This window comes from Eptesicus fuscus, chromosome 6, assembly GCF_027574615.1.
Source record: "Eptesicus fuscus isolate TK198812 chromosome 6, DD_ASM_mEF_20220401, whole genome shotgun sequence".
In the NCBI taxonomy this organism is placed as follows: domain Eukaryota; kingdom Metazoa; phylum Chordata; class Mammalia; order Chiroptera; family Vespertilionidae; genus Eptesicus; species Eptesicus fuscus.
In genome coordinates, this window is record NC_072478.1 from 87,630,769 (window position 1) to 87,770,855 (window position 140,087).

The 140,087-nt window shown below is 51.7% G+C and overlaps 4 protein-coding genes, 1 long non-coding RNA gene and 1 pseudogene across 6 annotated transcripts in view; 3 read left to right on the plus strand and 3 right to left on the minus strand.

Moving 5' to 3' along the window:
• Nucleotides 1–20,564: 20,564 nt before the first annotated feature.
• LOC129149349 (uncharacterized) lies at nt 20,565–28,166 on the minus strand. The gene is made up of 3 exons (XR_008556267.1): nt 28,062–28,166; nt 21,250–21,318; nt 20,565–21,120 (listed from the first exon to the last, which is right to left on the minus strand). It is a non-coding gene; the product is annotated as an uncharacterized LOC129149349 (long non-coding RNA).
• Nucleotides 28,167–28,325: 159 nt separating this feature from the next.
• Nucleotides 28,326–59,966, plus strand: TCOF1 (treacle ribosome biogenesis factor 1). The gene is made up of 26 exons (XM_054718039.1): nt 28,326–28,439; nt 31,052–31,107; nt 34,178–34,317; nt 35,105–35,178; nt 35,636–35,708; nt 36,220–36,293; nt 36,854–37,063; nt 37,287–37,496; nt 37,959–38,180; nt 38,354–38,557; nt 38,699–38,926; nt 39,014–39,190; nt 43,359–43,496; nt 43,691–43,864; nt 43,999–44,202; nt 45,325–45,435; nt 49,551–49,716; nt 51,200–51,321; nt 52,707–52,820; nt 53,128–53,371; nt 53,820–53,902; nt 54,499–54,679; nt 56,370–56,861; nt 58,020–58,117; nt 58,823–58,866; nt 59,570–59,966. Exons 1-25 carry the CDS (start codon nt 28,332–28,334, stop codon nt 58,847–58,849), a joined length of 3,930 nt encoding a protein of 1,309 aa, XP_054574014.1. The 5' UTR covers nt 28,326–28,331; the 3' UTR covers nt 58,850–58,866; nt 59,570–59,966.
• Nucleotides 59,967–61,064: 1,098 nt separating this feature from the next.
• CD74 (CD74 molecule) lies at nt 61,065–69,490 on the minus strand. Its single transcript, XM_028161570.2, has 9 exons — nt 69,228–69,490; nt 65,755–65,927; nt 65,473–65,552; nt 64,902–64,964; nt 64,089–64,184; nt 63,683–63,770; nt 62,520–62,711; nt 61,941–62,003; nt 61,065–61,657 (listed from the first exon to the last, which is right to left on the minus strand). The coding sequence occupies exons 1-9, from the start codon at nt 69,302–69,304 to the stop codon at nt 61,647–61,649; spliced, it is 843 nt and encodes a 280-aa protein (XP_028017371.2). The 5' UTR covers nt 69,305–69,490; the 3' UTR covers nt 61,065–61,646.
• An 18,598-nt stretch (nt 69,491–88,088) lies between these two features.
• RPS14 (ribosomal protein S14) lies at nt 88,089–92,847 on the minus strand. Its single transcript, XM_008152214.3, has 5 exons — nt 92,741–92,847; nt 91,557–91,707; nt 90,540–90,701; nt 89,283–89,359; nt 88,089–88,206 (listed from the first exon to the last, which is right to left on the minus strand). Exons 2-5 carry the CDS (start codon nt 91,703–91,705, stop codon nt 88,139–88,141), a joined length of 456 nt encoding a protein of 151 aa, XP_008150436.1. The 5' UTR covers nt 91,706–91,707; nt 92,741–92,847; the 3' UTR covers nt 88,089–88,138.
• Nucleotides 92,848–93,733: 886 nt separating this feature from the next.
• Nucleotides 93,734–98,749, plus strand: LOC103295752 (GTP-binding nuclear protein Ran-like; annotated as a pseudogene).
• A 17,536-nt stretch (nt 98,750–116,285) lies between these two features.
• Nucleotides 116,286–140,087, plus strand: part of NDST1 (N-deacetylase and N-sulfotransferase 1) — a 52,408-nt gene continuing 28,606 nt past the window's right edge. Inside the window, exons 1-2 of one of the 2 annotated variants that reach the window (XM_054718040.1) lie at nt 116,286–116,347; nt 117,183–117,239. The gene's annotated coding sequence lies outside the window, so the exon portion shown is untranslated. Of the gene's footprint in view, nt 116,348–116,702; nt 116,763–117,182; nt 117,240–140,087 lie in introns of those variants that run through there. The other variant, XM_054718041.1, reaches the window with a different exon arrangement.

Below are 140,087 nucleotides of genomic sequence, written 5' to 3' on the forward strand. Positions count from 1 at the left end.
GGTGAGATCATAGATGAACTTTTTCTACTGTTATGTATAACTAATTTTAACATAAGCATGAATTTCTTTAAAATAGAGGAGAAGCCGATGCTTTGCTGTGTTGTGTTCTAGTGGTTTTACCTGTACCACCGGGAAGGATCGTGGAGTTTCCTGGCCATTCTCTGAGCTTCTCTTCCCTTCCACTTGGTTCCTCTTTGTCTGTCATTCTCTCTGACTCTAGACCCCTACCCACCCCTCTTTGGGGCACCGGCCTGGCCCTGGCCTATAGCTAACTGTCAGGGCTAGAGTGTGTGTGATAAAGCATAGCATGTGAATCAGTGGAGAGACCCTGGAGGGATACTAAGTCTACTTCCTTCACTGCCATGCTGTGTGGCCTTGAGCAAACTCCTTTCCCTCTCTGTGCCGGTTACAGCAGGGTCTTTTCATGTCGAATGGCCTACATCTCAATTGCTACAATGGTCAAGGAGACACCCCCACCCACCAAGATCTTTCTTGCATTTCCTCCTTTTCCACACAAGAGAGCAGAGAGGGAGTGAAGCCGGACAGCCTGGGGAGAGGCAGTGTGGCATAGTGAGAAGTGTGCTGGGCCTGCCCTTGGGAATTCTAAGTTGGAAAAATACTTGGTGAACGAGCGAATGAATGACTAGAATGGGCCTCAATTTGTCTCACAACCCAATGAGAGGGTAGGTATAACTCAGTAGTCCTGGTCACAGATGCCTTTTCAATATGATGCAATTTAGGGATCCTCTCCCCCAAAAAGCACAGACCCACAGCAATCTGCATGCAGTTTGGAGAGGAGGTCCCTTCCCCTCCGAAGCCCACGCTGGACGCCTCTCTGAGGTTTGCGGATTTGGGGACAGAAGACAGCGAAGATCTGACGGCGGTTCCTTTGGCTGCCAACGGTGCTCAGGCTTCGATGCTCTCCTTCTGCGGAGTGTGCGTTTCCTCATTCGGAGGCAAAAGTGACTCTGGGTGCCCCCGTCACGTCCCTCCCTCGGCAGATCCCTCGGCGGCCTGGCTCTTTCTTCTTGCTCCTGGGTTGGCCGCCCTGGTTCCTCTGGCCCCCTCCCCTCCTCTTCCTGCCGCTAGGATCTTAAGACAGCAGACTCGGGGCCCCCAGAGACATGGACTCCCTTAACACCAACACAGTCCCCTGTCTATGAAACCTTTCAACATCATAAACTCGTAACTGCAGAAATCTGTCCAAACATTCCAGGGCAGTTGTAACTATTGCTGTTGGCTCGCAGACCTGAGCTGAGCTGCCAGGGCTTTAATGAGGAAATACTTAACAGTCCCAGCCCAGGGTAATGGCCAGGGAGGACGGGAGCCCGCGGGTGGGTGCCAAGGAGCCGTGAGCTGGCCTCCACGGCACGGCGGCGGACGGGACAGGCTGTGGAGCGTTTTCTCAGAAAAGTGAAATTGACTTAATCCTGTTATCCGTTGCGGGTGTGGGTGGAAGAGGCTGAGATGGGTGGGAGGCGGCGGGACAGCTGTCAAGAGCGAGAGCTTAGCCAGGACTGAACTTTTGTGTGGAGACCCGCGTAGCCAGACGGATGAAATAAGCCGCTTTCTCCCTCCCAGGCCGGAGCATGCTGTCTTTTCCATGATTAATGTGGAGAGAATGGCTTAGATGCTTTGGAGGGCCGGCTGCGAGAGAAGTGGTCCTTTTTTTCCTCCTCCTGCGGCGCCTGCCTGGAGCATGGTGGGCCGGGAAGGGTCAGCCGTGTTGGTGGGGGCTGCCGCCGGGAACGTACTCAGGAACCCACATGACTGCACACCCGGGGCCCCGGGCACCCGGGAGGTGGACTGCGGGCCACCTCAGGAAGAGGGGGCTACTCCCCCCGCCCCCGCAGCCGGCCAACTACAGAGGAGCAACTGCCCACGGTATTTCCCCTCCCATGAGCCACATGAAACGGTTCTTGGGGCAGAGGGAGAGAGAACACACTTCAGAAGTGGGTGTGAAAATTTGGGCCTGGCAGATGAATGAGGTGCCTTCCATGAGAAGGGGCAACTCTGGTCATCCACGGAGTTCCCTTAGGTCTGGGCATCTGGAGAAAGGGGCCATTGGCTGTGTGGTTGGAGGAAACTGCGGCCCACCCCACCCCTGCCAGAGGCCCCTTCTCCCTGCTGTGTGAAGAAGGACTGGGCCCTGGATGGGCCACACTTGGTGCCAGTGGCTAGGTAGCCATTCTAAAAGTTGGGTGCGGTACTCAGAGGTACCAGGTCAGAGCAGCATCACTGACCTTCCCAAATGGTCCAGCCTGCGCCATACCTTGTAGCCCCAATTTTCAGGGCAGTGGGCCCCTGGCCAGGGCAATCCCGTCAATTCCAGGTACGTGGAGACATGAAGCTGGGGCGTCGGGGTCTTTCCCCACAGGGTGATGGGTCCCTTTCCCTTCGTCACCTCAACAGCTCTCAAGACCTCGTCTTGCCTAATGTCTTGTCCCCACGGAGAGTCTCCAAGATGCCCCAGGGATGGAGCCTGACTCTCTTTATCCCTAAGACCCAGGAACTATGCTGACAGCCCTGGGGGTCAGGAAGAGCATTGGTTAGGTCCCCCACTATTGAACGGAACAAGAAGCTGAGGCCCCAGAGAAAAACGGAGAGTCAGAATCATAAAATGGAGTTTCCCTTGGAGGCCTTCTGGCAACATGCTGGTTTTGCAGGTGGGACCCTCCAGCCTCCCCTCCCTCCGCAGATGTCCCCACAACTCCTGGCAGAGGCTGGGCCTGGGCCAGCGGAGCCTCAAGGGCCTCGTCATAGCTGAGGGTGGGGTGGGGGTGGGGTGCCAAGAAAGCAACAGCTGCAGGGACAGGAGTCAAGAAAGCTGATTTTGGTCCCAGTTCTCTCCTAGAAAACCCAGTAACTTTGGGGGGGGGGGGAGGGCCTTTTACAAATACCCTTAATATTTGAAGGACACATTACATTTTATAAGGCTCTTTCACGTGTTATTTCATTCTATCCTTGGTCTCTTGGAGCCTCAGTTTCCCCACATCAAAATGAGGGGATTGAACAGGCAGATGGCTCCCAGGCTTTCCGCCCACATGCTAATATTTTCCGAGAGACAATGTTTCATAGCATCTCACATGTCACATTATTCGTTTTAGGATTGATGGTGCTAAGATTCTGTTCTGGGATTGTAGAATCCTGGGCTTCCAAAATACAATGGTGTCTGATTCTGAGAATACGTGACTTTTTTTGTTCCACGGCTGCATATATCAGTGTTTCCCAAATTTCAGGAGTCGCTGAACCACCTAGGCTATGTCTGCCTGCCACCTGTATTATTATTCATTTAGTATTTTTCTTTAAATAGACTCTTTTTAACCTAAATAAATGTCTTTAGAATGGAAACTTTATATCACTCCTGCAAATGGAAAACCAGTCTCACCTGCCATAAATAGGAGCTAAAAGTAAAAATAAATACAATAAAAACAATGTTATTAAATTCTAACTAGATACTGTTGCCTGCCAAAGGCTCCAAGCCCAAGGCCTGCTTTAAAAAAAACACACACACAACAAAACACACATCTTTTTTTAATACACACACACAAGCAAGGCTTAGAATGGTATTAAAGACACGCTAGCAGCAAATTAAAATGATATGATGTGAAGGACTGAAAATATAACTGGACTTTTCATCTCTTTCTCATTAAGTGATTCCGTATTCAGTGCCATCCCTGGATATCGCCCACGTTCATCTCAGGAGCACTGGGGACATCACTGGTCCCGGGGCTGCCAGCGGGACTCAGCCGGGCAGAGATGCACTGGCTTCAGTGCAGGTCCGGTGACATCCAGGCCTGAGGGTGCTACCTTGGCCTGTGGGGCAGAGAGCGCGTGCACAGCCCTGGGGGTGCTGCACCCCTAGAGTCAGAGGGTGGAGGCTGTGGGAAGAGCCTTGCATGGCCCAGCACACCCCTGGAGGCTCGAGGCTGTGCTCGCCCTCTTTGGGGCTGGCTACAGAGCCAAGGGGCATCAGAAAAGGCCCTGGACTGTGGGCAGGAGGAACCAAGTCCTAATCCACCCACTGCCAGCCGCTGAGGGACCTTGAGTGCGTCCCTTCTCCGTGGAGCCACTTCCTCACTGGAAAGCCGGGACAGATATACTGGCTCAGGCTCTCGCGTCTGGTTGCCTGCTGGCTCACAACTCTGTCTTCAGCACACGTTCACACGCAAATAAATGGCTGCTGCTATTATTGTTATAACAATAATTATTATTATTTGATCCTCACGATTCTTTGAGAAAGGCCAGCAGCAATTTTCTCATTGACAGGGTCAACACATATAAATGTTTTGGTACATAGAAGGACTTCGTATATTTGATAACAATTTTTTTTTCCTTCTGCCAGGCCTCTGGTGCCTGAAGGCAGCATTGATCCCTGGCCTGGGCCAGGTGACAGCTTCTCCGTGATAGGGACTGACCTTGGCCCCACATCCAAGGCAGCTCCTCTGACTCCAGAGCAATCTATGGAAAGCTAGGGCAGCCTTACTCCCTGCTCCCTCCTCCCCAGGGCCCCTCTGCTCCTCCCCTTGTTGGACCCAGCCCTTAGGACCAACCTCTGAGATCCACGTGATGGTCCTGGTTGGGCCCCCGATCCTCTGATTGCTTGGGGTAAGTCCCAGCATGGCTGCTCTGGAGCTCAGTTTCCCCATGTGAAACAAAGCCTTGAACTGCAGGACCCCATTTCCTTGCAGTCCTGGCACTGGGAATGGCAGAGAGAGTGGTGCCCACCACAGGAAGGAAGTGATCCTGCCACTTGGATTCCCTGGGCTCAGGGAAGACCTGACAGATCTGCAGTCAGGAGGATGGAGCCGTCGGCTCTATGGCCTGCGAAGGTTTGTAGCCATCGCCTCACAGACTGTGGGCAACCAGAAGACAGGGCCATGCTCGGACTTACTGACCCTCACATCCTCAGCGCAGTGCTCAACACATAAAAGTTGCTCAATAAATAATGATTAAATTAATCCATGTAAACTGAGGCTGGAGTTAAATAAAGGCAAGTTAGGGCTTCTTAACATTAAGTTCCAGAGAAAGAAGTCCCCTCATCCCCCTCACCCCCCGCACCCCCCTCACCTCCTCATCCCCCTCAACCCCCTCTATCTTTCCCTCCAGGCTCAAACTGCTACATCAGCCCATTCTAGGTGTGTGTGTGTGTGTGTGTGTGTGAGAGAGAGAGAGAGAGAGAGAGAGAGAGAGAGAGAGAGAGAGAGAGAGAGAGAGAAAGGAGAGAGAGGGAGGGAGGGAGGGAGGGAGGGAGGGAGGGAGGGAGGGAGGGAGGGAGGGAGGAAGAGAGAGAGAGAGAGAAAGAGAGAAACAAGACTATCCACTTATTTTAGCTAACTAGAGAAAACTTCAACTCTACAGGCCTCCTTACCCTGCCCAATACTCATTCATTTATTTCACAAATATTTCTTGAAAACATCTGTGTGGCTAAAACTAGAGAGGGTGTGGGTGTTGGCAATGGAATCCGGGCAGTCAGCACACTTGGTTCCTAGCCCCAGCTGGGACAGACACTCTGTGTATGACCTCGGGCAAGTTCCTCCTCTTCTTAGTGGCTGTAGTGTCCTCGTCTGTAAAATGGGGGCATTGGACTTGATAATATCTGAGGACTTTTCATTTCTTATTATCCATGATCAGTCTCACCCTGTGAGCTATAGATTCCTGGAGAGGGGCGGGGTTTTTTAAGGGGTCTGGGAAGCTGTGGGTGCATCAAGCATTAACTGTAAACTAACACATGAAATTGCAACTCCTCTCCTGTGTGTTGGAGTGAGGAGGCTATTGCACTTTGCAAAGGGGTCTTGTACTTCAGAATGCAGAACCTCTGACGTGAATGGCACTGGCATGGAGCGTCCAGATTTGCAAAGAAGATAGAATCCTAGTAACTGAAACATAAGAAACAAATGTGGGTCTTGAAAGTTCAGAGGCAGGAGAAACCAGTGACCTTTTCTGGATCACAGACCCCACTGAGAATCTGAGAAAATGACTGACTCTCCCCCGTAAAAATGCACACATGAACCAAACTTCACATACAATTTCTTGGTGACCACAGGCCTCCTAGTTCATCGCACACAGCTCAGGTTAAGAACTGTTGATTCAGCCTGGCCAGAATGGCCCAGTGGTTGAGCGTCGACCTATGAACCAGGAGGTCATGGTTCGATTCCCAGTCAGGGCACATGCCAGGGTTGCAGGCTCGATCCCCAGTGTGGGGCATGCAGGAGGCAGCCAATCAATGATTCTCTCTCAGCATTGATGTTTCTATCTCTCTCTCCCTCTCCCTTCCTCTCTGAAATCAATAAAAAAAAAATATTCTTTTTTAAAAAAGAACTGTTGATTTAGATAAACCCATAAACAAGTCAGGTGGGTCTGGAGCAAACCCCTCACTTGACTTCTTGAGCACCAGGTCTTAGGAGAGGCCAGGGACACATGGGGTCGATGGCCTAGGGACCTGGGGAGCCTCGATCAGAGAGAGAAGGGGGATGGGGAAACTTGGGTGAAATAAACCATGAGCCATCTTCTGTGTTCCTTCTGCTAGACAAAGCAATTCTTTAAGCTATTTCGAAAGACCAAACTCATAAGCTTCAAGACATAAACAAGCAGAGCCTCTTCCATCATTGGGGAATTGTTTATGAATATAATTATTGGATTAAATTGTCTGTACATAATAAACAGACTGAGCCGAGAGTCCACAACCTCCGTGATTGGATACAGAAGAGCAGAGACCCAGAAGGGCCCCGGCTGGGATGAGGCCCCATCCAGATGCTCCTGTTCAACGGCAAGACCACCGGTTAGATAACTGTCTCCGTTCTCATGACCATGTTCCTTGTGGCGCTAGAACCCTGCTGGACATGCAAGATTTAAAAGGTGAAAATATGCTTCTGGTCCTAGGGTGGCAATAATTTTAAGTCACAGCCAAAGCTGCCAGCATTACAATTACACCCAGCAGTCTCATGGCAAAGGACAAAGGACCCAAAGGCCAAGTGCATTTTGATTGAGGCTGATTGTCAGCCAAGGGCATAGACCCCCTGAGTGGCTGTGGGGGTGGACTGTGGGGGAGGAAGTGTGTGTCATGCAAAACCAGCTTCTCACATTTTTTTTAAGTTTATTATAAATTTTTATTTTTTTAATATATTTTATTGATTTTTTTTTTTATTTTTATTTTTTTTTTTTTTTTTTTTTACAGAGAGGAAGGGAGAGGGGTAGAGAGTTAGAAACATCTTTGAGAGAGAAACATCGATCAGCTGCCTCCTGCCCACCTCCTACTGGGGATGTGCCCGCAACCAAGGTACTTGCCCTTGACCGGAATCGTACCTGGGACCCTTCAGTCCACCGACGCTCTATCCACTGAGCCAAACCGGTCAGGACAGCTTCTCACATTTTTTTTTTAAATATATTTTATTGATTTTTAACAGAGAGAAAGGGAGAATGGATAGAGAGCTAGAAACATCGATGAGAGAGAAACATCGACCAGCTGCCTCCTGCACACCTCCCCACTGGGGATGTGCCGGCAACCAAGGTACATGCCCTTGACCGGAATCGTACCTGGGACCCTTCAGTCCGCAGCCTGACGCTCTATCCACTGAGCCAAACCGGTCAGGACAGCTTCTCACATTTTAATGCACTGTATCTGAACCACTGGGGCATCCTGTTACAACTCAGATCCTGATTCAATAGTTTTGGGGTGCAGCTGAGATTCTGGATTTCCAACAAGCTCCCAGGTGACACTGACAACACTGGTTCTCAGGCCACACTTGGACAGGGAGCTCAGGGATGATGGCCGTGACCGCAGAGCATGGCCAAGCCTGTGACCTTGGGAGTCAGACAGACCTGGGTTCGAATCCTAGCTTCCCTATCCCACTAGTTAAATAACTTGGTTATTTTGAGACCGCTTCTTATCTCAGCAGGGTAATGGGTCCATTCAACAAATACGTATTTGCATCCTCTCTGTGTCAGGCTGTTGCTAGGCCCTGGGGATGCAATGCTGAGTCAGAGCAGGCCCTGCTCCTGCTCTCGTGGGCCTACATCCTAGGGATGATGGAAGGGAAGTGTTAGCACAGTGCCTGGTACATGGTAAAAGCTCCACAAATGATACCTATTTTTATTAGGAAGAGTATCATCACTTTCAAGTGCCCAGGGGAGAGAACACTTCCCTTAAATACTGACTGCACGAACGGATGTGGGATTCATTCTGTAATCCAGGGACACAGATGTGAAAAGCGTACAGTCCCTCTCCTTGAGGGGCTCCGGGTTCAGTGGGGAGATGCATATTCAGTCTGAGTGGCCCCTGGGAGCCACCCAGCTCTCCCCAACAGCACAAGTTAGACAGGGGTTCACTCTGTTCACACACTTGGCGACTGGCCTCCGCTCCCTCCTCGAAGCTCACCTGGGTCCTCTCTGGATTGTCTCACCCCCAACTTCAGTTCTCTGACTCGCCGCCCATTGGTCTGCCCTTTCCTCCCCACTGTGACTTGAAAGGTGCTGCCCCCCTCTGCAGTGATTCTCATCTCACTGCTGCCAGCCACATGGCCTTAGACCTCCCACTCGGAGCTGGGCGCCGCCCCCGGCCTCCCTACCTTCCTGCCCACCAGGACCCCACCAATCCATCGGTGTAGACACCAAGTAGACACCAATATCATGGGGTTCTGGGGGAAATCACGAAGACTTGGTTGGAACAGACTGCAAATCTGCATACTATCCCCAGGCAAAGGCCCGGTGAGCCAGGATAGGCCTAATCAAGAGGCTGGGGCTCCGGGTGTAGTGACAGCTTGCTTCCAGGTGGGCTCAGCTTCAGTGCCTGGGTCCGGGCCTCCCTGTGCTTCCTTCCTGGTCCAGACTTCCCTGCAGCGGGATTCTGCGTCAAGGCCAGGGAGGCGACGCAGGGCGGCTTCAAGGAACAGCCAATGACTAGAGACCCGGAGGCAGCCTTAACCTTTTGCACTCGGATGTCGAGATTAAAATTACTCTTTGAATGTATCAATAATTTGAAATATTAAAAAAATCCAAATAAATAATTTTGTATGAAAAGAAACTCCAGTTTTTTATTCTACTGCCGCGCTTTGTAAAATCTGGGGTATTTAAAAAATTAAATCCCGAGTAGAATAAAGGAATCGAGAAAAAAGCGAGCGAGTGCAAAGGGTTAACCTTCAAATGCAGGTAAAGGACCGAGGCTTATTAACAAACTGTGCTGTGCAGTGCTGGGCCCGGGAGACACAGAGGAGCGGGATGAGTCCCTGCCCTCAGGGAGCTCACAGTCTAGCTGAGGGAGCCAACAAGTGGGCAGGGCATTTCAGTACAATGTGGTGGGTGCTGTCAGGGGGGACACACGGAACCGGCGTGAGCGACGGGCAGAGCCTTCCCAGGAAGAGGAACTTCACGGAGACCTGAAGAAAGGAAGGGCAGGGGGCGGGGGTGGGGAGGTGGGGGGGGAGAGCGCTCCAAGGTGAATAAACAGCACACGTGAAGGCTGATAATTGTCAAAGTGACAAGTGTGGGAAATGGGCCTGCTGAGGAACAAGGCCAAGAGCAGGCCAAGGGCAGGCCCTGGAGGGCTGAGCATCCTGAGGAGCGTGGCCACTCTCCTGAGGGTGACGGGCAGTCCCTGGGGAGAGTTCTGCAGTATAATCCAGCAGGACAACTGCACAGACCGCTGAGGAGTGGCAGGTGACTGTCCCGAGGTCACACTACCAGAAAGTCGGGGGCGGGGGTGGCAGGATTCAGTCTGGGCAGGCTGAGGCCAGAGCCTACACTCTCACGCATGTACATACACAGATACAAACACACGTACGTTAACATTTTATAAAAAGAAAACTGTACCAGGGTGCAGGGCTCAGCCAGAGGCTGCACAGGCAAACTCTATTTAAACCCATTTAACAAGGAGCCTCTTAATGATCTCATTAGCCCGGACAGGGCCCTTAGGAAACTTGAGGCGAGGCCCTGCTGTAAATGGGGCTTCTTTGAAGTGGCCACCACCTGAAGCAGCCACCTGAGAGGGCGGAGAACAAAGCCAGCCTTGAGCCCCGCGCCCGCTTGGGCAGGCGCCACGGGCCTTCCAGCACGCAGGGCTTGGCCTCGCTGTGGCCCAGGGCGCCCGTCGGGTTTCCATTAGCTCGCTCCCAGCCGTCTTCTCCGCAGGCCGGTTCAGATGGGCGAGCTGGCTGGCCGCAAATGAGATCATCCATCGTGACGGTGGTGGCCAGGAGGAGCCTGTGGCCCGGACTTCCAGGCTCCCCTCAGCCTTGGCCTGGCTCATGACCGGAAATGCCCCATGCATGGGGTCTCCCTTACCCCAGGCTCCACCTCCACCCTCTCCGTCCCCCAGTTCTCTTCTTCGGTCCTGTTTCTAGACTAACCCCCATTCCCTTCCAGGCACCAGCTTCTGATCTCGCTGTGAGCCCTTTAAGGGCGGGTGCCTCTCTGCCGTGAGAACAGCTGTGGAGACTGGTGTCTCCAGAGACATCTCCCATCCACACGGAGGTGTGCTCCTCTGGCCAGCTCGGGGTGCTCTGGGCTCCCTCTCCCTCTGGCCGGGTCCCCATGAAGTGGGAGGGCCAGCATCCAGCAGGGCCATGCCACACACCTTCCTAACTGCCCCAACGAAGGCTCGGGGCTACTGACCTTCTGAGAAATAAGCACCCGGCCAATTGTCCCACCACGGGGTACAAAATGCAGACAGGCAGAGGAACCGAGTCACCTTTCCAGAGCGGCACGCCGAGGCCCTCCCAGCAGGCTGTGGCTGAGGCCCTGCCTATTAATAGTCAAGCAGCTGTTTGCCTCCCTGAATGAGACTCTTTATTGCAAGCTGCATTGACAAAACAGATCCTGCTCCTTCCTGCCTGAAACATTTGGGGGTGGAGGGAGATGTTCCTTCCTTCCAGGGAAGTTGAGAAGGTCAGCGCTAGACAAGACACTGGGGAGGCCAAAGCCAAGCTCATTGTCACCATCCCCTCTGCCCTGTCCCTCACTCCTCCTCCCACGTTCCCAGCTTTAGCCCAACAGCCCACTGTTCCCCTGTACTTCCTCAACATTCTCACCCCTCCTTTGTCCCGGCCCCAGTCGAGAAGCCTCAAAGTCAAGGCCCTGGGTGACTGCCCTCTGCTGATGTCCTGGCCTCATTTCCTAGCCCCTCCCGCTTCAGTCCATGTGTATGTGACTCTATATGTGCTCCCTTTGCTCCTGGACTTTGCACATCTTATTCCCTCTGCCTGGGGCTCCCTTTGCCTGCCCTCTTCCCATGTGGTAAGAAGCCAGTAAGATAATGCTTATAAAATGCCTAGCCTAGCCCAGTGCCTGGCACATGGAGCAAATGTTAGCTGCAAAAATAATTGAACTCAACGTTTCATTCACCACAGCACCTTTCCTCCCCTCAATAAGCACCATCCATGATGGTTAATGCTCCACAGCACATGCTTTGAGAAAGGCTCATCTAGGCCAGTGGTCGGCAAACTGCGGCTGCGGCCAGTGGTCGGCAAACTGACCTAGACTCTCGATTCCAATAATTACAGGCTGTTGTTGTTCCTTGTGATGAAGCCCCTATCCCAGTGGTTGGCAAACTCATTAGTCAACAGAGCGGCAAACCGCGGCTCGAGAGCCGCAGTTTGCCGACCACTGATCTAGGCTAACCTTCCTATCGAACAGGTGAGGAATGTGAGCCCAGAAGGAAGAGAGGAAAGAGCCATGAGCCTAAGGGTTAGGCACTGTCACGTGGCCACATCTCTGTGTCTTGGCCTGAGCAGCTAAGTCCATGGCCACCTGCTGGCCCAGCAGCCCCAAAGGGCAGGTTTCCCAGGGAAGGACCAGGGCCGAAGGGGCCAGCCAGCTTCACATTAGAACAGCCTGGACATGAGTTTTGGTTCCCAAAGTCCTCAGGGTACCTAAGGCCAGGAGTTAAGGTTAGGGTAGGAGGTAAGGGTAGGAGGAAGGAAGGAGACTTTCATTCAAGCCTTAGAGCCGGTGCTCTCTGCATGCAGGAGGTTGGCTGGCCGCTCTTGTTCCCTCTGGCTTCAAACCTTTTAAAATTGTCTTCAAGCCTGGCTGGTGTGGCTCAGTGGTTGAGCGTTGACCCATGCACTAAGAGGTCACCCGTTTGATTCCCAGTCAGGGTCAACGCCCAGATTTCAGGCTTGATCCCCAGCAGGGGTTGTACAGGAGGCAGCCAATCAATGTTGATGTTTCTCTCCCACCCATGTTTCTATCATTCTCTCCTTCTCCCTTCCTCTCTCTCTAAAATCATTTAAAAAAAAAAATTTTAGAGCTCCAAGGCTGCCCCTACTCTGCTCAACTCGCCAGGGCGGCCTTGGAGCTGTACCGCAACCCCTCCAGCGAACATGACGCTCCAAGGCAGCCTGAGCCCCGCCAGGGCCGCCCGCTCCGCCCTGCTGGCCGTGGCCCTGAGAATAGGCGCCGTCCGGACCCTGCACACCGGCCCCAATCTGGTGTTGGTAAGTAAATTCACTGAGAAACATGAATGGAGAACAACAGAAAATGGTATTGGAACCGTGGGGATCAGCAATTTTGCACAGGAAGCTTTGGGAGATGTTGTTTACTGTAGTCTGCCTGAAATTGGGACAAAAATGAACGAGCTAGATGAGTTTGGTGCTTTGGAAAGTGTGAAAGCTGCTAGTGAACTCTATTCTCCTCCGTCAGGAGAAGTACCTGAAATTAATACAGCTCTCGTAGAAAATCCAGGACTTGTCAACAAATCTTATGAAGATGGTTGACTGATCAAGATGACACTGAGTAACCCCTCAGAACTAGATGAACTAATGCGTGAAGAAGCATATGAGAAATACATAAAATCTATTGAGGAGTGAAAAATGGAACACCCCCCCCCCCCCCTGCAAATAAAGTAGTATGAAAAAACAAAAACAAAAAACAATTGTCTCCAAGGAGGGACTCCTCATCCCTGCCGGTACAGGTCTTTTCAGTCCACAAAGCAACATTTACTTTCATGATCTCATTTGATCTCTTAGCTTCTCTCCTGTAAGCCAAGTAAGGCTCTCCCCAACTTGACTGCTGGTCAAACTGAGGTGCAGAAAAGGCAGATGACTTGCCTAAGGTCACCGAGTGGGGGTGTGACCAGCTGATGCTGGATCCCAGGTCTCCTAGCTCCCTTACCACTCAACCTGGCTGTTGTTTGAGGCAGGTAGTACAATGTTCTCTATAGTGTCAGGCCTCATCCCTTAAGCAAATAGCTCTCGGCCCATAAGCATGAAAAGATGTTCATCCTCGTTAGGATTCAGAGAAATGCAAATTAAGACCATTATGAGCTATCATTTTTTATCTACTAGACTGGCAAAAAATAAGGAACCTGCACTACCAAGTGTTGACAAGGATGTGGACCAACTGGATGCTTACTGCTAGAGGGAATGTCTATGGGGATAAGTGATTTGGAGAACAAGTTGGCATCCTACCTAATAATAGACAAATATGCAAATTGACCATACCTTCGCTATGCCCGCGATTGGCCAGGAGGCGCGGGGGGGGCAGGACTCGGGGTGGTCGGGGTAGCCGATTGGGCCAGCGGGACACTGAGCCCGCGTCGCCAACGGTGGCTTGAGCTCAGCATCTGTGCCATGGCTGTTCTGCGGCACAGAAGGGGCCTCTGGGGCAGCAAGCTCACGTCCCACCGCGGACCATCAAAAGTGGGGGAGCTGGGTGCCTGGACGCTCAGGCACCAGGCCTTTCAGAAGCCTCCGCCGCGCCAGAGGCTTCTGAAAGGCCTAGTGCACCAGCGGACAGGCACCCAGCTTCCCCGAGATCGAAAGCGAAAGCGTGTAGGGGACCCTACACGTGCATGATTCAATCATGCACTGGGCCTCTAGTTGTTTTATAAAGTTGATCACTTTCCTCACAACCTAGCAGTTCCACTCCTGGAAATATATACTCCCGGGCACATGTACACCTGTGCTTACCATTTTGACCACACTGACGGTTAAAATTTTGAAATAATTCCACGACAGTTGGCAAATAGCTACTACTCTGGGTTTCTCCCCACTATCCCTTTGCCACGTGACCTCCTGTGCTCTGGCTGCCCCCGCTGCTCCCCTGGGGACCCTCCCAACATTCCCCCAGATCCAGGGCCTTTCAGAATACCTCGAGCACCCAGCTCCAGCTCCGTAGCATTCATTCTGATTGCTCAGTGTCCTTACCTTTCCAGTTTGTCATTATTATGTATACCCTAGAGAAACTCTTGCTCTCGTGCACTGGGGGGAAGTGTACGAGTTTATTCATAGCATCGATGTTCTCCATGAAAACAACAACCACACCAACAACCACAATAACAAATAAACTATAAATAACTGGATGTGTGTGAAAGGGCGATGCCCATCCTCTTGGGTCAGAGAAGCTACTCAGGGCTCAGGGCAGATGGAGGAGGCGGGCCTGTCTTCTAGCAGGGCCCAGGCCCAGGCAGAGGGTCATGCTGGATAGCAGGTCCTAAGCACTCACGCTGGGCCGGGCGCTGGAGGCCTTAGTATTGCATCTGATTTGCCAGCCAGAGAGGCAGTCATTACTCTTCATCCCATTTTCCAGGAAAGGAAACAGGTAGAGAAGTCAACGGCTCACCCAAGGTCACACATTGTGCCGCTGGGGTTTGAGCTCACGTCTGTCTGACTCCAAAGACCAAACTCTTCGTCACCACTGTGAGCTCATTACCATACACGGGAGGCTCCTGGGGTACGGGACTTTCTCCACTCAGGATCCCCAGCATCCAGCCCAGAGCCTGACATATGAAAGATGCTTGGCCCAGAGACTGGATACAAGCAATCGATCCAGCGGTTGTGTCTGGCCTCAGCCTCTGGACCAGGCATCACTCCCTGCTTATCTGCTGCCTGGTCCCTGAAGTCCTGGCCAGAAAGCCATTTCTGCCCTGAGGTCCCTTGCTTTCTGGTCTCCTGATTTTGAACCCAGATTTGTGAGACATCTTCTCTGAGAGGCCCCTCCAAATCTTTAAACACACAACAACATGACTCTCGTCACTCATTTCTTCATTCTCTCTAAATGCTGATTGAGCACCTGCTATGTGCAAGACCCTGAGCTGAGCTTAGGACAAGCAGCAGGGACCACATTTGGTCCCTGCTCTCTGGAGCTCACAGCTGGCCCGGTGACCCCAACCCTGAAACCATGTCTCCCCCCCCCCCCCAGAGCAGCAGCTGCTAAAATGAAGCCAGGGGCCAGGCAAAGTGGTAAGTCAAAGTGTCGAGCACTGCAGCCCTTGGCTGGGTGTCCTGTCCCCACATGCCTCCTCTCTGACCTTTTGCCTGAGGAAGAATTTATTTTTGCTACAGGAAGAGAGGTAGAGCTGTGGGCAGTTCAGTGTGTTCGTTTGTTTGGTTGGTTTCCTTAATTTAATCTCTTTAACAAATAAAAATAAAGGTAGTATGTTTGCCCAAACAGTGACAGGCCCCACCTGAGATGTTATTATTACGCTTTCCAGAATTAGAATCACACCACCCCTGCTCGTGGCCTAGGTGACCCCGCCAGTGGAGGAAGTGCCAGGTGAGGTTCAGAGCTTGACTTCCAGCCCAGCTCTGCCAATAACCGATGTGGAAAAGCCGTATCACCTCTCCAAGGCCTCGTTGCCCTACCTTGCAAAATGAGAGGGTGGAACACGCTTATGGACAGCGCTTCCACAGTCACTATCTCATGTTGCCTTCACAATATCCTGCGAGGAAGGCACTTTGATCCTTATTTTATTGATGAGGAAATTAAAGCCAAAGAGACAGAAGAGTCCAGGTGACCAAGCCAGTAAGAGGCAGAGATGAGACCTAAATCCAGGTTCCCAATCCTGACCTGGTACCCTTTGGTCCTCGCTGGGGTTTCTCATACTTGAATAACATACAGATGCCTTTAAAATATTCTCACCGATCCTAAGAATGCATCCAGGGATCTTAGGGGCCTGCAGACACAAAATATAAGAAGCTTCCCAGTTTGGTCTGCATGAAAATCTTGGTGATTTCAGGGCGCTGTGGAGTATTGATTATCCCAGGGCCAATGGGATCACAAATACACACTCCAACACGGGTATGGTCACATGGCTACTCCGTGCTATCAGGCGGACATCCAGATGATCCCAAAACACAGCTTTACATTATCATTGAAATGAACGTTAAAAAATTAAAGTCTTGCCCTGACCGGTTTGGCTCAGTGGATAGAGCGTCGGCCTGCAGAATGAAGGATCCTAGGTTCGATTCCAGTCAAGGGCGTGTACCTTGGTTGCGGGCACATCCCCAGTAGGGGGTGTGCAGGAGGCAGCTGATCGATGTTTCTCTCTCATCGATGTTTCTAACTCTCTATCCCTCTCCCTTCCTCTCTCATCGATGTTTCTAACTCTCTATCCCTCTCCCTTCATCGATGTTTCTAACTCTCTATCCCTCTCCCTTCCTCTCTGTAAAAAAACAAACACATTAATAAAATATATATTTTTTAAAAAATTAAAGTCTTAAAGAACTTGTGGAACAACACCACCCCCCCTCCCCTATCTGAGATTCTGTCAGGCTGCCTCCACATTGCCTGAAAACCCCTCCCAGTTCTAACATTCTTTGGGTTTCCCTGGTAACCATCTGCTGGTGGAAATGACAATTAAGTTGTTCAGCTGCCTGGTTCACTTAGTTCCCCCATATGGCTCTGTGCCAGGGTCAGGAAGGCCCGAATGTGCCCACCTGCAGCGACGTGCCAACGGAAGAGGGACCCTCCTGAGGTCAGGGATGAGTCTCGAAATACAGAGTGGGAAAAGCCTAAGCCTGGATGAACATCATTCATTCACCCACCGCCCCACTTGCTAATCTGTCCATCCGTCAACATTTGCTTCTGCCTGTTATATTCGAGGTCCTAAATTTGGCAGAGAGAGGATGGGGTTACAAAAATAATAAGCAAGGTTTACCGTAGTTGGCCTAATATGCTACGATCACTGTTCCATACATACATATATGTACATACTCTCCGATAACATGGCCTCCTCCTGGGAAGATGGGGGGCTCACTTTTCTCTGTATCCTCTTTGTACCTCTATGATTTGCACCTTGAATATATAATCGCCTACTCCAGAAATAAGTTTCCATTGTAAACAGTATCCCTGACTGCCATCCAGTGCTTGGGCCACTTGAGCAGCCTGACCCTTCTGTGGTCGTGATGGTAGAGGGATTTGGGGGTCAGTAAATGGTGTGAATCAGGAGGCAGCTTTTGGCCCTGCTGATCATGGACTCTGTGGCCTTGACCAAAAGGCTGCCCACCCCACCCCACCATGTCCCAACAGGGTGCTGTGCCTGGGACGAATTGCTTGAGGGTAATAGGGGTAGCCCTCCTGCTGTGGCCTTAGGAGACCTGTGTGTGGGGGCGGGCATGTGGCCACAGATGAGTGAAAGTGACCCGGCACGTGCGTCCTTTTCTTTCCCCAAATATTTTCCTTGGAGCCGTCAAATGCTCTCCCCAGCCTGCTGCCACGGGTGAATGGTGCAGCTTTGAACGGCCGGGCTGTGTGCCCTCCCTTCCCTGCGAGACCGGGAGTGCCATTCCACATGTGTCCCTGCCTCTGGAGTCCCCAGACACTGGCTCAGGACCCTGGGCCATGGTGGAAGGGAGGGGGTCATAGAGCTGGGTTTCACGCATCCCAGTTCCTCCAGAGACCCAACCCACTCTGAGACATGGTTAGATCTGAGAGTCCGTGCTGATCCCTTTGGGCCCGGCAAGGTGGGGACATCTCAGGTGACAGCTTCTCCCGAGACTTTTCTCAGTGAGTCTGCCTGCCCGCCACGCCCCCCCCCCCTGCCCCCGCTTGGGGTCGCAGGACTTCTGCCATTGCCTCCCTCCTTCCAGCATCCCTGAGAGCTAGAGACTGAGCTTGACTCTATTTGATAAGTGAGGAAGCTGGAGCCCAGAGTGAAATAACTTACTCTCAAGTTCACCTCGCCTGTCAATCCTGGCTGGGCTCAGAGCCCACTCCCCTCTCACTCTGCTGCCACGGGCCTCCTGCGAAGGGTCCTACGCCGGCACAGTGGCCTCAGCTTCCTGCAGACCTGACTATAGAGGACGAGAAGGCCGTGTTGGTCACACTAAAATGTCAAACCCTTGTGCCTCAAAAGACTCCATGAGTAAGGTGAAAAGACAGGCCATCAACCGGCAGAAGACAGTATCGACAGACCCAGGATCAGAATTCCCACGAATCGGTAAGAACCACGCCAAAAACCTAACAAAAACAAGGAACTACAGCAGGAGAAGAAATCCCAACGACCAACCAAATGAAGAAACGTTTCAGCCCCACTGATCAGAGACGCACAAATTAAAAACTCAAACGAGAGACACTTGGTGGCCCCCATCAGAGTGGCATGAATCCCCAAGTCTGACAATTGCCTGCGAGACTCTCGATTGGAAACTACAGAAACTGGCCAGCCCCTCAGGTGCGGTCGGGCGATGGTGGCGATGGTGGGCGAGGTGAACCATCCCCCGCCACAGGGACCCCCTCCCTAGGCACACACGGTGACACGTGCGAGGATGTTCACGGCAGGGTCATTTGTATGGTGGAAAACTGGAAGTAACTCAAAGGCCCATCCGCAGGAAGTGGATTCACAAATTGTGGTACATCTAGTACTTAATGAAATAATTAGGATAGTGGCAACTTACTGTATATGCAGAGCTCTGCCCAGCAACACAGATAAATTTCAAAAAGTTGTTGAACAAAAACAAGCAAATTGCTTGTATAGGAGGCTATGTACAATATTAGATCATTTACAAAAGCTTTAAAAATCTGCAAAGCATTGCTTTAGTATGTGTTTTACATGTGGAGCATAAATATGAAAACATGTATAGGAATGGATCACACCAACCTCAGGAATTGGGGTATTTGACGCTCTGGGCTGGAGGGAGGGGCGTGGGCCAACAAGCATCTATTTCTTTGTTTCACAGTCCAGGTTCTGGGAGCATGGGAGCTGTATGTATTTGTCCCCATATTTTTCTTTTTTAAAAAAATATGTATTTCTTTATTGATTTCAGAGAGGAAGGGAGAGGGAGAGAGAGATAGAAACATCAATGATGAGAGAGAATCACTGATCAGCTGCCTCCTGCACGCCCCCTACTGGGGATCGAGCCCACAACCCAGGCACGTGCCCTTGGCCGGAATCGAACAAGGAACCCTTCAGCCTGCAGGCCGATGCTCTAACCACCGAGCCAAACCGACTAGGGCTGTCCCCATAGTTCTCATGTGTTAAGTATTTTATAATTTAAAAACAGCAGGGAGCCAGGCAACTGCTCCAAAGTCAATTGTGTCCCAGGTCACTGATCACTGTTAGAAAATGCCATCTGGAGGTTCCCTCCTAGTCTTTCCTCCTAATTCTCTTGCCTAAGGATCCCGCTTGAAAACACAGCTACTGGTGGCCTACATTCTGAAGTGGCCCCTGCCCTCAGCAAGCTAACGTGCAGGCTGGCAACGGCTGGGAGGAGGCTGGGTCTCCCAGCCACGCCCTCCCTGGCCATCTACTCCCACCCCTCGCCACCTTTTCTGGCTGCTCAGCAGATGGCTGGCTGCTCACTCAGCAGGCTCCCTCCTGCGGGGAATCCTTGACAAGCCCAGAGACAAAGGAGGTTCAAAGAAAGACCACCCACTTGTCCGTGGAGTTCTCTGCTAACCACAGACTAGGCTCAACAAGGGATACTCAGTGGGGAGAAGTGAGCTGGGAGTCAAGACATCGGATCATTGGCTGACTGACTCTGGGTCAGTGACACAACCTCTCTGAGCCTCGGTGTCGCCACAGGTACACCGAGAGGATATACGGTCTCATGTGGTGGTTCCAAGCCCAGAAGCATCAGAGTCAAGGGTGTATGTGGGGGGGGAGGGCTTTTAAAAACATAAATCACAAGGGCCCCTTAATTAGAATTGCCTGGGGTGGGCCCTGGAATTGCGTTTCTATTGACTCGCTAGGCGATTCCAATGCATGGCCACGTGTGGGCACCATGTGACGGTCATTCCAAGTTGGACATCCATGTGTGTGAGGAAACTCGGTCCGCACGGCCTTATTTTCTCTCCCCACCCCCAGTGCCTTCCTGAGTCCTTGTTAATCATCGCCCTGAATAGTCTATGCCAAGCGGGGTGCTGGGTGAGAAAGAGGGAGCAGATGAGCTTCCAGAATGCAGCCCCTCTCAGCCTCCCACTCCTTGGTAACCGCAGGGAAGCCGGGGAAGAGGGGAGGGGGCAAGCACTCGCCCTTCCACAGGTGGAGGAGGGCCTAGGGACAGGCCCGCCTGCTGAATGCCTGCCCCTTTGCCCCAAGGCCCAGGGCTCCCTTCCTCTCTGCTCCACCCCCGGCAAGGGCGGGAGTCACCACAAATCACAGAATCCTGGAAAATCAAAGGCAGACAAGGTTTTCTCCATCACAGCCATTCACCACCGTCTTACCACTAGTACTGTTCCTTAATTGGCACTTTCTTTTATATTGACTCACTGTCTTTTTTTTACTTGAATGCCTACTTTCGCCTCATTCTAAGCAATAATATTTGTGAAATAACAGGTTTCATGTGCTAGTTATTTTTTTTGTTAATACACATTAAGATAAACACATAATGATTTCCATTTTTAGGGTCCATCTATTTATCTCCTGATGTTACTTTGTGCGTCACCACACTTCCAGAAACACTGAACTGGTCCAACCCTCTGATTTTACAGTGATGCAAAGGAGGCACAGGGAGGGGGGCCTGCCAAGGTGGAACCCCGTATTCCCACAGACAGCCACACTGGAGGGGTGCACACCTACGGGCCTGTGAGGGGCTGCAGGCACCCTGGTGACCTTGACCTTTGGGAGACCTTTCTTCGGTTGTGTACTGCCCCCTCCTGGCAGGTCCTTCTGCAATATGGCTCTTCCTAGAAAGAGCAGCCAGAAGAGGGGCCTCGTTACGGAACAGCGATGACCCTGCCTGAGGTGAGAAGTCGGGACAGTCAGGGAAGAAGACATCGTTGAGGAGATGGCATTTGGACTTGGCTTTGAAGGAGGAACAGGCTTGGATGGGCTGGAATGCCTGTTAAGAAGCTGTGACTTGATCCCGTGGCCAGTGGTTCACCCCTGGGAGGTTTGATAAGCAGGGCAGTGATGCGATGCCAAGTACAGTGTGGAGCAGGGGTCGCCAAGCGGTGGTCTGCGGACCACTGGTGGAGAACAGACAGGAGAGAAGAGAGCAGTGGCAGAGGCAGCATGAAGGAGAAGGTCCAGGTGAAGAGGGACAGGGCCTGTCTCTGCCCCCACCCTACTGGGGACCTCGCCGCGTCCATTCCTACCTCTGGGCCTGCTTCTTATCAGTAAGCGGAGAGAGCCGGGCTTGATGCTCTCCAAGGATCCTTCCAGCTCTGGGAGATAAAACCACATAAATAAGAAATTATGCTGCAGGGACTGTGAATTGTTACAATCCTTTTGATAGTTGATCTGGCTTTTAGCTATTAAAGTAAGACCGGCATCCCCTTTGGCCTACATTTGATTCTATCCTGCCATAATGAAAGCTCGGGGCTATAAGGATTTATTTAGAGCAGCACCATTGTATCAGCCAGAAAACTAGAAGTGAGTAATCTATGCCATGCTGTCTCCCACCTCTGTCTGTCATTCATCTTGCCCGGGGACTGAGCACTCGGCAGCTGGAGCATGTCCAAACCCTGCCTGCCACTTACGGGATGCATGGCCCACGCCTTGGCCTCTCTGCGCTTCGGTTTCCTCATCTATAAACCGGGCTGGGACCCAGTTACAAGCCTCCTAGGATGCTCTGAGGGTTAAACTGGTTAGTGCTCGTACACCTCACAGCACAGCGCTGGCTCAGAGTACCCGCTACAGATGTGAGCTGTCACTCACTGTTACTCAAAAGGCTATTTCGGATCCAAATGCCTGGAGAAATGGCTCTGATATGTTATTAAGTGGAAAAAGCTAGTTGCAGAGTTGTGCGTTTAGTATGATCCCCTTTTGTCAAAAAAAAGAAATGAAAAAGAAAAGGAGGATTAAAGCCTTATGAAGGAGGTGTGTGTTTGTCCCTACAGAGGCAGGATGTGGAGGAATCTGACACCAGCTCCAGCCCCGCCCCCCGGCCCCGCCCCAGCTTGGTTGTGGAGGGAAGGCCTGGAATATGGGTGGTGGGCTGGGAATGGATGAGAGGAAAGATTAACTTTGTCTCTGTACACCGGTGAATTGTTTGACTTGTTACTTCGGTAATAACTTGGCAATAATTTATAAGCCTTCAAAATCTCCAGTGAGATTAAAGGAAGAGAAAGAGAGAAATTGTCATCCCATGAGAGAAAAGGAGGCCATGGGAAACCTACTGGCCCAAGTGACTTGGTCTAGGGAGAACCCGTTGTTACAGTGGATGAAGAGACTATCTCTGGGTCCCGGGGTCGAGGGCAACCTCCCCAGATGAGCCCCTCACTTGACAGTTCCAATATTGGAAGGATCCTTTTCCAACCTCTCCAACGGAAAGAAGTGTTGAGGATCAGAGAGGCCAAGAGAATGGCCAAGGTCACGCAGCAGAGCCAGGCCCAAAGGGTAATTTCCTCACTCCTGGCCCAGCACCCTCCCCGTATCACGGTACCTACCTCCCACCTCTGTGCAGGAGGCACTCCTGCTGGGAAAGGAAGGGGATAATGCCCCACCTGCTTAGCTTCCCTTTCTGCTGACAGTCCTTTCTTCACTCATTTCTGAGTGCCCTCACTGTGCCCTGCTGGAGAATTCAAGATGACTAAGGCATGCTGCTTACCGGAGAGGCGCTCCCAGTCGAGTGGTTTGGAAGCTTCTGGTTTCCACGACTAACAAAGACATCTTTTTCTAACGGGTAGGCAAATGCTCTGAAGCTAATTTTTTTTTTTTTAATGCACTGTTTTGTTTGCTGCTGTCTTAATTGTTGCCATGTTATATTCTACCAGTTTAATGTTTTAATTTTGTGCTTGGGCCCTGAGGCAATTCAGTGAAGGGTATGATTTGGAAAATCAAGGAAATAAAGAAATTGTCCACAAAAGAGCCAGCCTCCCAGGAGCCGAGGACAAGGCCTAAGTGCCTCAAATGAATTTTATTAGGAACAAAACAAAAACAAACAACCTGTTGCCAGACAGAAGAAATTAGACCATCCTGGTTGGTTTTGTTTTGTGTTTGGTGTTTTTTTTTTTTAATTTAATACCAGTCCTCCATTTCTTCCAAGGTCAGCCAAGGACTCAGCCCCTGGTTCCTTCTCCATTGCCTTCCAGAAGCCTCCCCATTTCTGCTTCCAGGCCTACACTCAGGGTACGCCAGCCTCTGCCTCCTCTCCTCTGCAGGAGACGGACTGTAGCCACCTTTGCATTTGCCGATACTTATTGATTGGGATGCAGCCTCTAGAGAATTTACATTCTATTAAGGTGTGCATTCTCCTGGGGCGATAATGCCTCCAAGGGGGTGAAATTGGTTCTTGGGAGGGTGAAAATATCTTTGACCTTCTCATTTAATGCACTGTTTTGTATGCTCATCACCTGTTCACTGTCTCAGTGAGTAGCCCATCTAGCCATCCAGTCAGTAACCCGGGCATCACCATCAATTCAAGTTGCCAACCCTCTCCCAGCTCAGGCTCCTGATTACCAGCCTCACAGCAGCCCAGCCCACGAAGGCTTCCTGTCTCCCTGAAAATTAACCCTGTCTGTCTCCACTGTCCTCCCTGCCCAGATCCCAGGGCCCAGAGCCTGGGCATCTCTTTGGCCAACACTTAGACCCCTGTGCCCTTCCCCTCCCCCCAATCTGGCAAAGCCCTAGGCCTGGATAAATCCCACCAAGCGCTTCCCCCCTGCCTATATCCAGGTAGGTGGACTATGAAGGCAAATCACCCAGCAGAACAGGACAGGACACACGTAAATGAATGACCACCGCCCTCTACTAGGTTGGCAACAGTATCCAGCAATTAGGGATTCTGTAGGCAAATTTGCTCTTCAACTCTCTGAATGCTCATTGTCCTCCTTCCTTCCAACTCCTCCCCACCTCTTCCTCGCTCACAGCAGACCTTGCCTCCCACTTGGCAGAAAAAATAGAAGTTCGAGATGAAATCTCCCTTAACATCCCACTGCAAACCTACATCTACATCTGCACCCGTCCTCTCTTTGTTCCTTCTTTGGGTTCTGGAGAAGCCATGCCTCCTCCTCTCCCAGACCAACCCCCCACCTACTTGCCTGATCCCACCCCTCACATGTGCTTGTGAACATCCGTGCTGATTGTCTCCCCTGTTTCCTTGCACCCCTCATTGATCTCTCTCCCTTTGATCTCCTATCAGCCTTTAAACACACTCAAGTTTCTTTCACCTCACAACACACATGGACCCTGACTCACAGAAGCTCTCTCCTCCCCTTCACACAAAAACCTCTCAAAGGACTCACAGCCTCCCTCAGCCCTCCTTCACTGAGTGACCACTGCCATCTGACCTTCTCTATCATTCCACAGAAGTAGCACTCTTCCTAAAGCCACCCAAATCCCCCCGCCTGTCATTAAACCAAAACCAGTAGTTCCACTCTCGTCCTGTCCCACCTCTCAGAGCATTCCCCTTGGACTCTCCCCACCTCCCTGAAACTCTCCCTTGCCTTCCTTCCCTACAGCCACTCCCCGGGGTTTTCTCCTCCCTCCTCATCCTGTGCAGACACGGCTGTCTTTATGCGGCCCTACGCTGTGGCTGTGCCTTGGAGTTCCATCCTGGGCCACTCCTCTTCTCTCTTCCTGCTCTCTCTCCCTGGGCAATCCTGCCCTCATCCACAGTCTCCGTGATCATCTCTCCACAGACCACTTCCCGCCTCCATGTGAGTCAAACCCAGGCTTCCAAGTGCTTACCCAACATCTGCATCTCGATCTCAACATGTCTAACATGGAGCTTTCACTTTCATGTCCTCTCCCCACCCTCCACCCTCCTCCCTCCTTCCCCATGCCAGTGCTCTCTGGTTTCCCCTGTCTCGGTGAAAGTCACTGTCTGCCTGTTTGCAAAGAGACCTCTGAGTCCATTCTAGTACTCCCTGTCTCTTACCTTCCTTTCCAACACATCTCTGTGATGATTTTACTACCCAATAACTCTGGAAGCTTCCACAGCTCCCCAACTCCACTGTCACCAGCACCACCTCCATTCTCTCTGGATGCCTGCCTGCACTCCTAACCCTAACTTGTCTTCCTGCATTTACTCATACATACACTACTCCATTCTCCACTGGGCATCCACACAGGTCACGTTAACATTCCAATGTCATCCTGTCACTCTCAGGCTATTCTGTCAGTGGCTTCCAATCACTCGCAGGATGGAAATTAGATCCTTAATGTTGATTCTATCCTCCACCCACCTAATTTACTCCCCAGTCCCTCTGCTTTCCCTCGGGGCCCTGCTAACAAAGGACTTGACTACCTCGGCGCTCAGCTGTATCTTCTGCCTCAGGCCCTTTGCACAGCTTCTTCCCCCAGGACTCTTCCCCCATCCTCCCCTACACATAGTTAAGCTTTCCTCACAAACACCACTGCCTCAGAGAATCCGTCCCTAACGCCCAAGGAAAGATAGAGCCCTCCTTCCTGTTGAATGTTTTCATGGTAATGGCTGACATACATATACACACATTTCCACTTAGAACTCATTTACTCCTCATGATGACCTTATGATGTAGAAATTACTAGTATAATTATTTTATGGGTGAAGAAATTGAGGCACAGAGAAGTTATGTAACTTACCAAAGTCACATCCTTAATAAGAGGCAAAGCCAGAATTTGAGCCGGCGCAGTGTGACTCCAGGGTAGAAAACACTGACTTTTCCTTTCTGCACTTTCTCTAACAACGAATTGGCATGACTGTCTAGCGCGTGTCTCCCCCATTAGGCTGTAGCTCTATTGGGATAGAGACCATTTCATCCTCAATAGTGGGTAAACATTGGCTAACTAGCTATATGCAGATTAGTCTCTTCCCTCTTCTTCCTTCACTGCACTCAGTCAGTCACATGGTCCTGTCCCTCCCCTCCCCGTTTCTTCCTGGTGCATTCCTAGGAGGTTCAGTATGTGCTTCTCTACTGTATGTCCTGATATTTGATGGGAAATGTTAAGTGTCTGTACACATTCAACGTTTTCTAGAGCAAAGACGCGGTAGTTCGTGCTGTCTTCAGATTCGTAACAGGTCCGTGAAGTTATAAAACAGCTCATTAAAATAGTCCCCAGCCTAGCTCATCCTGTCCCCGCCAACTTCCTCTCAACTTCCTCTCAACAACCCCACAGCCTCTAGTTATTTTTTCCTCTGCGAATCCATCCTCCACACTTGGGTCATAGCAATCTTTTAAAAACACAAACGCAGGCCACCCTCCTGAATAACACCAGTGAGAGACTACCTATTGTTTTTGAAGGGCAAACGCTGCTGGTGGGTGAGGGGGTGCTGTAGGCACTGTCTACTTCTTCATTCTCGTGTTCCCTCTTCCTACCCCCACCCCCGACCCTACAGCCCAGCAGCACGGGCTGGGTTCTATGTTTGGGTTTACCAACCTATACCAGCCTATGGCTTTTCCTGTCTTTACTCAGGTGGTGCCTCTGCCTGGGATGCCAGGCCTTTCCTCTGCATCTAAAATTTCCTACTCCATCTTTAAGCTTCAGTTCAGATGTCTCCTTGGGTGCCCCGCATCCCTGCTCCCACAGGCTCTGCCTGTCCCCGACAATGCACATAAGGAATTGAATCATAGTTGCTTGGTTACCGTGTCTCTCGTCCCTGTGAGTTTTGTGGGCAGCCGCCATGCCTTATTGGTCTTTTTTATCCACCCTCCCCCCCATTTCACTGGCCCGTGCTACTCAAGATATGGTGCTCATTAACTATTTGCTCAGCGAATGAATGATAAGGACAAATAGTTTGCCAATATAAGAAATATCCAAACCTGTAAAAAATGTTATGAATTTATTTGAGCCTAACTGACGATTGTTGGGAAGCAAAATCTCAATGGATTGAGAACATGTGCCAGAGAATGGCAGTTTTGCATCTCATTTTATAAATTACAATAAAAGGAGGAGGTGTAAAGGGGTTACATAAAATCCATTGGTGATAGGTTAGGGAGGCAGGAGAAAGCAAAGCAGGGGCAGGGGGAATCTATGAGATTGTATAAAGAGTAAAATGAATGGCCTGCTGGTGTTGAGCATACACCGATTCTGGCCAGGACACATGTCCAGGTCATGTGCTCCATTCCAGAGCAAGGGGCATGCAGGATGCAGTCGATCATTGTTGATGTTTCTCTCTCATAGATGTTTCTATCTCTTACTCTCCTTTCCTCTCTCTCTAAAATCAATAAAAACATATTTTTTAAATATATTTTATTGATTTTTTACAGAGAGGAAGGGAGAGGGATAGAGAGCTAGAAACATCGATGAGAGAGAAACATCGACCAGCTGCCTCCTGCACACCTCCTACCGGGGATGTGCTCGCAACCAATGTACATGCCCTTGACCGGAATCGAACCTGGGACCTTTCAGTCCGCAGACCGACGCTCTATCCACTGAGCCAAAACAGTTTCGGCTAAAAACATATTTTTAAAACGAATAGACACATACTTCTTTTCCTCTGGTGGGTGGGTATAGGATAGCTAACAGTTAACATAAATCATGATAATAACAATGAGGGGATTTGTGGTCTCTGCTCTGGGACGGTGGTTGTACTTTGAGGGGTTCAGAAAAAAAGAAAATTACTTTGCTATTCCAAAGGTATGTTATCATAGGTGCAGAAAAAGACAACAGACAGCGCAATTAAGGTAAAGATTGACCTTTGTCCAGGAAGGTCCAGGACGTGACTACCCACCATGACTCAATTTTAGTTAGGAAGTTTTAATTTCAGGCCACTTTCTGACTCTGAGTTTGTAAGGCCCACCATGTAGATCTCTCCTGAGCCTCTCAGGTTTAATATTGGCCCCCTTTTCATCCACAGGTTTCTAGTTCACGGGTCCGAAAAAGCGCGATGTAAATAACTGAGTTTGTAACTGGAAATTCGAGTCTAGAAAACATTCAGATTAGGGTGTTCAGAGATGAATAAACCCAATCGCATCACTCAGGGAGCCAAGATAGAAGACAGCTCCTTCAAGGGTCAAGACTGAAGGATGTAAGAGAGTCATACTTATCCAGCCTGGCCCAGGGGGCGGGTTCAAATATAATCACGCCCCCTCCCAGCCAATGGGAGGTCTCATATCCTTCCGAGCCTCCACCCCTTCTCCTTGCTGGGATCAGGCGGGCCACTCCGGGAGATAAGACTACAATTCCCGGCGTGCCGCGCGGCCCGGGCTAACGAGCCGGAAGTGGGGCGCGGGAGGTCTTAGGGCACGAGGGAAGTGGCGGGCGGGGATTGAGGGGGGCGTGCAGGTGAGCCAACCGGTGGCAGGTCGCGGGCATGGCCGAGGCCAGGAAGCGGCGGGAGCTGCTTCCCCTGATCTACCAGCATCTGTTGCAGGCAGGCTTTGTGCGCGCGGCGCGGGAAGTGAAGGAGCAGAGCTGCCAGGTAAGCGGGTGCGGACCGTGTGTGAGGGCCGCGTGTGAGATCTGGAGAGCGGCTCCCCACGCCCCTTCCCACAGCCAGGCCCCTCGGTGCTCGAGGACGCGACCAGGGGTACGAAGGATCCGCCGCCTCTGGCCTCCCTGCGGTTCCCAGCCCCTCTGGGCCTCAGTTTCCCGATCGCATGCAGTGGGCGGGCCCGGACGTGTGATCCACGCCCAGGGCTCTGTAATTCCCGCGTCCCGTACTTCCACCCTCTCTTCCTTCCCGGTAGTGGCGTTTTAAAGTTTCCTACGTGCCGGGCCACGTGGCTCGGTCCGGCCCCCTAAGGTGGAGAAGGTAGCTGCAAGTTTGAGGGGTGGATTGCCACCAGCCCTGAAAGAGAGCGTCCAGAAAATGGGCCTGTGACCCCTTATCTGAGCTGGAGCTCGGGCCCTTAACACCCCTTCTGTACTGAGTCAAACAGCTTTGGGATTTCAACTTCTGGTGTAGTAGTCATTTCTTCATTCATTCAGCAACTGTTAATCTGGCGCTCTGTGTGCTAGTGACAAAATTATGAGCACGGCCCCCAGCCCTCCTAGAGCTTAAGATCTGAATGTGGTAGGGAAACCCTGGCTGGTTTGGCTCGGTGGATAGAGCGTCGGCCTGCAGACTGAAGGGTCCCAGGTTCGATTCTGGACTAGGGCATATGCCCAGATTTCGGGCTCAATCCCCAGTGTGGGGCATGCAGGAGGCAGCTGATCAATGATTCTCTCTCATCATTGATGTTTCTGTCTCTCTCTCCCTCTCCCTTCCTCTCTGAAATCAATAGAAATATATATTTTTTAAAAATGTGGTAGGGAAGGTAGATATAAATCATTAAAATTTACACTCAACACTTAATGTTAAATGCCAACAATGAGAGGCATCGAGTGCTAAGCAGGGATGGCAGGTTGCCCTTGTCAGAGGTATGCAGGACTGTTTACCTGAGGAAGTGGTGTTGATCTGAGATCTGACAGAAGGGAGGTCTATATTCTAGGCAGAGGTGCAAATGCCCTGTGGTGGGATGGAACTTGTTGCTGACTGTTGGCCTTGGGAAAGTCCATGGTGGCTGAAACGTGGAGTACAGGGGTGATAGAGGTCCCTTGCGGGTGGGAGGGGGTGTGGTGGTGCTGGTTGGAGCCCTGCTGTAGGCAGTTTGGTCTTAATCTGAAAAGCAACGGTAAGCCCCTGGAAGGTTTTAAGCTGATAAAGTGATTAATCAATATCCTTTTGGCTCCAGTGGATGCTTGCTCTCAGGATCTCCCGGAGAGACTAGAGGGTGATGGGCCCTAAGACATTATGCTTTTTCCAATCCTCTTTAGACTTTAGTTGCTCTTCTTTCTCCATTTATATCACTTACCAGCTAAGGAGGGCAAAAGACAGTGCCTGGGGCATTTGCCTAAGTAAAGGTAGAGGGTACATTTTAGCAGGAACAGACAGGTGACAAATATTTTAAAAGCTAACGATATCATGTGTCTGGTGATGGTATGTGCTAGCTATAAACATAAGACAGGAAAAGGGGGATAGGAATGCCCAGTTATGACTAGGGTGGTCAGGAGGCCCCACTGAGAGGTGCCATTTGGCCAGAGGCCTGAAGGAAGGGAGGGAGGGAGGGAGCTGTATAGTTAGCAGTAGAGAGCATTCCAGACAAAAAGAATAGCAAGTCTTGATGGGTGCAGGGTGGCCTGACACATTGAGGGGCAGTGAGGAGGGCAGTGTGCCTGGGGAGGAGCATCATGGGACTGGTCCTTGGTGTCTCAGTGTTACTGGCTCACTGTGCTGGGCACTGACTAGAGGATCCCATTCAGGCCTGTTAGCTAGGTGGGTACTGCTGTCACCCCCATGTCGTAAGAAGGATCCTGAAGTGTGAAGCGGTGAAGAGATGAGCCCAGCTGTTTAATTTGTCAGGAGTTCTGCCTGACTCCAGAGGTACCCTCTTGGTCACTCTGCCCAGAGCCCTGACGCCCTCTGCCGTCACCGCACATTGCTCACTCAGCCTCCCTGGAGCTCTTGGCATCCCAGGTTCCTGATACTTGCAGAGACAGTGGGCCCTCTGGCCTTGGCTCCAAAGGCCTGGATTTCACCTGGTTCCCTCTGCTTCTGTCAAGGGACTGGCACCATTTGGCTCCAGTACTTTCCCAGTGGATAAGTGGGCTGTAGTCATGCCACCTGGATGCCTCGGTGTCTGGGCTGTGGTTCCTACTGCCCCGGGGAGCTTGACCAGCCTGGCCTTTAAAAGCCTTTTAAAAGGTCAGGGGCGGGAAGAGCCCTTCTTGTGGCCTCTAAGCATGGAACGTGCCAGGGAGGCTGGGGACTGGAGAAATGCTAGCCTGGAGCATTCCAGCCCAGTCTCTCAAAGGCACCTCTCACCACCATGTTGTCTTAAAAGGTTTTAACTGGAAATACTTGCCCTGCTTGTCTCTACAGGGTTTTGGGTGGTAATGGCAGGGCAAGCAGACATATTTCCCAGAGCAGAAAGACGCCCCCCTTCTCAACCACCTGTCTGTGCGAGTTGTGAGATTGTGGAGAATAGGAGCCAAGGAGGACCCTTGCTGTGCTGAGAGGTTAATTGCTGCTCTCCCTTTTCTTCTCTGCAGAAAAGTTTCCCAGCTCAGCCTGTAACCCTTCTGGACATCTATACGCACTGGCAACAGTAAGTCTGATGGTGTTGAAAGTGTGGAGTAGGGACACCCCAAGCTTGGAACACACTATCAGCTTGGAATAAGCTAGGGTACTACTCTGGCCTAAGATCTGTCCCCAAAGCCCACTGTAGACACCATTATCGCCCCCAGGAAGGCAGGTCACACGGCTGGGTGTCTGGTAGTAGAAGAGGATATTGAGAGCTATAATCAATATTGAATAATAATAAGGACAGAAGCTTCTCAGTAACGTTATTCATTCAATCAGCAAACATTTATTGAGCACTTATTAAATGCCAAGCCCTGTTGTAAGCATGGATGTGTTATGAGATGAGACAGACATGCCTCCTTCTTTCCTGGAGTTGACTTCCGAGTCAGGGAGGTAGGCATACATCAAAGAATGAAACGAATGAATGTGAATTACAATGCTTATAAGGATTACGAAAAAGAGGTACCCGGTGCCAAAACCACATAAACCTCATATGGGGTTCTAGGGGAAGTTTTCCTGCAGTGACCTTTGATTTGAAAGCTGCAGGGAGTGGGGGAGTGACCTAGGCGATAGGTATGGAGAAGCAGGTGGAGTGTACCTAGCAGAAGGAACTGCTGATGCTGAGGCCTGTAGCCGTGAGCACAGTGCAGATAAGGCTGGGCAGTCGGCAGGGCTCATCCCATGCAAGGCCTGATCATCCATAGTGAGAAGTTGTGTCTTTATCCCAAGAGCGTGGAGCCATGGAAGGGTGAAGCAGTGATGAGATCGCTCTGTAGCTTGGGCATCATCATCCAGGCAAGAGCTGATGGGGCTTGAGACAGGAATAGTAGAAGGTAGGAAGTAGGTTCCAGGAATATTCAGGGATGAACTGAGGATCTGTGGTGGGTTGGGGAGGCAATCCAGTCCAATCCCAGGTATCTGACTTGTGCATGGAGTTGCAAGGGAGCCTGATTTGGAGGGGGAAATTTCAAGGACATGTTGAGTGTGAAATGCCTGTGAAGCATGTAAGAACTTAAGTACTTTTCAAGGACTGAAAAATAATCCAAGGGTGCATAAACAGAAGAATGGGTTGAGAATGAAGGAGGGGACAATTGTATTCTCTCCATGCCCTGGCCGGTCAGCAGACCAGGTGAGTGAAGGACCTGGAGCCATGTCCCATAGAGAATACTGAATTGCCCAGGATGGAAAAGAGATGGCAAAGGGGCAGGTGAGGGGACCATTGTTTGCACATCTGTAAGGACAAAGGCAGTGGCATGTTCTCTGGGGCCCTGGGTGACAGGTGGGATCCGTATGTGCCCGCTTTAGGAAGAGGTTTCAGCTTCTGAACACAAGTGCTTGGTCATCAGAGCTGTCCAAAAATTAGATAGGCTACAGTGGGAGTGGTGAGCTCCCTGTTATCAGAGGTATGTAAGCAAAGGCAGGAACGGCATGGGTGGGATCCCAGGTTCCAAGGTCTTTAAAAGCCCAGCCAGGCCTTCATTTTTTACTCTTCTCTGCTGCTAAAGCAAGCACAGAGCACACCCCACACTTCCTCTCCCTCACCCTCTCCAACTTGCCCGGGTGTCTTGGGTACCAGTCACAGCACTTCCTTCCCCAGAGACCCGCTCCAGTGAGCTGCACCACAAGCCCTTTCCTGCCCCTGGCCCCTGTGGGTGAGGGGTACTGAGTGAGACGGACCCTCATACCCACCAGAGGAAGCCGAGCCTAGTGCTTCCTGGCAAATTCAAACCCAGCAACTAGCTGTATGACCATGGACAAACGGTTTCCCTGAGCCTGTGTCGTCTTCTGTAAAATGATGATAACAATAGTAAGTACAGTGCTAAGCCTGGCCGTTGGAGGCATCTTCTCCCCCCACCTCCATGCCCCCCGTTTATATAGCACCTACTGTGAGCCAGGACTGTTCTTGATATAACTGGGAACAAACTAAGAGCCACCCCTTCCCTTGTAAAACACTCTGTTAGGAAGAGAGGCAGAACAATGGATACATGTAAAATATGAAACCTGTTTTTAACAGGATAGTCTCAACAAGGAGACCTGAGCAGGGAGCCAGGGACCTGAGCAGCACACCCCAGACTGTGGCAGAGCAATCTCTCATAGCTGGAGAGCATGGGCATAGACAGTGACTCCCTCGGGGTGGGAGGGTGGAGTCGAAGAGATGATCCTTGAAAGTTCCAGGGACTCAGCCATCTGAGTGCTTATCCTGCCAATGCCTTAGTCCCAGACTTGCTCTTTGACTCTGGGCAAGTCACTTAGTCATTCATTTTTCGAGACGTGTGCTGTGTGTGAAGGGTACCTTAGTGGGCTGGAAAAGGTCCCTCCTCCTCCCCGGACCTTACTGTGCAGTGGGGTGTCAGGCAGGAAGTAAGTAAAATAACAAGAGCGAGAAAGTGCTCTGAAGAAAATGAAACAGGATGACAGGCTGAGAATATCTTGGGGGAGGAGGGTGATCGGGGAGGGCCTCTCTGAGGAGGCTGTGTTGGAGCTGAGGCCTGAAGACAAGGAGGACCTGGGCAGAGTCTTCTAGGAAGAGGGCACTGCAGGTGCCGAAAGTTCTGGAGGAGGGAGAACCCTGGGTGGCCTGCAGATGCTAGCACCTGTCTCTCAACACCGGTTAGCTACTGTTAGTATGTTACTGACCATTCCGGATTATCTTGAAGACCACTAGACAGTTATAAAAAACACTTTATGACAGCGGGGGGGAACATCTGGCCCGCAGGCCGTATAAAGCCCGAGAAATCATTTGGTCTGGCCCTGCCATGGCATTAGGGCTAAGTTAATTAAATGACCAAATATAGTAGGCTAATTTTTATGTCTTTTTTTTTTTTTTAAGCGGGCTAATTTTTAAGTTGATAATTGTGTATGGCCCGAGAATGAGGTTATAAATATCCCAATGGCCTTTGGCAGAAAAATGGTTCCCCACCCCTGCTTCATGAAATGAGTGAAAATGCAGAATTTCATCTACACTACGTCTTCATCAAAACTCTATGCATATTTCCTTTGGAGGTGGGGCAGGATGTGGGAAGGTCTTTCTTTCCAAATCTCCTGGAGTTGTCCCTGTCAACCAGTTGGTGTAGCCAGTCACCCTTGTCCTGCAGAACCTCGGAGGTTGGCCAGAAGCGGAAGGCCGAGGAAGATGCCGCGCTGCAGGCCAAGAAGGCCCGGGTGTCAGACCCCATTAGCACCTCGGAGAGCTCAGAAGAGGAGGAGGAGGCGGCAGCGGAAACCGCCAAAGCTGGTAAGGGCCCTGCATGCTGGGCACTGTTGGGGGGCTCCCATGATTGGTGTTTGTGGGGGCTTAGCCCAGGGCCCGGCACCTTTTAGGTACAAGCTTTTGGGTATTGGATTGTTCCAGGGGACTGCCTCCAGCTTCTTCAGTGAGCTGTGGGAAGACCAGGACCTTTTAGGGGGAATTTCAGAAAGGCCACCTGTCTGTTTCAGTATTTATTTGAGCCCTTCCTCCGCACCAAACATTGTGTTCCCAGTGCCTTCTTTTTTTTTTTTTTTTTTTTATTGATTTTTACAGAGAGGAAAGGAGAGGGATAGAGAGTTAGAAACATCGATGAGAGAGAAACATCGATCAGCTGCCTCCTGCACACCCCCTACTGGGGACGTGCCCACAACCAAGGTACATGCCCTTGACCGGAATCGATCCTGGGACCCTTCAGTCTGCAGGCTGACGCTCTATCCAAACCGGTCAGGGCCCCAGTGCCTTCTTGGTAGCATGTAGCAGGACTGTGAGCCCGTCCTTTTCCTCTGGGGGCCTCTGTCTCGTCACCAGGGAGTTGGGACTCCATCGAGGATGCAGACACGTAGCTTTCATTTTGCCTCTCTCTGGCTCCTGGTGGACGTGGCTAATGTACCACAGAGCTCTTTCCCACAAATCTGGGCTCAGCCTCAGGTCCATCCGTACCTGTGACAGCACCAGGCAGCTACACCGATTCCTGCATGAGCGGAAACCTGTTCGCTGTTCCTAGATGAGAAAAGGCTCGCCTGGCTCATCCAGCGGTGTTTGTGTTTTGCAGCCCCAAGACTAGCGTCCACCAACTCCTCAGTCGTGGGGGCGGTTTTGCCATCAAGCATGAAAGAAAAAGCGACGGTGAGTGGGACCGTGTCCCAAGCTGTTACCCGTAGAGTTGAAGTGCCCTGTAAGGGACAGTCTCCGTGAGAGAAGGGTAGGTTTGTGGGTAATTGCCCATCCTGGATTCGAATCTCAGCCCTTACCAGCTGTGGGATCTTGCCGAGTCCCTTCACCATTCAGGGCCTCTTTCCTTTTCTGTAAAAATAATTATAAAATAATGATAATAACCACAACAAACTGCAACCAACCACTTAGCAAGTAACGGCTGTGTCCCCAGAAAGGTCACCTGCTTCTCTCCACACCTCCATGAGGGGAGGCACCATTTTTAGCTCTACTTTAAAGGTGAAGAAACAGGTAGGGAGGTGGTTTGTCCAAACTCACAGGGCTAGGAAGTGGTAGAGCTGGGATCAGATGTGGTCCGTGTTCTTAGTTCACCAGGCCATACCCAAGTGTGTCTGTCACCTGTTCTCTGTAGGCAGAGACCAAGAAAGGCAACAAGACTGTGAACTCCACACCACAACCTGCCCTCGGAACCACTGCCAAGCCTGGTGAGAAGCCCCCTGAGTGGGCGGGAGGCAGGCCTGGGTGCTGCTTCCAGCTCTGGGACATTCTGGAATTCAGAGACGTCTCCATGACAACGAGGCCCCACCTCAGGCCATTTTCCCCTCCCTTGATGAGGGAGAATCAACCACAGGGATGCATCAGGCTTTGCTGAGGGAGTTGAGTAGCCTGGGTGGTGGAGTATTTTCTGGCTTATTGATCTCAGGGGGCGTATAAGGCCCCTCTAGGAGACTTAGAGACTAAACTGAGAGGCTTGGGTTTGGGCGTTTGTCCTGCCTGCCTCAGTGTACGCAGGAGGGAGATTTTTCTAAGCTGGCACAAGTGTTAGGGCCTCAGAAACAGCACGAGAGTAGAATGCACCTCAGCTATGGAGCTCAGTAGACATTGGAGCTGAATGAGGCTCGTGCGCTCAGCACCTGGCTCCGATGAGCTGGTGTGGTGGAGTGCGGGTGGGGCTGGGAGGGGTGGTCCTCAGTGCCCTCCCTATGCATCGCGCAGGATTGGCATCAGCAGGCCAGGTCGACAGCTCCAGCGAGGAGACCTCCAGCTCGAGCAATGAGTCGGAAGTGGAGGTAATTGCACCCCATCCTCAGGAGCTGCCCCTGCACACCTTGAACTCTTCCCTCCCAGGAGCTTGGCTTCACAGACAAGTGGGACCAGATCAGTTCAGCAAGTGTTTCAGGATGACTGGGAGCTAGAAAGATGCGGGGGGGGGGGGGGGGGGGGGGGGGGGGGGTCTAGCGGGCCATGGCGGGGGAGGACCAGGTGCTGCTCATCGCACTCGGCCTGAGAAGGGTCTAGGGTTGTGGGGGAGAGCCACCATTTGCCTCTGTGGCAAAAGAAGGCTTCCTGGGAGAGTTGGCACTGGAGCAGGGCCTCCCCAAGGGGAACGCTGTCATAAGGAACTGGTGTCTGTCTGGGACCCGGAGGAGGAGGCCAGGTGAAATGGGCAGGGGGTGTGAAGGATTCAGGAATGGAGCTGATAGGCCAGGTCAGAGCATCAGTCAAGGCAGGGAGTGAGGAGAGAAGCAGGGGTTCCCGAGAGCCCCACTAAGGCCTCTGCTTTATCCTGAAGGTGTCGCCAGAGAGTTTTCAGGAAGAAGGGAACAAATTGCCCTTTCTCTTTCACTAGGTGAAGGCCTCGGGGAAAACTCCCCAGGTCAAAGCTGCCTCAGCCCCTGCCAAGGGGTCTCCTAGGAAAGCAGCGGTCCCAGCAACCCCTGGGAAGGCAGGACCTTCAGCTGCCCAGGCCAAGGCAGGGAAGCCAGAGGAGGACTCGGAGAGCAGCAGCGAGGAATCGGACAGTGAGGAGGAGGCGCCAGCTGCCAAGACCCCACCTCAGGTGAGGCCCGGGAAGGAGAGCCCGCAGCCTTTCTCCCCCCTCCTCCCCCAAAAGGCTTTCTGAAGACTGGGTCTCCTGCTGCCAAAGAGCCCCAGCTATGCTCCGAGCCTGCCCCACCCCTTCTCAGTGTGATGTGTGCGGCGTCATTGCCCTGTGTGGTCTCCCAGGGCTCCTCACATCCACCTCTGGGCTGCCTCCCCTGATTCTGCTTCTCTCGCTCCAGGTGAAGGCCTCGGGGAAAACCCCGCAGGTCAAAGCTGCCTCGGCCCCCGCCAAGGCGTCCCCCAGGAAAGGGGCTGTCCCAGCACCCCCCGGGAAGGCAGGGCCTGCAACTGCCCAGGCCAAGGCAGGGAGGCCAGAGGAGGACTCGGAGAGCAGCAGTGAGGAATCGGACAGTGAGGAGGAGGCGCCAGCTGCCAAGACCCCACCTCAGGTGAGGCCCGGGAAGGAGAGCCTGTGCCAAAAGGCCTTCTGAAGACTTGTTCTCCCACTCTGGCCGGTTTGGCTCCGTGGATAGAGCGTCGGCCTGCGGACTAAAGGGTCCTGGGTTCGATTCCAGTCAAAGGCATGTACCTTGGTTGTAGACTTAATCCCTGGCCATGGTCAGGGCTTGTGCAGGAGGCAACCAATTGATGTGTCTCTCTCACATCAATGTTTCTCTTTCTCACTCTGTCTCTCCCCCTCCCTTCCACTCTTTCTAAAAATCAATGGAAAATATCTTCGGGTGAGGACTAACAAAACAAAGACTTATTCTCCCATTCCCAGGCATGCTCCGAGCCTGCCCCACCCCTTCTCACAGCGTGGTGTGTGCGGCATCATTGCTCTGTCTGGTTTCCTGGGTCTCCTCACATCCACCTCTGGGCTGCCTCCCCTGATTCTGCTTCTCTCGCTCCAGGTGAAGGCCTCGGGGAAAACCCCGCAGGTCAAAGCTGCCTCGGCCCCCGCCAAGGCGTCCCCCAGGAAAGGGGCTGTCCCAGCACCCCCCGGGAAGGCAGGGCCTGCAACTGCCCAGGCCAAGGCAGGGAAGCCAGAGGAGGACTCGGAGAGCAGCAGTGAGGAATCGGACAGTGAGGAGGAGGCGCCAGCAGTGGTACCTGTAACCTCAAACCTGGCTCAGGTGAGGCTGGAGGACACTACATGGCCTGTGCCCTGCCTGCAGAGCCACCCATGGGCTTGTCCTTCCCCCTGCACCTAGAGCACTGGTCCCCCACTTGCCCTCCTCACCTATCTTACCTCACACACATTCCCTCTGTGGGCCCCCTGCCCTAATCTGTCCTTTGTCGCTCCCAGGCAAAGCCCTTGGGGAAAAACTCCCAGGGCAGAGCCACCTCAGCCACGGGACCCTCTGGGAAAGGCGCTGTCCCAGCACCCCCTGGGAAGGCAGGGTCTGCAGCCACTTTGGCTCAGGCCCGGAAGCAGGAGGAGGACTCGGAGAGCAGCAGTGAGGAGTCGGGCAGTGAGGAGGAGGCATCTGCGGCCACGACTCCAGCCCAGGTGAGGCCATAGCATAGCCTGACCCTGAGCGGCCCCACTGGTCAGCTCCACAGGGAGCTCTGGGGACTGCTTCAGCCCAGGGTAGATGGAGGCTCGGAATCCAGGGTCCTTCTCCAGCCTCTGACTTCTGTGTCTCCTCAGGCAAAACCGGCTATGAAAACTCAGACCAAGGCCTCCCCAAGGAAGGGCACTCCCATTACCCCTGCATCTGCCAAGGTCCCCCCAGTGCGAGTGGGCACAGCGACGTCACCAGCCTGCACATCCTCCCCGGCTGTGGCCAGGGGCACCCAGAGGCCGGGAGAGGATTCTTCAAGCAGCGAGGAATCAGAGAGTGAGGAGGAGGCAGCTCCTGCCACAGCAGGGCCACAGGTGAGGCCAGTGTGCTTGGCTGACTGAGGACCAGCCCCTGTGGTCCTTTGGGTTCCTGTGACATAGTTCTCTTCCATGTCCTTCTAGGCTAAGTCTGTGGGGAAAAACCTCCCAGTGAAAGCTGCCTCAGGGCAAGGGACCGCCCTGGGACTCCCTGGGAAGGCAGGGCCCATGTTGGCCCAGGTCAAAGCTAAGACACACGAAGACTCAGAGAGCAGTGAGGAAGACTCAGACAGTGACGAGGCTCCCTCGGCTCCAGCACAGGTGAGGCCTAGGAGAAGCCAGCCCATCCCACCCACGTCAGTGTCTGGGACAGGGCTGAGGGTGGGCTTGTCTGGGCTCTGCTGTTGTCCTCAGGTGTGCACAAGTCTCAAGGGCAGCCTCAGCTCAGCCTCAAGCAAACATTGGGGGTTGAGCTGAATGAGCAGTAGGGTGTCTTCTGGCCCTGACCTTTTGTTTAGGGACCTGGGTTCAAGTCCCTAAAAAGTGATATAATCCATCAGGGCCTCTGTTTACTCTCCTGTAAATTGAAAATCAACCCTTACAGGGTTGAGAATTTAACAAGATCTCACCTGCCACACCCAGCAAGGGGCCTGCACACAGCCAGCTCTCATCTCCCTGAGGGCGGCCAGGCTGTTGTGCAACAGAATCGAGTCATCTCCCAGCCTGGAAGAACTGGGAGAGGTGAAGATAGCTCACTCCCTGCACTCACCCACCCACCGTTTATTATTTTTAATTGTTGCTTTTCTTTTAATAACCACTTAGAAATTAGTCATTTCTTTTTTCCTCTACCAGAGCACACATTTCTATGGTTTTTTTGGTTCCCCTCTCACTATTACCTTATGGGACTTTTAAACTACACATGTGCCCTCCCCAAGTCTTGGCCCAACAGTCTCCCATCCACTTTTTCCAAGCTGCGGACACATTCCAAAACAAGTTTCAGTATGCTGATCCCTTAAATATTTGTCTTCCCATCTGAGCCTCCCACCTGTACCATGAGATAGGTGATCATCTGTGTTGATTTCTGCAGAAGGAAATTGGAGTTTAAAGGCATTGTTTGGTAATGTGCTCCAGCTCAGCCACCCAGTGAGGGTCAGAGCTGGGCCTCTGCCCCAGAGTGGCTGCCTCAAGAGCCTTTTGTCTTTCTCACTTTCTTCTGCCACACCTTGGCCAAAACTTTTCCAGCCACAGTAATGATATGGATTTGGGGTCTTACTCTCTCTCAGGGTGAAAAATAGAGACGCTAATCTCTCTCTAGGGGATAGCTATACAGCCCCATGCCCTTGTCAGAGATGGTGCCTATCATTGCTTCAGGAAGTCTGAAGAGCTTCTGCTAAATCAGACGGGGCTGATAAGAGGAGTCTTGTTCACCTTTTCCATGCCTTCACCTGAAGGATGAGGATAGTAACTATGCCTCTGTTGCGGGATTATAAGGATTAAGTGAGGTAATACTTACCTTGCTTCACCCTCAAAATGCTATGCATGCTAACTGGGTTTCACACTGCTCAGCTCTCAGGGGGTCAGAAATGAGTCAGATAGTCTCTGATCTGCTCACAGACGCCAACCCAGCTCAAATTAAACCATCCATTTGGGAATCAAGGTCCAAAACAGAGCAGCAAAGACAGAGGATTGGTTCTAGAAAACTAAATTTGCCAGAGACTCAGGAAGATGATTCAGGATTTAAGTGCCCTTGTGTGAGAATGGCTGAAGGAGCAGTAGGGTGTCTTCTGGCCCTGACCTTTTGTTGTATGTTGACATTTTTACACTTGCTTATCAGTTTTTTGTTTTGTTTTTAATATATATTTTATTGATTTTTTACAGAGAGGAAGGGAGAGGGATAGAGAGCTAGAAACATCGATGAGAGAGAATCATCGACCAGCTGCCTCCTGCACACCCCCTACCGGGGATGTGCCCGCAGCCAATGTACATGCCCTTGACCGGAATCGAACCTGGGACCTTTCAGTCCGCAGACCGACGCTCTATCCACTGAGCCAAACCGGTTTCGGCTTGCTTATCAGTTTTAGTGGCTTTTGTAGATTCTATACACAGATCATGTTGTCTGCAAATAAGGGCAGTTTTACTTCTTCCTTTCTGTTCTAGATGTCTTTCTATTTCTTTTTCTTGCCTTATTGCACTGACTAACACCTCCAGTACCATGTTGAATAGTGGTGAGAGCAGCCGTCCTTACCTTATTTCTACTCTTAGGAGTAAAACATTTAGTCTTTCAGTGTTAGGTACAATGTTAGCTGTAGTTTTTTCATAGATACCCTTTATCAAGTTGAGAAGGTATTCTTCTAGTCCTAATTTATTCAGAATTCTTATCATGAGTTGGAGTTGGATTTTTGTCAAATTTTTGTTTTGTTTTATTCATATATTGCATTAGTTAATTTTCAGGTATTAAATCAAACTTTCATTCTTGAATCCCACTTGGTTGTGGTGTATACTCCTTTTTATGTGTTGACTTCCTTTGCTAATCATTTGTTAAAGGTTTTTGTATCTATATTCATGAGGAACATTGGTCTGTAGTTTTCTTTTAATGTGTTTGCCTGGCTTTAGCATCAGGGTGATAACTGGCCTCATAAAATAAGTTGGGTCATATTCTCTCCTGCTTTCTGAGTTTGTTAGATTGGTACTATTTTTTTCTAAATTTCCCTCTAAGGACTACATTAGCTTCATCCGATAGATTTTGAAGTGATACAGTTTTTATTTTTATTTTTTGTGGGTTTAGAAGTAGGTTAATTTCCAAATATCTGGGATTATGCAGATTTCTTTCTGTTATTGATTTCCAATTAAATCCTGTTGTAGCTGGAGAATATGTTTTGTATGATTTCAGTCCTTTTAAATTTACTAACACCTGTAAGGTCAGGTTAGTCTTTGTGCCTTTGTTTTGTGTACATAAGAGTCATTATTCCAATATGGATGACTTGAGTGCTGTACTGAGCACCATGGCCTTAAGTCATATGTAGGCTGTGCTTTAGGGGATTGACTCTTAATTTCATTTGTTCTCATGTAGATGAGGAATCAGGGGTATGGAGGATTTCTTCTGGCACTGATCCAGTGACATCTCTGACAGAGGCAGGGGCCTTAAGGTGCTGCCAAATTGCTTGTTCTATTTCATATTAGCAGGGCTTGCATTCATATACTACACCAAGCATGTCAAACTCAAGGGCTAGCATGGGCCTAATAAACAAGGTTTAAGTTTTTGCAGGCCGCAAAAAAACACACACAAAAGCTTCAATTTTCATAGAAACATAGGTTTATTTTGATAGAGACATGCCGAATACAAAGGGCTGAAATAAATGAGTAATCATTAACATAAAATAATAGCACATTTTAATAAAAATTAATATTTTTTTCTTGTACATTAACTTACCAGACACTGAATAACTGCACAAATTAATAAACAACGCAAATAAACCTATTTTTCTTGTTCTCTGAAAGCGAAATATTTCCTGTTGCACACACCAAACAAGTCAGTACAAGACTAATGACTTGGCAGTTGGCTGCTAAACTATTCGCTGCTAGTATTAGTGGAGAGATGGTGCGCCTGCGCATAAGGCACATAAGGGAAACAGATGCAACATTATTATAATAGTGAACATTGTAGTTCGTTATTAATAATTATGTATAACAGTATATTGTAAAAATTAAGTTACGAAATTTTTATTAAAATGTGTCTTACATACCGTTGTATTGGCTGGGCCGCAAAAGTATTCGTTGTGGGTCACATGCGGCCCGAGGGCCATGAGTTTGACATGCTTGCACTACACTGTCAAGGATTTCTCTCTTTATTGTTCTCATCTCTGCTGGCGACCCTGATAGGCATTTGGGGGATTCCCTAGAATCAATTAACATAAAGTTAAGCTGAAGAAAAATCTCAAACTATGGTTTTCTGCCTTGTTCTGCCCTCCTCAATAGCTGGCCCCCATCTCCGAGACCAAATTGGCTGCTTAAGTTCCAGCTACTAGCTCAGCCAGAAGGAAAAAGACACATGTTTCCTACATGTGTAAGAGAGTCCAGCGTGTGCTCAACTTACATTCCATCAGCTAGAACTTAATCATAGGGCCACCTCGCTGAAAGGGAGCCCCGAAAGCACCTCGGCTGTAGATAGTCTTGGTGATTAGCTGACACTAAGAGAAGTGCTCTCAACAATGGGTTTCAGTGCTTATTACGTACCAGGAACTGTTAAACACTGCAACTCTCTCACTTAATCCTCATGGCAACCCCAGGGGTGGGCCTTATCATTACCCCGGTTTTACAGAGGAGGACACTGAGGCCCAGCAGGGTCAAATGGTTTACCCAGGTTCACACAGCTATTACATGGAGGCGCCAGAATCCAAACTCAGACTTCTGACTCCAGAATCGGTGTTCTTGGATGACTGCTCTACTGCTTCCCACCTTCTCCCTTCCATGGTTGCCTTTTTCCTTCCAGGTGAAGGCCTCAGTGAAAACCCCTCAGAGCAAAGCCCACCCCACTCCCACCAGAGTGGCTTCAGCCAAAGGGGCAGCATCAGCCTCCAGGAAAGTGGTCACTGCAGCTGCTCAAGCCAGACAGGGGTCCCCGGCCAAGGCAAGTGGGACCAGCGCCCCAGGAGGTGCAGGGGGTGGAGCGGAGAGGAGGACCAAGCAGTGGCCCCTGCCTGGACGAGGGCCCTGCACGGGCGGGAGCAGCGTCACCACCATCACACTGAGGGTGGGGTTCAACCTAAAAAGAACTGTGCTGTTTACTTCTCTCCTCAATTCCGTTACCTCCTTGCAATTCAGGCGAAGCTGCCAGTGAGAACCCCCCAGAGCAGTGCCGTCTCGGTGAGGGGCCAGGTGTCTGTGCCAGCTGTGGGGAAGGCGGCGGCCCCAGCAGCCCAGGCCCCAGGGCCAGTCGAGGACGACTCAGAGAGCAGTGAGGAAGAGACGGACATCGACGGGGAGGCACCCACTCCGGTGAGGCCCCGGGAGGGCAGAGAGCAGCCCTGTGCTTCCCCTGTCAGGAGTCCCCCACCGCACAACTCCGTATGCCCATCCATCTCCTGTGTCCCTCTGCGTTCCCTGCCCTGATTCTGTTTCTGTCACTCCAGGCAAAGCCCTCAGGGAAGACCACCCAGGTCAGAACTGCCTCGGCCCCTTCCAAGGGGTCCCCCAGGAAAGGGTCTGCCCCGCCACCCCCTGGGAAGACAGGACCCACAGTCACCCAGGCTAGGAAAAAAGAGGACTCGGAGAGCAGCAGCGAGGAGGAGTCGGACAGCGACGGGGAGGCACCAGCAGCGGTGACCCCAGCTCAGGTGAGACCTAATGAGGAAGCAGCCACAATGCCAAGCCACCGTCACCCATTCCTGGGTCAGAATTCGGGCTCTTCGGTGAACCCTGCTGTAAAACTTCCCCAAACCAGGCCTCCCTGATGCAAGGAGTCCTAAGCACTCCCATACCTACCAAGGCCTCCACAGCTTGATGGACACACCAGCCCCATGGAAGGCTAGGCCAGAAACTCCCATTCTTTGCCAAGACACATGAGGCCAAGCATCTGAAGTTGTCAGAGTCATGGGAGACTTGGGTGGTAGTGCAGGTGCCACCAGGCCCCAGGGAGCTGGAGGAAGTCACGTCCCCTTCCGGGGCCTCACACCAACACGTGCATCTTCCTGGGGAGAGCTCGTCCAGCTTAGTGTGAAGCCTGGGTGTGGGGAGAGGGGATGAAGAGCTGACTTACCTGGCTCACTTTCCCTCTGCCTGCCTGCAGAAGGCAGCAGGGGTGCTGTGTCCGGCCAAAGTTCATGGGAAGAAACTCTAGGACTTACAGGGCTCAGGCGTGTAGTGGAAATGATTGATATTGAGCCTTTTATCGGGAGAGAGTGGTGGCAACCAGGACAAAATAGCTCTTGCCCCATCCGAGAGATAGTCCCTGTCAGCTCCAGCCAATTGTGACCTTGTGGAATGTGTCCTCCCCGCGGCAGGATCTTCCTTTTCTTAAGGAAAGCTGGAAGTCCCTGTGCCAGGCTTTTAGCTGGGGTGTTGCAGCCAAGTGTGAACTGTGCTGGGGCCACTGACTCACCCCTATAACCTCATCCAGGCTGCTGTCCCCTCCCGTGCACGTGCCCGGCCAACAGCACTTAGTCCTCAGGTTTTAGCAGTGTCTTATTCATACATCCCTTTCAAGTTCAGAGTCAGCTCTGGCAGGAGGGTAAGCAGAGTGAAGGCCGATGTTTCCGGTGGCTGTGGGCCATACTGGGCTAGCAGCCCTTGTGTCCGTTCATCTGTGCCATCTTCCCCGCACCCCCCCACCATGTGCATATAGGGAGGGGCACGCTGCCTTCCCTGGTCGCTGCAGCTGGCCATGGCTTCCCAGTCCCTCAGTCCTGCTCCCCCTCAGCTAATGCCTGCTTCCCCCCACCATGTGCTTGTCCCATCAGAAGGCGAGAAACTCCAAAGCTGCCAAAAGTAACACACTGGCCCCAGCAACCCCAAAGAAGAATGCCGAGGGGTCCTCGGAGAGCAGTGACGAGGAGCTGCCGGCAAGCCAGGTAGGCTGCACCTTCTCTCCGAGGACACGGCAGGCTCAGAGCTGGGCTGGAGGGCCTGTGGGGTTGAGGGCAGATCTTTCCCATTTAAACAGCACTTCACAGTTTCCAGAGCTCTTGCCTCTATTTTGACACATTTGTCTTCACAATAACCACATGAGGTAGGCCTCAGAGTGTCTGAACATCCAGGCCTCAGCCAGATAGTCGAGGGTGAGAGCCGGCTCTCCCACCACCAGCCCAGTGATGCTGGGTGTGCTGGCTGTTCTGAGGCCTGGGGGGCTCAGCTGTAAACAGGCAGGGTGGCATCCTCCCTCCTGCGTCTGCGCGCTGGCGCAGGTCCACAGCACCCTGCCTGAGAGCAAACGCCTGTTCCTGCAGCAGGGCGGGTGGTATTGCCCATTTGATGTCAGGAATCAAGGCCCTATGAGTTGATTTCCTGAAATCCTCATGGCCCATAAGAAGCTGAGGAAAGGCCCGGCGGTGTAGCTCGGTGGTTGAGTGTCGACCTATGAACCAAGAGGTGACGGTTTGATTCCCGGTTATGGCACATGCCCAGGTTGTGAGCTCGTTCCCCAGAAGGCAGCCAATCACTGATTCTCATCCTTGATGTTTTTATCTCTCTCCCTCTCCCTTCTCTGAAATCAATTTTTTAAAAAAAAAAAAGAAAACCTGAGGAAGGGCAAACACCAGTCCTCGGCTCCCCAAGTATCCCTGCTTCCTGTTGGGACTGGAAGTCTCTGTGGGGCTCGTTGGAATCCCAGGGACTGGCCCGAGAGCCGCTCAGGCACCTGAGGCCCATCTTCACGTGCTCTGCTGCTGCGGTCATCCTCCCCAGATTGTGCCCCGAGGGCGGGACCAAGCCCACTTGTCTCCCCAACTCAGGCCCAAGCCTGCTGGGCTGGTGGCCAAGCTTCTGTGTGAAGCCCAGGCCTCTGGCAGGTAACACCGCCCTTCGTCCTCCTCCAGCCCCAAGCTCCTGGGAGCCCCTGCCAGGCCCTCAGTGCTAGAGTTCTGCATCGCCCAGACCAGTAGGGTCTCTGCCCTTCTCCCCTTACATGTCAGACCACATGCTAATCAGTCCATCAGTAAGGTCAGGAGCTGCCTGCACCCAGTGATGGGCCCACTCAATACCTAATTACAAGATAAACTCTGAACTACAGCTAACATTGTCGGTCACCTCCTGTGCACCATGCTCTGTCCTAAGCCACAGACTTGCATATTCTGTTTAATCCCCACAACCAGCCTGTGAGGAGGATAGGTCCTTCCATTATTCCCATTTTAAGGAGAAAAGAATGAGGCTCAGAGAAGGCAATTGAACCGCCCCAGCGTGACATGGCCGATAACAAGTGGTCAGACCTGGTGTTGGAACCAGGCCAATCCCACTCTGGCCCACTCCCAGCCCTGCCTCGACACTGCCCTCCAGGGGAGGAGGAGACGGGGCTGGGGCTGCCCTCTGCTCTGTGGATCTAAACAGCTGGGAGGGAGGGTAGGGGCCGCTTCGCCCTTCTGCGGGGGCAGACTAACACAATTAAAATGAACATCGTGCTTAAACTGAAACATTTAATTGGTACGTTGGTCCTGAAGATTCTGGAGTCCCTATTAAAAAAGAAGGAAGAATAGTCAGCAGTCTGTGCATTCCCCCAGGAGGATTCGGTGGGAAATGGCACAGCCTGGGGACACGGCTGCCTCCTCCAAACGGGGATTTTTGCTCCTAATCCCCAGCTCACTAATTATGATTATTATCGTTATTATGCTTTTACCGAGCACTTCTCTACGGACACGTTTTGCTCTGTTTTTATTATTAGCCCATCAATAGGGGAAAGGGATTGATGCCAGAGTGGTGGGCAGAGCCCCAGGCTGGGAGGCGGAGAGGAGATTGTGGCTCCCTTCCCCCTCACTGCTTCTGTGTCCCCACCCCGACCCCCCTCTAGCTTAGAGAGAGACTTCAGGGGGTGGTCTGTGGCTTAGCCAGCCACGGTCTGTGTCAGGGCTTGGCCTAGCTACCCAAATAAAAAGGCATCGGCCCTGCCCGTTTCAGATTGAGCAGAGAGGAAAAAAGACCTGAAAGAAACCAAATTAGGGTGTTAAAGCACAGGCTTAGCTGGTTGGTCTGGGAGGGAGCTCAGGCCCCTGAAGAACTACCAGTCCCGGCTCTTGACCCCTGGGAGGGAGTCCCTGGGGCTCATGCACCATGGAGGCTCCGGGCCACATCCCCAGCAAGTGGGGTTTCTCGGTCCCTGGAATGGGGCTGCCCAGGGTCGGTTAACCACCCAGACCGTTCTGAGAGGCTCTGGAGAAGAGCTGCCCTCGAGCCCTGCCACCGCGGGTGCCTTCATGTACCACTTGGCTCCCCACCCCCGCTTTGCCCGACCTGGGATGAGGGCCCAGTTGTGAAGGCCCAGCTCCTGCACGAGGTGTGAGCACTGCCCGCAGGTTTGGTTCTGCAGCCGGTAGACCCTGCGGTAGGACGGGAGTCCCTGTGTTCCCGCTGGGTCCTTACCTCCCGGCATCTACCTGGAGGCACAGCCAAATGTTTAGGCTGCTTCATCTTCCCATGAGCCTTTTCCATCCACACAAGAAAGGCCCTCGTCGCCCTGTGTGCACTGTGCTTTGCAGTTTCCAAAGCTCATCAGAGCCCCTCTGGTGAGTGGATGCAGGCTGACTTGCCTAACAGCCCTTTCAACAGGTGGGAAACAGGCACAAAGCTCAGGGCTTGGCCCCACAGTGAGGTCATGGCAGAGGTAGGATCACCCCCTGGACCCCGTGGGGGGCCGGGGTGGGGGGGGCGGGCGCCGGTGGTGTGGGCAAGTGGAACAAGGAGGAGGCGGCTTTTGCTGCTGAGCTGCTTTTAACATCCCAGACGCTATTGTTTGCCTCGGTGGGTTCGTTGCCTCTCTGCGTCCCCAACAATCTGTTCCTCTGTCTTCTCGCATATATATAGATTCCCTCCCTCAGCTGTAAGCCTTCTCCCACTTTCCATCCTCGCCCTTCCATCACGTGGGCAGGCAGGCTCTGGAAGTGGCAGATCAGAGCAGCCGCGGGGGAGGCTGTTGGCAGGGGTAGGAAGGGCCCGAGCCCAGCAGAGCTCCCACCCTCGGGCGGTGCCTTTCTGCTTTCTTTTCACTTTTCCTCTCCCACAGCACCCTGGGGCTGAGGCGTGGGAGGTGGGCAGGGTGGTTCCTGGAGGAGGCCTGGGTCCCCGACTGTGACCTCGGAAGGTCCCTCCTGGTCTCCCCACTGGCCAGAGAGAAGGCAGCACTCGGGCCAGACCTGATCTCTGGGGAATGGGAAGCAGGCTGCCCACTCCCTGGCGCGGGGCTGCCGCTGCAGCGCCTGCGGTGGTCACAGTCGCCAGCGCTGCGGTCCCAGGCTAATCCGCCGAGTACCGGGGCGCAGCTGCTGCTGCTTTTTCTTGGAATGTCTTAACTGGAAAATGTAAAGCGCACCCACAGATAGACCAACATAGAGAACCCGCACATACCCTCCCAGCCCATTTCATCCAAATCCTCCACTTAGTTGATCGCTTTAAGGCACAGCCACCATATAATGTCACACCTGAAAAAGCGACCTGCCCGTCGGCGTCCCCATTTCATCCACATGGTCTCATGACTGATATTTTTCCTGTCGTGTCTCCAGATAAGGGCACACCCTGCTGTGGTCCTCTCAGTGTTACCTGTTGGTTTTCCCCTGTGCAGGGTATTTGTTGAAGCTGCTGGTCCCATCCCAGTGGCTGCATGCACATGTGGGTGGGACCAGCAGGCTGAGCCACTCCCCAGGTGGATGCATATTGTGTCCGCTCAGCAGGCATCCGCCTCTGAAGTCGGCTGTGTGACCTTAGACCTCTCTTCCCCTCTCAGGACTTGCAGAGCTAACCTTACTGACCTCAGGGGTTTGTTGTGAGGGTTGGAGGGGCTCCTGTGAGCTGTGAGGTGCTGTGCTGGGTCTTAGCAGGTGCAGGGGCGGGGGGAGCTGTGAGTGCCCGGGGGAACAGCCTCTGTCTGGCTGCCCTAAGCTCTCAGGACCCCCTTGCCTTGTCAAACCCTTCCCCACCCCATCTTTCCCTCCCCGTGGCCCAGCCTTTAATCACTGGGGGGATGTTTTTGTTTTTGTTTTTTAAGGTGATTAAAACCCCTCTGATTTTTGTCGACCCTAATCGTAGTCCAGCTGGTCAGGCTGCTACCCCTGTGCCCACCCAGGCTGCAAGTGCCCCGAAGAAGGCCAGGAGCTCCTCGTCCGAGAGCGAGGATGAGGATGTGATCCCCGCTACGCAGTGCTTGACTCCCGGTGAGCATGCCCGCCACCAAGGGCCTAATCCCCTACTGCAGTGGTCGGCAAACTCATTAGTCAACAGAGCCAAATATCAACAGTACAACAATTAAAATTTCTTTGGAGAGCCAAATTTTTTAAACTTAAACTTCTTCTAACACCACTTCTTCAAAATAGACTCGCCCAGGCTGCGGTATTTTGTGGAAGAGCCACACTCAAGGGGCCAAAGAGCCGCATGTGACTCGAGAGCCGCAGTTTGCTGACCACGGCCCTACTGCAACGGCCGGGCAGGGCTCAGCTGCCAGCGGCTGCCCACACGCGCCCAGAGGGGAGAGGAGGCTGGTAGGGTCACAGAGCACGTTGTTGGTCAGGAGGGCCTCCGGGCAAGCAGGGTCTGTGCGCACTGCCTGGGTTCACCTCGATGCGGGACTGGCTCAGGAGGAAGATTTGCCAGGGCTTCGCTGTACCAGCTCAGAGGCTAGAACCCAGGCCAGAGGCTGTGGGCAGGAGGGACCAGGTTTCTCCAGAGTCTGCGGAAGAGCTTTGTAACAGCTGACTGCCTGAACCTCGAGAGGGCTGTGAGGTGGTAGTGAGCCTCCCGTTCCTGGTGGCATGTAAAGGAGTTAGGTGATCCCTAAACAGACATTGCAGGGAAGATTCCATCTGTCAGTGGGAGACAGGACCACATCTGGGATTTCTTTGATGTTTGCAACCTGTGACTCTACCAGTGATAGCAGGAAAAATGGTTAATAAATGTTTTTATGACATTTTTTAATGAGGATATTAATGCCTAATTTGGTGAGGCTAATTAAGAAATACAGACTAGCACCAAAGGAAAAACATTACCTATAATCCTCCTGCCTGGAATAATTACTGTTAACATTTTACAGCTGCTAAATTGACAAAAACCTAAGCTATAACTTTTTTTAGTGAGACCATGCTGTACGTATGCTCGGTAATCTTTAATTGACAATATTGTGGCATACCACATTTACAGCGTGATTCCCTCTGGCTACAGAGCAGTCCTTTGGGTGGGCATGCCATAGTTTATTTAGCCAGCGCCACGTTGGAGAAAGTGGGGGCTTCTGTTTGGGCCGTGGAGGCGTTTATACGCAGTACTACAGTGAGCGTCGTGTACCTGAGCCTTTGCAGGTGACCACGGTGGTTTTCATAGATTGTGTTAAATACATGGAGAGTCTCGTTTGGCAGCCGGGCCGGCTGGGGGGACATCACGAGAACTGGAGTGTGGGGAGGGGCTGGGGAGAGCCAGGGTCACTGTCACTGTCCCAGCAGCCATGTGACCTCCTGAACCTTGGAGCATGGACAGCGTGACAGTTCCTGCCTAGAGGTCTGGGGGAAGGTATGACACAGGCTTCTGCTGCAGAAGCCCTGGGGACCACACCTGGTCCCCGGGAAGGGCTAATAAATTGGGTGTTGCCACAGCTGGGGAGGCCATGGGGCTTCTGTGACCTAACATGCACTCCATCTCCTTCCATTTCAGCCATTAGATCCAACGCAGTGACCATGCCCACAGCCCACCCAAGGACAGCCCTCGGAGCCAGCAGCAGTGAGGTGTCCAGTCGGGTGACAAAAGGCAAGAAGCAGGAGGCACCTGCCACTCAGGTATGTGGCAGACAAGGGAGGCCCTTGCAGACCAGCAGGGTGGGAGGCTCCCTGCCCTCCCCCACGTACCCACACGTGCTGCTAGCAGGGCCGCAGTTGCTTTCACCCACCACCACCACCACCAGGAGTAGCTGCTCCTCGCAGCCAGCGTTCTCCTGGCCTCTGGTTACACCCATCCGAGCTCCCGGGCCCCTGTGGGTAGTCAGGAGGAGTATCTGGGAATGTGGCACCGGGCAGCGCACTGCTGCCCCGAGAGGCCCTGCCAGCTTTGTTCTGTTTTAGCTCCCAGTGTTGAGATGCCGTGAACAAAAGTTGCCCTCTTTTAGTGGGCATGCTAGTGACTTAGTAACTTCCCAGCCTCCACCATTTTCCGTGCATTTTTGTTTGGTCCTTGCCTGGATCTAAGTGCTGGGCAGTGGAGCTAATGCTCACTGTTCTGATGGGGCATGGCCAGAGCACAGGTCTCCTGGCTCCCAGGCATCGCTCTGTGGGCCACAACCGTTGGTTTTTCCGTTTCCTCACTCTTCCTTTCTGAGAGGACAGGAGAGAGGTGGGGGAGGCCGGAACAGGAGTTGGGCACCCCCAGCTCAGAGGGCTCATCACAGCTGGGCGGCTGTCATTGCATCTATTTGGCCATTTGACCAGCAGATGGTGCTGAGTATCTGTCTGCCAGGCAGGGGGCGATGCAGCAGGAGCAAGAGGTGCCTGCCCTGGGGAGTTCCCAAGTGAGTGGGGTGGCAGCCACTAACAAAGGAAACCAAAAATAGAGCACTCACGAACTGGTGGGTGCTTCGCAGGAAACAATAGTGACGAGAATGATGGGGTGAGCTGCTTTAGAAAGGATGGGCAGGGATGGCCTCCTGAGGAGGTGAGGTGGAAGCAGGAGGAGCAGCCAGGCCAGCGAGCTGGGGGCCGCTCCAGGCAGGGAAACCAGCTGCAGGGACCCTCTGGGGAAGTGCATGGAGGTCGGAGCTGAGGGCTGCATGGCTGCCGGAGGAGTCACCCCCAGTTCTCTTCGTTCTCTCTCCCTAGTTGCTGGTGGGTGTGGAAAGCAGGAGTGGCATGAGGGAGACTGTTGGGGAGGCTGTTCCAGCCACCAGACTAGAGGCTTGTCCCCAGTGGAGCTCAGACTGACTGGTGGGGGCTGGGAGTGTTCTTGGACCCTCTGAGAATGATGTGATTAGCTCAGAACCCAACTCTGGCACTATTTCCTGCCCAGGCAGTGGCATGGCCCCTTGGACCACCCCTCAGTCCCTACTCCAGTCCCATGGCTCCTTGTAGATACGGGTCCCCTCCCACCCTAGCAAGATGGGGTCTGCTCAGGGCGTGGCCGAGATGACACCTGAGAACCCCGGAGTCTCAGGGCTGCCTTTGGCTGTCCACAGGTGACAAAGAGGAACCTGGCTAACCTCCCGCTGACCCAGGCTGCCCTGAAGGTCCTTGCCCAGAAAGCCAGTGAGGCCCAGCCTCCTGTTGCCAGAACCCTGTCTTCAAGTGGGGTGAGCTGGGGAACCCCCAGGGGTCCGGGCCCTACCCTGGAACAGACAGTAATCAAAGACCACAGAGGGTAGAAGGGAGGCCCAGGCAGGGACTCGAGTCCCAGCATCATCACCCACCTGCCCTGTGACCTGAGCACACACTCGCTTGCCTCCCGGGCCAGGGCTGCCCAACGGAGAGCTGTGGGAGGATTGAATGAGGCCTGTACGAAGCAACCAGCACGGTGCCTGGCCCTTAGCTGAGGTGCTCGGTAAGATCAGGTTTCATTTCCCCTAACTTTCCTCCTACTTTCTCCTTTCACCAAATTAGATTGACGGTGCCCTAGGCTCACTCCCTGGGGCGAGTCCCCAGAGCACCCCCGTGAAAGCAGGAGTGACCAACCAGGTCAGAAAGCCCAAGGCTCCTGCAGTCCAGCGGGCCACAGTCCCTCCCTTGGGACGCCCCAAAGCCAAGGCCTCTGGCACCTCAGATGATAGCGACAGCAGCAGCAGCTCTTCAGGGAGCGAGGAGGATGCGAAGAGGCCCCAGGCGGCCCCGCTGGCCCCCAGGCTGGGTGAGGACTGGGGAGGGAAAGGCTGGGTGGGCCTGGAGGAGGGGAGCGGTAGCTTGGTGGCGCTCGAGGCTCAGGCCGTGGCTCTGTATCTCCACTGGTTCTGCCACCTTGGCCTAGTCGTCCCATGCTGGGCCTCAGTTTCCCCTTCTGTACAGCCCCTTGAGGAAGTTGGTCCAAACTCTGTCACAAAGACCCTCTGATGCTGCTGTTTGACCACTTCCGACTTTTTGGAATCAGGCTCCCATAACTGACCCTACCACAATCCCAAGGCCAGCGACTGGACTGGAAATGCTTAGCATTCAGGTGTCTCGCCTGGGATGCCGTGAGCACGGATGGGAGGGTGAGGCGGACCCGGCCATCCCAGGTGCCCCCCTGAAAGGCTCTGCCCTGCCCAGCTGGCAGGGGGCGTACCTGAGGCTCCCAACAGGATACCTGTACTTCTCTATAGGCCCAGCGCCCGCTGGCAATGAGACCTTGGTGGAGGAAACCCCAGCAGAGTCCAGCGAGGATGAGGTGGTAGAGCCTTCCCAGGTAACAGCAGGGGGGCTGGCAACATCGGGGTCCTAGGCCAGGAGCCCCAGGTCAGAGGGCTGGGCCCTCCTCTTCCCAGGGACCCTGGCAGGGCCCTGCCGTGGAGCCAGGATGTTTCCCCCAAAGCCCATGTCAACATGAAGGCTGAGGAGCTGACTTGGAGTGTACAGAAAGGGCTCACCTTGATGTTAGGTGATTCCCAGATAAAAACGTTCTTTAACCGATGGGATTATTTTAAGCTTATCATCTGCACATGGCAGACGCTAGTGATTTTCCATTTGCATCAGTAATAAGTTTCCTTTTTAAATGTGCCTGCTTAAGATACGTATTAATTAAAATAGCACAGGAAGTACACACGAAGGACTGACGTCTCCACCACCAGCCCAGTAGGGCTGACCCAATCTTGGGGTTCCCTGGGCTGCTTCCTTCCCAGCAGGCCATGTTCCAGGGCTGGGATGGGGTCCCTGGGCTGGTTCCTTCCCAGCAGGCCATGCTCCCGGGGCTGGGATGGGGTCCCTGGGCTGCTTCTTTCCCAGCAGGCCATACTCCCGGGACTGGGATGGGGTCCCAGCCCCTTTCACACTGGGCTTCTTCAGTCTCTCCTCTCAGGTCATGTGCCCCCTGGGCTGACTCCAGCCAATTCCCAGGCTGCAAAGGCCACTCGCAAGCCAGACCCCAACCCCTTGGTTTCCTCTGCTTCGGCCACCAAAGATGCCCCGGATGGCAAGCAGAAAGTGGAGCCCCAACAAGCACTAGGCACCATGTCCCCTAAAACAGGTGAGTCCAGGGCAGCAGGAGGGACACAGCAGGACAGGGAGGGGCAGGCAGTGACCTCCTTCTTTCCCTCCCTCAGAAACAGTCTCACCAGCGTGGTCCTGTCTCTGCAGGCCTGGTGCTCATCGAAGGGTAGGGGCCATGCCCAGGGGCCTGGCTCCTCTGGTCCAGGGCGGCCTGGACGTCGGGTCATCAACCCTGTGGCTGCTGGTGCACCTGGCAGGCCGCCTGTCGTAGAGGAAGTGCACCTTGGCTTGTGGGGTATAGGACTGGGCTCTCTGTGGCCGACCCAGTTGACTTTTCTTCCTAACATGGTGTGGGGTTAGGGAGTCTGGGAGCCCAAATGAAAGGCAGGAGCCTCATTTGGGGAAGTCTCTAGCACATGGCGAAGACCCCGGGCAGTGGGCTGACTCTCTAAAGCTTCAGATGGGCCCCTGGCCCTGCTGGGCCTCTGTCCTAACCACACGGGGCAGGGTCGATGCATCCAGTCGGTGTCAAGGTGTGGCACACATAGAAAGTAGTCACGTGCCACCCCCGACTCTGCCAGAGCTGAGGGACAGGTTATCTCAGATGGGCGCACCTGGGACAGCTCAAGGGGTCCCCAGCCTCGGTGTTCTGGGTGTTTGTAAACAGAGAACCGGGAAGTGGGCTGCAGGGGAAGAGGCTGCCATGGCCAACTGAGCCCTCCTCAGTTTCCCCTCCACCCAACTGGTGCCCTTGCTAAGCACCAGAGGACTGAATTGGGCCTCTGTCTGTCCTGGTGCACTGCTCTGGACCCAGAGCCGCGTCAGGCCCCACCCTGGGGCCCACTGCACGCCACAGGGAGCAGCCCAGCCACTGAACACTGAGCCCAGCGTGTAGGAGGCTGTGCCTATGAGGCCCGGAACCGGGTCCAGACCTGCCAGTCACCTGGGAAGTTGGGGGTGGGGAGGGGGAGAGATGCAGGGGCAGTGCTGATGTCCCACAGACCGGGGAGCAGAGCAGCTGTTGCTCACTTCCTTCCTCAGTGATCTCTCTGGGAACGGGCCGACAGGCCGACATTTTAGAGGGGCTGTGGAGGTTTTCATTTTCACACGTGTCAGCACAGTTATCAAAGGAGAGCAGAGGCGTGGAAAATTCTAAACAAAGGCTGCTCTAGAAGTCACTGGCAGGCGGTTAACCTGCTGATCAACTGCCACGTGTGCATAGCACACCCATCACCCCCGAGCCCCGGGTCCTGGACAGGAAAGGGGTGGCCCACTGTGTGAACAGAGGGGTGTGAGATGAACAGGTGCACAGCCGTCAAATTTATGTGAATCTACAGTTCAGAATACGGGGACCTCACTGTTCACCCGACCCCTCATTTTACAAACATGGAAACAGACTGGGAGGAGCAGGGCCACACAGCCAGTCAGTGGGAGACAGACCCAGAGCCCAGTCTCCTGCCTCCGGGCTCTGGACTCCTTGTCTGACCTTCACTGTGCTGATAGATCCCAGGCCTTTCACTAACATCCTGGAGTTCTGGTCAGTTCCCAGCCTGAACTTGAGATTTCAGTGTGAGGAGACAGAAAAGAGCTCTAAGGTTGAAGGTGGGAGGAAGATGTGAGCCATCTACCAGTGTGGGCAGAATGACCTCGGACCCCTCTGGCTCTTGTACCGTGAGAGGTCTGTTTCCCGGTCCCGCAGGTCCATGTCACACGTCCTCTCCCCACAGGCAGAAGAGAGGCCAGCACCACACCTCAGAAGCCCGGCAAGGGTGCCGGGAGCACCGAAGCCTCGACGCTGGCCCTGCACAGCGACATCGCCCGGCGGCTCCTGAGTGAGCCCTGGCCCCTGAGCGAGGCCCAGGTCCAGGCCTCGGTGGTGAAGGTCCTGGCGGAGCTGCTGGAGCAGGAGAGGAAGAAGGCTGCGGGCACCGCCAAGGAGGGCAGCAAGAAGAGCCACAAGCGGAAGCTGTCGGGAGAGCAGGCAGCGGCCAAGGCCCCCAAGAGCAAGAAGAAGAAGAAGCTGGCGGCCGGGGGAGGCGGGGAGGGTGCTGTTTCCTCGGAAAAGGCCCCCAGTACTACCCAGGGGAAATCTAAGAGAGACACAGCAAGTGGTGGCAGCAAAGAGAAGGACAAGCCAGAAGGGGAGCCAGAGATGGTGATGGTTGAGGGTGGAGGCCAAGCCAACCCAAAGAACAAGGAGAAGAAAAAATCTGACAAGAGTAAGTGGCCATCCACAGCCTGGAGCGCGCTTCCCCAGCCCTGTGCTGAGGGCTGTCTGTCACCACACGGGCGGGACAGGCCCTCAGCCAGCACAGAAGGGGGAGGGTGAAGATGGTTTGTCCAGGGTCATGGGGGGCAGCTATTGACAAAGCCAGAATGACCCCGGAGCACCTGGGCCCACTGGCAGAGAGACCCAGTGCTCCAAGATGGGGCCTGCTCCCCACAGTGCTCGGTGCACCTTCAGCTTCAGGCTTCTCAGTCCGCGCTCCTAGACCGCAGCTCCCCGCAGTGGTACAGCTGCCCCTGTGAGCTCTGTGCCAGACTGCATGCGGCGGGACCTCATTTAACCCTGTGTAATAGGTGATACTGCATTCCCACTTTCCATGGAGAGTATCTATATTAATAAAATGGTGATATGCTAATTAGACTGGATAGACCAGACGTTCTTCCAGACAAAGCCATGGTGGCAGTGGTGGGGGCCGAGGCAGAGGCGGTTAGGGGTTTTCAGGCCAGCAGGGGAGAGCAGTTAGGGGCAATCAGGCAGGCAGGCAGGCAGAGGCGGTTAGAGACGATCAGGCAGGCAGGCAGGTAGGTGAACGGTTAGGGGCCAGCAGCCCTGGATTGTGAGAGGGATGTCCCAGATTGGAGAGGTGCAGGCTGGGCTGAGGGACACCTCCCCGCCCCGCCCCCCATGCATGAATTTCGTGCACTGGACCTCTAGTCTATAATAATAAAAGTGTGATACGCTAATTAGACTGGTCGTCCTTCCGGACGAAGCCAGGGCTATGAGGAAAGCCTGGGTCCCAGGCGCCAGAGGGAAGCCAGGGCCGGCAGCTGGGGGAAGGAAGGCCTACTCTCGCACGAATTTCATGCATTGGGCCGCTAGTCTTAAATAAATGTGTCAAAGTGAGTTAAAGAAAAATAGTAATACTCCAGGTGTTCCATAGGTGGGGCAGAAATTATGAGGCCAGGACAGGTGGTCACAGGCCTGAGGGCCTGTTTTCATGGCTCCCCAGGGTGTGGGGAGAGCTGGGGACCCAACATCGGGAGGAGGGACTCCTAGGATCCCTGGAGACCTGCCCTGCATGTCTCCCAACATTGGTCCCAAGACTTAAACTTAACATCTGTTATTTAGGAAGTTTACTTTCTTCCCTTAGAAAAAAAAGACAAGGAAAAAAAGGAAAAGAAGAAGAAAGCCAAAAAGGCCTCAACCAAAGACCCTGACTCACAAATACAGAAGAAAAAGAAGAAAAAGGTAAAGTAGTTCCTGGGGGTTTCAGGCCAGAGAAGGGACCTAACCTCATCCCCAGGGGGAATGTGATGAGCCCCATCCTGTGCATGGCAGGCGACAGGGTGGGAGCTAGACCAGGGTCCTGCCCCATTTCCATGGGCGGGGAGTGTGTGGGGGTGAGTTGTGACTCTAGAGTAGAGCCCCGCCCCCCTAAGGAGGGACAGGTCTGTGTAGAAGTCGTGGGAGTGACCTCTGCCCTGTCTGAGGTGGAAGGATGTCCCTGTGGCGGGAGAAGGAAGGAAGCCCAGGCACAGGAGGCTGTTAGAGGTCCCAGGTGGGAGAGGAAGCGTTCCCCGAGATGTGGTGCCCCAGCTGGCAGGGACCCCTCCACAGAAACACTCACACGTCTGCTTCATGGGGGTCAAGGCTGCTCACCTGAAGGCTGGGGGTGTGGGGACTCGGCACCTGTACAGATGCCTCACTGGCCCCCAGGCCTTGGCTGTGTTCAGGGAAGCTGAACATCTGTGCCGCACAGTTCTGGGCTCCTTCCTTGAGAGTGTGTGGGGCACCGTCCCTGTTCTCGGGAATCCCTGTGCACCCAGCATCTGTTCTACGGGTAGGGGGGGAAGCCTTTGATCCTCAGGAGGCAGCCCTCATGCCCTCCTGGTGGGGGCAGCATGGGTGAGGAGACCGTCAGGTACAGGAGTCTCTCACCTTCTCTTCTCACAGAAGAAGACAGAGCAGCAGACTGTCTGAGAAGCACAAGACATCAGGTACACATCCTGGCCCAGGGACCCTTGCTGAGCATCTGACCCCTGGAGAGGGGCGGGGGGCTGGAGGGGTGGGGGTGGGGCTCCAGCATTGCCGTGGTCCCCAGGAGCCAGGCAGGACCTGGGAGGTGGGCCCCACAGGAAAGGGGTGGAGAAAGGTTGTCACTCACGGTCAGTGGCCGGCACCCGGTGCTCCCTGGGTGCAGACACTGCACATGGCCTAGGAGATGGGCACGGGGATGGCGCCTCTTTGTGGATGAGGGTAAGGCTTGAGCTCCTCTCTCCCTCCCTGCAGTCCAGTTCCTTTTCCTTGTAATCAGTAACTTGAGGGCATTTGCTCATGGGAAAGAAGGTGGTTTCCCCGAGAGGAGCCATTTGATGGGCCTGTGCTTCCCGGGCGGTGGGGAAGGGGTAGCGTGCCCCGCACTGAGCAGGCCCAGCAGGCCCACACCTGCTGTAAGTGCCTGCCTGGGCTGGTGGCAGGCGTAAGGGAAGTTAGGCCCTCAAGCACTCAGCCGACTTCCCGGGGCGTGGCCAGTGCTAGTGTCCACCGTAGTTAGTTGATGCCTGTCCCCTGCATCTAGATGCCAGGTTTTGATTTGATTTGATTCTCCTTGATGCAGGAAAAAAGTCAGGAAATCTTCTGTCTCGTGTGTTTCCTTCCCCATGGGTTGGAATGAATTTTTAATTTCCCCTTCCTCCCCAGAAGACGGCCAGCCGCAGTGTCGGTGCTGGCTCAGCCCACAAGCCCTGCAGAGGTTGGTCCGAGGAAGAGGAGGGAGTGTGCCCAGTTCCGAGACCTCCACTCGCTGACCCCGCACCTGACTTCCACCCTGACACAGGACACTTCGTATAGATGTGTACAGTATATATATATATATATGTGTATATATATATTTTTAAGTGACATGCCCCTCCCTCCTCAGACCCAACATGCCCAGAGGCCTCAGGACCTTCCAGCCCTTTCCCCTGCAGACCCAGTGAGGCCCAGCCTGCCGCTCCTTCCACGGCCCTCAGTTTTTTCCTGTTTTGTGTTTTTGTAAGAACTCAGAAAATAAAAGACTTGAAGGAAAGGTGCAATTTCAGTGCACCTGGGGCAAACATTTTGCAATTGATTTATTCTTGGGAGTCTGGCTGACACTTGGAGGGGAACAAACCATGGCTCAGGATTTGTTGACTACGTGTCGAGGTTCTGGGGTGCTGTGCTGAGTGGGACGGTTTGCCTCAGTGAAGTACCTGGTACTAAACTGGTAGGGAAGGCTTCCTGGAGGAGGTGGCATAGCTAAGAGGGAGCGCAAGCATGGCCATGGTTGGTTGCCAGGTGCTGGGGAGGCCAGACAAATACCCAGAAGGCAAGAAATGGAAGGGGGCTTTCTAAGCCACCTTTGGAAGTTCAGTTAGGACTGGAATTGTGGGCAGGCCCTGTTGAGGTACCTGGTGGAGAATGGCTGTGGCGGGCACAGTAGGAACAGAAAACCCGTTAGGACTGAGTTGCCCTTGTATCCAGGTAACAAAGGTTCTGAAAAAAGGAAGGCAAGGAGGTGAACTCGAAAGACATGTCAGGGTGACGTCTCCAGGACTTGATGGCTAGCAGTGCAAAGGCCCATTCCCGGGCCCAGGGCAGTGAGCACCTGGTCAGGAGATTTTCCTCCAAGGTTTTTAGCCTCCTGCGAAGGACAGCGAGGGGCCGGGCAGAAATAGTCAGCACTGAGCTGGGGAGGTCTTGGAGACTGAGGTTAGCATCCAGCTATACCCTTATCTGGGGCGCCCTTGGACAGGCCCTCAAAGCTTCTCACTCCCCGTAAGTGTGTTGGTCTAGAAGTCCTGGAGGGCTTCGTTGAAATGGAGACTTTACCCAGAACATTTTGATTTTGGCCTCCTCTCGAAAGTCAAGAAATTTGGCAACGGGCTTCTGCGGCTGCTGGGGTCCTTGTGTTGTTGCATTTGATTTCTTAGTATAGCAATGATAAGGGGGTGTGAGGAGATGGAAGCTGGACCAAGAGGAGTAGGCGAGACCCTACTTCCTGTTGAAGCAGAGGATGCCTCTGGTTAAACATGGAAACCAAGTGTGTCTGTGTCCTGCCTGGCCCCACAGGCATCTGTGTTTGGGCTCCCCAGGTTGCTTCCTCCCACCCAGACCATTGGATTCAAGATCTTCAGCCAATGAACCAGATCCCAACAGAACAGCCAGGAACCGAAAGTGTTCTACTTACTACCTTTTATTAGGAACCATGTTGCTAAGGGCTGATGGCAAGCTTGCTGCGCAGAGGGAACTGAGCGTTGGCAGTGAGGAGGGGCTGTGGTGGAGAGGCTGGTTCAGGGGAGAGGGAAAGGGTGGCTTATGCCTCAGTTACATAGGCTGGAAAGCCAAGGCTAAAGCCAGAGGGAGAAGTGTCGTCCCCTCTCCTGCACCTTCTCTCCTTATCCATGGGTCTAGGTCTTGGAGCTCCATGTTGGGGGCTGCTGTGGTGTCAGAAATGGGGGTCAGCCTAGCTCATGGTCCAGCTCCTGGGGCCTTGTGTGTCTGCTGATGGATGCGGGCTTGGGCAGCAGGGCCCTCCTGTATTGTTAATCTGTGCTGTCTGATGTGATTAACACTGCTGTGTCCAAGGATGATGGAGAACCAGGTGCCAGAGTCTCACATAATGAGGTGCAGGGTGGGAGACGGCGGGAGCAGGGCATGTAAGGGGAGGAGTATGTGGCTAGGTTTGGGGGACAGAAGAGAGCAAGGAAGCTGTGGCCATGCAAGGCTGACTGGGTGCTGGTGTCTTCGATTGCTGTTCTCACATGATGGCTAGAGAGATAAGCAGCAGGTTAGCTTGGAGTCACCATTGTCCCTGCCCCTTCCCAGCATCCTGGGGCCTCAGAGCAATTAAGGACTCTCCACTCTCCAGTGCCCCCTGCTCAGGTACAAGTACTGACTATGATATAGACACCCCCAGCACTGTTCCTCATCTCTAAAGTAGACATCTCAGGGAGGGTTCTGGAGAATGGGCCAGGATCATGCTGTGCTGGGCATCCACCCATGAGGGAGTTGGCCTAACTGGGGACTGGGTCCCCTCTGGAGGGGCCCTTACCTTGGACCAGATCCTGCTTGGTCACGCCCAGCCCAGATGACGGATCCTCCATGTCCAGTGGTTCTGCAAAGGAGCAGCAAGGCCATTAGTTACATGAAGTCCAGCTACTGTACCCACTGGTGAGGGGTCTGGGTTATTTCTTCCCAACCTGGGCACAGGCCGATCCTGGAGAGCAGGTGCTGCTTGGAAGGATGCGTGCTGGATGGCGGCAGTGAAATGTAGTTGGGGAATTGAGAGAAAGGCCAGAAAGGGGGTGATGAGATGAAATGGGTGGGTCTGTAGGACTTCTGGATGCACAGTGGATAGTGAGTGGGTGGGTAAGAGTCACAGTGAAAGGATCAGATGAATGAGTAAGTAGATGAGTGTGTATGTAAGGAGAGAAATGATAGATGGACGAACAGATGAGTGCACAGGGATGTAGATGGACAAACGGTGGATGCGTGGCTGAGTGGCTGCCCCCCGGGAGCTTACACCTTGAGTGTCCTGGCCACATGTGTGCCGGGAGGGGCTTCTTGGCCCTCAGCCTTCCTAGTCCTTCCTGCTCCTTTGATACTCCTTGGCACAGTGGCCACTGCTTACCACTGCAGTTATGGCGCCCACGGCTTCTGGTGTGGGGGACCTCGGTGCCGTTGGGGAAGACGCACCAGCAGTAGCCGATGCTCCCAAAGCACTGGAGCGGCATATAGTTGCCGTTCTCGTCGCACTGGGGCTTGAAACGGCCCGGGTGGATGGCGGGGATGCGGCTGGCCTCTTCCAGGCATTTGGTCAGCACTGAAGCGACAGGCATGGTGAAGACAGTGAGTGAGCAGACTCTGAGCCAAGGTCTCAGTAGAACAGAGATCCACATACCACTGCTGTGGGCCTAATGCCTTCTGCCCAAGTGGCTGTACTCGCTCTACCCATTGCACAGATGGGAAAACTGAGGACTGGACCAACAAGGTCTAGAATCAAAGAGGAAGTGAATTGCTGTGTGGGTCATTCATTTTAAAATTTGATGATTTCTTCCAACACTCCATGCCTATTAAAGCTTGGAATTTCACCCATGATTCTGATTTCTAAGGAAAAGCAATGGACACCTTGGTAAGTCTGAGCTTCTGTTACTGGGGGTATCCAAGTAGAGATGGGGGTTTGTTTGTGGATGTTGTAGAAAGGATTCAAACATAAGCTGGGAGTTGGTTGAGATAGCATCTAGTGCCTTCTATGAATGTGATGAAAAAATCTGAGGCCTACAGGGGTGGACCCCTGATTTTCTACTTCCTAAACTGAAGCCCAGAGGGTAGAAATGCCCAATGCTGCATGACAAGATTATGACCAGGATTAAACATGACATTCTTCAAGGCTTTAGAGCTGAAAATCTTGGTGTGCATTGTCCATAGAGTGGAAAAAAAGGTTCTCTTGTCTGGCATCCGCTGTCTGTGTGACCTCTGAGGGGTGGGAAGGTCGTTGCAATGACTCCTGGGATGTTTCAGGTGGTTTCTGCTCCAGGCCCACTTGCCCAGAGCCATCCTCCACAAGCAAGATCTCTGTACTCTGTGGGCCCTCAGATCAGGATGGGGGCTGTCGGGGGCAGGGGGGCAGCCAAGCCCAGAGGAACAGGCAGGAGAGACAGGAGTGACAGTTGAGAGGCTGGGAGAGTCCAGTCGCATCAGGGAATGCTCTAGGCTCTAACTTCTGTAGCTCTGGGAGAGTCCCGAGAGAGGTCTCAGGAACCCTAGCACCCCAAGGCTCCCAACTCCCTGTACCTTTTGGTGAACCTTCAGTGAGCTTCTCCTCCAGCGAGTTCTTGCTCATTTCAAACAAGAGCCACTGATGCATCCAGCTCTCAAAGATCTAAAGGGGACAGAGGCAGAGGGTCAGGATCAGTAGCCCTCCAACCCTGCCTGGCTTTGCCCCTGAGGGCAGAGACATGGAGGGCCAGGCAGGGCCCCTGCACCCCATGGTCCAGCTGCATCCTGGTTCCCCCTTAGAGAGCCAGGGGGCTTGGTCAAGTTGGTTACTCAACTCCAAGTGCTTTTCCGTGTTTGTGGCTTTCTAAGTTCTGATAAGCCTCCTTCAGTTTCCTGAGAATGGCCTCCCCAGCCCCCCTTCACCTCACCTCTTCCCAGCCCTGCCCTAGGAGAGGGCGCCAGTGCAGGGAAGCGTGCTGACCTTCCAGTCCAGGCCCTCCATGGTGTTCTTAAGGTGCTTCAGGTTCTCTGGGAAACTCCCTTTCATCTGTGGGTATACCTTCAGGGGGTCAGCCTTCTGCAAGGTAGCAGGCAGGAAGTAAGGTTAAATGTGCAACCCATGTTCCCCTGGTCTTCCATTCTGAGGGGTGGACCCAAGCTGCAGCAAGCTTGGACTCTGGACCGCAGCCATGATGGAGCTGGGGGAGGGGAGACAGTAAAGGCAGTCTAGCTGCACAGGTACAAGACCCCAAGGCTGGAAGGTGGGAGACCCTGGTTCCAGAACCATTTACACCAGTAACCCTTCTACTCCTGCAGATGCCTACTCACTTTTCAGGTCTACCTCCTCCAGGAAGACTTTGTGGACCCCACCCTCGGCTAGGTTGGGTCCTCTGTACCTTTCCTCACAAAGCCCCCTGCATGTCCCTCATCACCTGGTCACTTGCCTGTTTCCCATGCTAACCTGGGGTCCCCATGGGACTGGGACCTGGGTCTGATTGCTCCCCTTATGGGCCCAGAGCCTTGCACAGTGCTTGGCACAGAGTAGACATGCTGCAGCAAAAACTTGAGAAGGAAAAAGTGGGTGCCTCGGTTTCTCCATCTCACTCAAAAAAGGTGGGGTAGTGGCGGGACTGGAATACATACAAAGTTTAAGGGCCACTCTTGCATTCCTTCACTAACTTGGTGAGCCCATATGGAATGTCTACTATGAGCCAGGCAAGGTGCGGGTCTTGCAGTGTGGCCTTGCCAGGGGCTTGTGTGGGCAGGCAGGGCTGCCCAACCGGGTCCCACTCACCAGGAGCAGGTGCATCACGTGGTCCATTGTGGTGTTGCCGTACTTGGTGGCGTTCCGCATGGGCTGTGGGAGGAGGAGTGGGGGGTGTCAGCACTGGCCCCCAGAGGACAGGCCCTGGCACGGAGGCAGCAGCTGGGGCCTGCGTAAAAGTCTAGAGTCCCAGATGCTCCACAGGCCATCTCTGCCACCTCCAGATGCGAGAGCTTGTGCAAGTCACTTTTCCTGCCTGCCTCAATGTCCTTGTTGGTCAAATCTGCATACACTTTCCCACCCAGGGCTTTGTGGACAGCAGGTCATTTTGTGAAGAGCAACGTTATCCATACATAAGGGCTTTGAGAATAGGAAGGGACCGTGAGATGCAATGGAGCATGAACAGCACCTTGTAAACTAGAGAGCAGGCCCTCACGTCAGGAACGGCCCCCAGCCCTGGGACTCCTCCTCTTCCGGAGGTGGCCCTGTCCTCCCTCAGCTGGGCTTTTCCTGGGTCAGCTCTTCTCCCACCCCTTGGCCCCTGCCCTCCGTCCAGGCTGGATAACATTGTCCCCTCGCACTGCCCTGCGGTTGTCCTTACCCCCTGGAACGCGTCCTCCATGGGCAGCGCCTGCATCAGCATGGGGGTGGCCACCCGCATCTTGCCCACAGGCTTGGCAGCTGTGGGGTCAGGAGGGACAGCATGAGTGTGGCCCCAGTGCCCAGGGAAGAGGGTACTCCGATCCGGGGCCCAAGATCTCAGACCCAGATGAGGAGGGGCTCGACTTCAGAGAGGACAGTGGGCCCAGCCAAGTGCGGGAATGGGGGCTCTGAGGTGAGGAATGGTGGGGGTGGGGTGTCAGGATGGAGGTGGGGCACGCACACTTGGGAAGCTTCATGCGCAGGTTCTCCAGCTGCAGGTTCTGCGAGGTGACCGTCAGCTTGTCCAGCCGGCCCTGCTGCTGGTACAGGAAGTAGGCAGTGGTGGCCTGACCGGCCAGGAGCAGAGCCACCAGGACAGAAAAGCCTGTGTACAGGGCTCCGCGGCTGCACTTGCTGTTGGGGGGAGGGAGGATACGTCACAGGAGAGTCCATGGAGGTGGCTGCCCTGAGGACTGGCTGGGAATGGGGGAATGTGTCCCCCCATTTCCATCAGCCCACCCACCTCCAGCTACCCCTAACACACATACACACATACACAAGAACAAGTGCCTATGGACATGCAGCTTAAAGACATTCCCCAGCCCCTACTTCCAACCATTGCTGGCCCTCCAAGTTGAAATCCTGGAGCTGCCCCTGGGTCTCGGCTGAGTGGGGAAGGGCCAGGGACAAGTGCCTTGTCCTCTCTCAGCCTCAGTCCCCTAGGTTCCCTCTGCCAGGGGGTCTCCTGAGGATCAGGCCTGCCCTCGAGGGGGGAGGAGTTACCATCCTACCCACCCAGCCCCTGCATTAAAATCAGAAAAGGGAAGGAAGTGGGACGCGGAGAGCAGAGCTTGCAGGCCCACCTGAAAAAGGGAAGTGAGGCCTTGCCATTTTAAGAGTAGGTTGGGGGCACTGGACAGTGTCGGGCTGGAGCTGGGCCAGTACCACCCCCACTGGTCCCGACTCTGTGTCTTTGAGCAAGTCTCTGCTATTCTCTGGGCTGACACATGGGTACCTCTCACTTCAGCATTTCTAGGCTTTGGTAGTTTTTGGAGAGCCGAGTGAGGGCATAGAAGTATTTCAAATGGTAATGTCCACTCAGAAGGGATTTCTGCAGGAGTATGGTGCCTAAGCTGGGTGACCTGGAGGAATTTCTCATGTTCTCGGGACTGGCTAGCCACACAGGGAGGTGGCCAGACCTCAGACCTCAGGGAGCCCTAGCAGCCATTGCCTTGGATGCAGTTTGGGGGCACATGCCTAAGTTACAGTATGGGGGGTGGAGGGTGTAAGGATCCTGCCCCAGGACCATGAGAGCTCCTGGCCTATTTTTCCAACCTCACCCCAGGGGTGGCACTGCTAGGACCCCATTGGACTCTGCAGGAGGAGACTGTTCCCTATTTACTCCAGCAACCAGCAAGGAAGTTTGGGAGGCTCCAGGACAGCCTTTTGCCTAGTAACTCATAGCATCACAGACACAGCTCATTCTCACTGGCTTCCTGCTTGCCAGCCCTCTGCACTTTCTGGGCCAACGCCAAGCCCAAGGGATCGTTATTTTAGAAGGAGAAAGTAAAAACCCTGTGTGGGGAAAGGAGGAGACCAGACAGGAGGGAAACAAATCCCATTCTTGGCCTTTCCGAGCCTCTAAAGATGGTGGAAAGGCCACCCAAGCCTGAGGCTTGCCTGGGATCACGGTCTCCAGCTCATTATCTACCTGCCCACTCCCGCAACCCCACCCCCAGTCCAGTCCCAGCTCTGCCTCTGACCATGTGAACTCAGGAAAAGCCCCTTCCCTTCTCTGAACCTGTTTCCTATAAGGCCTAAGAATCTAGAGAGTTACATATATTGAGGATGAGACCACAAATCTTAAGTAAGTTGAGGTACGAACATCTACTCAAAGGGTGATATATTAAATAAGATCCTGAGGATAAAGCTCTCGCCTCCATTGCTAGCACATAGCACTCCACTGGTTAACACTGGCTGCTGTTCTCAAGGGAGTTAATAGTTAACTTTAACATCTGGCTTCCTTCCTCTTTATACATCTTGAATGCCTGTCCCCTGGGTTCTGGACCAGGGCCAACTCATCACCCCTCTTCATTTCCTCCTCTCCACTGCCTCCTTCAATAACAAAAGTAATTGGTCAAAGTCGGGAGCCAACCAGAACTAGCAGGAATGATGATGCAGATGTTGCCAGGCAGAAGTGTTCACCAAAGGGTCTGAAACTGGCTCAAGTCTGGACCTGAGCCCACAGGGCTGAGCCAGTTTTAGAAGCAGTAACTGAACTAAAAGGAAAAACAGAAGGATTTGAGAAGGGGGAGGAGGGGCACCCTGGAGCCCACACTAGGTCTGCAACTCACTGGGTGGCCTGAGCCAGACAGGTCCCACCTCCCTGCTCTGCAAATTGTACTTATAGAAGGGGGGGGGGGGGGGGGCAGATGGTAGTCAGCTCAAACTTTGAAACCAGACGAGTCCTGGGTTCAAATTCTGACTCCAATATTCACTAGCTAAGATAACTTAGGTAAGTCGCTTACCAAAATGAGCTTTAATTTTCTCATGTAAAAATGAGAATAAAAGTGTATGACTCGGGGTTACTGTGAGAATTAGGATTGAGTTTAGCATTTAGTTATGTGTCCATAATTACTAGCAGTGGCTGAGCACTGGTAACAAGTACACAGTGAATGGGAACTATTATCATGGCTATTGTCATTATTATTACTGAGACCCAGAAAGAAGCAGTGATTTATCCAAGTCGCATGTGACAGTACAGAACCTGGACCAGAATCCAGCCATCACGGGAGAGCTGGCTGGCCCTCCTAGCCATAGGGTTCCCCAGGATTTTTCACAGACCACTGCTCTAATGGTCTGTATCTGGTTACCTGTGCCCCAGAATGCGGATCCTCGTGACTTCTCTGAGTGTCTCTCTCAAACCCCTTTCTGCCTGGCAACAGCTGACATCACATCTAGCTGTAAGTCCCAATAATTCACAAATTAATTTTTGGAGATTGGGGAGAGCAGGGGACATTCGGTAACTGCACTCTAGCCACCCCCCTTTGTTGAGGGAAACACATGGGTGAGACCATCTTGAGGCTGGCAGAGGGGTGTGGGGGTCCCCTTGATGCAAAGGAGAGGGGCACCGGCAGAACACAATCCACATCAACCCTCAGCACCTTCTAGAAATTTAGCCAGAACTCCCCTTGCCCTTTTCTGACCTTCTTCTAACATCTCCATCCCTCCTGTGATGGCCGATGTCTCCGTCTACTCTACTCTTGATACAAACACGTATGCCCATCCGTGGTTAGTAGGAGGGAACTCCTCTATGATGAGCTGCTCTACCAATCTTTTAGAAACTTTGTCCCTCCATCTAGGATCTATAACACTTTTAAAATCTGGTCCAAGATTTCTAACCTAGGGTTCATGGCCCAGCTTCAGGGCGTTCCATCAAGCCCCTGATAATGTGTGAAACTGGGGAGAAAGTCCAGAGCTCTTTTCTGATTTTCAGAAGAGACATACATGACGTAAAGTTAAAAGCTCTGCACTGCAGGAGCTCCCTGATTTTACAGGAGGGAGAACCGAAGTCCAGGGCAGGCCAGAGACTTGCTCAAAACCACCCTATATTGTTCGAGTTAGAGCCTAAGTCTGCCTCCCAGGACTCCGGTCTGGTGCTCCTTCCCAGTGCGGCCCAGGACTCGTGTGCTCTCTCCTACTGCTCACACATACCTCTCCTGGGCTGCAGGACGCTGGCCCAGCATGGGCAGCTGCTCATGGTTGGAGATGAGGTCGCGCTGGTCTTCCATGGTTGTGCCTCTGGTCTATCAAGTCTCTTGCTGCCGCTGCTGCTGCTGCCGCTGCTGCTGCTGCTGCCTCCGCTGCCTGTGTGTGTGAGACCCTGAACCCCTGGCTCACCTCTTAAAGTCGGGGCTGAGGAGAAATCTGATTCGTCCACAGGAGGCCACCTGGTAGAAGTGGAAGTGAAAGCCACAAAGCTGGAAATACCCTGACTTGGGCAAAGCTGCCTTTGATGGAGCAGGATAGGGAGGGGGAGCTTCCAAGGCAGGTAGAAAGGCCAGCGTGCTTTTATTGGCTGTCCAGTGCTCTCATCACTTGTTTCTGGGCAGACCTTTAGATTCAGAAGGCTCTTTGAATGTTTCGAGAAACCTCACCCCCTAGACAAGAAATCATTTTGAAGCAGAAAATACCTTTGTTTGTCTCTCCTTCTCACCCATAGCTATGTGGATGCAGAAAGAAGCTGCTCACCCTCTGTAAGCTTAGACAAGTCCCTCTCCATCTCTCTGGCCTCAGTTATGTTATCTCAAAATAGGGGAGGAAAGTTGGGTTTAGTGTTCCCTCTGCTCTCTTCTAACTCGAGCATTTTATGAACCCGAGTCTATGGTTTAAGTCTCTGGCACTAATACTTGCCACCCTGTACTGAGCCCACCTTTGTGCCAGGCCCTGTACTAATTGGTTTACATGCTTTGTTCCCATTTAAACTTTACAGTGACCCTTGGAGGACTGTTTTATTTTATTATCTCCATTACAAATAGAGACATGGAGCCTGTGAAGGGCTGTGTGCTTGCCCAGGATCAGGCCTCTAGGAATTGGTGAAGCCCATGTTTTTAACCACTCTTCCCTTCTCCTCCTAAGGCTCAAATTGTGTGGTTCAGATTCAGGAGAGGGGGAAAGGAGTAGGGACCGGGAAAGGGTACCCAAGGGAGATTTAACTGTGTTGGCAAAGTTTTATTTCTTATCTGTGGCTTGTATACAATGTTTGTTGTGGGGGTTTTTTATATATATTTTATTGATTTTTTACAGAGAGGAAGGAAGAGGGATAGAGAGTTAGAAACATCGATGAGAGAGAAACATTGCTCAGCCGCCTCCTGCACACCCCCCACTGGAAATGTGCCCGCAACCAAGGTACATGCCCTTGACCGGAATCGAACCTGGGACCCTTGAGTCCGCAGGCCAACGCTCTATCCACTGAGCCAAACCGGTTAGGGCTACAATGTTTGTTTTATTAATCTTATATCTTTTGTGTGTTTTTAACTTAGCATTAATAAAAAATTTTAAATTTAAAAACTTTGTGGGTCTAAGATTCAGTGAATCTTATATTTCAAGAGTGAAGGGAGATAGTATATATGTATTGGATTTGGGGGGGTGGGGGGTGAGGGGAGGGAGAACAGGCATGGCCTTTGATGCAAGCAGACCTGAGCTCTAATCCCAAATCAGAAACATCCTAGCTGTGTGGCTTGAGCTAGTTCCTCAATCTTTGTGTATTGTGTTTCTCCTTTGTAAAGTAACAACAATAATACTAAACTTCCAGAGTTGTCAGATTAAATAAGCATTTAGCCCAGAGCCTGATACAATAAGAAATGCTAGAGAAATGAAAGTGTTATTATTCAAATATTTACTAAGATATTTTCTGCCCTGATTTCAAACTATACTATGAATCTATAATTATCAAAACATAATGGGCCCTGGCCAACACTGGCCTGTGCCCCAGAGGGTCATGGGTTTGATTCCCAGTCAGGTACACATATCTGGGTTGCAGATTTGATCCCTGGCCCGGGTCCAGGCAGCAATCAATATGTCTCTCTCATATTACTGTTTCTCCTCTCTCTCTCTTTCTTTTCTCTCCCTCCCTCCCTCCCTCCTTTCTTCCCTCACTCTCTCTCCCCCTCCCTTCCACTCTCTCTAAAAGTCAATGGAAAAAATATCCTCACTCTTAGGGTGAGAATGAAAATTTAAAAATGGGATGGTACTGGTGCAAAAACAGACATATAAATCAATGGAACAGAATAGAGAGCCCAGAAATAGACCCTTGCTTATATGGTCAATTAATCTGCAACAAAGGAGATAAGAATATACAATGGAGAAATGACAGTCTCCAACAAGTGAATTTGGGGAAATTGGACCACTCTCTTACACCATATACAAAATAAACTCAAAATGGATTAAAGACTTAAATATAAGACCTGAAACCATAAAATTCTTAGAAGAAAACATAGGTAGCAAACTATTTGACATTAGTTTTTTAAATATCTTTTGGGATATGTCCCCTCAAGCAAGGGAAACAAGCAAAAATAAGCAAAAAATCAAACTAAAAATCTGCACAATGAAGGAAATCATCAACAAAATGAAAAGACAACCTACTGAATGTTATAATGTATTCATAAATAATATAACTGATAAGGGGTTAATATCCAAAATATATAAAAAATTCATACAACTCAAAAACAAAACACAACTGGATCAAAATATGGGCAGAGGTCATGAAAATACATTTCTCCAAAGAAGACATACAGATATCCAACAGGCATATGAAACAATGCTCGAAGTCATTAACCATCAAGGAAATGCAAAACCAAACCAAAATGAAGCACCACTCACACCCACTGTGATGGCTCTAATAAAAAAGACAGATAAAAACAGGTGCTGACAAGGGTGTGGAGAAACTGGGACCCTCATATATTGCTAATGGGAGTGTAGAATGGTACAGCTACTTTGGAAAACAATTTGCCAATTCCTGATAAAGTTAAACACAGATATACCATATGACCTAGTAATTCTTCTCCTATATATTTACACAAGAGAAATGAAAACATATATCCACACAAAGACTTGCACACAAATAGTCACAGCACCATAAATCATAATAGCCCAGAAGTGAAATAACTCAAATATCCATCAACTAATGAGTGGGTAAACAGAATGTGGTATGCCTGTATAATGGAATATTATTTAACCATAAACAGGAATTAATATCTCAATAAAACTTATTTTTAATTGATTGATTTGAGAGAGATAAACATCAATTTGTTGCTCCACCCTTCATTCATTTATTGGTTGATACCTATATGTGCCCTGACCAGGGATCCAAACCCACACCCTGGCTATAGAGATGACCCTCTAACCAACTGAGTCACCCAGCCAGGGCAACTGTTTCTTTATTGTTGTTTTTTAAGGAATGAAAAATTGATTAGTGCCCCAAAATGAATTTTGAAAACATTCTGTTAAGTGAAATAAACCAGACACAAAAGGCTACATACTGTGATTCCATTTTTTGTGAAATGTCTAGAATAGGCAAATCCATAGAGACAGAAAATGGATTAGTGGTTACCAGGGGCTGGGGGTAGATAGGGATGGAGAGAATGTTTGCTAATGGGTAGAGGGTTTCCTTTGGAGGTGATGAAAATATTCTGGAATTAGTGGTGATGGTTGCACAACTTTGTTAATATACAGAAAACCACTGACATATAATTTTGTTTTAATATGTGAATTACAGCTCAATTAAAAAAACTCTTGTAATGATGGCTAGAACACACATGCCTTTGCTTCCTCTCTCATTTTGCCTCTATCACTAAATGACAGACTTGTGGGATTTTTGTTTGTTTTTATATGTAAATCTATAAGGACAAAGAGAACAGGAGATAAGAAAAACAGCAGCAGAATTTTGGAAGTTGGAAAACAGGTGGTATAGAGGTAACATCCTTAGCAGACCCCAGAAAGCTGAATCCTAAACCTGCAGCTAGAAATGCTGACAAACGGCCTATTTCTGTGGCAGAAGAGACTCAGGAATTGGGGTACTGGGCACCTGGATGGGAGTAAAGATGGGGCTAGAAAGAGAAGAATTGGTTAGAAGTCTGTTTATGAAACAGTTGGATACCTGTGTCCTTTCCCCAAGCACCCCTCCCTTGCCCTGAGAAGAGACTGAAAGTTTATCCCCAGGCACAGCACAGGGCATGAGCCTGGTACTGAAGCTGAGAGTCCCAACCCAGCTCCCAGAATGTCAGAAACCAGGCCTTCTCCCCTAGGCAATAAATGGGAGAATCCTTCTCAGGGGAGCATGCTCATCCCAAGAGGAATGACCTAAAGATCTGGCATTATCCAACTAGATAATCCTACAGGGAAGCTCTCTGGATACGTGCTACTCATGGGTCACAGCTTCCTCTTGGCTTTTAGACAATCAAGGATCATGATTATGTTAGAAGAAACCCTATAGTACTGGCAGCTCAGTTGGTTGGAGTGTTGTCCTGTACACCAAAAATATTGCAGGTTTGATTCCCAGTCAGGGCACATACTGAGGTTTTGGGTTTGATCCCCAGTAGAGGCACATATGGGGAGGCAACCAATCAATGTTCCTCACATCATTGTTTCTCTCTCTCTCTCTCTCTCTCCCCCCCTTCCTCTTTCTCTAAAATCAGTAAAAACATATCCTTAGGAGAGGATTTTTTTAAAAAAGAAGAAAGTTAACATAAAAGAGAATGATCAAATAACCAAACCCCAAAAAAGCCCCATAGGGGAAACAAATGGAGACAAAGGACCACATTGCACTCATGAAACACAATTAGGATGCTATGAAGATATAAGCAGTATTAGAAGAGCAAAACCACGGCTATTTAAAATTAAAAAATATAAGGGCAGATATTAAACAATCAGTAGATGGAAGATAAAGTTTTTTTTCCAATCTCCCAGAATGTAGACCATAAAGATAAAAATAAAGAAATCAGAGAGAAAAGAGAACTAAAGACCAGTCCAGGAGTCCCAACAGCCAAATATCAGAGTTTCAGAAATAGAGAACAGAGAAAATCAAGGGGTGGGGGAAGAAATCATCAGTGAAGTAATTCAGCACAATTTCCAGGACTCAGACATAAATTTCCAAACTGAATGGGCATGGTGGTGCTAAGGACAAGGTATGAAAATAATTTCTCACTAAGGCACATCAGAAACTCACTAAGTTTCAGAAAAAAATAAAGACAAAAAGAAGATTCCACAAACATCTAGAAAGGAAAAAAGAAGACAAATACCAGCAATTTTTTTTTTAAGTACCAGGAATCAGATGACTTTGGACTTTTTCACAGCAACAATGGAAAACAGAAAATAATGAAGTAATGCCTTCAAAATTCTATGAGAAAATGATTTCCACCTTAGAATCTTTCCTAAGCCAACAAATAGGTGAGGGTGTTGTTAAGATATTCAGTATCAAAAAATTTGCTTTCTCAGCTTCAGAAAGATATGCTCAACCAAAATGAAGGAGGGACACGGGAAACATAATCAGCTCACAAGAGGGAATAGGGACCCCCAGGATGACAGAATAGAAAAATCCCAGGAGTAAAGCAACAGATCCACATTGGATCAGGCCTGAAGGCTCTAAAAGACATTTCCTCAACACGATAAACTGATAGATAGCTGATATGCCCAAATGTACTGAGAGGTAAGATAGATAGTTTTTGGAGAGTATGAGGTTGAATTATGATAATTTAATAGAAAATTAAGCAAATGAAAAACTAAAACAACTCTTAGAAAAAAAAGGTTAGAGGAGATGAACCGTTATCTCAGTATACTATGTAGCTCAGCTATGAAGAGCATTTACATGATCATAATATGGTAAACACTGAATACTGATCTAACCAAACATATAATAGAGGCATACAGGAGATGGGAAGACAGGAAGAGTGACCTAGAGGGATAGAGGAGGAAAGAGGGCTAACTATTCATCTTCCATAGTGAAAAGCCAACCAGATAATGTTTAAAACTGAAAAATCAGGAAGTGACAATACCAAAAGTTATTCAGAATATGGAGGTAAATACCCAAAACATTGGCTAAAAAAGTTTTGAAGAGGAAGATAAGGAACTGCTATTTTTTACAGCCAGCCTTAGAGAAATATTTGATTCTTTAAATATGTGAATAATGTTGATACAAAGTAAAACTCAATTTAAAATAAAGAAAAAATTGCATCGAAGTCAATTGGTTCTAAGCTGACTACAATAACAAAATGGCGGTCTTTAGGCCAAGGCTGAAGGTGACCCCAAAGGTCATCCTGTCCTTACCTGCAGAAAGCTAGAGATAATTCCAGCCAGAAGCGTGGACCCCAAACAAGCTTCCCAGGGTGGGCAAGTTTTAACAGGATAAGAGGTCTCAGGTGTCAGGCCTCACTGCCCAGTGGAGGAGCCCCATCCCACCCCCTCCCTAACCGGGGAAGGAGACAGAGGTGACAAGAAGGAAGGCTTGGTATCTGCCATATCCTTAGCAGGGGTTCAGGGCTAAGGCAGAATTCAGCTCCCCTCGTTGTTCAGACAGAGAAAGTCTGGCTCTGAGAGGGGAAAGGAATTGGCCCAAGGTCACACAACAAGGTCACACAGAGCCGCTATTGGCCCCTGCAGTAGACATGAGTGTTAAACAAAAGAGCTCTGAGGCAGACTTCCTGGAATCACATCCCAGTTCCAAAGTGGCAAGTCGCAGAGCTGAGGAAGAAAGAATACAGATGAGTTGGAAATATCATTTTTGCAGAAAGCCAAAAAGTGTTTAAAGACTACTGGAATTTGTAAGAGGGACCCCAGGCCCAACTTGAAGGGGGCACTTGCCAGTCAAATATGGGACAATTCCAGCATCAATTAGAATAATTTACCCTGCCTCTTTAGAAGGAACTATAATTCAACCCCAGAAGAATGCAAGTTAAATTATGTAAAAGAAAAGATATAATTAGAAAATCACCTATTTACAACCCCCACTGTAATAATTAATTCAGGCTAAGACCACCCATCGGTGCCAAAACCATGGGACAAATGTTTGGGGGGACGACAGGATATTCACGTGCCAAAGTATCATCCCAAAGGTCCCTGCTGATGGCCACAGGGACAGGCACTTGGCAATGGTGCAGTCCTGCTGTCAATCCAAGTGATCAAACTCAGCATCACCAGTGGGGGCACAACCTGACACTGTGCTTCCTAATGGGGTAAAATACTCAGCATCAGTTGAGAAGTATCTTGGCTACAAAATCATTAACCTGAATCTGCCTTTAGACCTAAATTCTAGTTTACAGTAAATGCAGGGACAGAAGAACAAGTTCAATAACACTACGAGGAAACAGACAAGTCCAGGGACAGTCTACAACCACTATACCCACCAAAGAATCAATGTCATATAAAAAGGGAGATATATGGAGAAGGTTCTATATTTTAAAATATTAAAAACACATAATCAAACACAATCTGTAAATCTTGACAAGATTTTGATTTGGAAAACAAAAACTACAAAAGGTATTTTTGAGATGCTGGGGAATTTTTAATATGGACTGAGTATGAGATGACATTTGGGAATTACTACCGCTTCTCTTAGGTGTGATAATGAAATTTTAGTCTGGTAGGAGAATACTTTTTTTAGGAACTGAAGATTAACTGAAGTAGTTGGAGGTGACGTAACATGTTTGAAACTTGTTTTCAAATGGTTAAAATTAACAGTTGAATCTAGGTGGAAGGTATATAAACATCAAATTTTCTGTATGTTTACAATTTTTCATAATAAATGGTTGGGAAAAAAAGGGCAGTTGTGTACAAATCCCATTTCCCCCTATACAGGAACTGTGCCATCTGCCAAGGCACTATATTCCCATTGTTGCTACACTGACATTTATGGGGACAGTGGCTCTTTCATAGCACAGGCTCATAATGTGTATAGTAATATTCAAAATGTCTAATATTAAAAGTTTTATTAGGAAAACATTCCAGCTCCACCACTTATCAGATAGGTAATTTTGAGCAAATTCACTCCTCTGTGCCTCAGTTTCCTTGCTTGTAAAATGGGCCTACTGTGAGAAGTGAATAATCGAATATATATGCCTGACATAGAGACTAAGAATGCAATAAATGTTAGGTAATTCAGTGATATAATTTTTTCTGCAAACTTGCTAAGTATGAATCTGGGACCCTGTCACCAATATGCAGAGATTTGGAGCTCCTCAACAGAGCCAAAGGGGCCTCATCCTCCCCCTCTGCACCTTCCTGGGCGTGTCCTCCTGTGCTGTCCCCCTCAAACTAGTCTAAGTTGGGACACCTATCCTGCCTTGGTCTGGGCACTCACTCCAGGCCCCAGAGGTTTGAGTTCCTGCCAGATTACCTGGGTGAACCAGGAGGTCAAGTCTCCTGAGACCTCCAGCCAATCCTGTTCTCCTCCTTGATCCCTGAGAGCCGCCCCGGGTGGCAGGGAGGCAGTGCATGTCTACCCTGTCTGCTTCCCCACATGACCCAGCCATCATTTCTGCGTGGGAGCCCCTTGGACCCTAGTACATCTCAGCCATGATCCAGGGGCTGCACATCTGCTTTGTGCCAGGTACTGTTCTAGGTGCTTGGACTACATGGATGAACAAAGCAGACAAGTATCCCTGCCCTTATGGAGTTTACATTCTAGCAGGAGACAAACAAGTAAACCAGATTGTTTGCTAGAAAGCGATGAAGTAGAAAAAAGGGCAGCAGAATGGGGGCAGGTTGCAGCACTTTGTAGGGTGTCGGGATGAGCCTCACTGACAAGGTGAGATTTGAGCACAGGCCTGAAGGAGGCGAGGCAGCTGACCAAGACCCCATGTCAGCAGGAAGAGCCCGTGTCAGATGGAACACCAGAGGAAAGTTCCCACGGTGGGCATGTGTCTGGTGTGGTTGAGGAACAGCAAGGAGGCCATTGTGGCTGGAGTAGCATCACTGAGCTAGAGAGCAAGTGGACTGAGGTCAGCGAGGTATGGGGCCAGATGCTATAGCCATCAACACGACTTTGGCTTTTACTCTGAGTGAAACAGGAACCAAGGGAAGGCTTTGAGCAGAGAAGTACTATTATCTGACTTGTGTTTTAAAAGGGGGACCCACTGCCCAGCCAGTGTGGCTCAGTAGTTGAGCATCAATCCATGAACCAGGAGGTCACAGTTAATTCCCAATCATGCCAGGGTTGTGGACTTGATCCCCACTGTGGGACATGCAGGAGGCAGCCAATCAATTCTCTCTCATCATTGATGTGTCTTTCTCTCCCTCTCCCTTCCTCTCTGAAATTTAAATGGGGGCTCAGGCTGCTATGTCGAGAATCTACATACTGGGGACAGATAAGCCCATCAGCCACATGAGACTGCTGTAAAGGTCCAAGAAGAGCCTTAATAGAGAAACACTGTAACAAAATAGCTGTTTCTGGGAGAAAGAGACTAGCTGCTCTGCTCCTTCCCATCTTATTGAAGCGGGGCGATTAAGCCAGGAGAGAATTTGATTTGCCCAAAGTCAGATGTTCTATAACCAATTCAGGATCTGGGACTCCCCGACTCTTCTCCAGGGCAAGGTGCCATCTGGCAGATAAGTATATAGCATGGCCTTTGGACATGTGATCTCTGATAGTGCACCTGGGCAGGACTGGCTGAGGCCTCCCCTATGACTCATTAGCACTGTATTAAGCAGCAGTCCTAGGCCAGGCACTGGATACAGGGGCTTTGGAAGATACCTGACGTGGACTGAGCCCAGTCTCTGGTGGTGCAGAAGTCAGATCTCAGTTGGAGACCAGACAACCATTCTGACTGGGGTTGGGCTTAGGGTAGGGGTCAGGGGTCAATCTGTGGCTGGGATCAGGTCACAGCTGAGCCTGGAGGCAGGAAGACAAGTCAGGAGACTGTGGTGAAGTCAAGCTGCACAGGTAGCCTGATGGAGGTTGTGGCTGGGAGCATGGAAGAAACGGGATGGAGAGTAAAACTGCCAGGACAGTCCATACAACTCGGGCCAGACTAGGTATGGGGTGGGGGTCAGGGGAGATGCTGCTGAGCTTTCCTACTTGGGTGACGGAGATGATGTCATTCATAGAAACAGGAAGTCCTTGGCACATTTGAGGAACAGAAAGAAGTGCAGTGCATCTAGCGAAGTGAGCAAAGCAGAGTGGTTTCAGATGTTGTTGAAGGGCCAGACCGGGCCCAAGTTGTGCAGGCCTCGTAGCTGCTGGGGTGTTATTCCGAGAACAATGGGAAGCCAATAGAGGGTGTCAGGCAGGGAGGGGCTGGGTCTGGTTTATGTTTTAAAACCATGTGTGGCATATAGATTTAAAGGGGGCAGGAGTGGGAGCCAGGAAACCAGCTAGAAGTTGAAGTAATAGAAGAGATGGTGGTGACTTCAGGTAGTGGTGGAGATGGGAGAAGTGGACAAATTCAATAGCTATTTTGAAGGTAGAAATGTCAGGACTTGCTGTGGGAGTGAGGTGCCCGGATTTTGGGCACCAATGTACAATGGATGGTGGCATTCATTGACATGGGGAAGATTGGGAGAATGCATTCCGGAACAGGTAGACGGTAGAGCTTAGTTCCTGCTGTATTCTGTGTGACACCCACGTGCAGCCATCTAGTGGATGGTTAAAGGTAGTGAACTGAAACTTACAAACATACATTTGTGAATTATCAACCTGCAGTCGGTATTAAGACCATGGGACTAGGGCTGAGTTCTGGGGACTCTCAATATTTAGAGATGGAATGGAAGAGCAGCCCTGACCAGTGGGAGGAGGGGTCAGGGAGAGAGTGCAATCGCAAATCCCAATAAAGGAGTGAAGGAGGGAGTGTCAACTATGCCAAATACCACTAAGATGACAAGGCAGATGAGGACCACGAAATGTTCATGCACTTGGCCACATGGAGTCATGAGAGACCTTGACAAGAACAGGCCTGCAAATTGGGTTGGGAGGTGACTGGGAGGGGAAGATGTGAAGCCAGCATGAGGGGGTAGGGGGTCCTGCCCAGCTCCTGCCAGGTGCTTCCACAGAGCTGCCCCTCCACAGCAAGGTCGCTCTGTCAGCCAGCCTCCTCCCCAGGCAGGAGTGGCCTCTGGAGTGCCTCTCCTCCAAGGCAGCAAAACCAGCTCCCTGCCATCTCTTTTCTACTCCCCAGCACGCAGACCTTCCTCAGCCTGGCAGCTCATATCCCAAATGCTGCCGCCAACAACCCCATTTGAGGAAGAAGTGAAACTTCCCAAATTACACCAAGGCCTTGGCTCCTGACTTTCATTCCCTCTTCGTGGAACTCTGTGTCATCTCCTTGATTGAGTATAAATTATTCTGTGTTTTCTCATTTTAATGAGATATACAAATACTAAGTGTTAGTAAGTGGTAAACCCAGGATTTGAACCCAGGTCTGAGCTGTCTGCAGAGCCCACGTTACCACATCACCCTGCCTCCCACAGACCCTTTACTCACTTGAACCAGTCTTAGTGAAGGTCATGCCTCCTGTGGCCTCCATTGCCAAGGGGATGAATTAGAAAAGCAGATGGAATTCCTTCCCAATCTTTGTTTCATGTGGGCAATTTCTATCTCCATTACTCTCCAGACAAATTTAATATCAGTTCACCAGGCTTCTGTCCTACTCAAGAATGACCCTTCTTGAGCATTTCCTGGTGGCTTGCTTGCACACCTCCAAAGACAGAGGCCACCATTCTGACTGGGGTTGGGCTACCTATGTGAGCAGCCCATTCTAGGATAGCATGGCAATCCAGAGCATGGACTCCAGCCCAAGTTGCTCTGGTCGACTCTCACTCTGCTACCTACTAGCATCCTGTGCCTCGGTGTCCTCATCTGTAAAATGGTAATAACAGCAGTACCTATTTCCTAGTATGATTGAGGATTAAATAAGATGCTACCTTACAATTGCTTGGTAAGTGCTTAATGCATTTTAGTTATTGACATTTCCATTATCAGTATTTTTCCTGAGGTAGAGCTACAACTTGCCTCCCTGTAGCCTCCACACTTTGGGCCTCGCCCTGTCCCTTGGCATTCTATCTTCTTCTGTACTCATCTGCAGGTTATTCTTATTGTGCTGCATTTCTCAATTTTCATTTTCTCCTGATGCCAGAATTTTTTTTTTTTTTTTTGGCAATCTCAGTTATTCATCATACAAACACGATTTTCCTAAGATCATGACTTCTCCTTGACAGAGTCACTGGTTGTATGCCAAGCACGTACCTGGGGGTTGGAGAATGGAAGCTTCAAGGCCTCACTTCCTGCCCCTCTCACAGGCCTGCTTATTGGCTCCTAGCCTTTTGCATTCCCTGGATTTGAAATCCCCATCAGTGGGCCCATTGTTTGCACATCCTTATAACTACCATCAGGGCAGGATTATGTCAAGATTAAGAGCCCAAACTCAAGGCAGATGGAGCCAAGTTCAAAGCCAAGACTCTTGCTTACTTGCTTATGATGTGGGCCGAGACACAGTCTCCCTGAGCCTCAGTGTCCTCATCTGCAAAATTAGACTATAATCTTGCCTACTTCACAGGGCATTGTGAGGATTAAAAATGAATATAAAACACTCAGCACAATACCTATCTCAATAAATGGTTGCCATTAATTGTTAATATTCTAGGGCTATGCTATCTAATATGGCAGCCACTAGCCAGATGTGGCAGTTGAAGCCTTAAAACGTGGCTAGTTCAAATTGAGATGTGTTGAAAGTATAAAATACACATTGGACTTCAAAGACTTAGTACAAAAAAAGAATGTAAAATATCTTAATAATAACTTTTATACTGATTAATGTTTAAAAATATTTTGAATATATTAGGTTAAATAAAATATATTAAAATTAATTTCATTTTTATACTTTAATATGGCTACTAGAAAATTTGAAATTACACGTGGCTCAGTTTTGTGATATCCCATATACTTTTTTTTTCTTCTTAATATATTCTTATTGATTTCAGAGAGGGAGAGGAAGATAGAAACATCAATGATGAGAGAGAATCATTGATTGGCTGCTTCTTCCATGCCTCCTACTGGGCATCCAGACTGCAACCAGGCATATGGCCAGGCCATTATACTTATTTTTTAAATATATTTTATTGGTGTTTTTACAGAGAGGAAGGGAGAGGGATAGAGTTAGAAACATCGATGAGAGAGAAACATCAATCAGCTGCCTCCTGCACACCTCCTACTGGGGATGTGCCCGCAACCAAGGTACATGCCCTTGACCGGAATCGAATCTGGGACCTTTCAGTCTACAGGCCAACGCTCTATCCACTGAGCCAAACCGGTTAGGGCCATTATACTTATTTTAAATAAGGCTATTATAGTGGGGCTTTGTAGTGCAGTTTGTTTGTTTTTTTTGTGTGTTTTTTCATTGTGGTGGTGGGGGTGTTTCTTGTTTTTCCAGGGTGGGGAGAAGAGAAACACTATATTTGATTTGGGGGCATTTAGATTTTAGTGGCCACCTGTCTCCTTTAGATGGTATTTGAGCTGCAAGGGCTCTTTGGAAATAATAGAGATACAATTTCCTCTCTGTATAGATGGGGAAACTGAGGCCCTCAGAGTTAATGATAGCAGAACAGATGCCTCCCCCATCCCAGAAGGAGCTTTGTCAGAACCCTGCCACCACCTGGTGGTCTGACTGCAGCAAGCTCCTGCAGCAGCTGGGCGAGCTTCAGGAGCAGCACTCTGCTGCCACCTACTGACCAACCCTCTGCAGAGACACAAGAACAGGGACAATCGTCCTCTTCCTCGGCCTCCGCTCCCGTGCCAGCCTCACTGCAGTGAACTCCATCCCACCTGTCAGGGGTATGACAGAGCAGTGATTACAGGCGTAATCTGTGGTTACAGACAAACGCAGGTGTGAATCTCAGCTCTGCCTTTTTCTAGCTATGTATCCCAGGACAAGTCACTCCATCCCACCTGTCAGGGGTATGACAGAGCAGTGATTACAGGCATAATCTGTGGTTACAGACAAACGCAGGTGTGAATCTCAGCTCTGCCTTTTTCTAGCTATGTATCCCAGGACAAGTCACTTAACTTTGCTGACACTGTTTCCCCATATGTAAAATGTGGATAACAGTACTTACCTCAAAGCAATTAAAATAAATGCCTGAGATTTGAGTCAACAAATATTTACAGAGCGCTATAACTTATACACTGTTACCAGTGCCAAGATGCAGCAGTGACCTAAACAGACAAGTCCAGTGGTTCTCAAAGTGTGGCCTCCAGACCAGACATCAGCACTACCTAGGAACTTGTTAGAAAGGCAAATCCTGCTGAAACCGGTTTGGCTCAGTGGATAGAGCGTTGGCCTTCGGACTGAAAGGTCCTAGGTTCGATTCCAGTCAAGGGCATGTACCTTGGTTGCGGGCACATCCCCAGTGGGGGGTGTGCAGGAGGCAGCTGATTGATGTTTTTCTCTCATTGATGTTTCTTTTTTTTTTCTTTTTTTTTAAATATATTTTATTGATTTTTCTCTCTATCCCTCTCCCTTGCCTCTCTGTAAAAAATCAATGAAATATATTAAAAAAAAAATCAATAAAATATATTTTAAAAAAAAGAAAAAAAAAGGCAAAACCTCAGGAAATCCTCAGGCCTCCGTGCCATATCTACCAAATCTGAGGTTGATGCATCCTCAAGGTTGAGAACCACTAAACTCAGAGACAGACACATACACTGAGTGGCCACATTATTATGATCTCTGAACGCATAATAATCTGGCCACTCAGTGTGTGTGTGTGTGTGTGTGTGTGTGTGTGTGTGTATGTGTGTGTATTAGAGGCCCGGTGCATGAATTCGTGCATGGGTGGGGTTGGGGTCCGGCCAGCCTGGCCAGCGGGAGGGGACATGGGCAGTTGGCCGGCCTGCCTGCTGGTTGAACTCCTGGTCGAGGGGACAATTTGCATATTAGCCTTTTATTATATAGGATATACACTGAGTGGCCAGATTATTATGCATTCAGAGATCATAATAATCTGGTCACTCAGTGTATATCAGGTGGGCTCAGTGCTGTGAATATTGCACATCTGGGCAAAGGTCTTCTGACCCTCCTGGACAACAGAAAGCCACATCATCACAAAGTTCAATGAAGGCGAACAAGCAGAAACAGCCGGCAAGACCTCAAAAGTAGATGGTTTTCTCAGAGATTTGCTTTTGTTTCTGCCAAGAGCCTGGGAACACTCCTATCTGGGACATTAGCCCAGAAATCTGAGGATTTTGTTTACTGTGAAGGCCAAGTTCAGCTCCCTCACCTTGGGGCTGGGAATAGAGCTTAAGTTTAACCTCCTGGCCTTGATTCTGGTATCTGCCCTAATGGCTACCCCAGCTTTCTTTGCCTACAAGCTCTCTGTTCCCTAACCCATTTCATCTTGGAGTCCTTTTCTTTCTCATTTCTTTAATGCTTTGGGGGATTTCCTTTACTTCTTTGGAGCCCAAGAACACGTCTGTTTCAATTTATCCAGTATCTAGGAAGGACCTTCAAACAAATCTAGTTAACTACAGAAGACGGAAGCCCATTCATCCATTCTTTCAATGATTCATCAAACCCAAACTTTGCAGACTGGGCTGGTGCTGGGGCAGCAGACAATAAACAAGACATACTCCCTGTCCTCTCAGAGTTCACAGGTTAGGAAAATAGGCTATTAGGACAGAGGGTGACCAGTAGCCATGCAGGCAGTATGGATGCTGTGGGAATTCAGTGAAGCACCTTGAGCGGCAGCCAGAAAAAGACAACTTTGGAAGTGATAAAAACTGATTCTAGCCAATAAGCAGAAGGCAGTGAGGCCAAGCGGGGGAAGCAGACACTAAGAACTGGGAGGAAGAAAGCATGAAGACATGGAGAACTGAAAAAAGGAAAGAACTAGGCTTGGGCAAAGAGGATAGAGAGTAGGATAGGCCCAGATAAAACACTGGCAATTTGTGCAAGAGATTGGATTCTAGACTGAAGACAATAGGGTGGGGCAATGATAAAAATAGCTGGGGAGTGATACGATCCAATTAGTTTTAGATCACCCAGCTGCAGGGGGTGTCTAGGACAGGCAGGAGTCAGGGGAGACCAAGAGACTTGTTAGGAGAGTGTTATAGCTCAGGTAAGAGAGAAGAGCCAGAAGTTGGGGCTATCTCTCAGGACCTGGTTGGGTTGCAGTTACAGCCAGTGGCATCAGGTTCACCTACCAAAGTTGGGATTCCATGGTCTGCAATCTCAGGTGGCCAACAGCTCAGTTCTGCCTTGCCCGCCTCAGTGGCCAATAGGCTGCTACATTCCAACCTGAGCTGCAGAAATTAGCTCACCTTGAAAACAAAACCCTGAAAGGAACTGCTTTCAAAGACCTGGCTGACTGCATCCCTGGTTACCAAAGAACAGCAGGCCAAGTTGCAAAGTCCCATCACAGGAAATAAAAAAAATGCTCCAGCAACCACCAGCATTTTCCACCAGGATCCAGCCAGCTGTCATTCATGCTGCTTGGCATAAGAACTGAACAAGCACAAGAATAGCAGCTTCTTCAGTGCCAGGCACTGCGCTAAATACTTTAATCTTATTTAATTCTTGTAATACCGTCGGAGGCCGCCATTATCACGAGATTTTTCACTAAATGGCTGAGAGGTCAAGTTAACTTGCCTCAAAGTTAAGAGTCCGAGGCTGAGGAACTAGGATTTTCATCCAGGCATGTCTACCTCTTGAGGGTCTGTGCACCACATCCTGCCTTAGAAACCAGCTGACAGTAGGAAAGCACCCTCATTTTTTTTCCTGTTTTTTTTTTTAGGACTACTTTAAATTTACCCAAAAGTGGAGTTTCTATATACCACTCATCCAGTTTCCTCTAGTGTTAACATCTTGTTACCATGTACACTTGTCAAAATCAAGAAACTACTAACTGGACTCGTCCTTATTTATATTTTTCAAAAAATGTTTCTATTTTTATTACTAGTGGCCTGGTGCACGAAATTCGTACACATTAAAAGGGGATTAATTAGAGGAAATATTTTAATATTGCTATTTGCCCTTTCTCTATAATAGAAGTGTCAGAGATGAAAGAAAATTAGTAAAATGTACATGAAAATCTTCCTCCTGTCAGAGTCTGGGGCGCACCACGGGACCCAGAGTCAAGTCCCCGCCCACCCACGTGCACCTCAAAATCGCATGAGACCCAGACCTGGCCGCCCCCCGTCCCCCCATTGGGCTAGATCCAGACCCGGCCGGTCCCACCCTTGTCAAGCCCCACCAGGCAGGGGGTGCAGCCTTGGGTCCCCTGGCCCACCGCCAGGGCAGGGGACGCAACTTGAGGTCCCTCGTCAAGCCCCGTAGATCCCCTGTCAAGTCCCGCTGGGCAGGAGGTGCGGCCTGAGGTCCCCTGTCAAGCCCCGCCAGGCAGGGGGCGTGGCCTCAGGTCTCCTGGCCTGGCACCAGGGTGGGGGACATGGCCTAAGGTCCCCAGTCAAGCCCTGCTGGGCAGGGGGCACGGACTGAAGTCCCCCGGCCTGGCGCCGGGGTGGGATGCGCAGCCTGAGGTCCCCAGGCCTGGCACCGGGGTGGGGGGTGCAGCCTGAGGTCCCCCAGCCCAGCACCGGGGCAGGGGGCACACCTTGAGGTCCCCTGTCAAGCCCCACCAAGCAGGGGGGTGCAGCCTCAGGTCCCCCAGCCTGGCACTGGGGCGGGGGGCATGGCCTCAGGTGCCCTGGCCTAATGCTTGGGTGGGGGGTGGGGGCGCAGCCTGAGGTTCCCCGTCAAGCCCCGCTGGGTGGGATAGTTAGAAACATTAATCAGCTGCCTCCTGCACACTCCTACTGGGAATGTGCCCGCAACCAAGGTACATGCCCTTGACCAGAATCAAACCTGGGACCTTTTAGTCCACAGGCCAATGCTCTATCCACTGAGCCAAACCATTTAGGGCATAATACTGTCAACTTTAATAGTTTGATTAAGGTCTCTCCAGAGCAGAGTTCACATTTTCCCTCTTCCAGGTTCTATTCTCTGGAAAAGGAGTTACTAAGTGCAGCCCACACTCGAAGAGGAAAAATTAAGTTACACTTACTGGAAGGAGTATATTATTTGGAATTTTTAGATTTGAAACTTCATTTACTAAAATCACATTAGCATGGGTTCATTTTATACTTTGGGTAGTAATCACATTTAAGATTTAGAAAATCCAAAAAAAAAAAGGTTGACTTGTTCATTAAGGTAAGTTGATAGGAGCCATGGCTAGACCATGGCTCTTCCAAGTGGGTAGAGTTGTGAATAATGTGACCTGTGTGTAAACATTGTCACTGCCCTACCTCTTCCAATAACCCGTTGGTTTAACAATCACCATCACAGGGCCCTATGACAATCCCTTGCAGAACACTCAGTACCACCTGGCACTACTGGGTCCTTGGAGCTGGATACAAGCTTCTTCCGGAAAGCAAAACTTTTATCTTTTTCATTGCCGATGAAAATAGGGCTTTGGTGTGTATTTGTGGAGTGACTGGATCTTTATGTACTGATGTGGAACAATCTCCAAGATCTGCCAAGTGAGAAAACGCAAGACGCAATAGAGCAAGCTACCAATTTTGCACATAAGGTATGGGGGGGGGGGGGCATCTACACCCACACGTGTTTATATATGGCTCAGTCTGGAAGGCTCCTCCTGCTGCTCAGGCTACACTTGGCTCAACAGTTTCCACTCCGCTCTGGTTCTTTAAGAATTGGGCCGTTTTTGGAACCAAGATCGCCACCTTCTAAACAGTCTCCAAGGATTTCATCTGCTTTAAGTGACTGAGGTAATAATGCCCTAAGCAGAGTACAAAAGACTCGCTGCAGCACCAACATCTCCCCACCTCTTAGGCGCCTCCTCCCAGGAAGCCAGTCTGCAGAACGCAGGCTCACCCACTGTCCCATAAGGGGCTGCATCAAACCCTCCTGTGTTCCTGTCTGATAGGTTATGTCATCTGAAGCAGTATTTACCTGCTGATTTAGCACTGCACCTGTGATCTCAAGTCAGCCCCACACCCTGGTTAAACGCAGATAGAGAAAGGAATTCAACTTCCCTGAGGTGTGGACCCAACATGAAGGAGACGACTGGAGTCAAAAGAGCGGACACAAAGGCAATTTATTAACAGAAAATAATTTGAGGAGTCCTGTTCACAGACGGCGACCACGGCGACCCCCCTTTCTGCGGGTGCTGTCGGAGGGGATGGGAGTGACATCCTCTGTGGGGAGGAACAGAAAACATAGTTGCCTAGAGCTGGATGGGAAGAAGTCCAGGCCTCTCTAGGCCAGTGCTGTAATGGATCCTGCTGCTCCCCAACGAGTCCTCAGTATATATAGATGGCCATGGAGCTGCCCCATCCTCAAAATTTCTGAAGTGGTTTGAACTCTCTTTCCAGAAAGGGAAGGCTCAGAAAGGATACATAATTTGCAGAGGCTGTCAGAAGCAGGCGACAAAATCCAGGTTCTTGACACCTAGCCCAGTGTTAACTGAAGAGTATCTCCTTTTCAATAGGTAAAAGGTTGAAAATATTCGGGGGGAAAAATTTTAAAGACAAGGCTGGACTGAGAAATCAGTCCACATTGCCTGCCAAGTGCAGAGAAACAATACAGAAGGGCTAACACGTATGGCTACACAAATGTAGGGGACTTGCTGCCCTCTGCATTCATTTTTGTCCCAATCACTGGTATGTCCTACTGATAGTTACAGGCATACCCTGGAGATATTGCAGGTTCAGTTCCAGACCACTCCAATCAAGTGAGTCACACAAATTTTTTTGTTTTCCCAGTCCCCATGTTTACACTCTACAGTAAGTGCGCAGCAGCACTGTCTAAAAAAACAATGTACATACCTCAATTAAAATTGTATTATTGCTAAAAAATGCTAACCATCAGATGAGACTGTTGGAAAAATGGCACTGATATACTTGATTAATGCAGGGTTGACAAAAACCTTCAATTTGTACAAAACACATCCGTTAAGCATAATAAAGCAAAGAAGTTTTGCCTGTAGTAGGCAAGGACCACATAGGCAGCCCACACAAAATGCCAGTAGTAACCCCCTTGAGAACACTGTAAAGACAAGGATAATCCCTCTCCTCCCTCTCCTCTTAGTTCCACCAGCCACCGTCAGTCAGAAGTTCAGAGATTTGTCACAAGCACCTCTTACGCTCTGCATTAACATACCTCACTGCCAACAGTCATCATACCAAGCCCCATACTCACTGGGCACACCATATTCTTTCTGGAGTCAATGCTTCAAAGCAAATCCAAGCATTAGCTACAGGAGGGCACTTACCAATCCGTCCGATCTTCATTCCCGAGCGGGCAAGGGCTCTTAGAGCTGACTGGGCCCCTGGTCCAGGGGTCTTAGTCCTAGGAAATGAAGATCTAGTCATTCAGGATTCTAAGATCTCATAACCCTATAGTTCAGAGACCTGCAAATTTTCCTTCAAGGGACAGACAGTAAGTATTTTAGACTTAGTGGGCCACTTACAGGTTTGTGACATACTAAAAAAAAAGTATCAAAAACACAAAAATATTCTGTCCACAGACCATACAAAAAACAGTGGCAGGCCAGATTTGGCCGCTGGGTCAGTTTATACCCTGTTCTGCCTGCAGCCTGTTTAAAGCACTGCCCCTTTTAGCCACATACTCGAAGTCTGTCTTCTTCAGTGATCTGTTCATTTCAAACTACTCCACCCACCCAAGACACTACCATCTCTCCACTGGACCAGTTTAATAACTTCCTGTCTGGCTGTTGCCTACACAGAAATCATCTTTAAAAAAACCCAAACCCGCCTTAGCTGGTTTGGCTCAGTGGACAGAACATCAGCCTGTGGACTACAAGGTCTGGGGTTGATTCCAATCAAGGGCACATGCCCAGGTTGCAGGCTTGATTCCCAGTGGGGGGGCCTACAGGAGGCAGCCGATCAATGATTCTCTCATCACTGATGTTTCTATCTCCCTCCTCCCTTCCTCTCTGATTAAAAAAAACAAAACAAAACCCAATCCCATTGGTCACCACCATTATTTATCCCTCCCACCCCCAGTCCCAGCAGAACCTCTCTGATCACATCTCACACCACTCTCCCTCAGATGTGCCAAGTTCATTCCCATCTTAGGACCTTTTTCTAGCAGCTGGAATACTATCCCATCTTTTCTTCACTGGACTGACTCCTGGCACATTCAGGTCTTAGTCTAAATTACACTTTACCACCAACCCATTCCCAACACCTTTTTGCTTCCCAGCACTTGCCACAAACAGAAAACAACCCCTCCATGTTTTTTAAAGTCTGACTGCAACAGCCAATGTGCCACACAAGAGGGTAGAGACCATCTTTACTTTTTCCCATCACCCTCCTCTAATACCTAGAACACAGAATCTGGTATGCAGTGAGTGCTTCATAAATAAAGTTGGGCGGGGGGAGTGCACAGTACACAGGAACCAATTATTAATTATGTACATACACAAGATGTCTTGTGCAGGGTCACAAAAGAAAACCAAGCCTCAAACCCCAAGCCCGGTGATCTTACCCCTCAGCCTCAGCCTTACCTGTTTCCTCCTGTGGCCCGGAGTTTGATGTGAAGAGCAGTGATGCCCAGCTCCTTGCACCTCTGGGCCACATCCTGGGCAGCCAACATGGCAGCATATGGAGAGGACTCATCTCGGTCAGCCTTTACCTTCATTCCACCAGTCACACGGCAGATGGTTTCCCTGGGGACAAAAGGCACAGGGTCATTTCTTTCTTATCCAACAAGGACTCTGAGTGTGTCATGTCCTAATGAGTCAAGAGCGCCACAGCTGGGGATAGCAGAGGATGGAGGTCATGCATGCTAGGCTTTGGGAAGGCTATGATGGGCTCTTTCATGGGCAGTCTAAAGTCCCACAATAGCTAAACTCTATGTTTACTTACTTTTGCACTTCATTCTCCCAATTACTCTATGAGGTGGGCCCTATTAACCTCATTTTACATACGCAGAAACCAAACTTAGAATTTGAGTGACTTCACAAATCACAAAAATGTGCTAATGGCAGCCAGAACCTGTACCAGGGGCTCCCTTTCAGTCCACCACTGTCTTTACAAAGTACCCAGAGACTGAGGATTCAATGATCGCCACACTGTAAGGCCATAAACAAAACATCACCTCTCTTCTGACTCCAGTGCCTGGGAAATTACTAACCAAGCACGTTTCCTTATCTGAACATTCTTTTTAAAATTCTTTTAAGAAACCCCCTTTAGCCCTGACCGGTTTGGCTCATTAGATGGGAGCGTCGGCCTACGGACTGAAGGGTCCCAGGATTGATTCCGGTCAAGGGCATGTACCTTGGTTTCAGGCACATCCCCAGTATGTGCAGGAGGCAGCTGATTGATGTTTCTCTCTCACTGATGTTTCTAACTCTCTATCCCTCTCCCTTCCTCTCTGTAAAAAATCAATAAAATATATTTAAAAAAAGAAAGAAAGAAAGAAGCCCCCTTTAAACTGCCACCCAGTTCCAGGGTCATGTCTTCCCCCCCGCCCCTTGCTAATTTATTAGTTGGGTCCTGCACCTCTCCACCCAGGTACTCACTTGCCAGAAAGATCAGTGACATGCACAAAAGTGTCATTGAAGGATGCAAAGATGTGGCAGACACCAAAAACATTTTCTCCTTCAGCCACCTGAGGTCCGAGGCTGATGACCTGTTCTTCCTTCTTTTCCTTCCCCTTGCGAGGTGCCATTTCTGAAAGAAAAATCAAAGAATCCTAAAGTTAACAGAACCCCCGACCCCTGGCTCTTATGTCCCTGGGCTCAAAAGCTCCTAGCATTCATTTATTCTTTTGGTTTACAAAATTAATACATGAAAAGGTGCCATCATATTTTACTGGTCCAGCAACTGCACTGTGGAGGCAGTGCCAATACTAATCCTTATCGAGGTAGCCTAGGTGGTAATGAATGGATGGCCCATGATCAAGCGCCTTTCGGTGCGGACCAGATGTCTCCGTGGACGCCTGTAAAGGATCCCGGGGAAGCGCGCAGCACGCGCGTGGGCCTCCGCAGCTGCGAACACTCTGGCAACCAGGATCCCCAGGTGTGTCTTCTTAGTGGAAACACCCAGTGCAGCCGCTCCCTACCGGCCCTGACAAAACTTGAGTCCCACCTCCACCTCTGTCTTTAGGGTTAACAGGCGCATGGCAGGTGCTCAGCGAACACTGGCGTGCAGTCCCTAACCCCAATTTCTGGCTTTCAGAGGCCTTGCCCTGGGCGCCCAGAACTTGCAACGTGCCCGACTAAGCAACACCTATCACAGGGTCGTTTTTCCTGCATTCCCTCCTTGAATCCTCACTACAACCCCGGGGATCAGCGCCATCACTCCTATTTTCCAGACAGTTAACAAGTTAGAGTTGAGGCGCCAGGCCTGCGACCGCCCAGAAAGAAGCTGGCGGGGGAAAGGTGGGAGCCCACGTCAGACTAGAATCCGCGCTCCCTCCCAACCACGCCGCGCGGTCGCTTAAACGTAGCAGTGATCGTAACGCGGGGCCAAGGCCTTGAACGCAGGACCCGCACGCACCCCCACTTCATCGGCTCCTTCTCTGAAGCAAGACCTCCGCTTCCCAAGACGAGGCGAGAACCTGTGTCTGGGGTCGGCCGGCCGCACCCTTTTCTCCCAAAACCTGGCCCGGCTTCCGCGGAAGGTCCCCAGCCCCGCGCCCCCGGCCCCGCGGGACCCCCATGCCACAGGATGCCACTGGATTGTCCCTGCCCAGGCCTCTTACCTGCGTGTCTCGTTCAGACTCCGCCACCGGAAAGAGAGATGGGAGAGGGCGAGGCTACAGGTCACGTGAGCGCCCCCGGAAGTGTACGTCTGAGGTCACCGGGCGAGGCCTCCCGGAAGACACCGCCTTTAGCGTTCACAAGGAGATTAAGACTCGCCCTCGAAATGACGGTTTACTTAAGGGAGCTCCAAAGGAGGTAAGAGGTTGGGTGTAGCCGGCCGCGGGCCGGTCTCAGACTGCACCATGCAGCCACATCTGCGGAGAGAGGCAGGCCTGTGTTTTAAGATGGCAGCCGCCCCGGCTAGAAGACTTCCGCCGTTCTGACTCCAGGCCTGATCAGCCTTGGAGGCGCAGCGCACCCAGTGGTGCGGAGGGGAACAACAAAAATAAAACCGGCAATGAAGGGATTAAGCAAAAACAAGCAAGCAAACAAAAAAACCTCATAGACAAAAGTTTGGTGATTGCCGGAGGAAAAGGGCGTGGGGGGAGAAGGAAGAGGGCAATGGGGAATAAATGGTGGCAGAAAGAGACTTGACTTTGGATGGTGAGTGCAGGATGCAGTCAGTATGCAGATGATGTTAGAGTTGTATACTTGAAATCTATTTTGTTTTATAAAACAGTGTTACTCCAATAAATTCAATTAAAAATTAAAAAACAGCCCTATCCCTGACCGGTGTGGCTCAGTGGATAGAGCGTCGGCCTGCGGACTGAAGGGTCCCAGGTTCAATTCTGGTCAATGGCACATGCCAGGGTTGCAGGCTCATCCCCAGGAGGGGGCGTGCAGGAGGCAGCCTTCAATGATTCTCTCTCATCATTGGTGTTTCTATCTCTATCTCTCTCTCCCTCTCCCTTTCTCTCTGAAATCAATAAAAAATTTATTTAAAAACAATTAAAAAACAGGCAATCAGAGTTTGGTGGACTATGTACTGGGCAAAATAAGAATAAGTTATACAGAGTCAGGGGGCTGGGGTGGGGGGGGTGGGGAGACATCAAATGGCTGTACAAGGAGAGTTTCAAGTTCAGTTCAAACTTATATTGGTTGATGATGGTGGGACAGGAAAAACTACATTCGTGAAACCTCACCTGACTGATGAATTTGAGAAATATGTAGGTACCTTGGTAGCTGAGGTCCATACCTTCCTGTTCCACACCAACAGAGGGCCTATTAAGTTCAATGTATGGGATGCACCTGGTTAGGAGAAACTTGATGGACAAAGAGATGGCTATTGTATCCAAGCCCAGTGTGCCATTATAATCTTTGCCGTAACTTCCAGAGTTACTTACAAGAATGTGCCTAACTGGCATAGAAATCTGATAGGAATGTGTGGAAACACCCCCATCATGTTGTGAGGCAACAAAGAAGATGTTAAGGCAAAATCAGTTGTCTTCCACTGAAAGAACAATCTTCATTAATATGACATTTCTGCCAAAAAAATACAACTTTGAAAAGCCCTTCCTTTGGCTTGCTAGAAAACTAATTGGAGACTAACTTTGGCATTTGTTGCCATGCCTGCTCCTGTCCCACCAGAGGTTGTCATGGACCCAGCTTTGGCAGCACAGTTTGAGCATGACGTAGAGCAAGGGTGGGGAACGTCCGGCCCATGGGCCCCATAAGGCCCACGAAATCATTTGGTCTGGGCCTGTCAAGGCATTAGGGGTGAGTTAATTAAAAGTTTGACTAAATATAGCAGGCTGACTAAGTTGATAATTTTGTATGGCCCAAGAATCCTATATAATAAAAGGCTAATATGCAAATTGTCCCCTTGATGGGGAGTTTAACCAGGGGGTGGGGCTGGCCGGCCAACCTCCTGCATCCCTTCCCTCTCCCCCCGTCCCTGGGCTTACCCGCCCGATTGGCGCAGGCCTGTTGGACCCTACCCGTGCATGAATTCGTGCACTGGGCCTCTAGTAATGTTATAAATATCCAAATGGTCTTTGGCAGAAAAAAGGTTCCCCACCGCTGATCTAGAGGTTACTCAGACCACTGCTCTGTCAAAGGAGGATGACGAACTGTGAGAAAGTGAAGTTGGAGCTCAGTATCAGAAATCTACTTTTATGGGCAACTGTCGTGTGATGTCGGGGTGCCGCATGTTTGCCACTTCATTATACAGCTAAGCAGAACGTGTGCTTGATCTTTGGGACACTGAAGGAGATGAATGGGCTCTCAGAGCGAATGTGGCAGTTAAAAAAATAACTTCATTTCGGGGGCCTGCATATTTAGCTGTTTTAGAACACAGTTGTTTCCTTGCTTTTCAAAAAAATGATTTTAGAGAGAAAGAAAGAGAAACATCAGTTTGTTGTTCTGCTTATTTATCCACTCAATGGTTGATTCTTATATGTGCCCTGACCAGGGATCGAACCCACAACCTTGGCATATCTGGAGGATGCTTTAACCAACTGAGCTACCTGGCTAGGGTTTCCTTATTGAGTTTCAAATATAAGACTGCTACAGTCACATCACAATATTCAGTGGTGAAACTTCGTTTGATCCTGAATATTCCTATTCCTTTTTACTTAGAATCAGGAAAAAAGTTGTATTTCAAATATCTAAAAGAAAAAATAAATTATTCGGTGCTTGTTATTGTATTCCAACCTGGGATAAGTGATTTATATGCATTGCTTCATTTAATTCTCACAGCATGATCAAATAGATACTGATTTGATTTCCCACTTATAGATAAGGAATTTTAACTGAGGTTGCACATTCGTGACCAATTTGGTATTCTGACTTCAAAGCCTATAGGTTTAATAGCTACTTCCATATATCCCTCTAATAACACTACTGAAGGACCTTAAAAGATTAGAAAAATGTACAGATGAGGATATGTGGAAGGGCCAAGAAGTAGGTTGCATATATTTATGTGTGTATGTATATGTGTGCATTTACATATACACACACACACATATGTGTATAGGTGTGTATGTATGTGTAGGATATATGCCTATACATATATATAAGGCCCATGTAATGGACTTAATGAACAAAATGAGTAATTATGCAGAATTATCCAGCCCTTTGTGCACTGGAATTGATGCTACTTACTGAACAACTTCAGCTCAATTTAAGGAAGAACTTCTTTTTTTAAATGTAGCATCCCCTTTGCCCTTTACAAAAGCAATTAAGTACAGAAAACCCATAAAATACAACATGCAGAATGGCAAAGAACAAAGAAATGACAGTCTTGCCCACCACTATTAACATCTTGGTATATGCCCTTTTTTCTTTTCTTTTTTTCTTTTTTATTTTTATCGATTTTTTACAGAGAGGAAGAGAGAGGGATAGTTAGAAACACCGATGAGAGAGAATCATCGATCAGCTGCCTCTTGCACACCCCCTACTGGGGATGTGCCCACAACCAAGGTACATGCCCTTGACCGGAATCGAACCTGGGACCTTTCAGTCCGCAGGCCGACGCTCTATCCACTGAGCCAAACAGGTTTCGCCGGTATATGCCCTTTTCAAACAGCATCTATGCACAGAAGAGACAGTTTATTTTTTAAGAAAAGAAAATAATCTTAGCAATATTTGTCCTTGATGGTTTAAAAAATCTATGCTTATTACAAACAATCCACACAATACAGAAAAGTATGTGAAAAAAGATAAAAGTCATCTCTATATTTTTTCTTCTAGAGATACCACCATTATCAAATTGGAACATCAATCCAGAAATAACTTTCTATACTTATATCTATTCCTATATTTTAATATGTAATATATAATTTTTTTGTAATATACAATTTTACATAAATGAAATTGTATTCTATATGCTACTTGGTAACTTTTTTTTCATCCAACATTATGGACATCTTCCCATAACAACTATTAGAGATCTGTAACATTTTAAACAAATATTTTAAATTTTATTATTTTGAATATTAAATGCATTCACAAAAATAACAAACTGCAAAGTTACCAAAAAGTATACAAACAAACAAACAAACAAACCAAACAAAAACCCTCCATTGCAGCTCTGTCCCCAGCAACCCAATCCTCTTCTTTGTCAGCAACCAGAATACCTGTATTGCATGATATCCTTTTGTGTAACTGTACCACTAATTTTTTTAACCAGTTCTCTATTGTTAGACATTTTGGTTATTTCCAGAATTTGCAAATATAGACAAAACTGTCAAGAACACACCTGTGCTATTTTTTTCTCAGGGAAAATTGCCAGAAGTCAAAGGCATAGGTATTTCACATATAGATATATGTTGCTAAACTGCCCTCCAGAAAGTTCTTATCAATTTTTATTTCTGCTAAACTGAAAATGTCTCCTTGTATTTCTTCCATGGTTAGTAAGCTCAGCTGTCTCTTTATGGGTTGTTTTGAGCATTTGCATCTCTTCTGTGAATTGTCTATTTTTATTCTTTGAAAAAGAAGGCTTTTTGTGCTCAAGTAATGAGTTCCCCAATAGAGGAGGTATGTTAGCAGAGACTGGAGTCTTGTGGGGGGATTCCAGACCTCTCAGCCTCAGCAAGGAAAGGCCTGGTGAAATGAACACAGCTTGATCTTATGGCTGAAGGCAATCCACACAATTCCCTTAGAACAAATTTCTCCACAGGAAAGTCTTACCTTCATCCCAGAAACCATTCAAGTCACTGCTTTCAAACTCCACTTTGGTAATTTAATCAACATGTTTATTATTTCTACAAATAGTTATTAGCTGTGGGTCCTTGGGAAAAAAATGCCTTAGTTTTCTCATCTGTAAATGGGATAATAACAGAATCTTTTAAAATGTATATTGAAACATATATCTTTACTGGTTACTTACTCAGTGTTAAGCTCTGAGATGCATTTAAACTAAGACTTGAAAACAGAATAGGAATTAGCTAAATGAAGGGGGAAATAATGGTCCAGGCAGGAAAAATAATAAATGCAAATGTCCTGAAGTGGGAAGGCACTTGGAGAGTTCAAGGAAATGAAAACATGGCCAGTACTGTGGGCGTGTGAGGGAAGAGGGCTGGAAGGTCAGGCGGGAGGAACAGTGGGAGCCACTTTCTGCAGGGTCTTACTTCCCTGTTGTCCTGTCTGTTTTCCCCATTCTACCCCATCCCACGCACTGTCAACACTGTGAGTACAGGAAATGTATTTACAATCACCTCTCACAGTTGTCGTTTTTTAAATTATATTTTTATTGATTTCAGAGAGGAAGGGAGAGGGAGAGAGATAGAAACATCAGTGATGAGAGAGAATCATTGATGGGCTGCCTCCTGCACACTCCCCACTGGGGATCAAGCCTGGAACCCGGGCATGTGCCCTGACTGGGAATTGAACTGTGTCCTCCTGGTTCAGAGGTTGACGCTCAACCACTGAGCCTCGCCGGTCAGGCACCTCTCATAGTTTATTCATTCATGTAACATATTCTTTTTTTTTTTTTTTAATATATTTTATTGATTTTTTACAGAGAGGAAGAGTGAGGGATAGAGAGAAACATCGATCAGCTGCCTCTTGCACACCCCCTACTGGGGATGTGCCCGCAACCAAGGTACATGCCCTTGAACGGAATCGAACCTGGGACCCTTGAGTCCGCAGGCCGACGCTCTATCCACTGAGCCAAACCGGTTTTGGCCATGTAACATATTCTTATTGACCATAGGAGTGATGGCCGAGATGGGCTTGGGGACAAGATCATTAGAGAAGAGCAGGTCAAGTGACCAGGGACCAGGTACTGGCAGCGTCATCCATGTGAATATTGAAATGACCAAGAACTAAAACAGGGACAAACCGATTGAGAGTGACTTTGAGTCCAGGGTAGAGCCCTCAATGATGGGAGGGTGTGACCCAGGGATTGGTAGATATCTGTTTGAGGTGGAGTAATGGGCGCTATGGTATAGCAACAAGATTCAAAAGGAGTGTTTCCTAGGGAGATGGGAGGGAGAATGGCCTGAAAGTGACAATGAGGAGCAGAGAGGACAACATGCTCACATCCTGAGGCTTCTCCCTCTCCTCTCCCCACCTCTTCTCACTTCCACAGGCTGTGGAAGAAAAAGGAGAAGCCCTGGGAGGCCTGAGGGAGAATGTAGCATCCTCAGGGGACAGACAGCCAGGTTTCCTAGAACAAGATGGAAATCGTCAGAGAAAATGCTGGGATGGAGGAGATTCCTCTCCAGATGTTCTGGGATTCCTGAGGGTGGCAGAAGGCTCTGAGGCCTTGGGGAGGAATCGAGGGAGGGACTGAGGGGCTGCCAGGCCCCCAGGAACCAGAGAGCTGGAGACAAGGGAGGCCCTGGGTGCAGGATAGGCAGATCAAGGCAGCATGGGATGAGTGACTGACACTGTAGTTGCTCGGTGAATAATAGTAGCCCTGATAGTGCTCACTTTAATTGAACATTTACAACATGCTGGACCCTGTACTGAGTCGCATGCATCATCTCATTGAATGCCCTCACGAACCCTATGAGTTAGAAATGATGAGAGAAAATCATTGATCAGCTGCCTCCTGCATGGGACACGGGGAATCAAGCTCACAACCCAGGCATGTGCCCTTACTGGGAATGGAACCATGACCTCCTGGTTCATAGGTCGATGCTCAACCACTGAGCCATGCCAGCCGGGCACAACAGTTTATATTTTAATTTACATGTGGGATCCATCCTCTCCTCCCTTTGGAGGGAAGTTCTGCAAAAGGGAGCAAGGAGAGAGTAGGGAGGAGAAGCTGTGGACCAGAAAGGGCGAGTTAGTTCACCCTAGACACACAGCCAGGAGTCAGAAACCAATTGCACTGAGTAGGCCCTGGGGCTTGGAGGGGGGGCCAAATGAAGCAGCACCCTGCATTCTTCCTGGAAACCCCAAGGTCTGTCCTCTACAGGCGTGACCGGCCTGCAGTCTAAGTGTATGGGCCCCAGACTCTCTCAACACTTAGTATGTGGAGGGGAGCATTTCAGGGCCTCTGCCAAGGTCTTTGTCTAACAGGGAATACGAGCAAGAAATGTGGAGCTTGTGGCACAGGCTTAGCAATGGTGGGATGGGGGCTGGGGGACTATGGAGCCGAGGGCAGCTCTAGCCTGGCCAGGGGCCATTTAAGTAGAAGCCCAATGAGGGAGTAGGGCTGAGCCAGGACAGGGAGAAGAGGTGGGGGAGAATTCTCAGGCTGAGAAAACTGCCTGTGGGGAGGTCTTGAGTCAAAGGAAAACTTGGGTCATTCAGAATCATTTGTGAAGTTCTCTGTGGCAAAGGGGAGGGAATGGTGGGAAGTGAGCTCGAAGGTTGTGGGACGGGCCACGGGGGGTACAGGATCAGCATTTTATGATGGTGGGCAAGAGGCTAAGCACGCGCCTCCCCCTCACCCCCAGGCAGCGTTTCTGCTCCTAGGCCCAGCTCTCCCCAATGAAGACCATCAGGGCAGGTCCCACCCTAAGTGGAACAGACAACAGAGGGGCAAAGAATGCCTGCTCTCCCCGACGTGCCCACTAGATGGCGCCTGCTCTCCACACTGCTGGGGAATGATGGGGTACCGGCTTTGGTTTGGAGTGAAGAGCGTCTAAATCTGCACTTCAGTCAGGACATGCACCTGGGACACGGTTGTGTTGTCCGGTGGCCTTGGTGTACTTACTCCTTTTGTGCCTCATTACACCCCAAGGAGCTCAGATTTTTCCCCCACATTTTCCAGAGTAGGAAGCTGAGGCAGGAGAAGGTTAGGGATGTGCCTAAGGTCCCTTGGCTGGTTCACAGTAGTGTAAATGGACACAGATTGCTAAGAGGTCTCCTAAATGCTGATACAGGCCGCCCTGCGCTTTGCCACACCACAGGACCAGGTTGTGAGTGACCTGCTCTGGGTAACCCCAAAAGGAAGAATGGGGCCCAGGATACAGATCCCGGGTCACTTACTCACTTAGCACATTGGTTGAGCACCAACTATGTGCCAGGTACTGTGCTAGGCTTTGGAGAGTGATAAAGCAATGGGTAGCATAGGCATTGGAGCAGTCTAGCAGGGGAGGCAGCCAGCTGTTATACAAGTAAACCGGCCAACAGTTTTATCATTGCAGGGTGTGGTAAGTGCTGAAGGAAACAGGCAGACCCGAGAAGGTTACAGGGGTGGGCTCACTCCCTTTGAGGAGGGAAAGACAGGACTTTATGGAAGAGACCAGAAGGGTGAGAAGGTGCAGTGATGAGAAGGGCTGGAGAAACAGCCAGCATTGAGGCAGAGGGATCGGCTGGCTGAGAAGAGCCTGAGGGACTGCATGGAGGTGGGGGCACAAGAGGGGAAAAGAGGTGAGATCACCTGGGAGGCCAGGGTTCTGTGTGCCCTGGTGAGGAGCGTGTGTTATATTCTGCAGGCCATGGGAAGGCAGTGAGAAGCTTTACGCAGGGTGTGGCATGTTCTGATTTGTGTATTTCGAAGTCCACACTGGCTTGGTTTGGAGAGTCAGGTGACGATGGCCATACAGGTGAGACATGATGCTGGCTCAGAGCATGATGGCAGCTGGGAGGATGGAGGACAACGTTGAGATTTGAGAGACACTTTAGAAGCAGAATCTACAGGATTTACAGATGAATTGGATGCAGGGGTCAGGATCATTACAGGTCCTAAGCCTGGGCAATAGATAGACCATGGGGCCTAGAACCCAGGTGGGGAGGTCATGACCTGGGCGGAGGGTGGAAATTAAGCTTAGGCCCTCTTATTTCTGGAGCCGCCTCGTGACATCGTAGTAGAAAGATGGAGCAGGCATTTGGGGCTCATGGGAAAGGTGGGGGCTACTGATGTAACTTCAGGAGCTTCTAGATTGTACTTAATGTCAAGGGATTGGATGAGATCACACAGCCCACTGTCCAGGCAGCTCAACAAAGAACGGGAGGTAGCGAGGGCCCCATCACTGCAGGTGTGCGGGGGAGCCTGGCTGGTGGCTGTCACTGTTGCTGGAGAGGGGAGGCCCCTTTGAGAGAGGTGGAACAAAACGGCCTCTGAGGACGCCACAGACCAGGACCCCGGGTGGTCTTGGGGCTGCGTGGAGGAGTTGGACATGCTGACTCGGTCTCTCTGTCTGTTAGATCCTCCTTCCCAGTGGTATGTCCCTCACTGCCATCTGGCAGGGCCCAGAGACACAGGCCCCCAGGGTGAGGTGGGGGGTAGCCGTGGGGCTGGGGCTGTAATTTCAGCCGAAGGCAGGGCTCCTTAGTTTCAGTGCCACCTGGTATGAGGTTCCTCTTTCTGGCACCTCCCCCAGGACTGTCTGCTGACAGCCCCGCCCCTCCAAGGGCAACTACTCAGCGTCTCTCAGAGGAGGGCCAGGCCCAAGAGCAGCTACTGCTGCATGCCCCCCTGGAAAGGCGTGGAGTCAGGTGGCACAGCATCCTGGACATGGGGGGTGGGGGTAAGAGGAGGGGGCTGCCAAGTCTAATTATTGTTTGTGAAGCTCTGTCACCTGCACCTGAGAGGCCCCCCAGACTTTCATCTTCAAAACTTCCCCACCAGCCTGGATGAAAGGGCCAGGGAGGGGCTGGGTATTAATAGTAATTATTAGTTTCGCTAATAAAGAGAAGGCACGGGATTAGCACCAAGCCCAACTCGTTCTCCTTGTCTGCCTCTTCCCTTCTTCCTCCAGCTCTGTCTCCTTTTCCTTTCCTTTTGGCCTCCTTCACCCTCTCTCCTCCCTCTTTCTCCTTCTCATTTTCTCCCGGCTCTGCCACTTCTGACTGTCCTGGCTTTGAGGCCTCAGATCCAGGAGGGGTCTCCCTCCTGGGTCTCCCGCTGGTCTCATCAGCTCTCTGTGTTGGGATGTCTGAGCACCGGGATGTTTGGGGAGCACCCCTGTGCTTGTCTGGTTGCAGAGGGAGGGTGGGAGGTGATACAGGAGTGGGGGAGGGGTGTGTCAGGGTGTCTGTGTCCATGCATGCCTTTATGCATTCACTATTTTACAAATAGTTATTGAATACCTACTATGTGCTGAGCACTGGGTTGGGCCCTGGGTATTCAGTCCTGAGCAGGACAGCCCTGCCCTTCGGAAGATGGACAATACGTAGTAAACTGACAAGTACACGTGAGGTCACAGATTGTGATGCACACTAGGAAGGGACAAACAGCAGACATGATGGAGAGCTATGCAGGTGGCCACTTTAGACTGGGGCCAAGAGGGCCTCTCTGAGGAAGTGGCTTTGAGTGACACCTGAATGATGAGAAAGACCCAGTTATGAGAGGAGATTGGGAAAAGGGTCTGCGGCCAGGAGAACAGCCTTTGCAAAAGCCTTGAGATGGGAAAGAACTTGATGTGTGAGGATATAAATGGAGGATGAGGTGGCAGGAGGGGTGGGTAGAGGGACAGGAACGAGGTGAGTGGAACAGGGTGGCACATGGGCATACGGGCACGCCACGTCTGTACTCGCTCTGGGTCCCATGCTTGGTTGAGTGCTCTGCTGTTACTGTCTTGAAATTCTCAATTTTTGAACAAGAGGTTCTGCATTTTCATTTTGCATTGAGCTTCATAAATGATATAGCTGCCACTGGTTGGGGAGGCCAGCAAATAAGTGAATGTCTGTGTGTGGAAACATGAGGGCCACTTAGCTGGTGTTTGGTGAAGGAAGGAGGAAGGAAAAGGGAAGGAATTTGTGCACACATGTGTGAGCTCATGTGTGACGTGTCGCAGGGCCACAATGACCTAGACCAGGGGCTGCTGCTACATGTAGCTGCTGCTACTCAGACGTACCCCCCACGTGCCCCAAGTCCTGCACGGCCTGCTCCATTTCCCAGGGCCTGCTGCCTGAGGGGCTCCCAGGAGCTGTGTGCACCAGGCCTGAAGCAGGTCCATGAACAGGGGGTAAGGCCAGGCTCATCCCAGGCCCTATTTTGGGAAACACGATGACTCCTCCCCCCCAGGTGGAGACGGCCCTGTCTTGCCTATAAGACCTGAGACTTTGGAGCCAGACAGACTGAGTTCAGATTTGGCTTTGATACCCTGTGGATGCAAATACTGGACTTGGGTAGGTGATTTTCTTCTTTGTACCTCAGTTTCCTTGTCTGTAAAATGGGGTTCTCTATTGAGTTGCTGAGAGGATTAAATAAGGTAATGAGAGGAAAGCTCTTGGCAGAGTCAGAGCTTGGTAAATCCTTTCAATAATATTAATAGTTATTACAATAATAATAATAAATCTTTGGAGACTGGGATAAACATTTGCTTCTGCCTCCAAATACCTGCAGAATCATGAATGAGTCACTTATTTCTCCTGGGCCTCAGTTTCCTTTTCTATTAAACTGGGTGATGGCAATCAAACCGTCTAAGCAGGCTGGCTGGGATGATCCGCACCATCACTGTGGAGCTTCTTTGTGAACTGATGTCAGTTGTTGGCACATTCCCGACCCCCACCTCCTCCATCTGGGGGCCAGATTTCTCCAAATCTGCCCACCAGGAAAGGAAAGCACCCTTTGGTTCTTGGCAGAGCATAGAACCATGTCCCTGAGTTATTGTTGCTATCGCACTGTAAAGTCTGCCTGGGAATGAACTCCAAGTTCAGGGTCAGTGGTTGGACAAGGAAGAGGAAGGTCCAGAAGTCGGGGCAGGGGAGGGGGAGGATGAGTTGAGGGAGGACAAAGGATCTGGAGCCCCTGCTTCCTTCCTCTTTCTGGGCAGGAAACACCCAGAAAATGGTGAGAATTAGTCTCTGACAAAGAGCCCAGGCAACAGTCTTGAGTGGGCAGAGCGCCCACTTCATCCAAAACCCATGGGAAACCCTCAGCAGCACCAGCAGCCACCTGGGGAGGGGAGCCCTTCCCCCGGAGGTCCTGGCCACCCCTAAGAAAGACCAGGAGCTCTGGGGACAGGATGGCTGGTCCACATCTAGACGTGGCTGCCAACCAGCAATGTGACTGTGGGGCCACTTAGCAACAGTCACCCCTTCCAGAGTGCTGCTGGGAGAACTTGGTGCTTTAAGCTTCTTAGCAAGCCTGGCACATAGTGAGTGCTTTAGAAAGATTAGTTATTATTATATTCCTTAAAACCTGAGGCCACCTACTGAGTTGTGACAGTCTGTCAGATCTGATAGACTAGTTCAAAGCCTTCCCCTATATTTTGCTGTATTTTGGGCTGGCAACAATCATTCATTCATTTGTTTATGCAGTAAATATTTATGGGCCATATTTATGGCAGCCAAGGGGAGCAGCTGGAGGGGGCAGGGCCTGATCAGTTCCTGGAGGGGCATGTGGGTGAGAACTAACATTCATTCAGCACTAGCTATGGGCTTAGCTTGTGAGCACTCAGACTCCCACTACCCAGGAGGTGGGTGACAGCCCAGTTAACAGCAGAGGGAGCCCAGGTGAAGTCATGGCTACAAGATCACACAGCTGCTTGAGTAGCAACCCTGGGACTCGAACCCAGGCCCGCTTCACTCCTAAGTTTGTGCTTTTCCAAATCTGGATTCCAGGTCTCGCTTCATGCTGCCGGCCCCACCTGCTCCCCCCTCCACTTCAGCAGAGCCAGAGCCCAGAAGCCAAAAGTTGACTGTTTTTGGTTGCCCTCTGTAGCAGGATCTTTACCATTTCCTCCCTGATCCTCCTGACCATTCAGATGGCTTTGGGGCTTTCCTGGAGGGGAAACCCAGCCGGGAAACAGTCCAGCTTGGAAACTGTGAGTGCAGGTGACTCCTGACATTCTGCTCTTCAGCTGCAGAGTGTCTGGGTGCCTGGGAGCGGAGCAAGGTGGGGGCTCCCTGGATGGGTGTTGAGCCAATGATACCTCAGGGGCCTCCCTCTAGCTCTGTAGCCTGAGACAGGTCATAGCCCCACTTTGGGCCTCAGTTTCCCTACCTGCAAAACATGAAACAGGAACAAAGCCCCAGCACTGGCCCTCTGCACGGCGTTAGGGCTGGGAGTTTGTGTGCTGATGGCAAACCCTCCTGCCCACCCTTCCCCTCAGGCTCTTGTGAGGATAAAAGGGGACTGTAGCTACAAAAGGACTTTGAAAGGGAATCCAGAGAGGCTGGTCCTTGTGTTGACTGAGACCCTCCACATCTGGCTGCAGCTCCTGCCTCACCCAGACTCCTGCCTGTGGGCCTGGAGCAAAGGAAGCGGGGCAGGGTTGGAACCTGGAGGCCTCTGGACCTGGAACAAGTATCCCAAATCCAAGAAATCACCCACATACGTATAATACTGGGGGCCTTCCCACAGCCTCCCTGCCATTCGGTGGAGCTGGATCTGCATCTTGACTTTCGCTGAAAGTGGAGCCAGGAGAGGGAGTTTAGGAAAAGGGAGAGGAGAGCCTATAGCTGACACTCTCCTTGTGCTTGACTCAGGAAACCCCTCTGCTCTTCGGCCTGTTCCCCCATCTGCACCAGTGGGGCATAGATCACATGACCTCAGAGAGACCTTCTGGCTCTCCCAGCCCCAGACAGTGGGTCTCTGACTTCTGCCCTCCAGGCTATAGCTTCCAGCAAATGGAGACCATTTCCACCCGCAGGGGACTTCACGTGGGGTTTTAACCGCACTCCCAGCTCCATCTGCTGCAGCCGCCCCCAGAGGCTCTCCAGAGTGGACAGAAACCAAGGGAGGGAGGGAGGGGCATGCCCCTCCCCTGGAGGACTCAAAGGCAGGAGTCTCACTTCCAGGCTCGTGCGCTTGGATGGAGAGATGACGAGCTGGAGGGATGGCTGGCGAGGCAGCTGTACATGGAGAGGCCGGCACCCCGGGCACAGGGTTTGTCCGCGCCGCTTCCACGGGCTGGGCCAGATGGTGGGGGCAGCTGGGGGGGGGGGCGGGGAGGGCTCCTTGCTCCCTCACCTCCCAGGGTCTCTGCAGGGGCCTGGATTTCTTTCTACACGAAAAACACGTGGGGAGAAGACTTACCCACAAGCAGACTCCGGGAAACATTTTAATCTGGTGGAATCACAGTTATAGCATTACAGACGCTTAATATGCCACAGACTTCTAGAATCTCAGAGGCATAGCTTCCTAGAGTTTGAAGAAAATGAGTCATAGATTTTGGGTTTCTAAACTGTGCAGTCCAACACTGTAGCCACTAGCCATGTGTGGCCATTGAACACTTGAAATGTGGCTAGCCTGAACTGAAATGTGCTGGGAGTCAGGTACACAGAGGATTTGGAGGACTTAGTACAAAAGAAAAACTTAAAACTTCTCACTATTTCTATATATTAATTACATGTTGAAATTATAATATTTGGGGTATATTGGGTTAAATGTATTATTAAAATTAATTTCACCTGTTTCTTTTAACTTTTTAAAACATACCTACTAAAAATAAATTTCATGTGTGGCATTTCAGAACTTCATTTTTAAAAAAATATATATTTTATTGATTTTTTACAGAGAGGAAGAAAGAGGGATAGAGAGTTAGAAACATCGATGATAGAGAAACATAGATCAGCTGCCTCTTGCACAACCCCTACTGGGGATGTGCCCGCAACCAAGGTACATGCCCTTGACCGGAATCGAACCTGGGACCTTTTAGTCCGCAGGCCAACGCTCTATCCACTGAGCCAAACCGGTTTCGGCAGAACTTCATTTTTTAAAAAATTGATTTCAGAGAGAGAGGAAGGAAGAGAGAGAGAGAGAGAGAGACATTAGTTTGTTCCACTTATTTATTCATTAATTCATTGAGCCCTGTATGTGTCCTGACCAGGGATCGAACCCGAAACCTTGGCATATCAGAACGATGCTCCAACCAACTAAGCTATCCATCCAGGGCCGCATTTCAGAACTTTAAAGGGACAGAATTTTAGACCCAGATTTCTAGATCTTCACGTCATTGAATCTTAAACAGTTACTCTCAGAGCCGGGAAAAATCTGAGAAGAGTTCTGGTCCTATTCCCACCCAACGCAGGGATCCTCCACCGCTGACCTGCGTCTGCCTACCCCTTCCCTTCACCCGGTTGTCACCCTGTGGAGAAATTGCTGCCTTCGAAGCTGCTGGGCCTTTGGACTGTTACGAGTTTCCCCAAGTCGGGTGTGTGGGATCTGCTTCCCGAAGCTTCTTCCAACCTCGTGGTTGGCTCCCAGAGCACCTTCCAGGGCCTCCAAGAACAAATCTGCTTCCCTCTCCCCATGAAAGGTGGGGAGTCCTGCAGGGCAAACCTCAACACCTTTGATACAGGAGGGTTTCGGGGACACCTCCCTCAGCAGGGACCTTCAGCTCCAGAGGACTCTCTTCATTCCCCATCCCTCAGCAGAACTGTTCCTGGGACCCCAACCATGGATTGAGGGTCCTTCCACCTTCTCCCAGTTTGTCATTGATCCTGTCTGTCCCCAGGCCCTCTACACCCTGCCCTGTTTCCAGCTCCAGGAAGATGTATGATGACGGGTGACTACAGTTATTAGGACTCAGGGTGACACAGGAATAAGGAGGCCGGCTTAAGGTGTCCCAAATCTGCCTGGGAAGTGGTTTTAGTTTTTTATTGTTTTTTTTTTTTCCTCTGGGGAGGAAGAAGGAAGAGGCTTTCTCGCTGCCAGAGTGAGGGAGTGTCATTACCAAGTGGCGATGACTCAGAGGGCTCAGCAATTAGTGGAGGAAATCAGAGGTCAATCTGGGAGGCTTCCTGGAGGAGAAGGACCTGAAGCTGGGACTTGAAGGGCAGGGGGCAGTTAGCCTTGTGAAGAGGTGGCGGTGAGGGCATTCTGGGAAGAGGGGATGCTGGGCACACCTGGCACATACTCAGGCCTTGAGGGCTCCAGGCTGTCTGGAGTGGAGGGGTCAGAGGGTGATAGGTCTCTGAGGGGGGGTCATCTGGCTGAGGATCGGTGGGCGTTAGCCTCTGGGGTGTGTGTGTGTGTGTGTGTGTGTGTGTGTGTGTGTGTACAATAGAGGAGTGTTGGATAAAATGACAGTAATGACTATAGTTATGCCAGGCATGGTGCTAAGTGGCTTCTCATTTAATCTTCTCAACCACCCTTTGAGGTAAGTACTATTATCCCCACTCTACAAGTAAACAATTGAAGCCAAGTTAAGTGACCATGAGTGAGGGCTGACTCTAGATTCCAACACAGAACAGTCTGGCTCCAAAGCTCTTAATCACTCAGAGGGGGGCGGTGGGGGTGGTGAGTGTGTGCACAGCATATGAGTGAATGAGTGTAATTGTGCTGTGGGGGGTGGGGGAGGGCGTGGGGGTGGTATATGAGTGTAATTGTGCTGTGTGGGGAGGTGGGCATGGGGGTGGTATATGAGTGTAATTGTGCTGTGTGTGGTGTGGGCGTGGGGTGGTATATGAGTGTAATTGTGCTGTGGCAGGGGGAAGGGTGGGGGATTTGGTATATCCCTTCTGTCTCCCTCACTCTTCTCTCCCCCAACTCCAGTTCCATCTCAGGACAGACCCAGTCCAGACAGGTGGGTATGAATGGAGGACCTTGGAATGATAAGAATGTCCGTGCCTGTTGGAGCAGATAGCCCCAGACAAGAGTCTGGCCACCAGGCCAATCCCAGAGCCAATTCCCCCTTGGAGTCAACACTTCCCCCCTCCCAGCCCCTCATGCTGGCACATCTCCAAGGGCCCGGGAATGGTGTCTAGACTTGGCCCTGGTAGTCCTTGCCTCGCCGGTGCCACCTCCTCAGCTTCTGATGCACAGACACACTGGGCAGTGGGGCAGGGGCCTCCCCGGGTTGTCCTCGCTCAGCTCTGTCATTGTGATGGGGGCACTGCTTCTCCCCCTGCTCCTTCTTGGGCCTTGGTTTGCCCACTGAATTCTTTCTGGAATCCTCAACTAAGACGAAAGGGAGCTCAGGAGAAAAATGCAAATGAACAAAGCGGGCTGGATGTGTGTGTATGGACTGGTGGCCACAGAGGACTGGGTGGGCAGCAACCCCAGACCAGGTGACCCCCCCCATCCCTCCCTGCTTCACAGGGTGGGCTCTCTCTGGACCTCTGTGGAGGTACCAGGACCCTGAGCCTCAGTTTCTTTAACTAGAAAGTAGGAATTATAATGCCTACCTCCTACCCCATGGGAGTGGTGAGAATGAACGAAAAGAATAGATGGGAATCTTGTGGAGAAATCCCACCCCTTTTTAAAAATTAATAATTAATATAATCTTTTTTTATTAGTCCTCATCTGAGAATATTTTTTTCCATTGCTTTTTAGAGTGAAAGGGAGAGGGGTAGAAGAGAAAGAAAGAAAGGGGGGAGAGAGAGAGAGAGGTATCGAACATCATTTGAGAGAGGCACATCAATTGGTTGCCTCCCGCATGTGTCTGGGAATTGAACCTGCAATCCAGGTTCATGCCCTTGCCTGAAAATCCAATCCATGACCCTTTGGTTCAAAGGCCAACATTCTAACCACTGAGTGACAATAGCCAGGGCTAAATTAATAATATAATCTTTTTAAAATATATATATTTTTATTGATTTCAGAGAGGAAGGGATAGGGAGAGATAGAAACATCAATGATGAGAGAGAATCATTGATCGGCTGCCTTCTGTACGCCCCCCACTGAGGATCGAGCCCACCACCAGTCTTGTGCTGTTGTCCGGAATCAAACCCGAGACCCTTCAGTGCGCAGACTGACGCTCTATCCACTGAGCCAAACCAGCTAGGGCTAATATAATCTTTTGATTTGAGTGCTATTGAAAGTATTTCACTCCAGGTGATCAAGTGAAGGAGAATGAAGGATGAGGAGGTCAGATGGTGGAGGAGTGGAGGAGACATGGCCTGGGGTGAGGGCGAGGTCAGGGCAGATCCCTTCTGAGTAGCAGCTGAGAGGTTTGGGAAAGTTCTTCCCCCTCTGGCCCTAGGCACCTGCTGTACTGATGCCGGGGCTGAACGTGGCCTGGCCCTGCCCTGCCCTCAGAGGACTTTGAGCTGATTGCTGTCACATCATTTAGAGACCACACGTGCTTTGAAGTGTTTTTCTTTGCCAGGTTGTAATTGGTGCATCACAATGAACACCGTAAAAAGGGGAATTAAGTGATTTACATTGTTTGCAAAAGCCATTATCTCCTCTGTGTGAGGATTCTAAAGATGCCCCATCCCTGTTCTCTTGGTCAAGTTGCACCCTCCAGACACTTGGAAGAATGTGGGCAGATGGCCCGAAATGTGTATGGGCAGGCTCGGCTCTTCTGCAAGTTGAGGGGATTTCCCACAGGTTGGCCGAACCTCCACTTCCTCATCTGCAAAATGGGGTGAAATCCTCTATTGTACCCACCTCTCAGGACTGCTGCAGAGTCCGCAGGAGTTGGTGTATGGAATTGGAAAATGCTTTATAAAAAACAACAGGAAAAGTGCTGCACAGGGGAGGGACTGTGCCGGCGGAGGCTGGCCCAGTGGCAGCTCCTGGGAGTCAGGGATGGCCCGGGGAAGGTGTGACACACATCCTTAGATTCTGCCGAAACAGGAAACCTGGCCCCAGAGATGGGGCTTCTCTGGAAACCAGCTGCAGTGCTCTGGGAACGCAGTGGCATTGTTGACAGTGGGTGTGCAAGGGGGAAGGGTGAGGAGGGAGCCCCGTGGAAGCAGGGGAGCAGGCACAGACCCAGGTGGTCGTGCACAGTTTGGGACCTCGTGACACCTGGGCCCTGAGAGGTAGAGTCAAATAGTGATGAGACCTTAGTCTTGTAGTTGGATGGGTCTGGATTTGAGACCAGCTCTACCACTCCTGTCTGGGTGACTTGGGGGAATTTGCTTCATCTCTCTGAGCTTCATGCTGTCAAGTAACAAAGGGAAAGCGTATGGCATGCTCCAGAGTAATTTTTTTTGGTTCTTTTTATTGATTTTAGAAAGAAAGGGAAGAAAGAGGGAGGGAAAGAGAGAGAGAGAGAGAGAGAGAGAGAGAGAGAGAGAGAGCGCTCACACCATGTGGTCAATGTTGTAATTACGGTGACCATGTTCTCCAAACCACAATCAGATCACATGGTCTGACAGAGGCTATTTTCTACCTCCACTGAAGTCCAACACGAAATAACATGTAGTTACACGTTCATTCAGTCACCTTTTACTTTTTTTAAAGCAGCAAACAACGTGAAATTTGGATTGTCATAGACAAATCTCACTATAGTCCCACAAAATCATTAGAGCCAGGATTGGGGCCCATACAGAGCCCTGGCAGGAGCAGGAAGACTGCTCGGGCCCCGAAGGCTGAAGGAGGTCTCTCGGCATGGACAGAGTGGGTGGCCTGAATGCCCTGGGGATGAGACCTACCCTTCTTGCTCTAAAGACCTCCCTGCTGGGAACTGGGGGTGCCAGCCAAATAGAGGGCACTGCTTGTTTTCAGTTACTTTTCCCTTCCATGGTTCCAAAGACCTCCTGGGAAAAGGAATTGTTGCAGGCCATTATAACAACAGTTACACTGCAATGTATCTTCTGATTCATTTACATGGCTGTCTCTGCAGTAGACTATCCATTCCTGAGGACAGGGCCACAAAGAATGAATGAATGAATGAATAAAATACCACTGACGGGTATTTTATAGAAAAGCAGTGTCCTCTGTTTTATGACGACCCTGTTGACGTTCATCGCATCAGTATAGTCAGGCGATGTGAGCGGGTTCCTGCCCTGCGCCTGGCACTATGATAAACATGGTCCTCTCCACACAGAGTTTGCGCTCTAGAGAGACAGGCCGCCGACAAGTAGCTCCAAGGGTGATGAAGAGGCAGATGGGATGTGTGGAGCGGGAAGCATGGCCTGGGTTACGGGTGTAAGGAAAACACGAGGAGGAAAACCCAGGCAGCATTCAAACGCAGGCAGTGCTTATCATGTGATAGCACGTTGAGGGTTCTACGATTTAAACAAATTTTTAAAAATTTATTGTTGATTTTAGAGAGAGAGGAAAGGAGAAACAGATTTGTTGTTCTACTTATTTATGCATTTAATGGTTGATTCTTGTATGTGCCCTGACCAGGGATTGAACTTGCAACCTTGGCATATCAGGACGATGCTCTAACCAGCTGAACTACCTGCCCAGGGCCACACTGAGGGTTTTACATATTTAGCTCATTTCATTCTCACAACAGCCCTATGAAGTACATAGTATTATTCCTGCTTTAGAGGCCAGGAAACTGAGCACAGAAAGGTTGAAAAACTGGCCCAAGGTCACACAGCTTGTAAGTGGGAAGCCAGCATTCATTCAAACCCAAGCAGTCTGGCTTGAGTCCACTCTTCACAAGGAATTGGGTAAAGGTGAAGGGTGGGTAGACCGTTTAGGACAAGAGATGAGACTGGACAGCAAGGCAGAGAATTTGTCTTAGAGTCATGGGGAGCTGTTGGTGGTTTTAAGTAAGAAATGGGCACAAGGAAATTAGAATGGGCAATGTGGGCCCTGGCCAGTGTGGCTCAATCGGTTGAGCACCATCCTGTGCACTGAAAGATAGCTTCCTGGTCAGGGCACATACCCCTGTTGTGAGCTCAATCCCCTGTCAGGGTTCATATGGGAGGCAACCAATCGATGTTTCTCTCTGGCATCAATGCTTTTTTCCCCCTATCTCTCTCCCTCTACCTTCCTCTCTAAAACAAAACAAAACAAAACACAAAACAAAACAAAACACATTTTTAAAAAAGAATGGGCAAAGCGGGATGTAGGAGAGTATTTAAGAGGTCATTAAGACAAAACATTAATGCAAGGCAGAGACAAGATGGGGCTCAGACGAGGGTGGCAGTGATGAAGAGTTGAGGTTGGGTTAGAGAAAAAACTGGAGGCTGAACCAGTGGGACTGGCTGGTGGATAGGATGTGGGACCAGGGACTGGGGTCAGATTTCTGGACTGGATGTGTGAAAGGGTACCCAGGAGGAGGGGAGAAGCAGGTTGGGGTGGAAGATGAGTCCAGCCTTAGCTTTATGGCGTTGGATAAAGGTGTCCTTGGGACAGTTAAGGGGAGTGTCAGGTGGGCAGTGGGGGGTGGGGGTGGGGCTTAGGGTTGAGAAGGGAGTTTGGGTAGGGGGAGCTGTCAGCATGAAGAAGGCCCCCAAAGCTCTGGGAGGTGTGGCTGGGTCCTGAGGGGAAGGAGGGGCAGGACAGTCTTCTGCTGAACCTCCCAGGGTGTGGTTAGAAATGCAAGTCCTTAGCTTCACCTAGACCCATGGAGGCCATTTCCTGGGGTGGGGCCTTGGCCTCGCCTTCTCACAGGCTTCCTGGGTGACAGTGAGCTGGAGGGCCTTGGGTACAGCTTGGGGAACAGCAACTCTGAAGACTTGAAAAGAGTAGGAAGAGCCATTAGTGACAAGGGAGTCACCCCAGCTCACAGGTGCTCCCCCAAAACAGTGGACCTGCAGCTCCATTGGCAAGATACAGCATCTCACTCAGCTCAGGTGATCTCCTTCCTCTCCACCTTCCCACATGGTGGGTCTTACCACTCCCTTCACCAGCTACCAATCTTCTCACTCCACCAGGCAGGCCCTCAGATAATTCCAATCAGTGGAGCACCTCACACAAGGCCGCTCATAATCTGCTCCTAACCCTCCTCTCCAGTTTTCTTTCTCATTCTTTCCTTCCTGTTTCCTCTGCTCTTTTCACCCTGCCCCCCTCCCCCTGCCTCCTGTCCATTCGACACTCAACTTTTCCTGAGCGTTCTCCATGTGGCCTTTGCACAGGTTGTCCCATGTGCCAAGAATGCCTATCTCCCTACCCCGATCCCACCCATTCTTCTTGCTCCTGGTCAGAGGCTGTCTCTCTCCCACCCCCCAAAACTCCCTCATTCTGCTTCCCTCTTACTGTGGGCCTTAGCACTTGCCCTGGGTGTCCCCAGCATGCCTTCAGCTCTGATAGTCTCTGGATACAGGGAGGGACATACAGAGCATCTCCAAATCCATGTCTCTTTACATGCTGCGTCTCCTTGCCAGGAGCACAGTGCTTGGCACAGAGAAGGTGCTCACAGGGCCTCATGCAGATAGAAATGGTCTTCCAAAGCAGAGATATGCATGAGAAAGATTCTAGGGCCTTGCTTAGCCTACCTAAGACCCAGACCATCTTCAAGGACCAGTTACAAACTACAGAAACATGGATTTTTAAATATATATATATGTGGGGTTTTTTAAAAATTGATTTCAGAGAGGAAGGAAGAGGGAGAGAGAGATAGAAACATTGGTGAGAGAGAATCATTGATTGGCTACCTCTTGCACGCCCCACACGGGATTGAGCTGGAAACCTAGGCATGTGCCCTCACGGGGAAGTGAACCGTGACCTCCTGGTTCATAGGTCAGTGCTCAACAAGCTATGCTGGCTGGGCAGGAACATGGATTTATAAAGGAGAATTTGCTGGTGGGTGCTGATTTCCCTAGTCATCCTGGTGGGGTGGTGGGAGTATGTACCAGAAGTCACAAACCTATCTTTGAAGATGGCCTGCAATTTAGGCTTGTGGCTGCTGCCATTAGGCTGTATCCTGTCTGATTACACTAAGTCCAAAGCTGTCACATGGACCTATCTGGGAGTCAGAAGCCTGGTCCCATCCCCCAGCCCCTCCCCTGAGACATATGTGGGCTGGCTGAATACCCTTTCCCCTCACTACAGGACATACCCTTTGGGGCACCAGGATGAGTTTATCCTGCTCTCATGGTCAAACTTGGCTTCTCTACCTCCCTTTGCTCTGTTCTGGTTGCTGATGTTTTGCTTCTATAGTTAGAGAATCTTGAGCTTCTGAAGGTCCTTAGGAAATCAACAATGCACTATTTTCCAAATAAGCCCAGCCTCATCCCAGACCCACCTGGAATCAGCATGTTGGGGGGGAGGGGAGGGGCCTGATGGTCTACATATTAGCAAAGCAAACCCCTTAAGGTTCACTAATCAAGCCCTTAAGGCTCCCCCCCTCCCCCCCGCCCCTTTACAGGCTGGGCCCCGGGAGGGAGAAAGCTGAGGTCTGGAGCAGTCAGATCTGAGTGCAGGCTACAATAGGAGACTTCCAGAAGTCGTCCCATCTGTTTGCTGAGAGCGGGCGCTGTAACCTTGCCCGGTGCAGGGTTGTTGAGATGGCTGAAATAACACGGGGAGTGGGAAACTGAGACTCAGTGGGAGAAGAGATTTGCACAAGGTCATCCACCTCTCCATCTGCCCGCTGTGTGCCAGGCTCTGGGGATTCATCTGGGAACAACTTGTTGGGGGAGATGACATTTTAGTAAACAGCGAAACCAGTAAATGAACCAGATAATCACGCTAGAGTCAGGGCAAAGGTGGGAAGCGGGGTGGGGGGTGGGGGATGGAAGGCCTGCCCAGGAGGGGTCACTCCAGCAGAGACTTGGATGTCGGGGCGCCCTGAGACGAGGCCCAGGGCGGTTGTCCTAAGCCCGGTGGCTGCAGAGCCGAGGCCCCTCGGAGGCGCGGCGGACGCGGGTCTTTGTCTCCCAGGTTCTCGCTGAAGCATCTCCGACCCCCAAGCGCTGTTCTCCCTTTGACCCCGAATAACTTGTTGGTTTCCCCGGGTTTGTCTCCTCGGGGTCACCACCTCCGGGACGTCGGGCAGCCGCCCCCAGTCCTCGTGGGTGCCGCATCTGACACCCCCCGGCCCCCGCCCCCTACCCGCTCCGAGACCGGGGTCAAAGGCAGCCGCGTCACGTGGTCGCCGAGCAGCACCGAATCGGCCGGGAGAGCCGAGGGAGAATCCGGGTGGAAACCGAGAAATCCAGCCCCGAGAGCACAGCGGGGTCCCGCCCGCCCCCGCCCCGGGCGCTCCCCGCACCCCCGCCGCCGGGCCCCCGGAGCCGGTCTTTGCCGGCACCTCGCTTCGTCACGGATCGAGCCCGCTCCCACGCCGCGGCTCGGGAAGGTGGGCGCCGGGCCGGAGGGGGAAGGGGACGCGGGGCTGGGGGCCCGGGCGCGCGGGCTCTCCCGTCTGTGCTCCGCGGGTCCATGGGGGCGAGGGAGATCGCCCCAACTTTCCGTCTTCAGGGGGACCCCCAACCTCGCTGCCGCGGGAGGAGGGGCGGCTGTGAGCGGCCCCAGTGCCGTTCGGGGGGCCGGGATGGGGGCTGGGAGCCGGAGGGAGTGGAGAGGGAGGAGAGCGAGCGGAGGCGGGGCGGCGGCGGCGGCGGCGCGGGGCGGGGGCGGGAGCGGCGGGGACGGCCGCGAAGGGGTTAACCCGGCCGGGCCGATCCCAGCGGCGCTCGCAATGCTGGGGGACCCAGGCGTCCGGCGGCTCGCCCGGAGCGCCCCCTTGCCCGGGTAGCGCCCCGCTGTGGCAGGTAAGAGGCCCAGAGGCCGGAACCGGCCGGTCCCCAGTCGCCCAGCCGGCGGGGCCCAAGCCGGGCGTGCAGGCCGCGCGGCGCCCCAGCGGCCCCGCTGCAAGTTTGGGGCGGGCGGGCGCCGGGCGGGCCGGCGGAGCCGCGGGCCCCGCGCTCGGGGTGGGAGGACAAAGGGTGGGGGCCGCGCGGGGGCCGGGGCAGGCCGGGGTGCGCGGAGGGCAGCGCGGCAGCTGTAGGTCACGCATAATGTCACTCACGAGGAATGCCCCCTCCCCCTCCCCTGCTCCCAAACAGGGGAAACTTTTGTCTGGCGAGGGAGGGGGTTAGGGGCCGGGTCCCCGCTTCAGGAAGGGTAAGGCAGCCGGACCGGTTTTCTCCGGGCTGTGAGCGGCCCGATCTATAGCTCCCCTCTTCCCTCAGGTTCTCAGGAGCAAGGAGCGCCGATCTGAACGCTGCCCTTCAACATCCTGGGACCAGGTGAGGAGGGGGCGCCCGTGGACGCGTGGGACGCGTGGGTTCTGGGACAGGCGGGGAATCTGGGGACTGGCCTCCTGGCTTTTTCCCAGATTTGAGCACCTGGGTCAGCCAGGAGCCATGCCAGGGTGAGGAGATACACTCCAGTCACGCCCCTGTGCTCTTCTTCCTCCCCTTCCCCCCCCTCCCCCCCCCCCCCCCGGAAAAAAACCACAAACATTTGGAATGGCCTGGGGTAGTATTGGCCCCTGGTCTGGGGTTCAGACTGACCTTGGGTGTCTTTCACTTTCCAGATATGTGATCTTGGGCTGGTTCCTTACCTTCTCCTAGCCTCAGTTTCCTCACCTGTGAAATGGGCAAAATACAGTATCTGCCAGAATAAGGATGAAATAAGGACAGTGGCTTGTTTATATTCAACAAGTACTTATTGCATGCTTACTATGGGCCAGACACTGGGCTAATTGATGTACATATGTGATCTCATTTAATTCTTTGACATTACTATTAACCACATTTTACAGAGGGGGAAACTGAGGCGCAGAATGGCAAAGGTCGAGTAGGTGGGAAGTAGTGGAACTTGAATTTGACTCCCCTCCCCCAGCCTGAGTCTCAACTAACAGGGCTCTATAAGGTCCTGCTATGCCTGAGCTCACAGTTTCATTTTCAGTTGAAATTATGAGGACACCTGCTCCCTCTCCCCACGCCCCTTACCCCCAAGTGATGCTCCTTCTGGCGGTGCTGGTGCGGGTGAGGTCTTTTGCCCTGGCTCTCGTTGTGGGCAGCTGGAGCAGGAGGGGAACTCAGTTGGAGCCTGGGCCTGGAGCTCCGTGATGGTCCAGTTTCTGTTGCTGCCTGGATCCCTGGCAGGAACGCTCTCCCAGTTCGGGTGGTGCGGGGAGGAGCCCGTCTCCCTGGCTTTGGCTGGGGACAGCTGGTGGCTTTGTCAACAGACCTCTCCCCAGCACCCAGGGGAGCGCAGTGGCTTTCATCTCCATTAGACCAGGTCACTTTCAGATCAGCAGGGGGCAGAGGTGGGGCCCAGAATTGAAGCCCTTGGGGTGATGAGAGCTGTAAGGCCGAGGCACTGACATCTCAGCGTCCTCCTGTGTGACTCATCAGCAGTCCTCAGTGCTAAGCTTATGGGCTGCTCTAGGTACCCCAGCCCCAAAGGTCCTTGAGGATAGTAATGAGGAGTGGACTTCGAGCCAGCGTCAGGACTGCAGGATCCTCGTGGAAACTGCGTGTGTGTATGGGTGTTTGAGCCTACGACACACGGCGGGTCCTCATTAAATACCCTGTAAGTGAATTAGTGGGGTGGCCCAGACTTCCACTGGCTTTAGTGCCCTGTGCAGGGGTTACCATCTCATATGATTGCTGATTGGACTTCCATTGGGGGCTTTGAGTAATTTCTTTAAAAATGGAAAGCAAATTGTTAGTGCATAAATGACATCCTAAAACAATCGAGTGGGGTAGATAATGAAAGAAGTTCTTGGAAGATGAAAGTTTGTGCATTGCTGTTCTCACTGCTCCGAGGGCAGGCCCAGCACTGTGTATTGGACTTGCCGGGCCCGTAGGCGTTTCCTGGGTCCTGAGAATACGGGCCCTCCGGGGTGGACAGTTCACTTTCAGCTTGTAGGGATGCCACTGGACAGTCACGACTAGCTGGACTTTGAGGGGATTCAGAAACTCGGGGAAATGGGTAGAGGGGCCGGAAGGCTGAAAGGAGTCCTGAGCAATGGGGGTGACTCTTGGCATGTGGTCAGACCTTCCTGTCATCACGATCAGAGCAGGGGAAGAGGCCTCTTGGATAGTCAATAGGTGAAGGGAGGGAGCCAACAAGCAAGAAAAGATGGAAAGCTAGCGTCCCATCAACAAGGGGGTATGCAAGGAACAGTTTTGCAATCACAAGTTGAAGATGTGATCAGAAGTAAGAAATCATAGGCTGGGGTTGGCCTAGGGGCCAACTGAGAAAGTCTGCATCTGAGAAATTCACCAGAGAAAGCTTAGAAATGGCCTCTGGTCTCTCTGCCCTGGGCTATTGACCCACCTTCCATACTCTGGGACCAAAACCAGGCCTGAAAGTCCCTAAGTCTGGACAGAGGTTGGAATTTGCTTTGGGGTATGGCTTGAAATACCTGAACTGTTTGGAAGATTTGGACATTCTTTACTTGAAATGGAACGTTAGAGTAGTTTGTTAAATAGCTATGGGAAAAGTCTGTGGACAAGGGTGATGGAGACACAAGATGGGCAAAAGGTGCTGCTGGCTCCTGACTGGAGAGGCTGCCGATCTGATGGGGGAGGGAAGACAAGGATCAAGTGATGGTGAAGGTGATGGATGGGCTTTGTAAGGTCAGTGGGCGGCGGGGGGAGGGGGAGGAAGCTCCTTGGCTGCTAATGTCCACAGAGCTTCCTGGGGAGGAAGTAAGTGTTGGTGAGGCGCAGTCTGGGAACGGGGCAGCGGGAGAGAAGATCGGGGCGGGTAGCTTGCAGTATCTGCCCCGAGCTTGGATTTTATCCTGAAGCCGGTGGGGAGGACAGAGGGTTGTAAGCAGCTCGTTGAGTCGATGCCTGTTGCTGTGCCTTGTGCCAGGCTTCTTACAGACGCCCCATTGAAATCTCACAATACCCCTTCAAAGTAGCTGCTGCTGGCGGTCACCCCCACCCCTGCCCCGTTTTCAGATGGGGAAATGGAGGCTCAGAGGGATCGGGTCACTTACGGAGCTATATTTGAACACAGGCCTGAACTGTTTCTGTTCTGTTGTGCTGCTCCTCTCGGGTCATTTGGCCAAAGATGGTGGCAAGACTGGCTGGGTGGAAACCAGCTCAGGGATGATGGTCCAGCAGAGAGATGGCCAGAGTGTGACTCAAGCTACGGGACTAGGAGGGAAGGAGGGGAGGCTGCAGGACCTTGTAGCTGCCTTGGGGACTGGGGTCATCACAGGTGGTCTAAGATTTGGGGAAGGACCATTAAGTGGCAGTGCCACTGCTTTCAAGTCCCTGCAGGGCTCTCTGTGGGGAGAGGACATAGTCTTGTCCTGTGTGGCTCCTGGGGGCACAGACAGCATCAAGAGTGACAGGGAAGCTACTGGGAATAAGCTCCTTGGCGAGGAGATAGATCCCCATCCCCGAAGGTCTGCAGAGAAGCTGGAGAGTTGGAGAGGCTGCAGGCAGCATGTACCAGGAGGGTCAGGCCTGGGTGACCTCTTTCAGTTCCCAGTTTACCCTAGAATATTAGCATTGGGGGTGGTGCTTGGCCCGCTTCCACCCTGCTTTTCTCACAGCTTTTCAGAACTGCCCCTTCTTGTACATCTCGGGATGTTCCTCATAAATGCCAGGCCTGCAGGGCTCCGCCTGGGAGAGTCCTTGCCCCGTGGAATATACTCAGCCCAACCTGCCGTCCAGAGGCCTCTCAGGATGTGTGGATCAGCCACCGGAGCCTGCGCTGGCGGAGACTGGTTTCACAGAGGACTGACCTTTTTCTTCCATTTCCCAATCTGTGAAATGGGTTCAATTTCTCTTTCCTCAAATATGAGGAAATAAGGCTGAATCATGAATCAGGCTGAATCAGCAGGGGTTGGAGGAAAGGGCTGGCGGGTTTGAAAGTGAGGAGTGGGAGGGGTTGGGGGCAGGGTAATCCCCTTCCTTCCCTGAAGTAGAGGCTAAAGCAGGATCTGCTGATCTTGGGAGGTTTGGAGCTTGGTGGAAGGGGCGGACATGATTGTCTTGGACCATGTGCCTCAAGGCTAGTCTGTCTGTCACCAAAGGAGTTAATTTGGGGATGAAGCACTCTTCTAGATGGAGGATAGTTTGTGTTAAGTTGCTTCCTGGCCCTTTTTATTACTACCTGTTTTATTTTTAGCTATAGATTGGAATTATTGAATTTTAAAATGTGTATCACAAATGAACACGTATTTACTGGAAGGCAAGGTATGGGAGGTGGCTGGCTAGGTAAGTGCCCTGTCTCCCATTGGCTGCCTCCTCTCCTTCCCTCTGTGCTCCCTTTCCCTTGCTACCTCCACATCCCTGCTAATAGTGGGGATGCTGCACTCTAGTCGCTTCCCCTCAACCCCCCAAATCCTTCCCACCAGTGCCCAGCTCCAGTGTCACCTCTCCATGCAGTCATTCCTGATTCTGCAGAGCTGGCATTGCCCACTCCCTGCTTTATGTGTGCAGAACCTGTTATCTGGCCCTTCATGGGTCCTTCACACACCTGGCTTTGAATTTGGTTCCTCAAGAACATGTCTCATCTCCCTAGGCTCCGTGCCCCAGAAGCAGGGGCTGGGTGTGGCCCATTTCTGCCCCAGCAGAGGTGGGCAGCATTGCAGAGTGGAATAGAAAGTCCTGGGTTCAAATCCCAGCACTGCCACCATTGGCTGTGGGATCCAGAGCCAGTTACCCAAATCTCCCTGGGCATCAGTTTCCTCAATTGCAGGAGGAGGAGAGTAAGAATCCTGCTTTGCCAGGGAGGTCGAGCAGATCACGGTAAGGGCCCAGTACGCAGGAACTGTTAAAGTTAACAGTGGTTGTTATTATTATTGTTTGTTTACATCGAGGAAGCGATCTGTTCTTTCCAAATGAAGGGAAGGCTCCCGGGAGTTTGAGTTCCTGAACTTTCTGTCTCAAGGCTTGTTCGGGTGATGAAACTGAGGCTGGAGAGATGGGGCAATCTGCCTAGGGTATGGGAGCTGCTGGCCTTATTCAGGAAGCCTGGCAGGATTTCTGCTCTTTGTCACACCTGTTTTTCCTCTTCTCTCCTTTCATTCAGGATAAGGTGCTCAAGTTCTGTAAGCCCAGACTGGAGGCCATGTTGAACGGTATCTCAAACAGTGTGCCAAAGAAGATGACCTGGCTGGCAGGCCCTGGGGCTGCCCTCAAGCCAGGGACCCGAGGCCCGGACTGTGTGCACTAAGGGCCGGAGCCTCCAGAGGCCTCCTGCCCAGACTCCCGGTGCCCTAGGAAGGGGGAGAGGGTGGTGGCAGGGAGAGGTGACCTAGGCCAGGTCTAGGACACAGAGAGCAGCAGAGGCTGGGAACTAGGCTCTGGGGCCAGACAGTCTGGGTTCAAATCCCTGCTGGGCCACTTCCTACTTGAGGGACGTGGGGCAAGCTGTTTAGTTTCTTCATGAGTACAAAGGGGACCATAATTGTGCCCCTTTCCCAGCATCTAGAGAGATAACGCAGGAAGGTGCTAGGTTATGGTGATTGTTATACTGATGATGTTGTTATTGACTGAGTAGCTCACTTTACACCCCCCCCCCCCCCCAACAGCAGTAGGAGAGAGGCACAGCGTCATCCCCTTTTAGCAGATGTGATAGCTAAGTCTTAGCGAGGGGCACAGCTCAGCCTGGAGAGGTTCAGACTTGGGGGATTACTGTCAGGGTCTGCTGGTTTCTGAGGGGCTGCTCTGGCCAGAGGAGGCACCAGAAATGAGGAAACGAACCAGCAGAGCTAGCCAGGATGGCAGGTTGTCTGGAGGTGTGGGGCAGAGTCCTTGGCGCTCACGTGGTTGGGTTGTGGTGGAGACTGGCCTGGTTCAGACCTGAGGTCTGGCTCCACGAAGCGGGGCGTGGATTCCCATCACCCCTAGGCCGGCCAAGGATCGGCCTGTCGGGGCAGGTCCAGGGTGGCGGTCGGTGAAGGTTTGCTGTAGTCATTGCGCAGCTGCAGCCACCTCTGGTTTACCCTGCCTGCCCAGGCAGAGGCCAGGTGAGAAGAAATGATTGTCGTCATTGCCGGGCCTCACTCATGCTGCACCCTCTGCCCAGCTTCTCCTCCTCCCCTCCTCACATCTGGGCAGCTCCTGCTTTTCGGGAGTGTCAGCATCACCTCTTCCCAGAAGCTCTCCCTGATTCACCTGCAGGTTAAGTTAGTGGTTCTCAAAGTTGGTCTCTGGACCAGTTGCATCAGCATTACCTGGAAACTTGTTAGAAATGCAAATTATCTAGCCCCACCCAGACCTACTGAATCAGAAACAGATGGGGGGGGGGGGGGCGGCGAGAAGAGGGAGGACCAGGACCAGCAGCCCATTTTAAGACCTCCAGGCAATTCTGATGCGGACTAACGTTGGAGAAACACTGGTTAGTTAATAAAAAGTTGGATGCTTCTCTCCTAGGGCTGTCAACATATTCAGACACCTAGCAAATGTGGGGGAGCCACGAAAGCCCAGTTTCTCGCTACTCTGTCTTCAAGGAGCCACCATCTTGTAAAAGCTTTCTGACCCCAGCAAACAATCTTGTGATGCAGTGATGGGGTTCAGTAGAATCCCAACAGAATTACCGGAGACAGTGCTAGGGCCACGTGAGGAAGGCAGGGTTGGGGATTTGAAAGTGGGGGGCGTTTTGTGAGTAGCAAGGATGGATGCCAGGGACAAGCTGGCGTGTTCTGGGGCCGGGGCCAGAGCGGGTCGGGCAGAGTGTGGGTCCTGCTTCAGACACAGCTGTGTGCTGGGGGCGTGTGTGATTACGGTGGCCAGATGAGAGAGCCAAGGGGCCTTAGCCGTCACCAGTCCAGTGGTGGTAAGCATCTCAATAATTTTAATGATGATGATCGTATAATTGCCACTGACATTTGTTGGGAGCTTATCAAGTGGTTGTTAGGCACTCCCATGTAATCGTATCTGAAGTAATCCGAGGAATAATCCTATAAAGCAGGCACTAGTATTGTCCCCATTTGTGGATGAAAACGCTGAGGCCATATAGCCATCGGGTGGTAGATCGAGGAATTCTATAGGATTCTGTAGGGGTGCTTAGAAGCATGATCTCGTTGGGAAAAGGCCGTGGGGGTTGTCCTGGAGTGTTTGTGTAGATTGCTTTTCTGAAGAGGTAGGCGTATACCTTCTATCACATGAGTGAGTCGGGCTTGGCGGATTGGGTAGGGGTGGTTAGGGCTCAAGCCTCCAGGTTGGGGCCTCTGCAGACACTGCCACTCTTCCTGTCTATGGAGGGGCCATCTGAGCACAGAGAGGCTCAGTGCCGGGCTCCAGGCCCTACCCTGAGGGCAGGAGGTAACATAAGAGAAAAAAGTGGATCTCCTCTGGTTCTAGCAGGAAGGGTGTGGGGTCAAGATCAGAGCCCGCTGTCTACCCTGCTCTTCTTTCTGCCTCAGTCTCCCCACGGTATTGCGCAGGAGCGCAAGGGCTTTCCTGACACAATGTTCCCCTTCATTTCCTAGCGGGAAACTGAGGCCCGGGGAGGACCAAGGACTCGCCCACACAGGCCCACACACGGTGTCACATTGGGACCAGAACCCAGAGTTCAGACCAGAGAAGGGTTTGTTTCCCCAAAACTGCCCCTGCTCCCCCCCCCCCCCCCCCATCTTTGGCTGGGTAGCTGAAGCCCTCAGGGTGGCCCAGAGCAGTGCTTGGGGGGCAGAGATGGGTGTGTGCTGGGGAGAAAGCTGCCAAGGAGGGGTGGAGCAGCGTCCAAGAGGAAGAGAGCCAAGAAGCCCAAACCCCAGACGGAAACCAAATGTATTTTCTCGGTCCTCAGAGGATATTTGGAACAATGGAAGTAGGAAGGGGGAAGTTGGACTATAAAAAGGGCTTCTTGATATCCAAAAAAAAAGTAGAGTCTTTAAGTTTGACTTTTGTTTTTCTGGAGGATGTTTATGTAACTTCCCGAAGCACGATCCCAGGGTCCCGTGAAGTTTGTCAGGGGCTGTTTCTAGACTCAGGCTCTGGAGCTGGGAAGGACTTGACGGGGCCATCTCCCCATTTGACAGTTGGTGGAACTGAGGCTCTCCGAGGAGGAAGGGGCCTGCTTGAGATCAAACAGTAAGGCCGCAGAAGACTTGGGACTAGAGCCTGGGTCTTCCGGTGTCTTGCAAGAGGCTGTTGCCTTGGCTTACTTCTCTGAGGACCCCGGCATGGAAGCCCGGCTGGGGCTGTGCAGGGGTCCCCCTTGGAGACATGCAGAGCTGCTGGGTTCGGGAAAAGGCCAGGTCTGGTCCGCAGTGCGGTGGGCCCACTAGATGGTGACGTGCATGGAGGGGAGGAGGCTGGATGGTCCACAGGGTGATGCCACCCCCTCCAGATGCTGGGGCCCAGCTGTGCACCGCCTGCCCAGCAACTGGGAGCTCTGAGTCACACCCAGTGGGTGCAGAGGCAAGGGCTATTGTGTGTCATGATTCATTCAGTTCTCCCAGTCCTGAAGGGATGAGTCGGCCCTGAGCACTAGTTTGTGCTCACGTCTGTGGACTTAAGCAGCTGTGAGTTTGGGCTCCAAGTTTACAGATGAGGGGGGTCCAGAGGATTTGGGGGAGTCCTTCCCCTCAGCCACCTCCTATCTCTTGATCCTATGTCTCTTAGGATCTTGACCCATCCATTCTCACCAATGCAGAGATCTGTGAGCCCCCGAAACCACGTGAATGTTGGGAGGCATTTCTGTGCATTCTTTTTCTGAGGAACCTGTAGGTTTCATCAGGTTGTTAGAGGACTTGACCTCCCCCAGAGTGCTGACAGGAGGGCAGGGGTCGCGTGCCTGCGCCGCAGGCTTGAGAGGAGGCTGTAGAAGAGGCTGTGTGGTTGTAGTAGCAAGCAGCCTGGTGGCAGTGCAGTGCCATGGTGCAGAGTGCGGTCGCCGAGGCCACTGTTGGGTTCCAAGCCAGCACCTTCACTGCGAGCCGCATGCTTCCGTTTCCCTATCTGTAAAATGGGAATAATAAGAATAGTTATGATGTGATAAACTTCAATAAGATAACGGACAGAAATGACTTATCCCCGGGCCTGGTGAAAGTTTGCTATTAGTTTCAGTTCCACCCTTGCTAATTTGCTGTGCAGTCCTGTTAAGTGCCTTATCCTGGGGTCTTAGTCTCCATCTCCGGCTCTGCATTCTGAGGTGGGCTCTCCAGGAACTGCAGGGCAAGGTCGGAGAGTGGGGTGGGCAGGGGAGGAGGGGGACTCCCTCTGCATTCTGGGACTCCCTAGTCCAGCTCCCCACTCCGAGCCTTGAACCCATGGCTTTGTCCTGGAGGAGGGTTATGTAACCAGCCGCCTGGCCAGGCAGCACTCCGTTCTCAACCTCGCTTTGTCCCCATTGTCTCTCCCTCTCCCTTCCCCCGATGGAGCTGTTGCATTAGCCGACCTGTTCTTCAAGCTCCAGGGATGAAATCGAACCTGTGCTATTTTGCCACCAATTGATTTAGTCTGGAGGTTTGCTGGGCAGGTGGCCCCTCCTCCTACCACCTGGGGACAGAGCTGATGCCTTGGTGCCTGCTTTGGGGATGGAGACAGGGACTCTTTATAGGGGGAAAGGCAGGCAGTAGGCGGCGGGCCCTTGACCCATGGTCCCTGTGGTTCCAGCAGGTATACCCACCCCCTCCCCAGACTTCCTCCCCAGCAGTGCCCTCCCCACCCTCCAGGCCAGCACGGGAAGTCATCCTCCATGCGTTGTTCTCTGAATCTTTTAAGAAAACAGAGGTCACAAACGGACAGGCCACATCCGCCCCCCAGGCAGATTTTGCTTGGCCCATGCCAAAAATTGAACTAGTTGACAACAGGAGATTTTACATCAAAATCCCAAATTCTGGCTTTACTTCAGAAATGGGAAGACCATATAACTCTGAGCCTCCATTCTCCAGTGGCCTCTGCTGGAGAGGAGGCACACACACTCCACTTGGCCCCAGCCCCAGCAGCCACCTCACACACTTCCCCATCTTTCTGGCCCTCTAGGCACCTGAGTTTGCAACTCTATCCTGGGGGCATGGGCTGCTTCTCTCCGCGTTGTAGTGGTACCTCTTCTGTCTGCTCTGTGGGCTCCTTGAGGGTGGTGGAGGGTCCTGTGTCCCTCAGAACACTGTGCTCAGGCTCAGGGTGATGTACACAGCAGGAGCATAATAAGTGCTGCCTTTATGAATGAAGCTGTGGCAGTAGTGCTCCCACCAGCTGTGAAGGTCCATTTAATAGAGGCTCTGGATCCGCCTGCCCTGTGGCCCTCGAATCCTCTCCCATGTAAGCTGTGGCTGCTTAGCCACTGACCCAGACAGCTTCTTAAGCTGCGGATAAATAGTCATGGAAAGTGTCCCCTGCAGCATAATCTGCACCTGTCCCCACCCTGCGCTCTCCCGGGGCTCGGAGGGGTTGGGGGGAGAAGGGAGGCTGGGATCGCAGCCTTCAGAAGGCATGATGCCAGTCCTCTGCGTCCTGAGGGGACAGGGGACGGGAAGGCGGGTCATTTCAGGTGTTTACTGGACTGGCTCCCCCCCCCCCCGCCCCCCTGCCCTTGCTCCTTCGGGCCTTTCTCTATTTCATTCTCCTTCTAGAGTTCCTGCTTTAACCGTCAGCCCTTTATCCAGCTGTCTGTCCATCTGAGCTTTATTTCACTCTTAATTGAAATCCTAAGCATCCCTTGAGGCCAGCTAAGATGTCTCCTCCTGGAAGAGGCCTCAGCGGAGAGGTCACAAGTTGCTCTGGGTACAAGAAAACCTGGGAAGCTTGAAAAAAATGTGTGCAGATTTCTGTCCCTTCTTTGATTCCTTCAGTCTGGGGTACAGTCTCCCCTGCTCTGGAAGATTCAGACACAAAGGGCACCCCGCTGTGTGGGTCCTGTGGCAGGTAGACTGAGGCTTCAAGTGCAGACTGGACAAGCCATTTACAGATGGGTAAGCTGAGGTACACAGAGGGAGGGACCCTCCAATGTCATATGAGTGCGTGGAAAGTCGGGCCTGGACTGCAGGTCTTCTGACGCCCAGGCAAGGCCATACTCCTCTGTCCCCACCTCCCCCTGCAGGATCGGTGCCTGATCACTCCGTGGGGACAATCGTCTGATTATGATGACCTCGAGGCTGGGGCCTGGGAAGGTGAAGCCACCATGTGACAGCCACCATAGAGCAGAAACCGGTTGGGTGTGCAATTTACCCCTCAGACATCCTCCATCCTTTTTTTATTTTTCCTTAAACTGTTGCTATGAGCCTGTGCCCATTTCCGCCTGGCACTGGGCTTCACACTCTTTATTCTGAGAACAAAGCTTCCTTCTGATGGTCCTGCTGACAACAGGAAAGGGGCAGGCGTGGCACTGGGCTTCCCTCCTCCGCCTCCTCTTGCTGGGACCATGGGGCAGCCTTTGTAGATGCTGGACCCCGGCGGCTCCGGGGGCCGGGAGGGAGGGCAGCAGCGGCAGCCTGGCCCGTGCCCCTGCTGGTGGCTGGAGCCGCTCCGTGGGCCCAGCTGTCAGATTCGCAAGTTCTCCCTCAGTGGCCAAAAGTGTGGGCAAAGGCATCGGGCAGGGACCAATGTCATTGTCCTGTTCTGGTCCAAGCAGTGACTTGTTAGATTTGACCCGTACTGTGCATATGACAACCCTCTGGGTTTCAGCTGGCACAGGTGGAGTATCGTATTGGCCTCAGGTGACCCTGGTCTTCCAGGGGCCTGCAGAAACCGAAAGGTGTGTTTAAACGAGGAAAGCAATAGTCCCTCATTCAACATCTCCTTTGTTCCGGGCACTTTTCTAGGCACTGGGATGCAGCATTGAACAAAACAGACCAAGGCGTGGGGCTGATGTTGTAGCGGTGAGATAGAATCAATAAGCCAACAAATACTAGTCCAGCACTAGCTGCTAATCAGGCAGTGAGAGGTGCCTGCAAGAAAGATAAGGCTGGAAGGGAGGTGAAAGTGTGACTTCAGGGAGTGGCTCTGCTGTGTCAGGTCATGGAAACCCCTGGTAAGGCGACAGTGGACTCGAGGAGGGAGGCGGGGAGCCTAGGGTATCTGGGGAAGAGCATTCCAGGCAGAGGGAAGAGCATCGCAAAGACTTGGAGGCAGAAGGGTGCGGGGTGTGCTTGAGGAACAGCAAGGAGGCTGGCGTGGCCGGGGCAGGAAGAATAAGAGCCATCCTGGTGGGCGATGGGCCAAGGGAGTGTGCAGGGCCTCCTGGCCCAGCCAGAGGACTTACTGTTGTGTCGGAGTAGAGGGGAAGCGGCTGAGGGGCTGGCCGAGGTCTGACTTGTTTCGACGTACGTGTAAGAGGGATCGTGCGAGCTACCGTGTGGAGAGGAGACCAGGTGGAAGCGGGACTCTGGCCAGGAGGCTGCTGCAGTCACTCCCCTGAGGGAGGACCTCAGTGTGGGGACGGTTGGGGAATCCATTTCTGGCTCGATTTTGCAGGATGAGCCAGTGGATTAAACGTGGGGTGTGAAAGGTTTCTGTCCTGAGGACTGTGTTCTCATTTACTGAGACAGGGAAGGCTGCAGGACAGGCAGGTTTGGGGAGAAACATGGAGATTTCAGGTCAGAGGTGTTAGGTTGGCACTTACCCTGGGGTTGGGAGATGGTCCTGGGCCTGCCCCGTCTTGTTATTGAAGGGCGATTTCCTCAGGGGCCAGGAGGGTACCTGGGAGGACTCTCCTGTGCCCCAAGGACCTAGTCTCTCTTCGCAAAGCTCCTCCTGCTTTTCCCTTCCTCTGTGATATGACCTCTCTGAGCCTCAATGTTCCCATCTATAAAATGGGCCAACTACAGTACCTGCATCAGGGTCACTGTGAGGGTTAAATGAGAAAATGTGCACAAAGCACTTAGCCAAGGCCCTGTCACACACAGCACCCAGTGAACCGGCTGTTAGTAGCAGTGGCCTGTGTCGTCGGTCAGATTGAAGGGTTTTGCCTGGTGGGTGGTGGGAGCCATGGAAGGTGATTGAGTAGGAGCACGTTTCACATGTGGGTTGAGGGGGCAACTGTTAGTGTGGAGACTCAGGCTGAGCCCCTTCCACCTGCCAGAGTGAGAGCTGAGGGCCGGCACCGATGGGCTCTCCTGACCTTCCCCGCCCAGGAGTCTGCGTTGACTTGGCATGGCCGCCTCTGCCCAGCCCAGGTCCCTTGGGGTGGGGCGGTCATTGTCCCTCCAGGACCCCTTGTCTCTATATCCCAGGGGCTGCCCTTACGAACGAGAGAGGCATTGAAGGACGGGTGACAGTGAGGGGACCTGAGTTGCACGTAGGGCTCTGGACAGGGCCCGCGGGGGCAGGGCAGGCCTGGAGTGCCATTCCACTGGGCACTTGTGTGAGTCAGCCGGGTGGCGCTTGCTGCTGCGGAGCTGTGGAAAGGTTGACAGAGGCGGAATGTGGCCCCCTCAGGACCCACACTTCAGTGGTGCCCAGGCATGCTGGCTGGCCCTGTGTTTTTCAAGCCTGTTTCCCAGCAGTCGAGCCGTGCCAGGATGGCCAAGGACATTTCAGAGTCCCCCAGGGCTCACAGCCAAGCTGTCACCAAGCATTGCTTGTTTTCCCAGGGTCCAAGGGTTTTTAGGGATGGAGGAGGCTCTGGAGATATTCCAGGGACTTTTCTCAACAGCTGGGTAAATTGAGAGAGAGCAAGGCACTTGACCAAGGTCTCACAAGGCCCCCTCCCTCCTATCTGCCACCTCCCTCTGTTCCCATGTCCCTTGCTCAGACTCCTGGCCTCCTGCCCAGATGTTTGTAACAACCTCCATCTTGTGGGCTCTCCAAGAGCTGTGTTTGTCCTTCTATTATCATAATCTTGCCATAACCTGCCAGGCACGCACACTGTTTGAGTGTGTCTGGTCTCCTGGTGCCTCTAGTCCCAGACAGAGCAGTGCAGCACCGAGGTGCTGAGCTCAGGCCCACAGCCAGACCACCCTCAGTTCGAATCCCAGCTCTGCCCCTTCCTAGCTTGGCGACCTGGGGCCAGATGCTCCACATTTCTGAGTCTTAGCATCTCCGTCTGTGAAATGAAAACTGTAGCAGTACTTAATTTACTGATAGTTAAATGAGATAATATATAACACCTGCACGGAGTGAGCTCAACAATGGTCACTTTGTTATCGGGCCATCAGGGCTGGTTACACTGAAAAGTCAAGGGCACGGAGGGGAGACAAAGCCCTTGGACGGGGAGGCGGGAGGTGCACACTCCAGGTCCCCTCTCCAGCACTGCCTCGGTGTGTGCTTTTCGGGAAGTCACTCCTCTGCGGGGAACACCAGCTTCCTCCTTTGAAAAAGAGAAGAAATCCCTGCTCTGTTCCTATAAGGTTGTCAGGTGATGCCAAAGCAATGTTGGTGAAAAAGCTTGGCGTCTGTGTAATGATTTAACAATGGCACAGCAGTGGCTGTGGTGTGCTGGTGGTGATGAGGACATTGTAGCCACAGCTGCGGGCAACTGGCTTGGCTGGAGGCTGGTCAGCCTGCAAATGCCCAGCGCCCACGCGGGCTTCCCGTCCCCGCCTGCGCCCGGCCTCCACCAGCCTGCCTTTCACATTGGCCTCAGCATTGCGCCCTCGATGTGGGAGGTACAAAGACCCGATGGCATCTTCCAGGCCCAGTGGGTTTTGGGTGCTCTGTGGTTGATGTCATGGAATGCCAGGATGGAAGCCAGACACCAGTTTGAATCTCAGCTAAGCACTTCGCAGCTGGGAGCTTGAGCTTGCTTATCTGCCATGAGCCTCAGTTTCCACATTTGTAAATGAGGCCCCGCAGAAGTGGAGCCAAGCAGTTAGCAAAGGGCCCCGCATCCAGTTACACAGCTGACGTTGTATAAAGTGTTGTCCACCTGGAGCGTGGTGACTTACGGATTTATGGACAGTGGGGAGTGGGGGTCATTGTGCCCGTTTCTGGGGTGAGCTGTGGAGGTCAGTTATGATCCCTACAGAACCGCCCAGCTTAGAGTTAGGAGGGCCCTTGGAGCCACCTGGCGTTATTCCATCTTACAGGTGAGCAAAGAAGGCCCAGAACGGAGCCGAGGCTTGCCTGAGGTGCCTGAGGTCACAGGCAAGGCTGGGGCTAGGTGAGGCAAGTGAGGCCCCCAGAGCCAGCTTGAAGGAGTGTTGACTCAGGCGCGCGGGGAGGTGGCGCTCCCTCCCAGTGTTGCCAGGGGCACACCAGCACCTGAGGGGGTGCCTCCTGACCGAGCGCCTGCTGCCTCACTGGGCTCACCTAGAGGTCTAGGACCAGAACTCTGGTCTCCTGAGCCTTGGGAGTGTGGGGAGCCTTGTGAGGCACCTTCTAGAGTCTCACTGAGACCCCCTGGGTCCCCGTAAAAGGAGCCTGTGATATATAGGTCACGGCGCGGTTTGCTGTGTCTCTTCTCTCTCGCTGCGTCTGCTCCAGAGAAAGCGAGGCCTGCCTGTCCCCTCCTGCTCCCTTCCCTGCCAGCTGCGCCTCTGTGTGAGCATATTGAGCCCCTCGCCACCGAGGTGTGTTGGCGGGGGCTCTTGTCGCGGCGACAAGCCCCAGCAAGTCTGGAGGGACGAGGCCACTTTCATGTGGGCCTTGGGTCTCAGCAGGCCCCATGTTATGCCGGTCAGGCCTCAGAAGATTAGGGGCTTCTGCAGCTCAAGTGCCTCAAAGCTTTCTCTCCCTCCTTGGAGCCCCCGAGAACCTGGCTGCCCTCCCCTCTGGCCACAGGGCCTGGAGCCTTTCAGTTCTGTCTGGCAGGCAGCCTGGTTGTGATGTATCCCCCTGGGCCAGTCTGCCCATCACCACCACCACCAGGCCTCAGGTGACTTGTTAAGAGGTGGCCGGGACGGCTCTTCCCTGCAGGGGTGCCTGGGATTTACCTGGGGCTGGCAGCATCATAGGCCCCCCTCCTGGGGTGACAGGAGGGGCCGTGGACGGTCTGCCCAGTCTCCATCCCCAAGCCCCATGCATGCCAGCACACCATCTTTTTTCTCTATTTCTGCTCTTGAGGCCTCAAATTATGTCATTAGCAGGTTGCCTTGTGCTTTCCTTGGTGTCGCTAAAAAGGCAAAAACCCTGGCGGGTGGACGCTCTTCCATGTTTGCTGCCGGGAAGTGAGCCCAGGCCAGCCGGGCCCCGTTCCAGCTGCCTGTGTGGCCAGGTCGCTTCTTTCTGGGCTCCGTGAGGCCCTCCTCACTCTAGCACCTGACACTCTGGCAGTCACCGGCTTCCTCCCGGCAGGCCGGGGCGATGGGAAGGGCCAAAAGCCAACGCCACAGCCGCTTTGACCACCAGCTGACCCCACCTGAGCATATCAGTCTTTCTTCTTCCTCTTCTCAGGACAGGTGGGGAAACTGAGGCCTGGAGCAGGGGAGGGCCTTGCTTAAGATCACATAGGAGGTCAGGCAGAACTGCAAGCAGCTACGCTTGCTGCCAGCGAGGGCTCCTCCGCTCCTGGCTGTCACCGTTCCTGAGTGGGGCCAGAAGCATAAGGGTCAGGGACATGCTTTCTCTTCTTCCGTGGGAGGCACCTAAAGCAGGGGTCCCTGCCGTCTGGGGGGATCCCTGGGCCGGGGACGGAATTGGGCTGAGGTCCAGTAGGTAGGGGCTGGTGGCCTCTGACCAGAGACATGGTGGGGGTGGGGTGCTGAAGGCTTCCGGGAACATGGTTGGTGGCTCAGGGTGCCCTGGGGCCACCCCCTCCCTCCCGGGGAGGGGACTGGCTGACTGTAATGCCATTTGTCCTGGCTCTGGGATTAGGTGCGGCGTTTTAAGTGAGGAGTGGAGCCATTGAGAGGACGGGGTGCAGTAAAGCAGCTGCTGCCTGGAGCTCCGGTGGGTCTTGTCATTCTCTCCCTGGGCTCCCTGTACCCTCTGACCATGGCCCCTAGTGCCCTCCCTGCTTTCCAGCCCTCCCAGGTCTGTCTGGATGTATGTGTGCATGCGGCGTGTGCGTGTTCATACCCACGCAAGAGGGGCCCAGGGTGCAGAGGAGGGGGTTGGCTGGCCCCGGAGCCTGGCGCTGGGTCCTGTCTGCCTTCAGGACCAGAAGCAGGTTCCTTCAGTGTCCCAGCCCCTGGGGTCGCTGCAGGACTGGCCGGCAGCTCCTGATGGAGGGGAAGGAGGTGTGGGAAGGAAGGAAGGAAGGGATCAGTTTCTCTTGCGATTTCTGACAGCTTGGCAAGCCCGCAAATCCACCTGAAGCCGACAGGTCTGAGAGTTAAAGATTTACCGCAGGGCCATGGGGAGCTGGAATGGTGAGGTTCCAGGGTGCTCATGTGTCACGTTTGTGGCTTCAGTCCTGTCTAGACCTTGAGAGCCACGGCTCATCAAAGCCCGCAGGGCCCCTAGAGGGTTTCCATGTTCTTAATGTGGGGGCCAGTCAGAGCCGCCCTGAATTTTGTAGAATGTGGGTGAGAGTCCAGTAGCAGCCCTCAGTATATTCTCGAAGGCTTCTGTCCCCAGGAGGTCATCAGCTTCCCACCTGGTTCGCTCCCCTCATTGTCCAGTTGAAGAAACAGAAGCACAGAGAAAGGGAAGGCCAAGCCCAGAGGCACAGAGGCGCTGGGATGCTGATGTGGACTTCGGGCCCACATGGGTTTTGGCTTCCGCGTCCACGAGATGGAGGTTCCCCAGATATGCCTGCTCCTTGGAATTTCTCATGGGGCACCTGGCGATGTGGGGTGGGCATGTGGGAGGGCAGGGGCTGGCCTTGACTGGCCTTTCCCTGCTCCTCTGCGGGGGTGGCAGCCAGGGGAGAAGCTCAGGGCATGATAAACATGTTTCTACTTCACTGGGAACCCGTGACGAATAAACGAGGGCACGCCGGCCGTGTTCGCTGCAGTACCTCGCATGCAGCAGACCGTGAGGTTGTCCGTCACCATTGTCCTTCCTGTCGGTGGTTAGCTGAGATCTGCTTCTGAGCTTCACTCCTGCCTCTCTTTCCTCTTCCTTAGCAGGAGGCCTCTTCCTGGGGGCATGGAGGCAGTCCCCCTTTCTCATGTGGGGTTCCTGCCTGGGATGACAGAGGCCCCTGATGTAGAAGGTAGGGACCCCCTAGCTGAGGTCCTGCCTCTCTGGGACCTGTGCTGGCTCTTCTGCCAGTAACGGCTTTCCCGTTGCAGATTCTCCTGGGTTAGCCTACGTTTAGGCAGCTGGGGCCAGCCGCCCGCAGAAAGCCTCTCTCTGGATATGCTTTGGGCTGAAGACCTGGCTCAAGAAGGTGTGGAATGGTGGCTAGCAGGACCCTATAGAGGTCACAAGCAGGGGCTCTACGTGGGCTGGCTTGGGCTCTTAGCTCCACCTCTGCCGAGCTGTGTGACCTTCAGTCAGTTGCTTACTCTCTCTGAGCCTAGGTTTTCTCATCTGTGAAGTGCACATGTCAGTGATACCACCTCTCAGGATGTGAGGATTGGGTGTGATAATTCAGGGAAAGCTCTCAGCACAGCCGGGTGTGGGGCTGGTGAGTTACCAGGAGCTCAGTCACTGCCGGCTGCTGTCAGCCAGGGAGGTTATGGTATTTGCAAAGAAATATCACTCTAGTCTTTTTGAGTGCCTGTGATCTGAGCCTAAGAAAAATAGGGATGGATTTGACTGTTGCAAGTGGATTTGGGGGTTGGGAGGATGGAGCCCGATTCTGGGAAGCTGAATGGGCTCATGAGGATCATGCCCTGGGGTGGGCCTGCCCATCTGGGTCTGCGCTGGGAGCTTCAGGGGCCTGGAGCCTGACCTTGGGACAGGAGGGCAGCTGGTCCTGATTTTCTTGTTCCCCATTCCGTGCCCCCCCCGCCTCCGCCCCCCCCTCCCCCCCCCCCCCCCCCCCGCAATCTGACTTGTTTGTTTGCTCCGTAAGCCCTTTCCTCAGAGCTGGTGCAAAGGTAAACTCTCAGGCCCTGTTGGAAGAAAGACAAATTTTCCACAAGCAGGTCTACGTTCCTGAGGTTTCTGCTGGGCAGTCCCTGCCAGGGAACCCACAACAACCGGGTTGAGAACCTGGGAGTGAACCAGGGTTTTATGCTTTGTTTGCTTGTACATTGATGGATGATTTATGGGTCTGCTTCCAAGAAGGCTCATTAGAGTCTGCTTTTAAGTTAAAATACACATAAAATGGATGAAAACAAAAACAGAAAAAGCACCATTCAAAGGGCCCAGAGAGTGGGATGTCCTGGGTGAACACAGAGGACCCGGGATTTGAAGGATGATGGGCTCGGTGGCTCTGTACTGAGATTCCCCATCACCCCCTCATTAGCTCTGTGTGCTGAGGTAACTCAGGGGCCCCCTCTGGGCCTCAGTTTCCTCGTCTGTGAGATGAGTGGAAAGTAGGTGACGGTGTTGTCCTAAGGGTTAAATAATAGCACTCAGACAGGCATATCCTGTCCAATAAATGGAAATTTGTATTATTAATGCATTCAGCTCGGAGATGCCTCATAGCAGATTCAAAAGGGGAAGGTAGCAGGCAAGGGCACATAGCTCAGGGGTGCCGACCATGGGTAGGAGGCCACTTCTGCCTTGGACCACTGCTTCTTGTGAAGTTGCGGACCAGTGTTCTAGTTGTAAGAGCAGCTGACAACTGGCAGTGAATCTGGTATTGCACGGTGGGATGCAGAGCAGGGGAGCTCCTCGAGGACTTGAAAGCCACAGCTGGCAGAGTCCCACCTCCCGCTAAGGCTGGCCCGAGAGGGGGATGGGCAGGGTTTTCTTGGACAAGAAAATGAACCAAGGTGGGGGGTTGGTTAGGCCTAGCAGGTGCATCCCCAGGGGTCCTTTTCTCTCTCTGGGCCTCAGTGTCCCCGGGTGCTCACTGCAAGGTGCACTGCACACTCCTTGGCCTTGAGACTGAGCTAGACTGCAACAGTCCCTTGGTGGTGGCCTTGGACTCCAGGGTGGCTGATGGGCAGCAGCTCGGCCCGGAGCCAGGCAGCACTGCAGGGCTGTGGGGGATGGGGTGTGCATCCAATTCCAGCAGAGGAGGGATTTGCTTCTGGTGTGGGCCTCCCAGGGGTGCGATTGAGCTGAGAAACTCCTGCACAGCTGGGAAGCAAATGTGGAGTATTTTCTCGGCTGTGCTATACATGTGGATGGGGTAGGCTGGGGCAGGGTGGCTGGTGGAGTTTGGTGGCTGTGGGGTGTGTCTGGGCAGTGGGTGGTGAGGTGACTGTGCTGGGAGGGGCCGGGTCAGCTTTGGGGAGTTTCTGGGATTGCTTGTGGGACTATCAAAACCTGGACTGCAACCATCCCTCCTCCGCCCCCAAGCCCAGTGGCCATTCACATGCTTTTTAAAAATATATACCTTTATTTATTTCAGAGAGGAAGGGAGAGGAGAGAGAGATAGAAACATCACTGATGAGAGAGAATCATTGATCAGCTGCCTCCTATATGCCCCACACTGGGGATGGAGTCCACAACATAGGCATGTGCCATGACTGGAATCGAACCATGACCTCCTGGTTCATAGGTCAAAGCTCAATCACTGAGCCACGCTGCCAGCCATTCACATACCTTTGAGCCTCTTTATAGGTGTCGTCCTGCCCCTCCTCTCAACTCCCCACCCTATTCTTGTGCCTGTGGCCCAGATGCCTGTGTTGGCACCATGTGAACATGTAAGCATCATAAGAGTTTTCCTGTGCTTTCGTGTGCATGTGAGTGTGGGAGATATCGGGAACATTTGTCAGGTGTAACGCAGGCAAGAAATCAGATCTGGGCTGGGTGAGCATGCGGAGCTGTGAGGGCCTTCATTCATCCCGCAGCAGCATCACAGCAGAGACAAAGCCTCAGCCCACAGGCCTGCATCTTCAGTGCCCAGGGCCATGCGTGCCCCTAGTGGTGCTCAGTAGGTACAGAGGAGGGAACAGGGAGCGGTCATCTGCTTGTCCCTGACTCCCAGCGTACTCCCAGAGCTGGCCTCCCTTCCTCGCTTTCTGGATTCACTATTAATTGGATATGTGGCCTTGGGCCAGTTCCTTCCTGAACCTCAGTTTCCAAGTCTGCTAAATGGATAATGTTTCTTAATCTATATCACTGTGTGCCAGGCACTTAGCTGTCATCTCTCTTAGTCTTGGCAGCGTATAGATAAGTAGTATAAACCCCATTTTACACTTGGGGAAACTGAGGCTCAAAGAGGTTGAGTGATTTGCTCAAAGGTCACAAGGTTAGTAAATAATGGAGGCCAGATTCAAGCCCTGGCGGGCTGGCTCCACGCTGAGCCCTTAACTGCCGTACCGACAGCCACTGCTGCCTCTCAGATTGTTGGGGTAAAACAGCATGAGGCATACAGACCTTCACAGGAGGCCCACTGCACATGGTAGGCACCAAGTATATGCAAGTTATGTACAGGTGCATGTCACCGTGAAGGCACAAGAAGCTCAGTCTCAGGGAGCTCTTGGTTGCACTTGCTGAGCCCACCTGTCCATCCAGGGCGGAGCTGGACCCCTCCCCAGACCTGATCTCTGGACCGCTTGGTCTCTGGGAAGGCCCATAACTCTGCCTCCTTTCTGTCTGGGCCCTAGAGAGGATTATGGGGAACCAGAGCATTTCAGAATAGGGAGTGGGGCAGAGAGTGACTTTCAACTCCCAAGCAATGGCCACAGTTACCGTGGTATTTCCCGAAAGTGCGGCGTTGCCATGGTATCTCCATGACAACCAGAGCATCTCATTCATTATCCCCAGCACCTTGGCAGGGAAAGCTGGACCTAGGGCTGGGAGAGCACAGTGGGAGCCTGGCTGAGGGCTAGAGGCCTCTGTGCCTGCAGCCCCCTCATGCTGTCCTCCCATCCCAGCCAAGGTTTCCCTGCAGACTCGGGACCCCCTCTCATGGGGTCTGGATTCAGATTTCAGCTCTGCCTCTGACTAGCTGTGCGATTCTGGGCAAGTGACTTAATCTCTCTGAGCCTCATTTTTTCTCAGTTGTAAATGTGAATAATGTCAGTATTAGTTGTAAAAGGGCTTAGCACAGGGCCCGGCTCATGGTAAATGCTCAATACATGGAAGCAGTAAAAATAACAATGGTGTTAATTATAATGGTTTTTTTTTTTTTAATTATTATAGAAACCTCTGAGTGTCATGGAGGAATGACAAGATTTTGAGTCAAGACTTAGCAGTTTCCTATGTGACTGTGGCAAATCACTTCACCTTGAAGCCTCAGCCTCTTAAATAAATAGTGAATTTATTTAAGGGGGGGATAACAACAGCTGCTCATTTATTCATGTCCTGAGTACTCAGTAAGCACCTATGCCTGGGAAAGTCTTGGGAGCTTCCAGAGTAAATCAGACCTATTCCTGCCCTACAGGGCACCCAGGCATATGGGGAAGGGGAAGAAAGGAAATTGGTATTTGGGGAGGCCCTCTGTGTGCCAGCTGCCAGGCAGGGCCTGCCCGCGCAGAGGTCAGGAAGTCCTGGTCCAGCCCCGGGACCTGCAGGCTACAGAGTGCAGAGCTGTTAGTGGAAACGCCCCGAGTCTACTCTGTATGGACCACACACTCAGGTGCACTCAGGGACTGGGCAGGAAGCCAAAGGAGGGAAGGAAGGTGCCTGTGGCACTATGTTGATGGGGGAACACATGGCCAGCCTACCCGAGGCAGGTGCTGTAAGTGCCTCCGCTGATGGTGGCCAGTCGGGATGCGTGCCCCGTGTCACTAGAACGTGCTCGTTTTAAAGGCAACCTAGAAGTTGTGTGAAATCTCCTGATTTTAAAATGTGGATAACTAATCTCAAATTAAAGAAAAATGTTGTGCAGGTCAAAGGGCACACATCTGCATCCTGTTCTGGCCTGAGGGCCTGGTTTTCAGCCTTGGCTGTGGAGTGGGGATGGGTGGGAAGCCTGAGGAATGGGACCCCCCGGGGGCAGGAGGGGTCACGGTGCGTGGGGATGACTTCAGAGAGGTGATGACATTGGAACTGGGGTCTTGAAGGATGAATAAGTGTCCCAGGGGTAGGGGAGGCATTCCAGGCAATGGGAACGTCATTAGAAAGGCCTAAATGCTTGACCAGGATTGGTGACTGGTTGGGCGAGGCTGCAGTTTGTCTGGTGATGTCAGCAGGGCCCAGGCAGAGTCCGGGCCCTGGACAGTAGGGGTTGTTGAGGCCTCAGTCCCCAGCTGTCTTTGAGGCTTTGGTGGCTCCAAGGGGGATTAGAAACCCTCCAGCTCCCCATCCCTGGAGTCCGGGGTTCTGGCACACAGGCTATTGGATGAAGGCCTTGAATGACTGGGGTCAGACCTGTGAAGGGGTGCGGTGTGGGGG

Bases quoted from the DNA above. Each gene is read 5' to 3' on its own strand.
- TCOF1 (XM_054718039.1), top strand. From the start codon at position 28,332: ATGGCCGAGGCCAGGAAGCGGCGGGAGCTGCTTCCCCTGATCTACCAG. The intron at 35,179-35,635 runs GTGAGTGGGACC...TGTTCTCTGTAG, and splicing joins GCATGAAAGAAAAAGCGACG to GCAGAGACCAAGAAAGGCAA. The intron at 37,497-37,958 runs GTGAGGCCCGGG...CTCTCGCTCCAG, and splicing joins CTGCCAAGACCCCACCTCAG to GTGAAGGCCTCGGGGAAAAC.
- CD74 (XM_028161570.2), bottom strand. From the start codon at position 69,304: ATGGAAGACCAGCGCGACCTCATCTCCAACCATGAGCAGCTGCCCATG. The intron at 65,553-65,754 runs GTGCGTGCCCCA...CTGACCCCACAG, and splicing joins GCGCATGAAGCTTCCCAAGT to CTGCCAAGCCTGTGGGCAAG. The intron at 64,965-65,472 runs GTAAGGACAACC...CTCCTCCCACAG, and splicing joins TGGAGGACGCGTTCCAGGGG to CCCATGCGGAACGCCACCAA.
- RPS14 (XM_008152214.3), bottom strand. From the start codon at position 91,705: ATGGCACCTCGCAAGGGGAAGGAAAAGAAGGAAGAACAGGTCATCAGC. The intron at 89,360-90,539 runs GTAAGGCTGAGG...TTCATTTCCTAG, and splicing joins CGGGCCACAGGAGGAAACAG to GACTAAGACCCCTGGACCAG. The intron at 88,207-89,282 runs GTAAGTGCCCTC...TCCTCCCCACAG, and splicing joins AATGAAGATCGGACGGATTG to AGGATGTCACTCCCATCCCC.